We start from the raw sequence: 144,179 nt of genomic DNA, 5'->3' as shown, positions 1-144,179 counted from the left end.
CGACGTGGTGCGTACGTAGCATGAACGTGACAATTTCACATTTTTCGAGAAGATCAAAGATCGTGCCACAGCAACCACGTCTTCGGTTTTCTTTCGAATTTCAACAACGTAGTGGGAACTTCAACTGGTGTAAAGCCCCCTTTACCCGTTCCTTTTTGTATATAGTACATAATTTTTGGTGTAAAGTATGATATTTGCATTACTATTCAACATTTTTTTTTCGAAAAAAATAAGAATTTGCGGTATTGGTATAGTTATCAAACAATACTGATGTCAGTATCTTCTTGATGCTAGAAGAGGTAATGAATCTAAAATATCATTCATGTATTTGGTTTTCAAAGACAGATATTCAAGAAAATTTCTTGAAATCAAAACACACAACATACACAGCAAAAACTGTGGTGTTAACCGGTGTACATAGAGGACCACACCAGTTATTTTACACCGGTGTTAAATTGGTGGTGTTAGTTTTACACCTACAGGTGTTATTAAAACACCTGTGGTTATTACAGTTACACTCTTTGGTGTTATGTTCAATCTTTAGGGTGTAATTTTAACACCTCAGGGTGTGGTCCTCTATTAACACCAATTGGTGTCAGTTTTAACAGTTTTTACAGTGTAACATGGACACATGTGAATAGTAGTGTGCTTCATTAATTCAGCATAAGTTAAAACACAGATTCGTCAACGGTCTTGCAATTCGATTAATTTTACTTCTGGGTCTGAAAGAAAGTCAACGTCCGGTGAAAATCGAATTGTAGAATTAATTGCTACGGTTAAAGTGAGAACATCTCTTTTCAATGTTCGGCATCATTGCTTAATGTAAAGGATGTATGAATGTATGTATGAAATGAAAACAATATTGTGGATATTAGCGATGCGAGAAGTAAGGAAAATTTAAAGTAAAATCAGTTCGGTAATAATGATAATAATAATAATAAAAAGGTTCTTATATAGTGCATATCGTATTATGATTATAACGTCTCATGCGCTTCCAAAAGACTTGTACATTATTGCCGCGGCTATTGCTTGTCGGCCGTAATTATTTACAGCGCACGCGCATTTCAAGGAATTTCAGCTCAATTCAATTAAAAAATTGGTCTTTATTGATAATAAAACATGTTAAAAATCACACATGAAAAAAACAGTAGGAGCTGGAAACAATGTTTACAAGTTGATGTTGACACAATTTAAAACTATAGTAAAATGCTTTAAAAAGGCTATACATTTAAAAGTTAATACAATTTAGATAAAGCATAAAAATCAATGAATGAATGAATGAATGAATGAATGAATGAATGAATGAATGAATGAATGAATGAATGAATGAATGAATGAGTGACTGTAACATGATAATGGCAGACCTGAAAGGGAGGAGACTGACACTTATTAAAAAGACCAAAATATTTTGCATGGTGGGGTGGGGATGACCATTGTGCATTGCCTATCCTAGTCCACACACTTATCTTTTATTGAGTATGTCAACCAAAATCTTGTTGCTCTTATCAGAAATTGTTAATAGTTGTTTGTACGACACAGAGATATGTTTATATGGGTTCTTTTTAGGTAGCCATGTCTTACACAGAGGATGAGTTGAAAGTGATTTTGAAATTTTTTTAAACAGTGATTTTCACACAGGTAATAAATTCCTGCCGGGTAACCATTACATAACCTGCGTTGAGATCAGAACAATATGGATCAATTTCTTGCGGAAGAAAACTATACCATGGCTAGGAATTGAACAGACGACCTTCATTTTTAAAGTTCAGGGAATGATTCGTTGGGCCACAACGCTACACATTGTACTGTGCCAATCGAAAGCAAAAGAGGAATGACATGAATATACATTCGAAAACTGGTCAATTATCATTTTGAATTATATATTTATCTCATTGTGTGTTTCATTTTATTTTGAAAATTTCAAACATATATTTAGACCATTTTCTATGATAAGAGTTAGCATTTTTTTTTTACCTTGGTCCATATAGTTCATATCTTTACGATATCTTCAGCGTATTTTCTTAATTTCTCCGAAAAAATCTTTCTTTGTTACATGCCATGTGCTGTCAACATTTTTCGATCGAGAATTTGCCTTGCTTATTGGAAATCGAACTGACACTATTTAATAGTGTGTTCAAATTCTAGCCTCTTTGTCGGTTAAAATCTCCCATTTACCTCTGTACATGAATGGGGATTTAGGGAGTTTGGAAGTGAACGTTTCTCAGTTGGTCTTACCCCCTTTTCAATACAGCCCGGTGTTTGCCCGAGTTTGAATGACAAGGAATCGTGACTGGTTGGGAGTACTCAGCACGGCGTCATTTCGATTTTTATCAGTCGACCATCATGACCATACAGACCATTATGAATTACGCATTGTCGCTGACAGAATTTGTGCTCCTTTTTTCCCGCTCTTTTCCAAGATGGATGTTAGAGGAATGAAACAGACATTATGACGCGTCATCCAGGGGTAATCGTCTCCCCCTTCTCATCTCTACCAAGACTCCCCTCTGTTTGCTAAAGTGATATTTAAATTAGATATCTTATCGATCGGCTTCTTGAAGACATGAAAGCTGATTTTCATCAGAGTGAGATACTGTCTTGTCAGACTCTTTTACAGTAAAATTACAAAGTGAGCAAAAAAGGACTGTAATAAGAACGAAAAAAAAACTTCTTACGTTTATCATAACGAGAGCATTCGGGTCATGCTTTACTCTTATTTAATTCGATTTGCTTTCTGTCGAAACATTTTGTAATCGGGAATGGCGTCTCTTTTAACTGTCCATCTGCAAAATGAACCTTATATTATAGTCTCGTGGTTGATATGGTAAAAATTGACAACTATTTCCTTTTACAGATATTTTATAAGAGAAAGGCCAGTGGACTTGTCCCACTCCTTGACCCAGGGGACAGACAAAACACTTTGAACATTAAAACATATAATGACAAAAAATGATGGAATTAAATAAAAGATAGTAAAGAAAGCACTTCAAAGATGATTTTAGTTTTTTGCTCATAAATCACACGAGAGAATGTATACATGTATAGAGTGATATGTTTTAATGGAAATGTTGATTCTGTATGAAATTTGGAAGGGGCGACGCGTACTAATTTTCATTCATTCATTTATTCCTTTGGCAATATTTCGATTATTCGCGTATTTTTCTCATTTTAACGAGGAAAGAAAAGATGACTCAAAGCCAAAATTAGTGACGAGGTCCAATCCAATTAGCAATTTTCAAGGTAGACTTTCAATAAGAAAAAAAAGTAAAATGGATGAGGAGGAAAAAAATGAAACAAAATATTAAACCCTCTACATTCCAACCTGAATATCACTTCAATCAATAGTACTATTTCCTTACAAACTTCATTCATGAAAAACTGTTATCATGGTAATATACCACATCCACTTTTTAAATTCTTTATACAGAATATATTCATTCCCATACGACACGAAATAGGTGTAAATTTCATTCTCCTCCGTGTCGCATTGAACAAGCCAAATCAACAATTTTTTTATCAAGGCCCTATACTGTGGAACAATCTCTCTGTTAAACTTCAGACAGCAAAGACATGTAAGCATTTCAATTTAATTACAAACGACATTTACTGTACATTCAGCAACCACTTTCTCTTGACAAATAATCTTGTCACTCTGTTCATTTCAACGGTATTTCCTGTCCTATCTCATTCCATATTTATTTTTATGATTAAAGGAGAATGAAACCATTGGAACAAGATAGCTTGTGTGAAAAAAGAAAAATCAAAGAAACAGATCAACGAAAGTTTGAGAAAAATCGGACAAATAATGAGAAAGTTATGAGCATTTGAATATTGCGATCACTAATGCTATGGAGATAGCAAATTGGCAATGTGACAAAGATGTGTGATGTCACTTGTGAACAACTCTCCCCATTACTTTAGGATATATTTCACTAGAATTGCCTCTTTTATCACATCCATCCATAAATCATGTGTTCTGTCTACATGAGGGCATGTAATACATATTTTTTAAGAATACATCATGGATAAAGAGTTTGTATCATCATAAGAAAAAGCAAAAAGAGACATTTTGAGGGTATTTTATAGTCCACCAAAGGGAAAGTTGTTCATCAGTGACATCACACATCCTAGTCGCATTGCCAATGTGAGGATCTCCATAGCATTAGTGATTGCAATATTGAAATGCTCATAACTTTCTCACTATTTGTCCGATTTTTCTCAAACTTTCTTTATTCTTATTCTTTGATTTTTCTGTTTCTACACAAGCCTATTTGTTCCAATGGTTTCATTCCCCTTTAAGTTTTATGTATCATGTACTATGTATGCTTATAAATATCATTCTGGGCCATACAAATAAGCCTGATGAGCTTCCATTTGGTCCATCACTATTTTAAAAGTTATTGGTATATTGCTTTGTATGTATTTTAATTTTGTGGAAATAAATGAAATGAAATTAAAATTAAAAATAAACACTCTTTTTTTTGTAGGGTGAGTCTCAACAAAATCCATAACAACAGATTTGAACAAAAATTAAAAGAAAACTCACTAAGATCAAACCCAAATACCCTCAAAAATAAAAAATCATATACACAGTAAAAAAAATATATACAACGCTGTTTACTATGTGAACCTTACAGTAATTGTTTAAACAGTTTAAACAAGTGTTTAAATCTTAAGCAACAAAGTTTAATTTTCAATATCCGATCTTCAATAAATTGAACATAATTGTTTAAGCGGTTTAACAAATAATGTAAGGTTCATATAGTAAACAGCGTTGTATAAAATCTTAAACAGCGTTTTTACTGTGTATACGGTCACACTCTATTCTGATTGATGAAATACGACATATTCCATTGAGCAAGTAATTACGAACCCTTTGGAATTAGATTAAGAACCGTTTTGGGAGAGAAGCTCGTCAACTTTTTTTATTTTGGTATTCAAGTAAAATCAAGCTCAGAATTGCACGGCACTCACAACAACAATATTAATGTTTAAGGCTGTTATGATAATAATCGTGATTTTAATGACGGTTCATTCGTCAGATTGTTGCAATAGAGGAAAAATAAAACCTTCCTCATCTCCCCCTAGGTTTAGTTCGACAGGCGTACATTACTAAATAAAGTAAATACATACTATATCAGAAACATTATAAGGGTATATAGGCTCCTAATATGGAGTTTTCGAAATCGCGACGGGGGCGGATTCTACAACATAGGAAATCTATTGTAAAAAGACATTCATGACAAGAAGTCTTTGTCGAAAATCAGTGAATCAAAACCCCAGTTTCATCCTGGACTCCGATCAAACGACGTACTTTTGCAATTTTTCGTCGACTTCGAATCTTACGACGATCTGCTGCCCGATTCACCAGTTTTCGACAAACACCTCTCAGCTGGTTATTGTGATATGGCGGGCATTTTCAATAGATTTTCTATGACGTAGAATCTATGACGTTGCTATTGCGAAAACCAGCTAATATTTCGGCGCAATATTTGCGTCGAGATATCCTATTCACGTTTTTATTTCAGTATTGTCTGGAATAAACTAATTGAATTATTCAATTTTACGGCATGAATCAGGTTTGCAAATTTAGTTCCTTCCACAAGCTAAATATATGCTTTTTATTTAGTCATTTTTTTCTATTTTTCGGATTTTTCTCTCAACAAGTTCGACTTAACTCTACTCTGATGTTTATGCATGCAATCTGATTCACCCCGTCCATATGTTTGTTTCATCGGTGTTTTTCTATAAACAAAGAGATGATTTTGATCGCTATGATCTCCAAGCGATGAAACCGGCGTTTAGATGCTATCTAATGTCTGTAACTGCAGCATGGAAAGCGCCTTTTAGGGAGGATATACGATACCCTTTTTGCCGCCAGACCACAAGTCATACACACAAATACCCCGTCACGTCATTATACCCATTGATGACGTGCGAAGAATGGAGGAAAACATTCAGCATATATCCAGGGATGATAAAAGATGGGCCTTTAGGAGCCAAACATTCGTATTGATAATGTTGAAAGACCATTTTAATACTACCAGGGGTGTCCGAAACTTCTTATGGAAGCCATACCCTGACCAGGGAGATAATAGTTCCTGTATAGAAATTTAACGCAGTGTTTTCGATTTAGCGACATTGAGTTCAAATGGATATGGTCCAGCAAGAATAAAACAAAACATGTCGTGCCTACTTGTCTGGTTACTAGCGCGTTTTGCTCAGTGAGTAAATAATCCGCTTCTAGCGACGCAAGCTTATGGCAAGGCGTTGTTAAAATATTTTATTTTATATTAATAATTCGTTTCTTGATTCTTAATATCGAGAACCTTATTTCTTGATATCAGTAACAAAAAAAATCTTGATATCAAAAATTCTATTTCGGATATCAAGAAATAGGGGGGAGAAATGTTTAAAGGTCAAGTCCACCCCCAAAAATGCTGATTTGAATCAATAGAGAAAAATCAAACAAGCATAATGCTGAAAATTTGATCAAAATCGGATGTAAAATAAGAAAGTTATGATATTTTCAAATTTCGCTTATTTTTTACAACTCAGTAACATGAAAAGAGAGTCGTTGATCATCATTCACTTTTTCTTTTGTTTTTTATTGTTTGAATTATACAATATTTCAATTTTTCCCATCTTGACATTTAGGACCAACTTAAGGAGTGGGCGCAGAGTGTGACTACCTTTAGAAGAAATGAGTACGACAACTACAGTAGTTGGGCGTGGAAATACATGGTGCGTAAACTGGTGTGTGTGCGCGTAGAGTGCAGTGTGCCTAGCCGGGCGTGTGTGCGCTTAGAGTGCAGCGTGTATGTGCGTAGCCACGGGCGAGTGTGCGCGTAGAGTGCAGTGTGGGTGTGCGTAGCCGGGCGTGCATATGGAGTGTAGTGTGGTTGTGCTTAGCCGGATGTGTGTGCACGTAGGGCGTAGTGTGTATGTGCCTAACCGGGCGTGTATGCGCGTGGAGCGCAGTGTGGGTGTGCTTAGCCTGGCGTGTGTGCGCGTAGAGTGCAGTGGGTGTGCGTAGCCGGGCGAATGTGCGCGTAGAGTTTGGGGTGTGGAAAAGGTTTTGTTTGTTTTGTTGATGTTGTGTTTTGTTTTCGTGTGTGTTTTATATATAAAATCTTTATTCAGATTATTGTATACTTTCTAAGAATAAACATTGAGACTTTCCTTTTTTGTATTATCTTACAAAAGTTGGAGGCATGCATATACATGTATGAGTACTTTTTTATTACTATTACGGGATAACCTCTTCACTTAAAAAATCTTTACTTTTGATTTTTCATCATACAATACGGTATTATTATACAGTAAATACATGTGAAATTATGAGGTTTTTGTTATTGGTATTATGGGTTACGATAATATTTGTTCGAAAAATGTATATCAAAGTGTATATTATTTCATTTGTTATATTGCTGTATACGTGTACTTCACTTTAATTTGTATTCATGTGTTTGCTTTATTACCCTTGTATGTATGAAAAATATGATAGCATCTGAATAAAGGCTTAAAAAAAGCGAGAGAAAAAAAGAAGAGTGCAGTGTGAGTGTGCGTAGATAGAAATACAAAAATGTGCTGAAATAACCCTGATCGTTAGAGATGGCAGAGTACAAAAGCAAGGCAATCACTTAAAGTGATTGGTTAACATTGGTTTGACTTTAAAAAAATCTTAGCTAGAAGGTCACACTTGTCACCTGTGTCTGTGACATGTTCCAAAAATGAAGCCCAGAAAAAATTGCGTTCGAAAATTATTATTTAGTGCTTCAAAAATCGAAATATAAAGTGACCGGAAACACCATCTTAATTTCATCCCTTACACTTATGTGTACTATTTAGGTGTCTATAAGACGCCTATTTACAAAATCGGGGTTTGCCCCTTAGTTTTAGCTTTTCATTCTCAATAATGGTTGTTTTCAGGGTATATTAGTTCTAATACATGCACTTGTACACATGTTTCATCTTGGTTTGAGAATTTTTTAAATCAGCTGCTCACAAAGTTAAATAATACCTTTAAACAAGCTTGGGAGGATCGAGCTAAAGAAATTTAATGAAAAGCCCTTGATATGAATCTTTATTAACTCGTGGTTGGGAGGTTTTCAGTCCACTTTGTTAGAATTCACATCTGCATCTGCATAATTATGTGCATAATGCGACAGGGCTTTCTTTATAATATTCTACAATTATTTTTCTAAAAAGCAATTTATATGTTCTATATGGAAACAGTTCCTAACTTTGATTATATCATATCATATTTTATTCATACAATTCATTACTGTATAACAATTCTTTACTTTCATCGTATCAATGCAAAACAAATATTTATTATTCAATATTGTTTAGCTTTGTCATTACCTACCCTTCTATTTACTAAAGATATAGGTATCTAAATAAAGGACCACCTTAGTGTTACATAAAAAAGTAAATAATATACACTATAGAAAATGTCAAATGTTACATAAAAAATTGTATTTTTATGCATTACTGAAAATGTCAAGGTACAGAATGAAAATGTATTTGTGATGTTTTTACTCTTTAATATTTTATTAAAAAGTAACATCGCCTCGAGAAACCTTACAATAGAGCGATACAAAGAAGCCTGTTTTTACTTTCAATGGACTTTGAAAGGGAAATAAAATCACCTAAATATGAATTGATACCGCTGTAGGTACAGGCAGTAAAAAAGAACGTATACCCTGGAAGGATTTTAATCAATGTGCAGTTAATTCCAATGCACCCCTCCCCTCCTAACTATACCATCACCACCATCTCTCTAATATTAATAAAAGATACAAAATTGACAGAGATAATACAATTCATGTTGTAATACTAATGACTTTTTTATATATATAAAGTAGAAAAATTCTATTTTTTTTAGGTTTTTATTCATTATAAAAATGAAAGTGTTCCCCAAAAAAGGAGATTCACTTCCGACCTTCCATCCACGCGCCCTCTTCAAATTGATGTTTACATCATCGGGTAATAGCTATCAACTACGTGAGTCAAATCAATTAAAAAACCTCTCCTTCAATGATGAGAAAGCTGTGCTGTACAGTGATAGATGGGTGCTGACAAAACGTTTGCGAAACCTAAATGCCACGTGAAGTGTTTTCTACATTCCAGCAGAATATCGAAAGCCGATCATTTGAGCAAAGCGGTGATATCCTACGCCCAGACCAACAATAGTTTCTTCCTTTGCCCATTTGAGGTGCCGATAAGTGATACTTGTAGTGTTCGATCAATGCCTAGCCATTCGTCCAATATATTTGGTCTGATAGACGGATATTAGGCGACAATTATAAACACCTCCCAGGCATACATCAATCAGATTACGTATTATGCCAAAGGAATTCTAACCGTAAATTCATCAAATATACCCTGATTTATTCCACCTTTTCCCCAACAAACCTACAATTTCAAATGCCAAAGTACATTCAGTTGACAAGAATGAATAACAAAGTATCATGAATCCTCATGACGACTGTATCAGTATTCAACCGAGGGCGCAACAGGATCGCTATTAGATATTAATGGCGCAAGTTATTAAAAGGACTAGGCCTAATAACAATTCGTCTTATCTGATAGACTGTACTTATTAGTATTCAGAGTTGAAAGCTGATGTATCTTGTCGAATAACATTTCCGTCGTTTCTGTGATCACTAAATGGGTTTTATCAATAAATGATCAATCAGGTATGTTTAGTTTTGAGTGAATCTCATACATCCCTTTGGTCGCTAGGGCTTTTACAAGATTATTCATGATTAATGTATTAATGCTATACGAGGCGACTGAGTGGGTGAGAATACCGATTTAAGAATAGCCACTTATTTAAAAATCAAGTGTGATTTAGTCATCGATGTAAAAACAGAAAACTTGCCTGACAATAAATATATGTCCTCTTTTTAAAGTTGCATTTCACCTTCATATTTTGACTGATATATTGTCAGGTCTTCCTGCTATATATTATTACGTAATGAGAGGAAGAAAGGCGAGACATTGGCGTACGTGAATGAACTTCTTTACAGATTGGCGAGGGATTTCCATAGGCTCTAAATATGTCTCCCGTCTTCTTTGTTACCTATCATAAAACACTGATCCATTATGGATGAGCTGGATTTTCATGTGTGACAGAAAGAACCGAGTGCCTATCTATTCATGCCCTCATGTTTATGCAGTGAGTTAAACAGAGACGATTAAGGGAGAGCAACCAGCCAGCCAAGATTCGTTCTAAAGCCCACGACTTGGTTGGAAAGTAATACTACCGGCTCTCCGCCGAAATCCTTCGCGGTCCAGCTCGGGTGATTACACCCTGCTCAAACCGTTTCCAGCGGAATCCTTAAAAAGGAATTTTAGCATTAGGGCAACTGGGTCACTCTACCTTAAAGCTTTATGGCCTGTTTGGCCATTTAACTTTAAAGCTTTAGTGAGAAATATTTACGCTGCTTCTTCGTCGAGTATAAGGCACCGAAGGAACTAAAAAAAAACTGATACTTAAACATCAGATCGCTCTATAGGGATGTTTATCCCTGTTTGCATACCAAAAGCATCTGTGTTTCAGGTTTATACAATGTTGGGAATATTCACGGAAGTCCATTAGTGCATCTGAATAGTTTTCTTCTCAAAGTGACGTGTTTTTATAGATGATTTCGTATCAAACATACATTGGACTACAAGAAAAACTGCAAAATTATAAAAATTTAGCAATTTTAACATGTTCAAATCTCATAATCTAATTTAAAAAGGCTAACCGTAACGGAAGAGGAATAAATATAGTTTTTGTGGTAGTTTGTTTATCAGACTACTTATTCCAAGGATATCATAATATCCAGTATAGTAATTAATGAGAATTAATGCCGTTTCTACCAAAGATCTCACCAACTACGATTGGGCCAAATGATTTGTATAGCCGCCAGGGCGATGGTGGTTAAACGTGTCATGTTATCATAACTACTCATTGGTATTTTGATATTTCGATTGAAAAAATAAAACAAAATCCCCTTTAATTTGGTAGACCTACGTGGATCTTGCATACGTTTACTTTTTCGAGAGCACGAAGGCAGATTATTTGAATTATCCATTGTTTTGCCAGTGGCACATGTAGGGGCGAGCACTGGTGCCCCCATCAACATCAAACGCTTGACCAAAGTGCTGAACTGAAGTCCTTCATATTTGTGACGTCTTTAACTTCTTTGATTGATTCAAATTTCGTTTCTTTCTTCTCACAACCCCGCCCCCTTTGTGCCTGAGAGACGCGGGTTGCACTGTAAAAACTGACACCAATTGGTGTTAATAGAGGACCACACACTGAGGTGTTAAAATAACACCCTAGAGATTGAACATAACACCAAAGAGTGTAAATGTAACAACCATAGGTGTTGTAATAACACCTATAGGTGTTAACACCGGTGTAAAATAACTGGTGTGGTCCTCTATGTACACCGGGTAACACCACAGTTTTTGCTGTGTGGACTCATGCAACCTCCCTTTAGTTACGCTACGGGGTAACGTCGACTGATCTTAAAAGACAAAGGAAAACGAAAGTGATTATAAATCTTCAATTCCAAGACGTCTGACTGAACTTTTCTCAAATCGTCGCCTGAGAAGCATAAAACAAAGCAAAAACGATTTCGAGAAAATCGCATTTAAAGTTTGTGCACAATGTCTGAAGATGGATTTCGCAATGTTATCGTTAATTACTTCCTTTAATTTTTCACATGAGAAAACTTGAAGATGTCTTCAAACTCATATCAAGAAATTACGAGAAAATATAAGCAATTCCAGATAATACAGTCGATTGAAAAGTTAGGGCCTTATGCTTCTTGAATCTCTGTGGATCGGTGGGTGCGCGTCGGGGCGTAAACTGTTTAGCGCCCTTATGATTTTCAGTGATTATTCGCTTCATAAGAAATTTTAGGGCGGAAACCCGTACAGCGCATGCGCATTTTGAATCGAGTGGTGTATACCACATGATTGTCATTGTTCCTTCTTCCTTTTTAATTTTAAATGTCAGTTGTATTTTCTGTTTTCTTTCTAATCTTCATCTCCCTATTTTTATCTTTTTTTCTTTCTTTCTGAATTTCTTGTTTTTATTCATTTTATTTCTAACACGTTCGTCTTCTTTTTTTCTCATTAGTGGTAAACTTTTCCCCATTTATATTCTTCTCTTCATTTGTGGCTTCGCCATAATCCCGCTTATATAATTTCCCTCTCAACTGTTTTTGCTTCTTTTTTCATTCTGTGATATATAACCTTACTTTCTATTTGTATGCTTGTTATTATGTTTGCGTAATTTTTGCCCCTTTTTTCGCTCTCTTTCATACTTAATATGTTTTATTTATCAAGTCAGTTTCTTTCTCTTCTCACATTCCTTTTGATGCAACGTTCTTTTCTTTTCTTGATTTCAATATCGTTTCTCTTACGTACCCCCTCTTTCTGAAATCTGAAATACAGATTATTCTCATTGTAATTGATAACATCTCATAATATAATGCACATATTTCGGAACTTTTTTGTTCTTTCATAAAATACATTCAAGAAATTAAAATAAGCTAGCTGAAATAAATACATAATTTCAGCTATTTTAAAGACATTGTCCAGGCTGTCCAAAAATAAGACATCCTGTAAATTCTAGTGTCATGTATACCTACACATAGAATACAGAAATGTCAAAGTGCACCAATCAACTATTCTATAAAAATGTTTTGACGTGCGGGAACTATTAAGGGCATTCCACAATTAGAATAAAATTTATGTCCTTTTCACCAAATTTTGCACAGTTTCTTTAGCAGAGGAATATTAAATATATTATGCAAAAATTGATATGGGTTGATGAGCTTGATTTTTGCCTATTGAGCTTTTATATCTCCCCTGTTGAAACTTCTCAATAATTTTTTACTTCGCATTCAAAAGAAATTGGCATTTGAATCAATGTGAGGAAACATTCCAAACTACTCCACCATTTATTTGAATACGAGGTCATATTCGTCAAGCTATACAGAACATAAGATCAGAGTAAAGTATTCGGAAATTGTATTTAAAAGCATTGGTCTGTGGATCATTTTCAGCTAATTAGCTAAAACCGATCTGCAGTTAGATTGCAAAACATGTGAGAAATCAGATGATACCTATAGCTGATTACTATAGTAATCGCATGTTCATCCATAGCGTAGCATTGTTTGTGACGTCAGTGCGCGTAACGTAAAATATGCGCAGAACATGAGGCACACATACATATTACGAGTTAACGTCAGTATGCTTCTAGTTCTCAGGAATTGTACAAAAAAGAGTTAACGTCAATATGCTTTTGATAGATATCTTGATAAATATTTGAATTCGTGATTTCTTGATGAGACCAAACGAAAGAGAAAGAAAATCTCTAAAAAGATGATATGTTAAACAAAAATCGACCTGGGGACGAAATTTTTGAGTTAACGTCACTATGCTTCTCAGGCGACGAAATGACCTTTGTGATTTTTCTTTAGGACGAGCATTATCATTTTCAAATGTAGATGTTAAAGATTTACCGGTAGGTCTAAAACTAAAACACAAATTCTACTCGCACTTCGTTCGTGCTCGCATTATCCACATAATTTTGTTACATGTCAACAGCGCAAAAACCCGTTATTTCTCATGTCCGTATACAAAAAAAAAATCACCCCACCCTATCCTATTCTCTAATGCAAATCATGCTATAAAAATTTCCTGTTCTTAGATTGACCATAAACAATTTCAGTTTCGTTGTTGCATCGCTGGATTAGTAAGGAACGTATCCTCTTCATTGGTCCCATCTAACAGATTTTTAAAAAGTCTATAACCAATGATTGAAGTGGGTGTTCCGTTTTCGGGTCTAAATAACCAATGTCAGCTCGCGCTTAGCACTTGCATGGTTTTGTCTGGTTATATTGGTCAAATGATCCCTTATTTGATTGTGGAAAATAAAGGTAAAATGTAATTAAACTCCAGTTTTCAGGGGTTTATTCCCAAAATCCTCACCGCTTGATTTTTTATTATTTTTGTCTTTGGTTAAGAGCAAGATCTGCCTCTGTCAATCTCTGTAATACTAGTAAATTGCACATTTTATTCATAATCATAACATGATAGGTTTTGCTCTCTTGCAGATTTCTGAATTTATACAGATCATTCGGGAAGGGTGGATGATGTTTCGTTAGGACTGACATTCACAAACAAGTGGAGCGCATCTGACAGTCTCACCTGCATTACGCGATTCAGTATAGCAGCAGTGCTGGCTTTGAAAACTACTATAAAAAAGTTATTCACAAAAAAACACCAATCATTTAATGATACAATACTACGTTCATTGGCCCTAAATGACATATGACCTTCAGCATGTGACCTATGACTTGTCAGAGATACTTGATTACTCATACATGTCAACATTTTCATACACTATATCCATAAACTTTGTAAGTAATAACAGCAATTTAATAATTACCTCCAACATGGCTACAGTTCATTAACCTTAAATGACCTTTGACCTTAATTATGCGACCTGAAACTTGCACAGGATGTTTGGTGATACTTGATTACTCTTTTGTTCAAGATTTATGAACTAGACCGATACACTTTCAGAGTTATAATAATTCAACAATACCTCCAACATGGCCAAAGTTTCATTGAACTGAAATGACCTTTGACCTTGGTCATGTGACCTGAATCTCGCACTGAATGTTCAGTGATACTTGATTACTTTTGAACTCTTAACATGCCACGCATACTACTAACCCAATGCCACAGTGCTAATCCGATGCTAATCCCCTGTGCCAGCCACAAAACCCCCCTGTGCCACATTGATTTGGGGATCGCGAGGTGTATTCACTCCTTTCAATAGTCATGATTACAATTGCTTGTAAGTCTCTAACGATTAGTTTATCCACAAAATATTGTGTAGTAAAGTTGTAGGAAATTTCATACCCCTTATAATGGTGTCCTCATTATATGGATTGGTTATTATCTTTACCGCTAAAATATGAGTTGTATCAAGTATTTCCATTTTGTGGAGTGTTTTGTATGGATCAAAAAACCTAGGTCTCTTCCCTCTCAGAGGCGGAGCCATATCTTGTAAAAAAATGTAGAAATACTCGAAAAAGTCGAATGTAAACCGGGTAAGTTGATCTGTCAGAAAGCAGATTCGCACTGCACACAATAGTGCTAATTACGGCGTGCATGCGATTGCGCAATACAATGCAAAACGGCGTAACAATGATTGTAATTCCGAATGTGCGCAGTCATGCACGAAGCAGGCAAGGGTAGGAAACAATGCAAGCACAAAGCAATCAATAGTAGGCGTGCGAGCACGTGTGTGGCATGTAACAGTAGGATACGTAGCGTGCACGAAGCACTCAATGAGTTTATGTCCAAGTTATATAAATCAAATCAACAAACTGTTAAAGTACTGGTGGTAATTCAACAAATACCCCAACTTGGTTTAAGATCAATGACCCTAAATGACCTTTGACCTTGGTCATGTCACTTGAAATTCAGGCAGGATGCTCAGTAATATTTGATTACCCTTATGGTCAAGTTTGATGAACTAGGTCCATATACTTTGCTTTCATTTAAAAACCTTTACCTTCGGTTAAGATTTGATGTTGACGCCGCCGGAAAAGCGGCGCGTATAACGGTCTCACTCTGCTATGAAGGTGAAACAAAAATGGACGACCTAGTCACGGATATGGCTAATTTTCGAAAAACAGCTTCTTAACAACCATAGCTATATCCCATGATGATTTAGATTTTGATTATTTGTTAGATTGGAAGTTTTGATGGAGTTCTTAAGGAGGAACTTACTTACTTTTGACGTTTTGTTGATATCCTACGTATTTGATTCCTAAGAGAAAAAAGATCATAATTATTGGAAGTTTTTCCAAGAAGATGTATTCTTTATACATCTATAATGATATTTCAAAACCTTATTTTCACATCCTACTTTTGTCATACAGACAGCTCAATTCTTCGAGTTCTACTTAAAATCTTGTAATCCGTTAGAGCGGTAGCTCTAATCTGCCACCTGAATATTCCACAGACATGATCCCGTAGTCTGATCCTGACTGATCCCCTATTCAACTGCTACCATCCATGGGCTCCATTGCACGAATACATGCAATCAAACGCTATTCCAAAAAATCAATTGCAACTTGTCGTCCAACTAACACGTATTAGAGGCGCATATTTAGGAGAAAATTTAGACTCTGTTACTTTTACATAAAAATCTTTCTTTAATGAGCTTCAGATTCCTTAGGTAGTGTGAAAATGGATTATTTTTTGTACTAAACATCTGCGCTCTTATGACTGTTCATTAGATTTTTTCGTTTATTTTGCAAAAAATAACCCCAAAACATGTAAAATGAGCGCTTCATGAAATCTGCTCTATATACGTGCATGCCCACAAAATATTTTTCAGCCATTAGGTCACTGGTTTGTAGCAGGCTGATGAATCCAAAAAGTAGGGGTAGCATTAATTTCTTTTTAATTAGGGCACAAAAGCAGAAAAACATGCTTCACTTATATTTATTTTATTTTAAATCAAATCAAATTAAAAAAAACAATTGATGGCACTTCTCCAATTCAGAAAATGAGAAGGCCTGTAAAAAAATAATGGGTAAAATTTTGACCAGAACGACTTGAGTCGTGCCAATGCGTGACACAAAATCGTGCAAGTGTCAAGCCAGGCTAACATTTCAAGAACTTAACCTTGGTTAAGATATCAATGTTAACGGCGCCTATTGTCTTGCTCTGCTATGCAGGCGAGACAAAAAAAAATATTACTTTAGAATTGGCAAAATTTTTATCACACTGGATAAATAAAAATGCCCAAAAGAAATCCCCAAGGTTGGCTGGACACAAAATTACTTTCATGGAGCACTTTAATTTAATATCTTTCAGAATGCATTAAGCGTCCCGACATTCACTGAAACCCCAGATCACCACACCTAATTCTTAAGTCACGTTGATCTCGATCCGATTTTTCTAGATATACGATCTACTTTGCGACAGGTGTAGGGGGATTAAAAAGGTCAACTATTCAGCGAGACCTCCTTTATTCCTTACCTCGGAATCGGAAGATCCTGTGATTAATTCAATTTGAGGTAGATTTCCCTTTAAAGCAGTTTTCTTGGCATTGATTTGCCTTGATGAGTAACATTTACAAAGAATTATTGTACATGGATTTATTCAAACGTTAATGCCAACAAATCCGGTGTTTTCAAAGATCGATATGAAAAAAATACGAATGGTTTCGCGTTGGCGTATATGAGGGCTTAAAGTTGTTTTACTAAATCCTGATTTAAAATCCTTGAAACAATCGTTCGCATATGCCGGTGTCCTGTCTAGAACAAACTTTCCAAGGTTCTTCAAAATTCTAATTCCGCGAACAGCATCAATTATAGTTAAAATATTTCCCAAATCTTCGTTATTTTCTTATAGGCCTATTGATATTTGAATACTTAAAGGACAGATCCAACCCGACAAAAAATTGACTTGAACAATATGAGAAATATTTAACAGGCATATATAAAAATGAAAATTTCATCAGAATCCGATGTAAAATAAGAAAGTTATGACATTTGAAAAGTTTTACTTAATTTAATTAGTTAGTTATAGTTATACATCTTGGTCAGTATGCAAATGTGGATATTGATGACATCACTCACCCGCTTTTGCAATTCATTACATGAAATATTTCTATTTTCTCCATATTGTCAAAGTTTCATTCCTCCATGAACATGTATTACCATTGTATGGTTCAGTTAATTTGGTCATTAATTTGAATTCTACATATATTGAAATACACTTCATTTGAATATCACTGAGTTCAGTATAACATAACTAATTTTTTTTTGATAAGCGAAACTTTGAAATATCGTAATTTCTAATTTTACATCCGATTTTGATGACATTTTAGGCGTAATACGTGATTTTTTCTCTCTCTCTTTCTACTGATGCTAAACGACATTGCATCTAGGGTGGAATTGACCTTTAATTATTCCATAAATTAGAGTAACACTTCAATCACCATATTTTGAATATCGATTCCTGAGGAAATAAACTCATATTGTGTTTTTTTTCCATTGTTGATACCTATCATTGTTAATTTCTTTATTAAACAGTATCGTATTTTTATATTTGTTTAGGTTATTAACTTGTTTTAAACTGTTGTATAATTGTAAGTAATTCATCATAATATAGGCACATGTATCTACGCTCGGTAAAATATTTCTTGGGCACTTGTAAAAGTGTAAATATTCCATATCGATATTTGATTAAAGGCAAATTATTGTATGTCAACATGACCAGACAATATTCCTCTTCCAGTATGACATGACATTTTCATGTCAACAGTCATGCATGGGTGGTTAAATGCTTTAAACAATAGCAATGTCAGTAAAAGAAAATTGCAAGAAATGGACCATTCAAATGCTAATGATCATGGCCATCCTGTAGGCATACATTCAACAATTTCAACAGACTGTGGTTTTCATTTGAATTGAATGCTTAGGGATGCATCATGAGATGCATAATGATATGGATCATTTGACTGATCGTTTTCCTGCAATTTTCTTTTACTGACATCGCTATTGTTTAAAGCATTTAACCACCCATGCATGACTGTTCACATGAAAATGTCATGTCATACTGGAAGAGGAATATTGTCTTTTCACGTTGACATACAATAATTTGCCTTTAATCAAATATCTATATGGAATATTTTAACTTTTATAAGGGTCCACGAACTTTTTTGGCCGAGTGTATATGTGTTTTGTTTTTACAATACACTGTGTCTTCTAAATACAGGCTTGATATAAATGATAAAAAACAGATCCTCTGCTCTTGTAGTCATTTTGAAATAAGTTTGAATGAAATAAATGAATAGCCAAAACGGTTCTTGAAAAAAATGAATATCCAAAACAGATCTTAAAATTATTTAAAGACGAAATATGTGGACAAACCATTGTCATTCTCGCCAAACATAATATTTCATCTGATAGAGTAAATTCAGACAAACAAAACACTAAAGGTTTCATCAAAATCGGAAAAGTAATAACAATGTTATGACATTTTAAAGTTCTGCATGAATTCTGTGAAACCATTGTATGGATGACTTCTTGAATATGCGAGAGCAAGCCGGTAATAATATATCCCAACTTATTCTTCTGTAGTTTATCATAATACTTGTCATCCAAGAATGTAAATAGATGGACAGATTACTTTGTAACAAACGAGGCATATCACCCACGCATGTATAAACATATGAATTTAATATTCAACTTCAAAATCAGCATCAAGCGTTTTGCTTGGTGAATTAAAATCAATTTATTCAGATTTTCTGCATATAGTACGCCTTGATCCGCGTTGATAGACATCGTTCTTACCTTGATGATATCAAAGCTTCTTCGAACGTTGAATGGAGAAACCAAACTTGCCCCGAATTCAGTTTTTAAAATGAAAACCTACAGCCACTTAACGCATCTCATAATAGACATATGGCCAGTGATCAGGGACAATATGATGACTGTTATTTTCTCTTTTCATAATATTTGAAGCGGGGTGTAAGATGATAAAGTGCATTTTAAAAATAGGGAATTGTATCTTAATATGCTGACCTCAATCTCCATAGACTTTGACTACAACCCACACCTTAGTATATTTCACAGGATACTAGAGATTACAAGACTACGAAGTCAAGATTTGTCACCTATAACGATCCAACACCTCGAGTAGTAATCGAGGCATGGTGCTTAGGGTGGCAAAGGAATCAGGAAATTCAATGAGCTGGGTCGTAACACTTCATAAGCCATATCTCTGTCCTCAATCTGTTCTCTACACGGCAACCTTCTTTCTTCAATCAAGAGCTATGACTGAAATTAAAGGCCTTGGGAATGATTTCATTTTAGTATGCGCTCCGCGTAGCGCGTTCCGGAGTTTGTTACGCATGGCTCTTTTCATTTCGAGTGTATTCGTTTGTCACCGCGCTGGGTTGAACTACGATCATGGATAGTATATCGCCTTCTGAAGTGCTTCTAGCTTGCTGCCATCAATCACACACGTCTTACATATCCAATATAACTAACTTTAACTCTCACTCAAACTTCGGTGTGCCTGGCGGGAAAGAAACTGTAATTCACCATACAAGAGTAAGAATGTTGCTCCAGTCATCTTGATTGAAAGTCCGTGAAAAGAAAAATACATGAGCTGCCACTAACATTAATCATGTTTGAACGTGATGATAATGATAATCATGCTTCATGGGTCATCTCCCCCTCCCATAAAAAAGCGCAACCAAAATAAAGTGATTTTGACTTGGTAGCTTTTTTATTTTCTTGTGTGTGTGTGTGTGTGTATAACTAGAACATGTAGAATGTGTGGCCCGTGTTCTGAACTCATGTTTAAATTAAACCCTGGTTTAAAGTTGTGGTTTAAGTATGGAGAGCCATTGGGGCACAAATCCGTCACAGTACACATCAAATGTATTAACTCATTTGACACTCCAATTGTTCATAATTGTCTGGGAATGATAACCGAAGTATTTTTCTTCGTTTTGAAAGAAAAACAGTAAACATAAGAAATATACAATAAAAACATGTTTTGCTCCCCATAATTTTAGCACACAGTTAGACCGTGGTCTAAGTTAAACCGGACTGCAGAATACGGGCTATACAGTGTCTAACTAGAATACTAAAATATTAAATATATCATTAGTAGAATTTTTTGTAACAGTCGAGCATAATGGCTTAAATACAGCGACTTTACCTGACTAAAAAGAAATCATTAATTCTCCTCAATCATTGGACAACGGGGGGAAATATACGGTATATATAATAATTTGTAAAATAGAGCATGATAAAAATCATTTTATTTTTCTTTTCGGTTCGGTACTTGTGGAAAAGGGTACATTATCTGCTGCTACAGGATTCACAAGAAAGAAGGTCAATGTGCAGAAATTGTTAACATTCAAAATTTTGTGTAATATCTCCAAGGGTTTTCATTTTAAGTGACTAATTTCCAAAATGATGAGAGCAATGATAGATGGATTTGGTTAACATAGAAGTATCCAATGTCACATACTCTAAAAATTGTGAAGTTTTTTGTAATCAAATACATTTTATACATCAAAATGTTCGATCGAGACGATTCTCATGCATGGATAATGAAGCTTTTAATACTTGTCTGATAAATCACAAGGTTTTCAAAAAGAGAAAATCCCGTTTTACTTTGAGGCTTATGTTCCGGGAACCTTTTTGAAACGATCTATTTCAACCATCGAGATGAAAACAGGTTAACATGCCTAGATAAGAGTAAGGCCGATATAGACATTTCTAATAGTAGGTGAGTTTGGTGCAGAGGGAGTTAAACGTCATACACTGCAAAAACTCCGGTGTTGATTTAACACCAGCCCGGAATCTATATATATGTCCACACCAGACATGCCAGAGAAGTATTGAAACAGCACCAATTTGGAATCAAACCAATGCTGTTTTGATACTAATTGGTGTTGTATATGGTGTTAGACCAAAACGAAACTGGTGTTGTTTAACACTTCTCTGGTGTGGACATATATAGATTCCGGGCTGGTGTTAAATCAACACCAGAGTTTTTGCAGTGTATTGAAACGAAATAAAAACTATCGTAGAAGCATAAGGGTATTAACTATGATTAATAAATATTACCATTTTCATCACCTATATAATTTGGGTGATCGGAAAAATACGTGTGTGATGAAAAAAAAAATATTCCAAATCGTTATAAATTTGATTATAAATTAAGCCAAGAAAATGTTCTTAACAAATCTATTAAATAAACATTCATGCCTAATCATAATTATGTGTAAGCCAAAAAATCTTTATATTTTATCTCCACATTGATGAAAATGGTAACATAAACTTTCGTTTGCCCGAAGAGAGGGGAGCATGTTACATTAGGAAAAATATATTTGGTAAAAACCACGGGGTGATATTTACACATTCAACATTATACGTACAATATAAAAAAGCATTTTGGTATTATTGTACCCACTATTTACGCTCCATCTTAAGCTAATGATGGGTAAACCTCTCTTCGAATGTTCTACTTCAGTCACCGCAATCACCAGTCCAAAGCTTATTTTCTACCATAGTTTCTGACCTCTAAGCATTATGGTCACTAATAATAATTGATATGCCAGTCATCAGATATCAGAATCTCCATTTCACGTTAATTGGTCCTTAATATGATAAAAGCTTTAGCGATGAATTACTATGATTTCTTATTTCGAGGAGCAACTAGACAAGTTTCTGAGAAAATCTGCGGGTAGACATAGCCGCGATGCCAGCTAAGTAACACGAACTTGTTGACTCCTAAAGCAGACATTCATTTAAATGTGCATGGAAGTAAGAGGCTATACATCAGGAAAATACATAGGAAACAATAAAACTTAATATAAAAAAACACGGAAACGGTTAAATTACCATCCACATCTAACTGCCATGATTAAAAAAAAGTAATAAAACGTAGGGAGCAATTCAAAATGACCAATACACTAACCATACAGTTCCTATTACTGTAACAGCACTTCCGGACATCATGTATTTTAGTATGAAGCTTTACACGTAAAGCAAAATGATTTTAGCTAAAAATAATATAATATGTTTAATAATGTATACTTCCCTTAAACCTTTACGCGCATTGCACTTCAAGGAATTGTACTAGGTCCCCATTTATCTTACCTGGGTTTAGTCCTGCATAAATTTATATTCCTCCCCCTACTTTTTGAACGAAAATAACGCCCGGAGTAGGATTTGAACCCGGGAGTTAGAACCACTACATCAGGCATGATACTTCCTATATACTTTAATACCACACGATTTCATCCTGTATTTCATGTCTTTCCTACATATTTTCTTTTTCAGAAACAGTTACACTTGCTTGCTGGCATAAATTAACCTACCTAACTCAGTCAATATCTAGTTTCTACTGCCTCTGTCGTGCCCATTTCTTGCAGCAAAATCCTATCGACAAAATAATGCCTGCCTAATTATTCTTAGATTTTCCAATATGTGACCGCCTTTCCAAGTGCTGGTATATCAACCCACAAAAGAAGAAGTGGAACCTTATATTTAGGTTAAGCTACTAGATTTGAAAATTAATCACTTAACCTCGATACAAATTTCCGAGACTTGTTTACTCTTTCATGTTTTTTTTTTTGCAGACAAATTCTGCAAGATTGAAAACTTTCTTTTTAATGAATTCAGTACTTTACGAAGGCCCTTGCTCCTGTCCAAATGCATGTATGGGCCCACCAGCATGACCGGGGCATTGTTAGTGAGATCACTGATCTAACACTCCTACACGACCTATCGCTGCAGGTGTAAATGCCCCATACACACTTAAAGGGATGGTCCGGGCTGAAAATATTTAGATCTTAATACATACAGCAGAATTCACTGAGCAAAATGCCAAAAATTCAATCAAAATCGGATAACAAATGACAAAGTTATTGAAGTTTAAAATTTGGCAATATTTTGTGAAAACAGTCGTCATGAATATTCATTAGATGGGCTGATGATGTCACATCCATCCCCCACTTTTCGTTTTATGTTATTACATAAAATAATATTTTTTCATCATTTCATATTTGTGTGAATAATATGTCTCCCTATAATGAAATAAGTTGCAGCAATAAATATTCAATGCACTAAATCAGTTGTCAATCCAATTTTTTTAGTTCTTGGAGGAAATTTTTTTCAATAAACCTAATTTCATATAATGAAATACAAAAGAACAAGTGGGGATGTGACATCATCAGCCCACCTAATAAATATTCATGACGATTGTTGTCACAAAATATGGCTAAACTTTAAAGTTCAATAACTTTGTTATTTAATACCTGATTTTGATGGAATTTTCGGCATTTTGCTCTGTGAATTCAATTCTATTTATTAAACTATAAATACTTTCAGCCCGGACCATCCCTTTAATGATTGCTAAATAATTCCATCGCAGCCTGTGAGTAGTAAATATTGTTTAATATACAAACAAAATATTGACGAAATTGCCTGATTAGTGAAAAAAAAATCTTCACTCTGCTTTGTTCTTATATACCGCTGTGTCGCGTTGCTCCCTTGCTTGTGTTGACCACGATGATTGCACAACATAATTTATTCCGCTTTTTTTTCAGTCGAAGAAGTCGGACGCAATGCGTGGAAATTCAGGGGAGCGTTTCATGAAGTGACTTGTCGGAAGTTTTATCAGACAGTTACCATAATAACAGAGCCTCACAGCCAATCAGAATCAAGGAAAGTTGTCAAATATGACAACCTATCGGACAAAAATGTTCATAAAACGCGCCCGATTGACTTAAAAAAAAGTGGTGCACCTGTTTCACAAACGGCATAAAGCTCTGGCGCGGAGTCACTTGGAAAGACGTGATGGCGTTCATTCGCCTGATGAAGCCAACAGCGGTTGGTGAAACGTCGCGACGACAGAGAATTGTAAGTTAATACTTTCAATTTTCAACAAATTCCAGTAGATGATTCAATTTTTGACTGTTATTTCAAGATTACTGGATGAATCATAATATTCATGGGCATAAAGCTGTTCATATAATTTTTGTACCACGACTGTCACGGATACTCTCGAATGTTTCCACGGGAATTATGCCTAAAACCAACCTCCACAAAAATTTGCTCTTTTTCGTTGTCAGTTGTGTAAAACATATCCAATAGTACTTTCTCGTCAAAAAAGCTCCAGACATACATCATATTCATTTTAACAAGGGAATTCCCCTTTAATCTTCCCTGCATCCTTTCCAGTTATTCTTTTGTATTAGTAAAGGTAGCATTCATTTATTAACCAATTTTTGCCTGAATAAATCCTTAAGCCGTGTTTTTCCTCTTCATCCCAGGTTTTCCATCTGAAGATTATGGGATATGATGATGTACCTTAGGAGCATTACAGATTAACACTACTCGGAAAAGAGCAAATATTTTGATAGAAATTAAGAGCAACAGTGTGAATTGTAAACAGACATGGCCGATAAACCAGGATTTTGAGACCTTAAGTTTCCAAGAAAAAAGTTATTGAAAAAGAGTTTGTTTTTTTCTTTTTAATTTGCTAATTCTTTCGTTTAACAATCTGCCTTTACTCTGCGAATATTTTAATCCTTGGGGGTGTTTCACAAAGATTTAAGTATGACTTAGGTCGCACTTAAATGTCGACGCGTACATAATATGCAACGCGCAATCTTATTGATCAATACGCAGTAGTGCGCGTCCTCTTGGCATGATCCGACCAATGCTGTCATCCCTTTTATACTGTGCGCAACTAGATATTTAAGTGCGACTCTAAGTCATACTTTAATCTAAAGACCTTATAATATATTACTAGACCGAAAGCTGCGCGCGCGTTCAGCACAAAACAAATCAGATTAGACTCCGCCTACCGCGATCATTTGAAGACAAAAATAAGCCCCCATTGACATTCATGAGCGTAAATATATTCATATTCCGGCCTTGTCATTGGCTAAGAGCGTCATTAATACGCGATTTCCCCGATTCTTTGTCATCGATACTAGTGGTATCGTGTTACAGAAGTAATTATTCATTTGACCTCATTACGTCATCTAATTTATTCATTCTGAAACTTTTCTTTCCACACAAAAATGGACCTACGAACACTTCGGTGAGTACGTATAAATTGATATAACCACATGAATTCAGTGGACTATTTACAAATTTCACACTGTATTTTGTGATCTTAGGTTATTTCTCTACCAGATTAGAGAGTTTGCTATCATTCTTCTGTTAAAGGAAAGCAGAATTTGGTCTTTGAAATTGAAGTTAGATTGTCATCGTCGCCCAGTGCAGCCTGTAGGTTGCTTGCAGTGTTGCGGTTATGCCGCTGTCTTAACCACATGTATTTTGTACGGGCTCCTAGCCGATTGGGCATCGAGAGAAATTCGGGCCGGTTTGGTTCACCTCCAATTAACAAGGACCAACCCACGATTGATTAAAACAAGAAGAATGAAGCTTCTTTTTGTACACTGTAACGTTAGATCTAGAGGGAGATCTGCATCTATCTTCAGTAGATCGAGACCCAGTCAGGAATAAACTGTGAAGTGGAGTGTGGATGAAGATATATTGCCTGTCATTGTGTCAATCCTCACTTTCAGTTTCAGATATCAAATTTATTTTGCATAACTTCAGGCTTCTTCATTTAGCCCCCACCCATTTTAACTTATTGTTATTTATAAATAGGGTCTATAGTTAGACTCCTAGTCCTAGACCAAAAGCTTCAGTCTCTCTATTTTGGTTGTTCCGCTGAACTGTGTTGGCTCACTCACGAATAGTAAAAAAAATGTCAGAAATTGTTGAATAAATCCCCAGAAACGACGGTTATTCCTGTATACGAAATAATATGCTGCTCTGCATGTTTGTCTTATTATCAATAGGCTAGATCTAGGACCTAGATCTAGATAGGCCTAACGTTAGATCTAATTTCTAACTTGGTTAACAGAGGATCTAGGCCTAGTGTTACTGTTGCTTCTTATTAATATTATTTTAGACTTAGATCTAGGCCTACGGTACTTCACTTTTATTCATCGATGCTTTCTAATTCTAGGCCAACCTAATTCAAATCGAGTCATCTAAATTATACTTTCCCAACCCGCGACACTTACCCCAGGCCCAGGGCTTATGATCTAGGTCTGTAATTTAGGCCTAGATCTAGGTCTGGGCCTAAACGACTCCATTTACATGTACGAGTATGCCTGTCAGTGGACCAAGGACTAGATCTAATCTTGGTCAATAATGGCAATGAAGTTTAAACTTTTAGCCAGGAATAAAAGACATCAAATCCATATAGGCCTAGATCTCAGTTTAGAACCAAAGCTTTACTTTCTAGGTCTAGATAGATCGAGAGTCCATCGTTACTATCTAGATCTAGACATACGAGTAATTTAGATACGCGAATGCTGTTGCACAGCTCTGAGTCTTGGACTAGATCTATACTTTCTTACAAATAGATCTAGACCTAGTGCATGAGATGAAATTATGTTAAAGTCAAATGAAATAAGATTCGGAAATAAAAAGATGCAGATGTTTCTTTTTTTGGGGGGGAGGGCAGACATTTGAAAAAATTTAGAGAAACCTAAAATTCAGAAAGCGAGGGCCAGAAGTAACCAATATTTATTACCTAGGCCTATGGCCGTTTTGTGCATTTTCTAAAATAAAATTGAAGGATGTCATGCAATTCTTTTTTTGATGAAGGTTTTCACATTTCATCTCTTACCCAAATCCCTCCCCTATACATACGGCCATGAAAAATATCACTTCTTATTATTGTACTCTCTTTTCTTTCACAAACAGGTTGAGTTTGAAGAAAAAGAAAAACAGGTTGAGTTTGAAGAAAAAGAACAACAGGTTGAGTTTGAATGACAAGAAAAACAGTATAGAGGTCTACCTATATGGTTCAAGATGATGATCATAAGTGCATGCATCATTTTGCAGATTCTCATCCAGGTATAAAAGTTAAACTAACCCATTCAAAATTACAGATACATTACATACATTGAATGTTAACCATGTTTACATTAAATAAAAATAACCTGAGCCACAAAGAGGTAGGATCTGTACGGAACATACACTTCTTAAATATACAGGCTCTCGAGTCTAAAGTAGAACCAATGTCAAAAGTTATGTACTTTGGGCAAATTTATAAAATTAGGACATGTCCTTGATCTACTAGTAATTAAATTGCCTTTTTATTTCCTATTTGTTTATAAACAAAGCAATATTTATTTTTCATGAGTTATATTTTATAAAATTCATTTTATTCATTCTTTAGTGTGATATTCATATTTGTAGATTTACGATTTTTTCTGGTTTTACATTTTGTCTAATAGGATGATGCAGTTTGACAATTTCCATGGAGGTGATTGATGATGATAAATAATTGGTGAAGTAGGCCTAATAGAACAGTGACTGGACCACAGAGAGAAATACAAACTACAGCAGTTATATGAGTGAGTGAGTGAGTAAGTTAGTGATTATTTTTGATAATGGAGGTTGTTCACATTTTTTTGGCAACAAATAGACCTGCCTTTGAAAAAACCCATTTCAATTTTGTTTCTAGATTATAGTTAGTGTCGTTTTTAATTACAGATCAAAATATTCTGTGCAACAAAACATATCAACTTTAATTCTGACTATTCATATAATTTACATATGTTAATTTATATATTGATATTTACAAGAAATCTCTGTCATTTTTTCGAAGAGTACATGTAGTTAGAATGGAGAGTGGTATGTAAACTGCGGAGAACATGTTTAAGTGATATGCTTTATAGAAGTACAAGTTTATAATTAGAAGTAAGATTTCCTATGGTATGTGTTGAAGAAACATATATACCTATGCATAGTCTCACTTTTCTTAAAACATTTGTTTTATAAATCATGACAATTTAATTGATTTTCTTTCTCTATTTTTTTCAATCTGCAGGACTGGTGTAACAGATGTTTTCATTCAAGAAATCCAACTATTCAACATTGAAGACTTAGGAACCACGTGATGAAGATGGAAAAGGTTTTTTTTTTTCCAAGTCCAATTAAAAAAAAAAAATTATCACAACCCAAATTCATGACGTATGAAATTTCTTATTGATTTTCATTAAAATTGGTTGCAAAAAGAGAAGCTATAAATATACAAATAGGAGCGGCGGATTGAAGTTGCTTGAAAGTGGGGGATGGGGGGCACAGGGAAAATGCTGTTTTATGTGAAATTTTTAAAAAGTTGCGAGCAAGCAAAATTTTGACATTTTAAAAACAAATATCCAATTTTGTGATAGATTTCGACAAAATATTCAAAATGATATATTTCACCCTTTGCTTTCCTTTTTCTTTTTTTTTTCTTGGTCGTGATTTTTTTTTTTGGGGGGGGGGGCAAGAGCATTGGCGGCGGAAGGCAAAAAATTTAGGGGGGTCCACCTGAATTTATCCACCTAAATCTTAGAAGGGACCACAAAAATTTCCAGCAAAAAAAAAAGGTTGTCAACCACAATTTTAGGGGGGGCACAACAATTTTAAGGGGGGGTCTACCTGAATTTAGGGGGGACGCAGGAAAAAAAAATTGACGAGCAAAAAAAAAAGATTCTCAACAAAAAATTTAGGGGGGACTGTCCCCCACCTCAAATTTAGGGGGGACAGGTCCCCCTATCCCACCGCTTCCACCGCCTATGGGCAAGAGTCCTTCAAGCCCCTCTCCCCTCCATCTGTACGAACCTGCTAATATACCCCACTCACATGAATTATTAAACTTAATGCACACAGGATTTCCTTCAGAAGTATATTATAGAAATGAAAATATTGTTTTCTTGTTTCAAAGGGCACTTGTCATGGTGACCATAAAACAGATCCTTCTCAGGTGAAAGGGGCACAGAACAAGTTCTTTAGGAGCACTTTTCTTGGGTAAAAGGGGGCAGTGATTCAAGAAAGGGCACTTTCAAGAAGGCGAGGGGGCACTTTGTATTACATGAAACGGGCCCTCAGATGGAAGGGCACAGAACACGTTGGGGGGCATTTTTGGGTAAAAAATTGCATATAAGGAAGAGCACTAATTGGTATTACCTAAAACAGGTTCTCATCAGGTGAAAGGGACACAGTACACGTTCGTGAGGGGGCATTTTCTTGCATAAAAAAGCACTTTTCAGTGCTTCAAAAAGTAGGGGGAATTGTGCCCCCCCCCCCCCAGCATACAAAAACATTTATTTTGGTTCAAAGTATTAACATACGCTTAAGAAAAAGGTAAAGCTTAATCCTCTGATAATGTGATTTTTTTCTGGATAATTAATAAAATTCACCACTAACCAGAGAATTCCTTCATGTCTTTCATTTGTGTTCATATAGTATTTGTACAGAGCTAAAATGAAAGGGATTTGGAATTGGCAAAATTCAAAGTGAGACGGAGATCGAGAGAGGGAAAGAGTGATGAGAAGTGGGTTGAAAAGAGATGAGAAAAAAATGGAGGGGCACATAATTATGAAGAGATAATTTAGAGGGAGTGGTGAGAGAGCTGGTGTTGGAAGTAGGAACAAAAGGGGTGGAAGAGAAATAAGACGAGATTTTTGGAAACCAGGAGACAGATAACAAGTGGGAAAATAAGAAGGAAATATATGAAAAGTTAAGTTGCAAATGGGGCTAGGGCCACTCCAAGAAAATCATTTTTTTATTCTCCCATATTGCAATATTCTTATGCGAAAATGAATTTTCATGATACCCTACCATTAGAAATTTAAAATTGGGTATAAAAGAAATCTACTTATCTTCATATTTTTTAAGATATTATTTTCCAGAAAATTATGAATGGACCTAACCCCTTTTGAAAAAAGTGAATTTTCTTTTTTTAGTTCACTTTTTTTATGGGAATTTCAACTTTTCTATATGGTATCATCTTATAGAGCTACTAAAAATCAATTAAGACGTAAAAATCAAATTTGATTAAAAATGGACCTAACCCCTTTTAAAAGTGAGCTCTTCATATGTAGGAGAAAGGCGGCACAAAAGAACATGAGTGGGAAAATGATTAAATGGAAAAAAAACAGAGTAAGAAATGCTAGAGAATAAAGGGGACAGGAAACATATTGAACATGATAAACTGGGGCCCGTTTCATCATGAGTTACAAGCATGGTAACTACGAATACCAATCATAATCAAGGTTCCCACGGTTATCACAATAATAGCGATGTTTAAATAGCTCAGTGTAATTCATTATGAAAAGGACGCCAGAAGAAAGCAGGCACGGGGATCCATGAAGATTTTTTTTTTTTACTTCTCCAAATTAAATTTGTAACAAGAAATTACTCTTTTAGTGGTGAAAGTTATTTTTTTAAGTATTCATACTCAACCAGTGAAAATGAATACCATCATTGTAATAACCATGATTTGCCCCCACCCCACCTCCACCTTTTTTACCTAATCGCGACTTGATCTACTCTTTATCTTCCCTTTTAGAATTAGCATAGGCCTATAAGACGCAATACAAACATTGTTTTGTTTTTAAGTGATATCGCTTGTGATATCGATACTTTATAAAGCGCAACGTATCGTCTCAGATTTGCGCTTGCTTGATTCGCTGAATCCTTCGCGTCACGAGCGCGTAACAAAATGAATACATTAATAAATTTTCCAAGTTGACCTTTGTCATTGCGCTGGTGTGCGTATTGTCTAATACACGTACAAAACCACAGTTGACGAGGGAGCATCGTACGAAATTAATATTAATGGGGGCTTATTTTAGCTTCTAATGGATTAAACAAAATGGCGGTAGCTTCGGGGGCCTGCTTAAATCTTTGTGAAACACCCCCATGCGTATATAATCTAAAGATGGGTGTATGGAGGCCAACAGGAATATCATCACAGGGCAAGTCCCTCGGATACGATTCCAACGTGAAAAGTTCCTTGGAGAACAAAAGGGAGTGTTCGCAACGCAGAACGCTTTCAAGTCTTTGTCGAAAATTAGTGAATAAAAACAGCGGTATTGTCCTGGCCTCTGGACTGCTTATTTGAAATTATTCTTCAGCTCCGGAGCTGCTTTCACCGTTCACCAACTTTCGACAAAGAACCCCCGGCTGTTTTATTGACGGGGTTTTCCAGTATATTTGATACTTTGAAACACTTTCTTTATTTGATTTGCTGAAGAGGGACATATGAGTCTAGGAGACTCTTTTACCATCTTTAAATGCTTGTGAAATATTGAAGTTCTTGTGAAAAAAAATTTGTTTTTTTTTTAGTTGAAAAGTGTTGTGCATATCAAACGTCATCTCATGACGTAAAAGATGTCGAATAACATATTCCAAACTCGCAATAGAATATACTTTGAAAATACAATCACTTTACCGCATTGAAAAAAAATAAAATTACATAAAATTCCAGCTTCAAGCCTTCGTTTTGAAAAAAAGATATATTTTGACAATTCCCTCTGGATTGACGGAAAATATGAAGTCTTTGTGAGAAATGTGTTTACCTTTCTATCTAATTAGTCTCTATCTATAACCAGCTGCTTAAGGAAAAGACAAGAAAAGACGCCCATTCATTCCCTTTCAATCAAGTCAGAAGAAGATTGCGTATTTAGACCCCAAAAAATGAATTAAAAGAGCATCAATCAAACACGAGTTATTCTTCCTGACATTGAAGAGTAAATCAATTTCCTCCATTAAAACCACCCACAATGCACCGTGCGATTTGCTTTCATAAAGAAAAGATTCACTTAACAGACAACCGTGACATGTTTATTCAACGTACATCTACATGTAGTTGCTTTCTCTCAAAGTCATTGATTTTCTTGTCTTCATTTGAACAAAAACGGGTAATCTACATGGTTATAAACGCAAAGCGGTGATGTTTCTCGAATTAGACAGACGCGAGCAATCAAAATCAAAGATGAATTTTAGTCAAAAAGTGACAACTCGATGTTTCAAATGTGCACATTCATCATTTCATTACTTAGATAACTTTTGTATCTATTTTTGTCTATTTTTCTGTCATGTATGTCGATACCAAGCTTTCAAAGTTTTTTTTCTGTTATAATACGACTAATACTGACGCCAGTGGGTGTATTTGCGTATTTACTTATCGGTGCTACGTCAGATAAAATATCGATTTTTTTTTTTTTGCATTGCATCGTGGGTCAGAGTATTGATTAAAAAATGTGTTTTCATGTTCATATTGATTATCAGCCGAACGGTCTCTTGGTGACTTCGGACTTATGAATGTCATGTTCGGATACTCTTGAATCAAAAGAGGATAGTATGCGCAAGGTTCACGTTAAAATCATCATTCTGTAATCATTTCAACAAAGTCAAGACACAAAGGACTGTTTCAGGAAAAATTAAACGAAAACAAATAAACCGGTGAGATATATAACTACAATAGATGTAGAGTATGGTTATTGTATCACGTCAGATAAGATAAGATAAAAAATAATGAACAATATAGCATCTTGTTTAGTTTGTCTCTTTGTGTTTTAGGGGTTAATGAATAAGTTCACTCTGTTGCATATACATTTTGAACGGGTGTATCATCGGGGAGGTCCTCAGTGACGTCATTTTTTTAAATAATGAAAAAAAAAAAAAAATGAGACACATTTTAATGAAAGGTCTGCAGAAAATATGTCCAAAGCAAGGAGGCCTATATTACGGGGTTTTTTTACGTTTTGATTTTGTGACGACACGTGCAAGCAACTTCCGAGTATAAAGTGCCTCGAAATAATATCACCGGTGTCACAAATTTTCACGAAATGCTGCTATAAGACGACAGAAATGATCATCTTCTCCCATTAAAAGGGCACATTATGGAATTTTAACTACATGACATTTGGATATGATGGAAGAGCTGTTGGCACGTGACCTTACGGGACTGTTTGATGGATTTTATCAAAACCTTTAATTTTTAATGTTTCTCTCATTTTCTAATTTTCAGCTTACCACACTCTTACAGTGATCATGGTGATATTATTGGACCATCCCCCCCCCCTCTTTTTCTGTCCCTTCCCTCTCTCTCTTTCGCATTCTTCCTCCCCTCTCGTTCCAAAACACACACCTTTATATACATAATATATATAACAAAATGCAAGGTGAATAAAACAATAGTTGAGAAAAGAATTAGATCAAATTTTCGCCCAGAGGACTTCATCAGGAATCACCTGAGGAATTTTATTCACCTTCCACTTTGTTTTAAACTACCACAACAGACGCAGGACTTTCATTTTTATTCTTTTTATATATGTATATATATATATATATATATATATATATATATATATATATATATATATATAATAATGATGATGCTCAATTCTTGTATAGCGCATCACACATAGCATAGCATGTCCCTTTGCGCTTAAAGAAGAAATAGTGAAAGGTAAGAATAAAGTAATCAAGATATTTAGATTGGATCAATAAGTTCAAAGTTGGTATTTTATGCATTGAAAAGATATGTTTTGAGGGATCTCCTGAATGTACATAAATCACTTTGATATCTCATTGAATTAGGTAAAGCATTCCAGAGGACAGCAGAGGCATGAGTAAAAGCATATATATATATACATGTATATTTGTGTGTGTACATATATATATTGGGTACCGATGGAGACAAAAAGAGTACATTTTTTAGGAACACATGTATTAAATTCCAACACTAAGTTTATTCCAATGAATAATCCGAATTATCGATATATATATATATATATATATATATTGTAAAGAAATGGATGAAGAGAACAATGGTAGGCGTAGCTTATTAAAATCAAGGTTCCCCAGAGCTATCTACCCTTTGGAAAAATTGGTGATGCCGAAAATTTTTTTTCGGCATCACCAATTTTTCCAAAGGGTAGATAGCTCTGGGGAACCTTGATTTAAGTTACGCCTACCATGTTTCTCTTCATCCATTTCTTTACACAATATTTAAAATCAAAGGAGTTGCCAAACCTGTTGTACATGTATAGCTTCACACACACACACATATATATATATATTATATACATATATATATATATAATGTGCGTGATAGTATATCCAGTTTAAAGTCAATAATTATGTTTCCTTCGTTCCTGACCGCTCGTATACCAAACAGGTTTAAGGCATGGTCACACCGCCCGAGCGTTGTTGGAGCGGTCGTGGAGCGGAGAGAAAAATCATCACCGCTCGCTACCGTTCACCATGTTTACCATTTTCGATTTCGATTCTTGTTTTTTTGTTTTTGATTTTTTGTTTTCGATTTTCCCCAATTTTGAGAGCGAAATTCGACCCTCTTTACCTACCGCTCCACGACCGCTCCAACAACGCTCGGGCGGTGTGACCAGGCCTTTATCTCCTTCATGTCCGATCCACGATCTCATTAACACTTCTAACAAAGGTGGAAATTACAACTAAGCGCGCGGGGTGATAGGAATTTTATCTATAAATATCTCTCTATTTCACTCTGGTCACTACTAAAATCAGATTTCTATGTTAATGATATTCTATATGATACTTAATTCTTGATAATCTCTCTTCAAAACCCCACTTCCTGGTAATAATGTCTGCGATCATGTTTTCAAGTAGATTCCGATAATCGGTAGACCCTTCGTCACCTTTCATGATTACAAAAGCAGCCTGTTTACCTTATATAATTTCTATTAACACTTTAGCCAATTCATGCGACTGAGTTTACAGCGTTAAATGAAATAAAGATATATTCAATTTTTAATGAAACATTGCCATTCCCTTTCATGTGTATTTTTACCCTACACGGAACAAAAAAAAGTAATGCTCACGGAGAAAATATAATCCGTATATATTGGGTTAAGTTGAATGAAATGGCATCATTCTAGAAAAAGAAATATCGCATTTAAGCACCTGAACTGTCATTGAATGTTGATAAGAAGATTCACATTGCATTGCAATTTACATTTGTGTGACATTTTAAGTGGCACATCATAGTAAAAAAAATACAACAAAAATAATAAAAGGACAGCGCAGAAACTGAAGTATATAAAGTCATTGATATGACAGGCTTGAAAATTAATACATGGTGACGCAAGGCTATCCGCCCTCATTTTTCCCAAAATGTCCTTTTGGTTGCAATAAAAGCTTCTAAAATAGACATAACTTACCTAAAAGTACTGAGGATGTGGGGGTTTGAATAAAGTTGAACATCATAACGGAAAGGTCAAAAACGGAAGAGAAAGATGATGCTTGACCGTAATAAAACTGGGGGCTGATTCAGCCCCCACCCCCTCGACATTTTTCGCAATAAATCCGCCACGCAATTGTTTTTGACCGCTTCGCTCGCTGACTTTTTACTTTCAAGTCTTGTGCAATTTTTGAAACCAAAATTGTGAACCCTGGGTACGCGGTTCCGAAATTACGCAAAATTTCGTAAGTGTATGAAGACACAAAATTGCCCAAAAATGGAATTGTGTGTACAAATCCAATGCAAATGGTGTTTTAGCCAAAATTCATATTTTACAATTATTTTTTCCTTTTACTGATTGAAAATATATTAACTTACTTTCTTATGGTCAAAATAAAGTCGCCGACAATTTCGATCGAAAAAAAACAAAGAACAAAAAGTAAAAAAAAAACAACACAGAAACACATAAGAAATTTAGCAAACATTAAAATACATGAGAAAATAAATGTGATGTTGCCCTTTTTTTCTAGTTCACTTGATCAGATTTCTATAAAGTGTCTGTGAACAAAAAATTAGTATTCTAGGAGCATTATTTGGTTAGAGAAAACCATTGATTTAACGCATAATAAGCACAATTAATTAGCAATGAGATTTTTCGCATAATTTGATCTCATATAGTTTTTTAGATTATGCCATGAGTAACGCACGCGCAAATTTTCGCCGCGATCGCATGATCGACGTCATAAATGCGAGTCAGCCCCTCCCTCCCGGCCCATTTTATAGGCATTGAAATAGCCCATTCTATTTAGGGTTAATCTCAATAGGTAAGTATTACGTGTTATTTTTAACGAATAATCGCGTCTTCGAGTTTCTGTCAAATCACAAGATTGTAACATAAACCTCCTTGACATTCGGAGATAATATCGCATGTAAATTGTATTACCAATTCAAGTATCAGATTGCCTTGTAGGGGAAGTGATGTCATTCGTTATCAGATAATATACCACGAAATAAAGAACTGTACTCAAAGGCATTTGAAAGTAAATGATCTGCGCAATTGCTTATGAAATCCCTTTTTCAAGTGTGTTATGAAAGAGTTTCAAAGTAATATGTTTAGAAGAATCTACCTTTATAGTTCTTATTCATTTCCTTTAAAAGCAAATATTTAGTTATTATTAAACAATAAGTCTTTGAAATATTTATTTTCAAAGGTTGAAATAACTGTTTAATGAAGATAACAAATCGCATGTTGTGTGAAAACTTTTGTAACTCTATGTGAATTTGGATCATTTGGACAAAATAAACAGTAGGATCCCGACGATTGTTAATTTTTTTCTCATTTAGACATAGAAGATTATAAAAACCAATTCTCAGGCAATTAATCTGGAGTAAATCTTCCACGAACGTCACAAGGCATTATACTAACCTTTATTAAGCAAAAATAAAAGAATTTAAACGCGCTTAATATTTTATTCATTCAAATTGAGAATGGGGACAAAGAAACGGTCAATTAGAATTTGTCGTATTTGAAGGCTGGCATGGTAATAAAAACATTTGGCATGATAGTATCATTTACACAATTTGATAAAATGTAAAACACGCGATACTTTAGACAGGCAATACAACAATACTTCTATGAAACAAGGACTGACCAAGGAGATTAAGTGGAGGCGGGGTGGGGCAAGACAAGCTTAATATCAATATGGGTAGAAAATACACAAGAGGTTCCAAGACATGACTCACCGGCCCAACATAACTGTCCCTTTTCCCCCTTCTCTATTTCTCTTTTTTTTCCCCCTCTGTTTTTTTTTAAAGATTATTGAAAGGAAAACAAATTTGCGGCAGTCGTGATCAGCCCCCCCCCCCGTACTGCCCCTAGATACAATAAGTTAATGTTCCGTGTGACTTTCTCTCTCTGCCAAGAAAATTTTCACAAATTACCCCCAAGACACAAAAAGGGTATAACGTATATACTAATTAAATAATAAGTTGCTTATCAATGAATAGAAACAGAAACAGAATATGGCAATGTGAAGAAGGTTCAGGATTGCAAAACATCACTTTTCACTTGAGAAATATATCCAAGATAAAACTGTCAGGGTGCATGGAGAATTAGGTTAGTGTCAAGTGATCGTTACAGAATCTCAGAAATTCTATAAGATGGAGTTTATTTTGTTATGGCATCATATCATGACACTTCCGAGTGACATCGAGAACAATTGATGATTAATTCTTGTACGGATGACGTCAATCTGCGGATAAACAGAGTTCTTGAGATGTTATCTAAGTGATGAAGGATTGAAAACTAGATAGCTTTGCTACAAAAACTCACGTAAACATGGTTATGCGAGGTGAGAAATCAAAGCCTCATCATTCACTTCAAAGAGCGTCCTGAAAAGCTTCTTTTTATTGTCATGTCAGGCAACTCAATCATGCTTAATACAGAATAACATCCATTTCGCAAAAACATACCCAATCAGTGAGACTCTTAACGTCATTGTTCAACAATTGGTTCACGTCTCTGGCTGCAATCCTCAAGGAGTTACAATCACCGATTTCCAAGTAAGTTCTCTATGTCGGATAACGTCATTGCAGTATCACGTAACGCTTTTTCAATGTCCTCATGGTTGGGATCTCTGTGATGCGTTCGGTCGGAGTGAGAAAGTGTCCGATCAGTGAGATCATTTTCTGGAAAATGTTCTACAGGTGTTGAATCACTTTTTCTCCGATTCTCGGTCAGATTTTCTGACCGATATCGTCCTGGTTTGTGGGCATCTATGATATCTGTTTTAGGAAGTGGGTTACGGAATATTTGTATACAAACTAGGAGAGAACAACGCATGAATAGGTCGATAAGAAAAATAAATAAACCATGAGCAAATGGTTAGCATTTAAGAATATGATATCGTTAAATATATTAATGAAGGTGATTGATTCATCCGCCTTGTATGTCATCACCAAATAACTATTCCGTGATCGTTAACACTCCAAGACCAATTTGTGTGTCAAATGTCATAAACATTGGGCAAAAACTGAGGAAGTAGTTCGCTCAGCAAGATTTCCAACCGACCGAAAGCCCGCCCGACGGTACTAGATTCCAATCGGAGTTTGGTTGGGCTTAAATGGGAAGTTCACTCTGACAAAAAGTTTATTGTAAAAATACATGTAGAAAAAATAATAAAAAGTACTGCTGAAGGTTTGAGAAAAATTCCTCAAAGAATTAAAAATTTATTAGAATTTCAATTATTTGATTTGTGACGTCATATGAGAGCCGCATTCCTACATACATGTAGTGAATGGTAAAAAATCAATGAAAGGTCATTTTCTCAGAAAATTGAAAATGGTTTTCACTGTACCTTTTGTATAACAATAGACAAATCATTTCATACACGATCATTTTAATTTCAAGATAAAATTAAAAACCTATCTATCCGATAGTATGTATAGCACCTAGGAAGCTCTTGCAGCGCAATAGAATATATAGATATAGTTTTTGCGCTATATAAATGCATATTATTATTATTATTGTTATCATGAATAGAAAACAAAAGTAAGTCATCAGGAGCCATACAAAATTTGAAATTCATGCATTTTATATTACATAACATATGGGGCAGCTGCTTTATGACGTCACAAATACAAAACTTTCTTTATCTTTAACGGGTTTTCCTCAAACCTTCACCAATACTTTTATTTTTTCTGGTATTTTTACAACAAGGTTTCTTCAAGGTGAACTTCCCCTAAAATGTCACGTTCCTCAAAAATCCTACTTGTAAAACCGAATGTCTGCATGTTATCAAAAATTATTATCATTATTGCTGTTAACTGGCGGGGTCACGTTGAAACCAGGGAACTCCCCCACCCCATCAGTTTTGTAGGCATTGTTGTACGCACACTTTAGAACCCCGTTTCGGTCTACGAGAGTATAAAATAATATAAACGATATACGGAAATTTTACAAACACTACTGTATACAAGTTTTTGTAAAAGTTCCGTATACCGTTTATATTATTTTGTACTCTCGTAGACCGAAAGGGAGAAGAGTGAATAATATCCGTCTTCCAATCAATTTCATGCGTGTTTTCATTCCTTGAAAGAATTAAAATGCTACACTCTAAAATCAGTCAAAAATGACAAGTTAATAGGGTCAGCTGAGTGCAACTGTTATTCTAGTCATATTTGACTATGTTCTAGTCATATTTTACTAGAACAGAGTTTTTTCTGACTGGAATATATGTCAGAAATGTGACTATCAGTGATTGCCATATCAGTTGCACCCAGCTGACTACTGGTCTAGTCAATTTGACTGATTGGTTTTAAGAGTGTATGTGTGTGTGTGACTAGAAGTATTTGTGTGTATTAAAAGGATACAAGTCAAGTTCCGAATCCGCGAAAGTTCGGCCAGGACCTCATTACTGAATACATAAAGAGGAAAGAGGTAACTAATTCATCTTGGTAAAAAAAAAAACGGAATACGAGGTTCATGCAATACATAAAGTTGTACTTTCATTTTCACATAGTATAAAAGAAGTTCGATAGTCGCCCTCCGCTCGCTCACTTTTGCTCTCATAAAGAAAACTCAAAGGAGACATGTGGTGTAGCTGATCTAGTCAAATGTAGCCCGATGTATGTATACTGTGCATGTGTGCATGTGCTGCACGAATAATGGCCGATTGATAGTTGCATGCGCATTACGTTGATAATTTTCGTAATGAAAATAATGGCAGCGGGTACAGCACCGTCCTACATCGCCCTCTTACATCCAGGGAACGTGCACCTTTAAAGCAATGGGCAGTCAGTCCCTCACTGTTTTCTTTAGAAATGGTACCTTCCCCTATCAACGTCCAAACTAAAATTGGTAGATGCTTCATAAGGCTGTTCATAAAGTTACACATGACATGAACATGATCTTAGGTGCAAGGTCAGCTACACAGGGGTATCATTTATTGAAGCCACCGCACACCTGACGACGGGTCCACAATCAAATATGGGAACATATCGCATTCTGCTCATTTTATCAAAATGTGAATTAAAATTATGGTTTGGTTTGAGGTTCGAATTAGCTCTAAGGATTATATACATCACAATTTTTTATGATAGCAAGCATTGATTTTGGAGTAAACAAAGGCCTAGTTGGTTTCAAATCGAAACCAATTGAACAATTGATATTACGTAATTACGACTCGATACTCAATTCTTATTTTTGTTCTAATGAGGTTAACATAATCACAAATTTAAAAATAAGTAGTTGTACGACAATAAAAAAAATTACACAATAAGATGCTCCATGTCTTAATATTAGGTCAAATTTCATTACATCTTAGTCCAAAATCGAGTCGCAGACCAATCGTAAGGTGTGCGGTTGCCTTTGGAATAAGAAAGTGTCACCGGCCATGCATAAAGTCATTCAACATTTATTTATTTATAACTGATGAATTAGTTGCGATAAAATAAGTGATAGCTAAAGTTTACAAAATTCAAAACAGAAGTGCAATATTATTCGGTGATTTAAGATTGTGGAAAAGAATAACACCATGTCATCTTCGACAGCAATGATATATGATGTGAATTTTTGTTGCTGTAATTGTGAACTTGCATTTAATTCTGTTGACATTTTCCAAACATTATCGCCGTTCACGGGAGAGCTCATTGTGTTCACTCGAAAAATATATTTACGCGGTGGTTATGGCAATTTAGAAACACACGACAAGAGAACCAGTGGTAAAGAAAGGGTAATTTTCCACTAAAGACTGCCGAATCAGATGAGGGGTCGTGGAGAAAGTCCCAGGGAACCGCCGGGTAAAATTAACATGTTTGATTTGTCATGGTGGTCTTAAAAGTTTGAAATGGATCATGTTAAAACCCGGGGGCCACTTCCATTGATGAGTAGATACCATGCGTGACCATGGGGTCTCGAAAAGCACCCTAAACACATATTTTCCATATTCTGAAAATGCACCCATTTTGGCTTGTGAAACCCTACCCTTAACAAGTATTGGAAACAAAACAATACTCTTGGCAAGTATTCCCTGAAATGAACCCCTCAACAAGTAGTTATATTTCATTGTTATGTCCCGGGTGCGTCGGTCGTCGGTTATACATTTACACATCATTTGGTTTGGTACGGCCCCACACCTCACGCTAATCGGACTTTAAACACGTAATGTTTGGGGCAAAAAGGACATCCTTTATAAAATATTTTAATCTTTGTTAATCATCCCCGCAAATCTGACCCTGAACGCCTAGCTTTTCCAGCGAAATATATACCCGTTTTTCATTATTTTTGTGTTTTTGACACCCTTATCACGTTCGTACGTAACGTGCCCTATCTTGAAAAAGACATCCTTTTTACATGTTTTTTGGTCGTGCATGGTATCCACTCGTCAATGTAAGTGCCCCACCCCCCGGGTGTTAAAAGAACAATCTCTTCCACTATCAACCGTAAACCTTGTATTATTGAGTTAATACGGTTACAATCCGCCAATCAGATTTCTTTCATATGTAAACCCATGTAGCTACATGGGCTGGCGGAGTTGATATAGAGACAACAGGGTGTCCCCAATGGTTACACGGTGGTTCTGCGACTGATGCGGAATAAAGGTTGGAAGAGAAAGATAACCAATCGCGGAGAACTGACTATCCGGGAGATCCGCGTTACCTCCGGTCAAATCGCGCTTGTAATGCACGGTTCTTGGCGGTTTGAGAACCTCCATGACTCGCGATTTGATTCGGCAATGGCCGATGGTCTCAAGAAACTGTAATTACCTGGATATCTCTTGATTGGTTTTCTCGTCTCTGATCAGTGCTAATCTACCTTCACAATTCAAAAATACCCATCTTTTCCACTCCAGTAAAGCATTGATGTGTCTGTGGTAGATCGAAAAGAAAAACAGGCATTTCAAAACAACCGATCTTATTTCAGTTTTATTAAACATTACCTTTATTCATTATTTATTAAAGTCATTAATTATAATGAAAGATTACGAAATGTAAACAATAACAGGTGATTTAGGGAGAATCAACACACAATTTATCGAACATTTTAAAAAAGGGGTTTTTCTTTGCTTAATACCTTGGTCACATTTGCTTTACGGCGGCCGTACGGCGAGTCGAAAACAGCCGTTTTATTAATTTTGATTCAAACCACTATATGTAGTTGGACAAAAAAATGTTAAAACGGCTGTTTTCTACTCGCCGTACGGCCGCCGTAGAACAAATGTGACCAAGGTATAAGAAAGAGCATTTTAACATCTCACACAGTGCCCATTAATTAAATCGTAGTACTTTTTTTAATAACTAAAAGCCAGTTGACTTAAAAATCAGCACTGCGTGTAACAGATGTGAGATGGGAATAGAGAGCTAGAGCGAACTTTACTAGGCATTTTAGAGTGAGTACATTTATCAATGACCATGGCACAAACACTCGCATTCCCCTGTCGTAAAGCTGTCATTTAATTTACAACATATTAACGTTATAAACCATGTTAACAGCTGCGAGTGGCATTTTATTGTAATGATGCCATTAGGTAACGATGATCATCCCCTTCTACTTAAACTTGGCTCACATTAGCAAGTCTTGAAGAACATGACGGAGGCCGAGAAAATTGATTACTCTGGTCGGTCGTGTTGCATTTTCACTTCTTCTTGTTAAGTCATCCCATCCCTAAATAACCAGGCAACAAAAAGTCGAACAGAAAATATAGCAAAGTGATCTTAGGTCTAGCTTGCTAAAATGAGAAGGGGGAAATATAAATCCAGTTTTTTGAAATCCAGCGTTTTGAAGAGAGAACCGGGCCCCGTTTCATATAGAGTTGCAACTGTTGTAACTTCGCCATTATGGCAACTATCATGGTTAGCTTGAATTTGATTGGCTGCTGAGCCCCGTTACCATGATAGTTGCCATAATGGCAGAGTTAGAACAGTTGTAAATCCTTTATGAAACGGGCCCCAGGTCTTTTTGAAACTTGCATTCCGAATATCATACCTATATTGGCATGAATAAACAGATACGCCGAATCAACAACGGATTTTTTTGTATACATTACATATGTCATACAATTGGCTGGTATTCAAGATTCACTTATAAAAACAAAATCCATCGTGGGGCGTAGCGAAGAAATTGTACATTAATGGACACCTTGTTTTGCATCTTACACTGAAGGTTCGATATACATAGAAGAATTCAATGGAACGCAGACAGGAAAAGGACTTTATAAAGGGAACTGAATTCCATTTCTGCCTAGAAACCATAAAAGATACTCTTTAACGTGAAATTGTTTGCACAAGTGCATCTTTTCCCATACTCCGTCCTACATCACATCGAAGTTTAAGTAAACAAATGCATTTATTCTCAAGTTATTTGAGGAACAATTAGTATCAATAAAGAAAAGAAGAGTGAGACTCGCTGTGCTTTGCAATGAATTTGACTGAAAAGAGTAGAGGACGATTTGCCCAACAGACTTGACAAGGCAAGATAGGAAAGAGCCGAAATGACATTTGACTGCGTGAAACATTACCATACTGTAGAAAGATCATGACTCGTAGAAGATGGATGGTTTTAATTCCGAGATGGTTAAAGTGATTCTCAAAGCAAAGCTCATCTTGAACGAGATGGGTGGATATTGCATCTAATTCCGCTATCAGGGGAATTAAGCGAGAGAAACGATGTTTACCAAAATTGAAATGCTTCGTGACATGCGTATATGTGCACATTTTCCTTTTGTGCGTTTCCTTTGCGTGTGGGGCAGGTGTGTGTGCGTGGAAGAGGGAATGTATCCACAAGCAGATGGCCTAATTTACAGATTGCCCAATGTAATGGTTTAACACACATAGGCTCATATCAGTAAGGTCTAATTATTGTTTGGTCCACTTATCACATGGAGTAATGCTTACTTAGTCTGTCTTGACTCTGTCTTGACAAAAAAAGAGAAAAGGCCCAGATTATGTAATTAATTTCAATATGCTCAAATCCAATACTATTTTCTACACTTTGTTAAAAGGGCAGTTCGGCTCATAAAAATTTCATCTAATCATAATACATGAAATCGTCTTAGACCAAGTGAATATTAGTTGAAATGGACATGACTTAAACAGTATTTAAGTAAATTGGTAAACTGGTTTGAAAGAAATTTTAGTTGGATCAATCTTTTTGTTGACGAACTGGTTGTAGGCGAACTAGAATATACGTTTCGCTAACGAATGACTGATTCATTTTGTTCATTTTTTTCTTGGACTGGATTTTTAAACTCACAAATTTCACGCTACCTGTCAAAGTAAAAAAGCGAGTGCAGCCAAATAAAGACAACAGTAACAAAACATAATCATGAAAAGGAGTGACTACACACATGGGCGGAAATCAAATGTCCCCCCTACTATTTTAGGCCTTTGGTGATGCTAAGAAATATGTCACTAAAAATTGGAATAAAACGTGCGTTTTGGGACGAGATGACCTTTTTTTTGTGTTTTTTTTTTTGCTTGTCAAATATATTTTCGTCGAAATGACCTTAAGTTTTAGGTAATAGACTTTTTTTCTTGCTTGTCAAATTTCCAGATCTTTGTCCCCCCCCCCCCCCCCCCACCTTTTGGGAGAGATTTCCGCCCCTGACTACACACTGTTAAAAAAAAACTGATTTTAAAGAAAAAAAGAAGATTTTGCAGAAAGCAATAACAATTTGCTTTTGATCAGTGTTCTTTTTAGATAGAGGTTCTTGTTTCAAGCACCTGTTTAGAAAGTTAACTTCTTTAACTACGGTTCAAACGTTTATATAAATGTTTCCCAACTTTTAAAAGGCAGCGAAGGAGCTTTAGATCCAGGTTTAATGACGTGGAATGATTTGCAGAAATCAGCCTAACTGCGTATTCATAAGGTGGATAACACAGCATTTTGGACGTAAAAGGATAAAGGACTATGTAACATTGGATAGGTTGTGTAAAACTTCCTGTGGCGAGAATCGATGCAGAAACGAGCAAGGTTTGTAAGTTTTATTGAGTAGAAAATCTTCAAAATAGCTACATAGCAGCAATGGAAAGCTTCCTGCCTATACACGTTCAAGGTGACGACACCCCGAAAGTAACTGTTCTAAATGCATTTCATCCACGAGAACCACACTTGATCGCGCTTTTAATATACGATGAAGTATGGGTCAAAAATAAAGTACGGTCAGCACTGGGCAATAATGTCACTTGAATGCAAGAGTCATAATTTTCAAGGTTTAGGATTATTAATCATTTCAGCAGTATTATTTAAGAGGGCACTTAAAACCTTCAAAATATCTCATTTCTAGGATTCGGTGATATATATAGAACCATTCCATTATTCCATAGGAATTCAACTTTAAATTTAGACATAGATTTTATCACTTGTTCTTTCCTACCTTTCGTGCTCTCTGTCTCTTCCTCTTTCTCCCTCCCTTCTTCTACTCTCTCGCTATTTATTATTTTCTCACTCTATTTGCCCTTCCTCGAATCCCCCTCCCCCTTCCCCTCTCTCTCTCTCTCTCTCTCTTTCTCAATCTTTATTCCTTTACCTCTCAAAACTCTATTCTGAATTCAATCCCGCTCTTCCTCTTATTGTCTCCGACCAAGTCCAACATCGTTCTACTCGTTCAACCGGCATCGAACGACATTTAATCGGAGATTTTATCAATAATAGTCCGCCATCTTGAATTACAATATCGACGCACGTACAAGAGACTAGAATTGCAGCAAGTCAGAGGTGTTAATGTACCCGAAGATTACTTAGAAATAACAAAGAATAAATTCAGTCGAAGTCTCGGTGCATTAATCTATCAAACATGACTACGTTTAAAATCTTTTATCTTGTTCATATTATTAGTGTTACTGAAATGCTAAACTTTTTATTTAATTGTCTTTAACTTTTGGATTGGATTGATGTGCCTCTTTGAGATGGAGCAGTCAGCAGTGTCATATTTAAAGCACCTCTTCACGAAGTTAGCTTCTCAAAATAAAATTTGCAGGTTTATATAAATACAATAGGCGTTCCCAAAGTTCTGAAAGGCGGTGTGCATACAAAATGTCTTTCTCACAAATTATAGAGCTATTTCCGTGGCCCACAAGACAAAATCTTGAACTACTGATCACGGAAATCTCAACGTTAAAATGACGAAATTCTATTCAAATGGCCCTTCACATAGCATAACGCACTTTTTTTATAACACATCTCGTGCCTTTGCAATATAATTTCAAGCAAATGTGCTATATCAAATGTCAGAGTTTGCAGAAAATTGACAATTATCAGGAGATTATTGCATTACAAAACGTCAGTGGGATAGAGGAGCGCTCGAAGCGATAAAATTATTGGTTTTACGGCGCACCAATGCCTGCTACATTACGTCTGCAATACAATGTAGATTCCATCTATGGAATATATGATTAATATAATGCTTAAAGCGTTTGAGAATATTCCTAAGTGCCTCGCCCATGTCAAGAAATGGATCAATCCAACTGAACTTACTGATAAGAGGCGCAATACATGAAAACTTTTTAATACAACATAAACATGATGAAACAAAATAGAACGAAAAGTTGTTCATTGTAATTCAGATGGATTACAATTATAAATACATGTATATAGACAAACCAGATAATAATGTCTGATTTAATGGACTAAGACTATAAGGAGACAAAGAAGAGGAATAAAATGAAGACCCCCCCCCCCCGGCCACCGGAAGAAAGAAAAATAAGATGATCAAGAAGAAGAATGAGTAGGAAGTGGAAGGGAGGTGGAAGGGAGGAGGAAGAAAGAGAAGAAATGCTAAATTAGAACACGGAATATATCAACCAAAGTTTCCGTTTCTTAAACTTATGTGAATTTATTGAAACTCAATCCATGGCAACTTCGATGCCCTTTCTACTCACTGAAGGTCATTACTCAAACCAATAAAGAAAAACGTCACAAAGGAGTTGTGAATAACATCCCCTGGTATTTCTAGTAAGTCTAATATGTCTCAACTATGACATGAAATACATATATCAAAGTTTAGGTTTGGTTGACTTACGGCTATCCCACTAATCAATCAGATATTTTCCAACGTCACTTTTGTGCCAGAAAAAATGGCAGTGCTAATAATGGTAACAAGGTTTATAAGGATGAATTAAACGCGGGGGACATTAACGAGTGGGATTGATACATATTCTTACCGAAACTAAATTACACCGCCATCCAAGAAATATGTTAGCACAAGAAACGTTGCAATCCATAAAGCTTTTAGATCCATCATCTGCAATGATTTGCAGAAATCAGTGTTTCTGAGCATTACTATTTATTTATTTTTTTATTATTTATTCATTTATTCACAAATATTTGAATAGGTTCACAAGATCAGAGTCAATTGTTTTGCATCATGGTCCTGGTGTATAAAAACATAGTAAAATGATAATTACAATAATAGGGTATAATATCTATCAAAAATAGGGTTTGACATATATACAGTGCGTCCCAGAAAAAACGAAACCGAGATTAAGCGATGATTTATCATAACTTAATCACAAATACAATAGACAAATGATCTACCAATGTACATCTTAGAATCTCCTCTTTCATCTGATATTACTTATTATTCCTCATTCATGCATGAGTGAGCAAAAACAATTTGAAGAAAGGATAACAAAAACTCATTTGGCGGGGGGTATCTGAATTCTGAAGAAAATCACATGCCTAAAAAGTTCAATATCTGCTCTTTTATTTCATACCTTCATCACAAAAAATGGTCAAGAAGTAAAAAAGTTTTGTTCCCTCAAAACAATGCTTGTATTTCAATAATTTCATTAAATAAACGTGTTTTCACCGGGTTTCCACAGAAGTTATCGCATGGTTAACAAAAGACTTAATGCATGGCTGATCGTCAACAAAACGGAGTGTCGAGTGAGTTTAAACGCTAGCCTGTAAAACCTCTTCATTTTATAAAATTATTGAAATTCACGCCTTAATTCAAATAACCAGAACGTTGTTATTTCTTGACCATTTTCTGTAATTAAAGAGCAGATATTGAACTTTTTAAAAATGTGGTTTTCATTTTGAAACCGAGATACAACCCGCCAAATGACTTTCTGGTATCCCCTCTTAAAATTGATTTTGCTCACTCATGCGTGAATGAGAAATAATCTAAGTAATTTCAGATGAAAGAGGAGATTATAAGCTTTACAATGGTAGGTCATTTGTCTATAGTAATTGTGATAAAGTTATGATAAATCATCGTTAAATCTCGGTTTCGTTTTTCGTAGGACGCGCTGTATAGCAAAGTCGCATTAAATGTGGTCTCAGATTTATACCTTAAACTTTAAAGGGTAAGACCACGTCTAAATTAAGTTTATTGGAATAAATAAGGAAGAATGAAACAAAAAAAAATGCTGAAAATTTCATAGAAATTGGATGTAGATTATGAAAGTTATTACGTTTAAAATTTTGCCATTTTTTCACAAAACAATTATACAGCGCGTCCCAAAAAAAATGTCCCTCTGATATGCGGCTTGATAACTTCAAAAAATAAAAATTATTCTCAATGAAATGTATGGATATAGGAAGTCCATCTCATGTTCTAACTTCTATAAAAATTTCATTGGTCTCGCTTCAGTGGTTTTGAATACACAGCCTATTTTGTAACAGTGGTGCTTTTCAATCCATTCCAAGTTTATATGCATGCAACACTGCTTTGTGTTCTGCACTTTCTTGCATATCAACCCCCTTTGACCATTCTGACCAAGGAAATATCACCTCTATCTCCTTGTTCTGACCAAGGAATTCCCTGATCTGACCAGGGAAATCTCCATGATCTAACCAGGCTCACTGAATCGCAACCTTGAGCATGTTCAGAAGGGCAAAAACATGATTTGACAGTTCATTTCATGTTTGATAAACGGGAGATGCACAATGATTGAGACAACGGGTCATGTCTGTTTCATGCATAATTCCAACAATACTGCATTTTTGTTTTCATTACTTTTTTTTAGTTAATTAGCTACTGAGGTCAGGTTCAATAATTCAGTGTAACTTTTTAAAAGAAAAAGTCTAAATTTTCTTTGGTATAGTTCCTTTTTGCAAAGGGTGATTAACTTATTGATTCCCCCTTTTCCGCTTATTTTACTCATCCATCATTCACATTTTCTTTCAAGTTGTTGCACTGATTCCCCTTATCAATCATCAAACAAACTTAATTTTTTATGTTTCGTGTCCTTCTGAACATGCTCAAGTTTATGATTTGATGAGCCTAGATATGATTAGGGAATTATCCCTGCTCAGATCCTGGATGTAAGAATGGGGGTTAACATGCCATAGACAATGAAGAAATGCATCAATGCTGCAAACTTGGAATGAGCTAAAATGCACCACTGTTACGTAACAGAGTGTGTATTCAAAACCGCTGAAGCGCGACCAATGAAATTTTCATGAAAGTTAGAACATGAAATGAGCTTTCTACTCATGAACATTTATTTGAGAATCCTACCACATTTTAGAATTAATTCAGTCCTATGTCAGAGGGACATTTTTTTTGGGACGCGCTGTATGCACAACACAATGATATTCAACGAATGAGTCGATAAGTCTCCGTATTTCTTTTGTATTGCATCAAAGGATTGAATACAAAATTTCATACAACAGCAAATAAATTAGCTGACACGAATCCACGCGTGCGCACAACAAGTAGTCCGCTATTGGATGCGAGCTATGACTGTAAAGATGACGTCACAATGCTCACCATCATCCTCGATGTCCTACGTTGGCGGATGTTTGCTAAGATGTTGAGTGCACATGAATCGTACATGGTACGTCCATCGTAGGGCAGTAACACTGACGGTCTTTGCCAAGAGCAACGAATGCAGACCATGACCATCACTAATACCAAAATCATTTTATAATGCATCTTACGAAACACGGGGTGTATCGGATCATATTCCACACTTACCCAGCTCAGCGGAAGCTGCGCCACGCTCATTGTGAAAGTTACTATCCAAAATCCCTTTTAAAAAAATCTTTCGTCAGACCTGCAGGATGTAGTGCAAATCAGGATCAAACATTCTCAAAATGATTTTTTTTTTTAAAGAAATGTTTTATTAACTTTCTGAAATTTAATGTTTTAAAAACTTATTCGGAATCATGTGAAACACGGCTTTGTGGCTGATGTTCATTCCCTTGGTGGTAAATTAATAAATACAAATCAAAAGGATTGGCGGTATAATCCTTCCGATTATAAAAAATCAAAATGGAAAAAAAAATGATATGACAAAGAATTCCTATAATTCATTTGGATTCATCAGTCTGAGCCCTTCAATCCCCTTTCAAGAAGCTTAGTTTCAGAAATGTATGTTAATACAGCTTACGGTAGACTTTGACTTCTTTGAATCCAATCAAAAACCCTATCACGACCTTAGATTGAAAATATTCCTACACACGTGTATTCCTAAAAAAAAATCGCATATCAAAAAATACAATCAAAACGAGATATTATTACGAGTTCGGAATCAAGAAATCTTGAAACATTTTCTCTTGATATCAAAATTTAACTTCATTCTGCGAAAAACGTTCATCATTACTTTTTAAATTGGAATATTCCGTAGAATGTCATATAACCGTAGCCATGTTCACCGATCCAATATTCAATATCTAAATTTCACTCTAAATATTCGAATGTTAAATCAACATTTGAAAGGTTAGTGGAGTGACAACCTTTCCAAATGTTACATCCAACCTTGTATAAAGCTGAATCCAACATTTTAAGTGTTGGGTATAGAACCATTTAAAGTGGTAAATGCAACATTTAGAAAATGATGTCACTCCTCCAACCTTTCAAATGTTTATTTAACGTTTCTTTTTTTCCGAAATCTTGTTTTCTCTACGATTTCAACTTATAAAGTCGAGCTCATATACTTCAAAAATCCTACATTTATTATGGGACATTCAATATCATTTTAATGACATCATTATCAGCATTTATACTCTTAACTACACACCCACCGCCCACACACACCCACACACTCACACGTAAACTGTGAAATTACGTACTGGCTATACACAGTAAAAACGCTGAAATGTTTTTTTTCATACAACGCTGTTTATGAATCTAAAAGAAGTTCTTCAGGCACTTTAACATCTTACACAAAAAAGTTTGATTTTCGATAATTAATTCTCACTAAATTAAGCATTTTTTGGTATTCATCAATTACTGTAAGGTTCATATAAATAAACGTCGTATAAAATTCCTAACACCGTTTTAACTGTGTAAATAAATGAAATGAATAAAAGCCTAACATTAAAATGATGAGTGAATCGATAGATGGAAAGGTGAATTATACAATAAAATGAGAATTGATAACTGTGAAAATATTTGAATTCATATTCTCATATATTTGTCTCAGTTGGTTTGTTTGAAGCATGAGAGCATTGAGTGCATGAGCATGGCGTCGAATCACGGTATGGCATGTGCCTGCGTCAGGGACAAGATAGGGGGGAAGGTTTCAGCGAAGGCCTTCATTCGGAAGCAGGTGCATCAGAACAGGACACCAAGCCGAAGGGCTTGCTTTTCATATAGAAATGCTTCCAATTGGCTTCCTCCAAATAAGCGAAAATTAATAGGAAAATCAATTTGCGATTACCAAAACATGTGGTCAGTAATGTGATGCGAGGAGGGGTTTCGCTTTCCCTAAACAGCCTCCCGGGAATTGCACCAAGAGAGGAGGTTCAGAGAATAGTTTCCTCGGAGAGCTTGGGGGATCTTTCTAAACGAACTGCCGTGACTAGTATTACAGGATTCATTTTTTGTATGGTAATAACATGAAAAGTGAAAGATATTATTGAATGAGATATTACATGGACTGGTTTTCTGATATTGGCGTGAAGCACACTGTCTGGAGAATAATGGACATTAAAGCCATTATGGTTCGCTCTCACAATAAAAATATTGCTAATCAGCAGTTTCTACCACCTAAACATATAATTTTATACATTAAAGAAACGGCAATTCGATTTGTATTCCATGACGTAGACATATACGTATGTTTTATGCTAGAATGGCTTGTGGCTCAGAGATTAAAGAAGTTTTACAGACTTTTTTGTACGAAATTAAAAACCCTAAAAAACTGAACTTCGTGTCAGAGGCACTCAGAGCGAATGCATTTTTTTCAAATGCGTATATTTCTGAGATGTAATTCAAAGCAAAAAGAAACGTAAGAAAATGATGTATTTGAAGTGCACGTAACCAACACCCTTGAAGAATTTAGATTTATTTAAAAAAATCCTAATGAGGCAATTGAAATTTTTGAACCCACTCTGGCATTAATCACATAATGTGCACGAGGGCTATATAAAAACGGCTCCAATGAATTTCTTCTCGGTTTTTTTTTATTTTACTTGCGAAACTTGATTCGGGTCAAGATGAAATCGTTTACAGTATTTCATAATGAAGAATCCAGGTTGAAGAGCATAGAGCGTGTTAGAATATGAATCTCAAAATATTTCAATTAGAAAATTTAACATGTCTAGCTATTTGGAAATTCTACTTGACAATGAAGAACATATGAAACACCTGGGTCCCGTAACACAAAACTTAGCGATAAATAGCAAATATGAAGGAACACTTCTGATTGGTTCGTGGGCAGTATTTTGAACTAAATGCGCGTGCAACGTTGATCTAAATTGGTCATACCATTTAGCGAATCATCGCTGAGCCCTGGGAGAGTGTTTAATAGATTTATGTGACTAAAGAACGTTACACATGGAGCTGAATAAGTTAAAGCCCTTTGACGTTTAACAAAACTTGTTTTCACTTACTTTGGTATTTACCCGAATTGTTCAAGTCGACAATTTCGAAAACTTTGCAATCAATAATCCAAAATTGTTTGAAAGTAATGTCAGACAATATAGAAATTAAAGGACATACCCTCACAATTATTTGTGCTTTTGTATGTCAAGAAAACCGAGAAAAAATATATTATCTGTTCCATTACATCGCCACCGAGGGACGGAGTGTTTTCCATGGTAACATAGCCTGCATCTATGAAACATGGGAGAGACGTTTACACACAACTCTCTGGCTTCAGTCATCCGCCTGGGGTGGACTCGAACCCACGATCTTTGGTTTGACGGGCAGACGCTTTACCGACTGAGCCAACTTCGCTCTCCATTAGATCGCCGCCGGTCAGCTCCCAATAGCAGTATGAAGGCAAAATATGAACGTATTTCTTTGTGATAATGCACAACAGAATTTAGTTTCATCCTGTTCATGTTATTTTTATTCATCTTCTTTGGGGTCAATGGGATTTTGAATTTTCGAAATGGCTATTAATATAACAAAATTGGCACTTCGGAGATCAATGAAAATCGACACTTATTCCTTTTGTTTTTGACAAGCACTTCCTCCTACCTTTTGTTATATTTTGGTCAATAGGATTTTGAAGTTTCCAAATGTACTTCATACAAAATGATGATGGTGATGATGAAGGACACTTGTATCGCGCTATTTAGCAGTACAAAAAAAGCATACATTCAAAAGCGCTAATGATATTCAATAGCTATCAATAATAAACTGGCACTTCAAAGACCTATGCCAATCGACTCCAATATTTATTTTGCGTATGAAACAGAAAAACGCACTCCCAACCCCCTTGGGCCTCGTTTATAAAGACTCGTTATAGTAACAAATTTACTAAACAAACTGACGGATATCTTTATTTTTTAATTTATTAACAAGTCTTATGAAACGGGCCCCAGGTTTTTTCATGACATTCAGATCGCGGCGTTGGTCTTTGCGCACCGGAGTGGTACACACGTGTAAAACCACCGCAAACCTCATACAACTGGTCCACGATCGGACTTTGGAATAAATCACATTTTGCTCATTTTCGAACAATGTGAATGAGAAGTATCTTTTACTTGAGCCCCGTATCAATTGAAAGAAACCTAATGAAACAATTTTCGAAAGGCCAAATTACGTTTAAAATCGTAGCCAATCATACCATCATGCTGATTGAAAGTATCTTTTTTAGGCTTAGCAATTTTTTAAGTCAACAAGTTCCAAAGTTCTGCAATCTCACTTGATGGTTGAATCTACTTCAAACTTCTGACTTGTCTGTCGCTCTTCGTGACTCTGCTTTTCATGTAAACGAATAATTCTCAATCGCCGCAGGGGGGATTTTAATGGAACTTTCAATAAATTTCTGAAGTGAGCTCTCAAATTCTTACCTTTAATTATGATTATATCGCTAGTTATTTCACTGGATTTGAGTGATACTTCACATCAGTTTTAACAGAAGAAAAAAATTTTGAATTTCAAGAGAAAAATGTATATTGATAAGGAATTAGGCAGCAGCTCGCTCCCATAAGATCATGTGGAGAACCGAATTATAAGACTTTATATTTTCAATTGTTGATCATGTGATAGCATTCATAAAGGAAAACCTGGTGTGATTTAGCATTTCACAAATAATCAGTGCTTTTCACTAACATTTTTTCTTTGGGTATATAATATAGAATTAGTCGGTAAAAACCGCAGTTTTCAGGGGGGGGGGGTCCTTTCATAAAATGACCCGTCAGACGTTTCATCCGACAGTTGTCATAGTAACAGTGCTTCTTAGCCAATCAACATCAAGGAAAGTTGTCAGATCTGACAACTTGTCGGACACAAATGTTGATGAAACGCTCCCCAGGTCCGAAACATTGCTGGCAACCGACAGACATATAACGTTGTTTTTTTTTAATAGATAAACAAGTATATCTTATAGACCCATATTCTGATAGCAAGTTAAACTTAAACTCAGGTTAAAGTACGGATAGCAATTTGTTACACAAATCACTAACAGTATAGATATCACACTTCAGCTCACTTGACTCTCAAATCATTCATGATTGTCTAGGAAGTATAAATAGATGATTGTCTTCACCATCGATGAATCAGGAAAGAGCACAGTAAACATAAGAAGCATACATACAAATTACAAGAAATTACAAGTACGAGTACAAAGGAAAGGCTGCAAATCGCTGCTATTATAGCCCTGAATTTAGCTGGGCTGCCATATAGGCGCTGAAGCATTCAAGGAATGTTTTCTACCGGGTACCCATTCACCTTACCTGGATTGAGTGCAGCACAATGTAGGTAAACTTCTTACTGAAGGAAAACGCATCATGGCTAGGAATCGAACCCACGTCCCTCAGATTAAAAGACGAGTCTTAACCACTAGACGACGACGCCCCCATGTCAGTGACGTACCTAGGATTTTCCACAGGGGGGAATTCGTCCGCTCAAAAATTTGAAAAGCCCCCAAAAAAGGTCTTCAACCACAAATGAAAGAATTTTGTACCAGAATAAAAATTGACCAAAATAAAGGTCCTAAACAGGATATAAAGTGAAAAAAAATTGACAAGAAGCAAAAAAAAGGTCTTCAACTTCTCGTCAGTGGCGGGGGGGGGGGGCAGGGATAGGTCCCTTCCATGGGTTGTGACTCGTCAGGGGGCAGTCTGCCCCCCCCCCCCCGTAGATACGCTAGTGCCCCATGTTTCTTCAATGTATCGTCAATACCAAGATCAAAAGTGTTATATTTTTTAATTTGCAAATCTATCAGTAGAATATTTAATTGCGGTGAACGTAGATGAGTCTAATGAGCAGGCTTTGGTGACTAAACCAGATGAGCCACTACCTAAACATCCGGACGAAGGATGAGAACAGAAAAAAATGGAGTATACTTTTTGTTCTTTTCTCTATTTCTATTATTTCTTTTTATTTGGGCTAGATAATGAGCTTGTTAGGTGAAAATACCAGAGGTGGTTTTCACAGATTCCACACTTAATATGAGCTACTAAAAATCCTTATATCTGATTGGTTAAGAGTAAAGTAATCAGTAAAAATATAATATAAATATATATATATATGTATGTTTAGCTCACTCGAGTCATTTCTATGAATTCCCTCAAAATAGATATCCGCTCACTGAGGCTGCTTTCTACCGTCACTAATGCACCTAACCTTGAATTAACATAATACAGTCAACATGGTCAAGATGAAAAATTATAAACTTTCGGAGGGAAATGCCCCTTAAGCACCCTCTTTCAATATTTTAATTTACAGGAAATAAAAAGCATTAGAATACTAGTAAACCAAAAATATATACTGAGTATGAAAACATATATGCGAGAGATAAAATTTTGGCACTCGTAAAATTATTATCGATTCAGAAATACACGGAGATACTATGTAAAACGACATAATGCAACAAATCGAAGGCAAAGAGGAGAAGTATTGTTTAGCATCTAAGAATTATCATGAATTTACTCACTGACGGCAACAGATCAGTGGCGCAACGTGTTAAGATCTCGATACCGGCACAGCGAAAAAAAAAATGTCGCAGACGAATAAAGGCCTCCGCACACTTTGACGACTGGTCTACGATCCGAATTTTGAACAAATCGCAAGTTGCTTATATTCCGAAAATATTAATTAAAAAGTATGTTATCATTTCAGGTCACATTAACTGTACGACTGCTATTAACAATTTGGATGACTGCGAACCTCGTTTTTGAGTACTAAAAGGCCAGATGGGTTTCAAATCGTATATACGACTGCTATCATTACAACTAATTCAAATCGCTTTTATTTTAAGGATGGTGGCATTGTCACAGATATAAGCATGAATATTCGTACGATTATTCCGAACTTTGCTTTTCCATGTCTCAATATTCGCATCAAATTTTACGTTTCATTCCAAAATCGGGTCGAAAATCAATCTTAAATTGCTCTGGAATAAACTCCCAATTCATATCCAAAATGCTCCCTCTGTAGAAATTTTCAAATCGTCACTTAAAGCTCACCTTTTTTCATATTTTTTTTGATTGATTGACTGTATATTATTATAATCTGCCAACCTGCGCGCTTTGAAACACCAGTACAAAGCGCCCTGCAAATGTTATTATTATTAAAATATTGGTGAGATTGGAATGATTTAGGAACAGCAAAAAAAAGTGGGAGGATCCTGTCATTTCATTAACAAGGCAGCATGACAGAATCCAAAAAGGGCAAGGTAGCAGAGAAAGAATGCATGGGCTTTTTTTCTTATTTCAGCGGCAGCGATTCAATTATAAATTTAATTTGACTCGAACACTTCAATCACTCTCCACTAGTTTTTCAAAGATGGAATAGGGCCCACTTGGAGAATACTTCATAAGTGCTAAAGTGGCTACTCTGGAAAAATAAAACTTTATCATCTTTTTTTCTAAGTGACGATACACTGAAAAAAAAACTCCGGTGTTGAGTTAACACCAGCCTGGAATCTATACACGTCCACACCAGAGAAGTGTTAAACACCAGTTTAGTTTTGGTCTGACACCAGATATGTGATTATACAACACCAATTAGTATTAAAACAGCATCGGTTTGATTCCAAACTGGTGCTATTTCAATACTTCTCTGGTGTGGACATAATAGATTCCGTGCTGGTGTTAAATCAACACCGGAGATTTTGCCGTGTACGTGCGGAACACGATTAAACGATGAGGTGAATATTTCATCCATACACATTGTATGTTCAAAGAGAAAATGCGGACAATTATAAGAAAACAGAGCTGCCAACCTTTGAAAGTAAAAAGTAGTTATCAAGCAGCTCAAAAGTCATTATTTTGAGATAAAAATCATTATTTCGTACGAGCCCATGTGGTACTCTAAATTTCTTAGAAAAGGTAATGCATACATATTTATATAGAAGAACTAATGCACAATGCTCATAAATGTCAAGTTTGCCAACCCTACATGATGACTGTGAGGTATATTCATCCAGGGTGCGACATGCACAGTACTTTTGTGAAGCACTAACTAGCCTAGTCAGGCAAGTACATTCTACAACTGCGTAATGCATTACTATGTGAATATTTCAGAATGAATTTGGCACATTATGAATCATATTCATTAAGATAACTGTTTTAATTGAGACCTCGACTCCAGCTTCCTGAATTATACATATAACTTAAATTTTTGTTTGTTTCATTTAAACTAGGTAAAATAAAAATGCATTCAGCAAGTCCATAAAAACATACACAATAACATAAAGAACAGCAAAATAAATTTAGACATGATTGAATGTCAAAAGCAAAGTAGAGTAACATTATGAATATAACTTTTAATTACATGATTACACACACACACGCATCCCCAACACACATACACGCACACACAAAAAACGTGAGCACTATCATTTAATTTAAAGGGTTTTTTTAATTCGCATTTTCAAATATCGCAGTTATTTCCAAATCTGTTTTGAACTTAATTTAAAAGTTGCATGCTTGGATATAATCAATTATCACAATTTTTAACACAAATTTTTGTAGACGCCGAAATTTTCATGAATTCAGTTTATTCGAATAGTATACCTTCGCTATTGAAATTGTCATTAATACACTTTAAGGACAAATTTTAAGATGATTGTGTAAAGACCTATGTCTATTGTTCATTTTTATGTAAAATAATCAGTATCAAAATCAGCATCAACGAACTATTCCATTATAATACATAATACATAATTAAACAATTCATTTTCGACACAATTGAACCATAGCAATTATCAAAACCAAGTTCCTCGTCACCATTATCATCATCGCCGCCATCGTCAAAACCAGGGTAATGGTATATAGTAAAGTCACCATAAATTGTCATAATCAACGTCGCTAACTTCAACGCTTCCACAATCATTAACATCATTTTCACACACATCCTCATCACCACCACCACAAATATCATCAAAACCACAATTTTCATCATCATCACTGCCACCACCATCATCCACTATATTTGTATCCTATGTTTTTACTCATATTCTAATATAAAATGGTATAAGGTGTATTTCATTTTTCACTATTTTTCTTGTATTTTGGTACAGAATGGAAGACACAACTTTTGACCATTTTTTTTCCAAAGTATACATATGAAAATAAACTTTTTATTTATTGTTCCTGAAACTGTCATGTATGAAAGACTTAAAAAAATTCAAGAAAATATTGAATTTGAATTTTTAAGCTCATGTCCACCAACCTGTGGAATTGCCCACCACCATTTTCATCATCATCACTGCATCATAACCAACACAACCACCATCATCCCTATCATCCACTGTTTTTTGTTTCCCATGGTTTTAACTCAAATTCTCATAATTTCAATTATTGATTCATAAATGTACTACAGTATTCCATGGCATATTCCCTCTTAGAAAACTAATCACATTTTCAAAGTGCACGACATAAAATCAAAGGAATGTCCAAAGCTTATTACTGAAATTTATCAAGTATCTTCAGTATGGACTTAAGTTTTCATGATAGGACCACTAAATCCATCATTGAGGTTCATGTGAGTCTGATATCTAATGAGATTCGCAAAAGAAAACAAAAAGGTTCGGTGAAGTGGCAGTCATTTCTGAAATTTCCTGTTCTCTTCTTTGCTAATTTGTTCTATCATTGTAATCTCTTACTTTCTTTTATTTTCCTCATTTCCTTCTTTTTCCATCTTGGCTTTTAAAAGAGGAAGAGTGGGCAAAGAGTTCGAAGTGTCCATTGAAACTTTTCCATGAAACATTGAAGGCAACATGAAAAAATTTCAACAACTATGTACCGAGCTATGAAGAGTGAAATAGAATTTTAAAAAAGACTGCTGAAGTTTCAACTATGTTTTAATGTTTCGAAACCAAATGATGAAAATTGTAACAAAATCTGATATGCACCAAAAAGCATTTTACACAATAAGTGAAAATATTATGTTAATCAATGTTTTCATGCACTATGCATTCAAAATAAAACTTGATCCATTTACGACATTTGGCATTTGATGAGGCTTAAACTCGTGTACTTCCCCACGCACTATCTTCAAACAATCATAACGATGACACGCATGATTGTCTAAGTCCATGTAAATGGGGAAAAATAGGCCTTTTATACATAGATATGTGCCATAACAGTCTAATCAAGTGCTAAGAGATTCATATTTTTTCTATTTAGTTTCAATTAAATTCTGTGTCAAAAAGTATAATGTGCCTTTACTGGCTTATGCTTGATGACAACATCAATAGGAATATCAAATGTTAGCTAAAGAGTTGGAGTTCTGGTTTAGAAATCTTATTTTTTAGAAAATGAATGGAGCAATCCTAAAGGGATTATCACATGCCAAAATGCTTATTTAGAACAATACAGTTTAATTAAAATAATTAAGGATTGGTTAAAATCACATTCATATCAGCACCACATGCTCTTCCTTGTGTATTTAACACAGGAAACAAATTTTAGGACCACTCTACAAACGGGTAATTTTTCTGATCTTTGTTTGTCTCATTATTCTGTAATTATACATTTTCCTGAAAAATCGTTTGGCAGGTATGATTTTTTTAAACTTTTTTTTTTATTCTGTGAACATTGAATTTTCTGTTGTTACCATTACCAGATTATATCTTTAATGTTGATCACTTCAGCTGATAAAATTAAGAAAACACTATTAATAGCCAGACATGATTAGTCATATCCATTTAAATGTCATACTTTCCCTCTAGTCTCTTTTAAAGAGTTAAAATGGTGAAAATTTTATCTTCCTTATTCTACAAGAAATTAAACAATCAACCTTAACTTTCTGTATCCTGGCTGCAGAATGCTATGTAAAGTGATTAGTTACATATAATACATTATAGATGCCTTGAGGGGCCTGATGAACATGGAAACAGATATTGACCACAATATATTCATTTGGTCTAATTGCAAATTGATTTACACTACTTGGTATTAATACCCATTTAGCCTGATTCTCATTTAGTCTAATTTGCACTTTATCTACAAGTTATCAGTTTTAACTTCATCAAATGAAAATTTGGCTCATTAACAGTTTATCCAAATTATTTACACAAGACAATGTATGCTGGTGGACAACAAGAACTTTCAACGGAAGTACACCTTTCACAACACATCCAGGTACTTGGAAGGCAATTCCTGCTATCAATAGTTGATATCGCTGAATATGTGCATATATGCAACATAAAGGAAAATTCTAACTATGATCCGATCCAGCAATAGCGAGTTTTCGATTTGCACGTCGACTAGTGGACTACGGCGAAAGTGCGTCATAATAGTCTGCTTTGTGTTTACGGTATCAAAATCGCTGGAGTAAATCACCACGTGGCTTCAATCAATGGGCAAGGATTTGATTGCTCGTTTACTACATCTCGAACGAGCATGATCTGAGCGAAATCCACGGTCGTCATGAAGTTGACGTGTCAGGAATGGCTTGCACATGCTCAGTGTCTTCCAATCATGTGCTCGACTGACTTTGTATACCATAAACACAAAGCAGACTATTATGACATACTTTTGTCGCAGTCCACTAGTCAACGTGCAAATCGAAAACTCCCTAATATTACATAATATGGACTTTTTATCTAACTTTAATTAGGAGGCCCAGAAAATTGATCTCAGAACCATTGAAGTGTTTATTACACTCACTTTACCTTGGTCAGTAATGGAATTTGTAATCAATCGCAAAGTGGAAGAGTGTATCATTGTCATTGTTTCATAATCATGATAATATTAATAATGTTAGCTTCCTGAGAAGCTCTCATGTCTATCTAGTACAACACTCATAGGCCTATCACTTACATAATACATACAAAAAAGGTGAAAAAGGGTCAACTAGAACAATGATATTGTAAAATATGCTAATAACAAATACAAAGGAAATAACTTCATATCAGTTGCTAATAACTGAAAGAAAACTATGTTAAAATAACTGAGAAAAAGGGACATTATAGAATTACAAAGGGAAGATATGATTTAAAGGTCAAGTCCACCTCAGAAAAAATTTGATTTGAATCAATAGAGAAAAATCAGACAAGCACAATGCTGAAAATTTCATCAAAATCGGATGTAAAACAAGAAAGTTATGACATTTCAAAGTTTCGCTTATTTTCAACAAAATAGTTATACGAACGAGCCAGTTACATCCAAATGAGAGAGTCGATGATGTCATTCACTCACTATTTCTTTTGTTTTTTTATTTCTTGAATTATACAATATTTCAATTTTTACGAATTTGACGATTAGGACCTCCTTGCCTGAAGCACAAAACAATAAAATAATGGAATTCCACCTGTTCAGAGAGGAATGAATCTTCATTTCACATGACAATGACGAGAAAATAGAAATATTTCCTATAATAAAATACAAAAGAAATAGTGAGTGATGTCATCAACTCTCTCATTTGAATGGAACTGGCTTGTTCATATAACTATTTTGTTGAAAATAAGCGAAACTTTACAATGCTATAACTTTTTTATTTTACATCCGATTTTGATGAAATTTTCAGTGTTATGCTTGCTGAATTTTTCTCTTTTTATTCAAATCAAGTTTTTGTTGGGGTGGACTTGTCCTTTAAGTATAGTGCCTGAAATAATAATGGGGGGGGGACCTTGATCGAGTGAGATATGGATTTTATTTAAAGAAATTGGCCATTTTGTCTTACGTCCAATTGGATTTTACACAATTGGCTTAATATTCACTTGGTCTTATACCATTAGTCTACAAGTATATGATTAGCTGAAATGCCCATGACCCAATTTTCATTTGACAAAATAAGAAAAAAGGCAGACAAAGGAGAAATTGACTATAAGATGGGAATCAGTCTAAATAGCACTTTGTCGGAGTATTAGACCAAATGGCAATTGGGCCAAATTAATAGAAGACCAAGTGGGTTTAGCCATGAAGGTGTTTAAATGTCTGCATAGGATTTTCACTCATGTTCTACAAATAGCAAAATTCTTTACCTTGAGAAAGCTCTAAATACTTATCACACAGCTTTAACTGATACTGTCAACTTTGAGCCTGCATACATTCGTAATTCCGAAGCTTCGTTATTTCAAAGGTTGGTATATCCCAAGGTTCGTAATTCCGAAGGTTCGTTAGTCCGAAAACGAAATGAGGTTTGCAATTCCAAAGGTTTGTTAGTCCAAAAACGAAATGAGGTTCGTAATTCCGAAGGTTCATTAATCCGAAAACGAAATCAGGTTTGCGATTCCGAAGGTTCGTTCGTCGAAAAACGAAATGATTAATAAACCTAATTTCGTTTTCAGATAACAAACCTTCAGAACAACAAACCCTATTTCGTTTTCGGATTAACGAACCTTCGCAAGGTCAAACCTTATTTCGTTTTTGGATTATCGAACCATCGGAATAACGTCACAAATGTTTGGATTAACGAACCCTTTTACGTTGTCGGATTAACAAACATAGAGGTATGGGCAATTTACGTGTTTCGAATTACGAACCTTCGGAATTAAGAACCTTCGGAATTACGAACCTTCAGAGTTACGAAGTGTAACCCTTTGAGCCAGCATCTGCTTTTTCTATTTACCTAATTAGGCTCTGAAGTAAAACTACCCCCAAAAGCAACAACAGCCCCAACAAATCAAATTATCCCATCCTCACTCTGATTTGGCATGCTCTGTTCCCTTGTAGAGTCTAAATGAAGGAAATACTGCTTCAAAGTGCCAAACAGATTCTGTATATTGTTTCATTATTTTATTTTTCTTGGTGATTTGTTGAAAGAGTTTGACAATTGGAGACCTAACGTGTTCTTGCTACCCCTCGCCAACTAAAAATGAATTTTAAATAATTTTCACAAGAGGGAGCTGTTCCTCTCAAAAATACAGATGTCTGTGTCATGCTTACATTGGACACTGTCTAGTAATTTCATATCCTGAAAATTGTTAGAAATGATCATGCCTCATATGGGGGAGGCAGAATATAATAATAATTATAATAATCTGGTTTTATTCTTTTAATAATGAGCTTAAGACATACAATGCACATATCAAAGCACTTACAGATTTATTATAATACAATAATAATAATATAGGGTATTTATATTGCGCACATATCCACCTTGTTAGGTGCTCAAGGCACTCGTATATTACCCAGCTAAGCTAGGCGTTCATAGCGCACACAGCTTTTTAAGGAATTACTTCCTACCGTTACCCATTTACCTCACCTGGGTTGAGTGCAGCACATTGTGGATCAGTTTCTTGCTGAAGCAAATTATGCCATGGCTGGGATTCGAACCCACGACCCTCTGTTTCAAAGTCCGAAGACTAATCCACTGGGCCACAATGCTCAACATTATTACTCTGTTCATCGTTTTCAATTAGTCATACCCTCACACAACGAATACACATCTTTCACTCCGTTGGAGTATTCCATATTATTAATGGCCCGAATTCACAAAGGTGGTTTTGAAAACCCAGGAGTCCATGGTTTATGCAGATTTCCTGTATAAATAACGATTATTTTACTGCGATATTAAAGAATGTCCAATGCTGATGAGCACTTTTGTCACAATGCGCCAAATTGACTCCTGTTGCCATGGTTATCCACGCTATTTTATTAATGAGTCTATTGTTCTGAATAATGAGTCCACTCTTCGAACAGTGGACTCATGAATAAAATAGCATATCCAACCATGGAAACAGGTGTCAATTTTGTGCACTGTGACAAAATCGCACATCAGCATTGGACATGTTTTATACACGCACCCGATACGCGATAAATTAAGTGTAATTTATACAGGAAATCTGCATAAACCATGGATTCAACAGTGGGTTTTCAAGACCACCTTTGTGAATTCGGGCCAATGAGATATGTCATATAAAAGAGATTGTGAGAGGACATACCTGACATATACTCCCGGGTTTAGTGAAGTAACTTTCTTATGAAGACCATCAGCCATCACTATAGTGAAAATAGATTCTTCATCCTTACCGTACTGAAAGTAAAAAAAGTTGTTATTAAATTTGATTAGTTATTCCATATTCTAATTAATAATTATACTTAATTATACTTGCTTATATAGCGCTTAATACTTACTTTGTCAGAAGTCTCTAAGCGCTCTACAGTATATGCAGCATAATCACCCTGGCTTTAGCAGTGCAGCTGTTACGCGCACTGCGTTTCGAGGAATAAATTCCTGCCAGGTACCCATTTACCTCACCTGGGTTGAGAGCAGCACATTGTGGATCAATAACTATGTGGTATCACTGTGATTTTGAAAGCTAAATCTAACCTGAGTATGGTGGTGAGTTCGATTCCACTCCAACTGATATTTTGCACAGAAAGTAAGTAGGTTAAATGTGACATTTTAGGACTATTTTCTTGAGAATCTTACTCATTTTTTTAAATTACTTGCAATTTGACTTCCAACGAAAAGTGGTAATATTAGCTACATAACAACACAATTTTTTGTGCCAATGGTATATCAAGCAGTTTCCCTTTTTTTTTAACTCATATGAACCAGTATTTTCCATTGTTATCTATAGTGTTTTAGCAATGCATTGAAAAGGCTTATTTGGTCTGCATCAATTGCCTGTTCAACACTAGAGCATATTCCTTAAAGGACCAAAATCTGACGAATACCCAATAGGCTCCTTGTACAAATTTGCTTTTCAATATGAGACTGTATTCAACAGCACATTGATACTTAATGACATCATAATGAACTCCATTTAAGTTACATTTCTACCATGACCTTATGAAGTGAGGCCATATATGACTTGCTCAATCAAAATTTTCCTTTTTTTGTTGGGGGGAGGGAGGGGGTGGGATAGATAATAATAAATATATTGGATGGCTATACTTCAAGGAATACCAGAAATGTTCCACTCATTATGGCTGATATTTCACTCATCTGTGATTATTAGAATATTTGCATGAGCTCTTTGAATATTTCTGGTATTCCATTCTCAGAGGTGCCAACCAGAAAAAGAACATTTCAGTATTTTCAAAGCTGAAAATCAGTATTTCGGTGAGGAAATCAGTATTTCCAAAGAATACCATAGGACCACATGTAAAGCTGAAACTTAAGAAATCAGTATTTTACATGAAACTATCAGTTTTCTTCTCATTTTTCAGTACTAAATACTGGAAATCAGTACTACTTGACAGCTCTGCATTCTGAGCCATCTAATATTATAAATATAAATTCCAGAGTCAACGTCATTATATTGCATTGGAATACCAAGATAGATGTGGATCTCATTTCATCACCTATTATAGGGAACCATATCAGGTGGTTATCACCTATTAAATGTAGCAAAGAATAGGCCTAATTGGAATCTAAACATAGACCCGGTCATTACCTCCATGTCCACTCCTGCTGCATTGAACTGAACTGGACTAATGTGCTTTGTTTCTATGGTAACCCCATCATAGAAGAAGCCTCGGATTAGACCGCCTTCATACGCTTCCAGCTGACCCAAAGAAGGGATGACGCTCTTTTCAAGAAGGACGCTGGGTGTTCTGTTTAAAGCATCATCTTGCTCAAGTTTCTAATTTAAGAAATGAGCAAAATTATCAGTTATACAATTTTCAGTTTTCAAAAGTCAAAGGAAGTCATAATATAAATTTAGCATCATTCTCAGAGGTACATAACAACATATAACTAGCACATCAATTATGTGGAGCTCATCCGGCATCTCGCAACAAACTTTAACACAACTTTAATTTCAGCCCAGTTGACACTGTAGTGAATTATATTGGTGACATAAATTGAGGATATAGAATTGAAATTGATGAAGAAATGACATAGAAGCATTTTTTGTGATCTATGAATAAATTTCATATGAATTAAGTATTAATAATTATCTAGTCAAGTTTCTTAACTCTGTGTGGAACCTTGGTGAACCTAATGTAGCTCTCAGATGGAACAAAAATAACCAATGTCAATCAACAAATAAATAAGTAATTTTTGTGAGTTTTGGGAATATATGAATAAATTAGCATATTTAATGAGTTTCAAAATTCTATGTTGAAATTTTGTATCACCACCTCGAGCTATTATATAAAGCAAACAAAATTGAAATTGATCAACAAATGAAGAAAAAACATTTCTTTGTAATTCTGTGTAGAAGTTTGGTGAACCTCATAAAGTTCTACAAAATGGAAGAAGAAAAAAAGTAAAAATCGGTCAACAATTAAAGAAAAAGCATTTTATGTGAATTTTTAAAAATAAGAATAAATTAATTTCCCATAAATTAGCATAAAAATTGTTCTAATCAAAATTTCAAAATTCTGTGTAGAAGATTGGTGAACCTCATGAAGCTCTACAGGATGAAGAAAAAAATAAAAATCGTTCCACAAATAAAGAAAAAGAATCATTCTATGTGAATTTTTAAAAATATGCATAAATTAATTTTGCATAAATTAGCATAACAAGTGGAATGCCTCTGGCCGTCTCACCTGCATCACGCGGTTCAATATAGCAGCAGTGCTGACTTTGAATACTACTCTAACTCACACAAGATGTTCAGTGATACATGGTTACTCTTATGTCCACTTTTTATGAACGAGACCAATAAACTTACAGAGATATGATGGTTATTCAACAAAAAACCCCAACATAGCCAAAGTTCATTGACCTTACATGACCTTTGACCTTGATCATGTGACCTGAAACTCGCACAGGATGTTCAGTGATACTTGATTACTCTTATGTACAAGTTTCATGAATCAGATCCATAAACTTTCAAAGTTATGATGGTAATTCAACAGATACACCCAATTCGGCCAAAGTTCATTGACCTTTGACCTTGGTCATGTGACCTGAAACGCGCACAGGATGTTCAGTGATATTTGATTACTCATATGTCCAAGTTTATTGAACTAGACTAATAAACTTTCAAAGTTATGATGGTAATTCAACAGATACCCCCGATTCGGCCAAAGTTCATTGACCCTAAATGACCTTTGACCTTAATCATGAGATCTGAAACTTGCACAAAATGTTCAGTGATGCTTGATTACTATTATGTCCAAGTTTCATGAATCAGATCCATAAACTTTCAAAGTTATGATGGGAATTCAACAGATATCCCCAATTCGGCCAAAGTTCATTGACCCTAAATGACCTTTGACCTTGGTCATGTGACGTAAAACTCATGCAGGATATTCAGTGATACTTGATTAACCTTATGTCCAAGTTTCATGAACTAGGTCTATATATTTTCTAAGTTATGATGACATTTCAAAAACTTAACCTCAGGTTAAGATTTCGATGTTGATTCCTCCAACATGGTCTAAGTTCATTGACCCTAAATGACCTTTGACCTTGGTCATGTGACATGAAACTCTAATAGGATGTTCAGTAATACTTGATTAACCTTATGGCCAAGTTTCATGAACTAGGTCCATATACTTTCTAAGTTATGATGTCATTTCAAAAACTTAACCTCAGGTTAAGATTTGATGTTGACGCCGCCGCCGCCGCCGCCGCCGCCGTCGGAAAAGCGGCGCCTATAGTCTCACTCTGCTTCGCAGGTGAGACAAAAATTGTTCTAGTCAAAATTTCAAAATTCTGTGTAGAAGATTGGTGAACCTCATGAAGCTCTACCAGATGGAAGAAAAAAAAAAAAAATCGGTCAACAAATAAAGAAGCATTTTATGTGAATTTTTCAAAATTTGCATAAATTAGCATAAAAATTGTTCTGGTCAAAATTTCAAAATTCTGTGTAGAAGTTTGGTGAACCTCATGAAGCTCTACCAGATGGAAGCAAAAAATTCAAAATCGGTCAACAAATAAAGAAGCATTTTTTGTGAATTTTGAAAAATGCGCATAAATTAGCATATTTAATGAATTTCAAAATTCTGTGTAGAAGTTTTGAATCCCCCACCTAGTGCTATCATATAAAGCAAACAGAATTGAAATCGGACTTGAAATGGCGAAGTAGTAGCATTATGATATTGTGGACGGACGACGGACGCCACGCCACGGCACGGCATAAGCTCATCTTGCCCTTCGGGCCGGATGAGCTAAAAATGAAATGAAATCTTCAGGGCATTCCATAAAACTTTTGATAAGGTGATATGACTTTATTAGAGACTGGACTATGGCAAGCCAAATGTGTGTTTTCGGGGTGTTTTTCTAATTGCTTAATACTTAAGAGTGAAACTATGTGATATTAATATCAAAATCTGCAACTATTCAGATCACACTACAATTATTTGAAATACAGTGATACTTGTGAAACAGGATTAGCAGAAATTTTGTGAAACAAAAGAAAAGGAAATCAATGTAAACAATTTGGCCCTAAATAAGTCCCCCCCCCCCTAGTCATGAGATGAGTGCAACCTTATCTTTCCAGACAAAATAATAGAGGCACATAGATGTAATAAAGACTAAATTCTACTAAAAAAATTTGTATTCTTACAATGTATTTTTCACTAACTCCTGGTAAAATGATCATTTCTCTCCCCCCCCCCCCATCCTGCCTGATCTTTAGCTTTGCAAAGTCATGGCAAGATTGGCAAAGTCAAATGGACCCCTAAAGAATCCTACTGCTCAAATGTTGATCTATGAACTAATGTAGAAGCCAAACTGACTGACCTTCCAGCAGCAGATATCTCCTGATCCTGTATCCCCAGCCGTTCTCAGGTGAACTGACATACAGTGTAGAAGCCTTCAAGATATCAGAAAGAAAAGAACTTAATTCTTCTAGACAGGCACGGATCAAGTCGGATTAGACAGTTTAGACACAATATCTATGAAAGGCCTATTACTGTGCCAAAATGGCCCCTGAAATTATATATTTTTTTAGCTTGGCTACATCTGCTTCCAGATCAGATTAACCATAACGAGTTATTAAAACAAGTGGAATGCCTCTGGCCGTCTCACCTGCATCACGCGGTTCAATATAGCAGCAGTGCTGACTTTGAATACTACTCTAACTCACACAAGATGTTCAGTGATACATGGTTACTCTTATGTCCACTTTTTATGAACGAGACCAATAAACTTACAGAGATATGATGGTTATTCAACAAAAAACCCCAACATAGCCAAAGTTCATTGACCTTACATGACCTTTGACCTTGATCATGTGACCTGAAACTCGCACAGGATGTTCAGTGATACTTGATTACTCTTATGTACAAGTTTCATGAATCAGATCCATAAATTTTCAAAGTTACGATGGTAATTCAACAGATACACCCAATTCGGCCAAAGTTCATTGACCTTTGACCTTGGTCATGTGACCTGAAACGCGCACAGGATGTTCAGTGATATTTGATTACTCATATGTCCAAGTTTAATGAACTAGACTAATAAACATTCAAAGTTATGATGTCATTTCAAAAACTTAACCTCAGGTTAAGATTTGATGTTGACGCCGCCGCCGCCGCCGTCGGAAAAGCGGCGCCTATAGTCTCACCCTGCTTCGCAGTGAGACAAAAAACCTTTAAACAAGAGTAGGCTGAAAGTCAGCACACGTTAAAGACAAACAAAAGTCGTTGGAGAGTTTGGAATAATCTTGTAAGCTATCCCATTCTTTTCATATTTAGGAAAAATTAAGAGGAAAAATTATCTTCTACAAAGGGTAGCTCTTCAAATGCCATCACATTTATAACAGCTGCAATCAGGCTGTGGTCAATGGCCCGTATTCAAAAGTCGGGTTTAACTTAAACTCAGGTTTAAAGTTGTGGTTTAAGTATGGACAGCCAATTGTTACATAATCACTAAGAGTTGAGATATCATACTTCCGCTCATTCGGCTCTCAAATCATTCATAATTGTGTAGGAAGTATAAATAGATGATTGTCTTCAATCAGGAAAGAGCACAGTAAACATAAGAAAAATACAACTTAATAAAAATTTTGATACTTTTGGCTTCCCATACTTAAAGGGGAAGTTCACCCTGAAGAAAACTTTGTTGTAAAAATAGCATAAAAAATAGTAAAAAATATTGGTGAAGGTTTGAGGAAAATCCGTTAAAGAGTAAGAAAGTTATTAGAGTTCAAAATTTTGGATTTGTGACGTCATAAACGAGCAGCTGCCCCATGTGTAATGTAATATAAAATGTATGAATTTCAAATTTTGTATGGTTCCTGATGACTTAATTTTGTTTTCTTTTCATGATCTGGTGTGAAATGATTTGTCTATTGTTATACAAAAGGTACAGTGAAAACTATTTTCAATTTTCTGAGAAAATGACATTTCATTGATTTTTTACCATTCGCTATGTAGGGATGCTGCTCGCATATGACGTCACAAATCAAATAATTGAAATTCTAATAACTTTTTAATTATTTGATGAATTTTTCTCAAACCTTCGGCAATATTTTTTATTATTTTTTCTGCTATTTTTACAATAAACTTTTTGTCAGGGTGAACTTCCCCTTTAAACCTGAGTTTAAGTTTGAAACCCAACTTCAGAATACTGGCCAATATGTTTTGTTTTTTGTGCTATATGTCATGATAATTTTCTTGTTTTACAGCACTTGTTTTACAGCACAACACTGTGTTTCTTTTAGCTACAATATAAATAGCCTTTCACAGTCAAATTGAGATCATTTTCTCCATCATTGAAATTTACAACCACTACTAACTTTACCTTTAACAGAAAAAATTATCTTTAACAGGTTCTTCAAAATAGGAATCCCTTTTGTGCAGATATTTTGTCTATGCTTTAAAAGTGTTAAGGCCTAAGAGATCATTGAAATTTACAAACACTAAACTTTACCTTTAACATAATAAATTATCTTTAACAGGTTCTTCAAAATAGGAATCACTTTTGTGCAGATATGTTGTCTATGCTTTAAAAGTGTTAAGGCCTCTTACAAGAGATCCATAATTGACATGGGCTGCGTCATTAAAAGCTTAGCGATTGAATTTAAGGTTGATTATTACTAGGGATTATGCACATTAATCAATGCAATCATTTGCAGAAATCAGCTTCAAAATCAATCACTATTAAACTTTATGATACGGGGGCTGGTCATGATGTCTTCGAATTACCTTGAAGTTCTTTGCACAAGATCTGCAATACTATATGATGACTGTGGAGGATCAGGAATAGGATTGGATACGGAAATCATCAGTTCCTTGAGGGCGCCATCACCGGGACAAACCTTGAGGAGACGGAAGTAACATCCCCTCTCGTCAGAAGACAAAATCACATCTCCGTTACCGGGATATATCTCCATCGATGGGACAGGGTTCCAGAATAACCTGTTCCAAGAATAGAATGGTTGAAAAAACACAAGCAAAACTGCCTATTTGACCCTCTTTGATCCACGTTAAGTTCCTGAGGCAAATTTTATTTATTTGAGGGCTTCTTTTCATCACCCACTGCGCAAATCTGCAACAGTAGATGAGCTTTACCACTGGAGTGGTAAAGCTCATCTACTGTGGTAAAGCTCATCTACTGCAACAGTAGATGAGCTTTACCACTGGAGTGAATGGGGTTTTTTTTGGGGGGGGGGCTCTTGTTTAAATTTCCAGGGCTCTTTTGAGCATTTGGGGGGTAAAATAGCCCCGAGCCCCCATCTAATTTTTTCCCTGCTTGGATTATGTATATTATGCATACTTCATTCATTATTTGACTATTAAAAGGTTAGCTTGACCGTAAAAGGACTGGGGGCCATGATGGCTCCCCACCAAAGTTTTCGTGCGATATTTCCGAAACATAAAAAGATAGCACTTTAAAATTTTATGACTTATTTCTTTAAAATCTCGCGCAACTTTTGAGACCTAATTCGTGACAAACGGGTATAGCATTGCAACACCACATGACTTTTTACGAGACAATGTCATGCCGAAAATGGCTCATTTTATACTTTGTGTACAAAGTCTACGGGAGATGAAATTCATAAAAGTGTGATTTTTTTCATTCTAAATAGTCTGCTTAATTAATTTATGGTTTAATTTAGTTGCTAAATGGTCAGTAATAATTTCCATTGAAAAAAAACAATGAAAAACAAAAGATAAAAAACAAAGAAATACATAAGAAATTCTAAAAAAACAAAGAAATATATAAGGATAAATTTCGCTTTCACAATTTTCTTTGTGGAAACCTTTAAATTATATTACAAAGTTAAGATGATATCTGCAAAAAAAAAGAAAATTTTAAGTGAAATCGGGTGTTAAATATGCAAATGTTTTTCATGCATAAATTTGCATAAATTTGGTCATATATGGTCAATAATAAGTGGAGAAATATCAATTCATCCCTTAATGTATATCTGCAATTTACGAGTATATTGCAGAACCTGACTATAAAGATACCCCCAAAAGATGGAGCTATTTCATGAAACGAATAAAGTCAATTACATCCCTTTCCTCTAAGAATCTAAACATACTGGATAATTCACATCTATCATTTGATTTGTTTGTTTGTGATATAATTTCAATTTAGTTGAATTTGTTTGATAGAATGTCGGTAATAAACATGATTTATGTGTGCCTTAAGAAAGACTTTGGTACAAAAAAATAAAAGTTTAATATCATTCATCCCAACAAAAGCATCGGTTTCTGGAAATGTGTTATCAAGTAGTGTACTGTCAGTTTTAGTCTTCTGTAAAGTGGCTAGGAGAGTAAAAATGCAGTGATATAATTGATATTTACAACTGTTTACAACATCTGACAATGGTTGCCAAGGACTCGTTTTTGTTTTTAATATATGATTAATTGGACTGTTTTCTTATAGGGCCCTACAATCAAACAAGATGAATTCTCGACAGCATACAGACAAAAGCTACATGTATGCCTCACAATAGTTAGACCAAAAACATATTCCAAACTAACCCCAAATCCAAAATAATGACATCTTTGACATTTGGCATGCTGAAAAAGGAAAAATAATGAATTCCTCCCTCACATATGCATGACTGAGATTCCTCCCTCAAACGTTTCTTCGGTTTATTCTTATGATAAATCACAAGAAATAGATATTTTGGTGCATACAATGACCAATAAGACCATCAACTTTTGACCTCATGACCCAAAGGGCTGGGAAGCATGGACATTATTACACCGTTGTCAAGCTGAACTATTTCCACTTCTTGGCATTGTAAGAGTTAAATTTTGCCATGTTTCATCTAATTGTTTATTTCACACTTTGCTTTCCATACTTCTCTTCACTTCACATTTCTATGCCATTGTCACATATCTGTTTCTCTTATTCCTTAGTTTCTACATCACATCATTCCATTGCCATTCCAACTCCATGCAGCTTCACATGTTTCTATTGTCCTTTTCTCATTCATATTCAGAACATTCTTCACTCATATCATCCTATCTCATCCTCATTGGTTCACCTTTCATCCTTGGTTCTTCCATTCTCTGTTTCTCTATTGGTTGAATTGATCATGTGATACTATTTTTAAATATATTTGAATACAGGCAATGCCTAGTGAGATCTGGATTTCAGACCAATAAATCAAAGCATCACTGGACTTCATTTTGTCGACATCTTTATTTTAAGTTTAGTTCAGCTTCAATTTTATTTCAGGTTCTTCTTATTTGGTGCTTCTGGCTGTTTGATATGAATTGAGTTTGTTTACGACTGATTTTTTGAGGTGTATCTTTGAACATTCGGCCACTCTACAGCATCAAGTGGCAAGACAGGATCTGAGGTTCTCACATAAGTATGCAAACAAGTGGAGCGTTGTGGCCCAGTGGATTAGTCTTCGGACTTTGAAACAGAGGGTCGTGGGTTCGAATCCCAGCAAATTTATCCACACTGTGCTGCACTCAACCAAGGTGAGATGAATGGGTACCCGGTAGGAAGAAATTCCTTGAATACTTTGAGCGCCTGGGCAGCCCAGCTAAAGCCGGGGTAATAATAATAGCAGGGCCCGCTGGGAGAACAGTTTTCGGAACTGAAGCAGCTTCCCTGGGTAAATACACCTATATTATTATTATCAAACCTTCTCAGCATCTACACCATGCTGATGCAGTATCAGCTCCTCTGGGCAGGCCATGTACCTCTCATGATGAGTGGCTTCCAAAGAAACTTCCGTTTTGCAAGCTTCAGAAGGAAGACGTTTCCATGGAGGCCAGGAGAAGTTATTTTAAGGACACACTAAAAAGCCTAAGAGAAGTCTTTCAACACAAGCCATGACACGAGAGTAGACCATCAATAAAAAAAACCTCAACGGAGCAACTACACACTCGTTTGTAACACTGAAACATTTAAGAGTATTCAAAAACGTCAAGCGTGCACAAAGTTCTACAGTTTTTCCTATTGCATGTGAGTGTTGTATCTAATAAGTTGTTATGATACAATACACTTTGTGTCATAGAGTTTGTGTCAATTAACTATTGAATAAACGAAAGATACATTTACTGGGCGTGGCCGTTCTCCTACAGTATAAAGGTCAATGCCCAGTAGGAACATATTTCACAGGCCAGCCTCTAACAGCCAGGTATTGAGTAATCTAAACTACGAGTATCACCATATCTGAATGGGCGTGGCCATTCTCCTACAGTTTTAGGGACAAACCCCTGTAGGTATATAATTCACAAGCCATCTCCTAGCCAGATATTAAAGTTGTCTAAACTAATCACCATTATTATTATTATTTGTTTGGCATCACCTGTGCCTCGGAGGCGAAAAGCGAACTGAATCACTGTGACCTGCAGGTCTCTCCTCCCGATATAACTGATTGGGGGAATGCAGGTGGACCACTAAACCGGGGTTTCCCCCTACTCTTATATGAATAGTGCAATGGGTTCTTAACGTGCAAAGGTGGTGACTCTCCTCTACACGGGGCCTCCATTTAACGTCCTATCCGAGGGACAATGTTTTCCATTTTAACATAGCCTGCATCTATGAAACATGGGAGAGACGTTTACACTCAACGCACTGGCTTCAGTCATCCGCCCGGGGTGGGCTCGAACCCACGATCTTTGGTTCGACAGGCAGACACGTTACCGACTGAGCCAACACCGCTCTCGCGGGTGCAACTATTCACTTAAAGTTAAAGGGGGAAGGCCCAATAGGCCCCTAATTCACAGGCCACCATCTCCCATTAAGGTATGAACTAATCTAAACCAAAAAGTACTGTATATCCTAACATGATTGGGTGCGGCCATTCTCCTATAGTATAAAGGGCAATGTCCAATAGTCACATATTTCACAGGCTACCCTCTAACAGCCCAGTATTAAGTAATCTAAACTACAAGTATCACCTATCTGACTGGGCATGGCCATTCTTCTAGTTTTAGGGACAAACCCCTGTAGGTACATAATTCACAGGGGATCTCCAAGCCAGCTACAAACTTATCTAAACTAATCATAATCTTGCTGGGTGCAGCCATTCATCTATAGTTTAAGGGGCAATGCCCCCAGGCAATGCCCAGTAGGTACATAATTCACAGGCCATCTCCCAGCCAGGTATGAAATGTATACTACAAGTACATTCTTATTTGAGTGGGCGTGGCCATTCTCCTACAGTTTAAGGGGCAAAGCCCAGTAGGCACATTATTCACAGGCCACCGTCTCCCAGCCAGGTACTAACTAATCTAATCTACAAGTATATTCTTACCTGAGTGGGCGTGGCCGTTCTCCTACAGTTTAAGGGGCAAAGCCCAGTAGGCACATTATTCACAGGCCACCGTCTCCCAGCCAGGTACTAACTTATCTAATCTACAAGTATATTCTTATCTGAGTGGGCATGGCCATTCTCCTACAGTTTAAGGGGCAAAGCCCAGTCGGCACATTATTCACAGGCCACCGTCTCCCAGCCAGGTACTAACTTATCTAATCTACAATATTCTTATCTGAGTGGGCATGGCCGTTGTCCTACAGTTTAAGGGGCAAAGCCCAGTAGGCACACTATTCACAGGCCATCATCTCCCAGCCAGGTACTAACTAATCTAATCTACAAGTATATTCTTACCTGAGTGGGCATGGCCGTTCTCCTACAGTTTAAGGGGCAAAGCCCAGTAGGCACATTATTCACAGGCCACCGTCTCCCAGCCAGGTACTAACTAATCTAATCTACAAGTATATTCTTACCTGAGTGGGCGTGGCCGTTCTCCTACAGTTTAAGGGGCAAAGCCCAGTAGGCACATTATTCACAGGCCACCATCTCCCAGCCAGGTACTAACTAATCTAATCTACAAGTATATTCTTACCTGAGTGGGCGTGGCCGTTCTCCTACAGTTTAAGGGGCAAAGCCCAGTAGGCACATTATTCACAGGCCACCATCTCCCAGCCAGGTACTAACTAATCTAATCTACAAGTACATTCTTACCTGAGTGGGCGTGGCCGTTCTCCTACAGTTTAAGGGGCAAAGCCCAGTAGGCACATTATTCACAGGCCACCGTCTCCCAGCCAGGTACTAACTAATCTAATCTACAAGTATATTCTTACCTGAGTGGGCGTGGCCGTTCTCCTACAGTTTAAGGGGCAAAGCCCAGTAGGCACATTATTCACAGGCCACCGTCTCCCAGCCAGGTATTAACTTATCTAATCTACAAGAATATTCTTATCTGAGTGGGCGTGGCCGTTCTCCTACAGTTTAAGGGGCAAAGCCCAGTAGGCACATTATTCACAGGCCACCATCTCCCAGCCAGGTATTAACTTATCTAATCTACAAGAATATTCTTATCTGAGTGGGCGTGGCCGTTCTCCTACAGTTTAAGGGGCAAAGCCCAGTAGGCACATTATTCACAGGCCACCATCTCCCAGCCAGGTATTAACTTATCTAATCTACAAGAATATTCTTATCTGAGTGACATGGTCATTCTCCTACAGTTTAAGGGGCAAAGCCCAGTAGGCACATTATTCACAGGCCACTGTCTCCCAGCCAGGTACTAACTAATCTAATCTACAAGTATATTCTTACCTGAGTGGGCGTGGCCGTTCTCCTACAGTTTAAGGGGCAAAGCCCAGTAGGCACACTATTCACAGGCCACCATCTCCCAGCCAGTATCTAACTAATCAAATCTACAATTATATTCTTACCTGAGTGGGCGTGGCCGTTCTCCTACAGTTTAAGGGGCAAAGCCCAGTAGGCACATTATTCACAGGCCACCGTCTCCCAGCCAGGTACTAACTAATCTAATCTACAAGTATATTCTTACCTGAGTGGGCGTGGCCGTTCTCTTACAGTTAAAGGGGCAAAGCCCAGTAGGCACATTATTCACAGGCCACCATCTCCCAGCCAGGTACTAACTAATTAATCTACAAGAATATTCTTATCTGAGTGGGCGTGGCCATTCTCTTACACTTTAAGGGGCAAAGCCCAGTAGGCACTACATAATTCACAGGAAATATTATTTGCAATATATTAATGTAAACAGTTCATGCGATTTTGTTTCATGACTGTTTTATATTTTAAGTCACATTTATTCTTGGTTGATGTTGTGACAAGAGCCATCTTATCATTCTTGGGTTGGAGTAATTTGCCTTAATGGTTCTGGTACATCAGGCAAAGCCATGCCCTAAATTATTTGTTTGACGTCACCTGGGCCTGGGAAGTGAAAAGTGAACTAAATCTCAAAGACCCCCCAGCTCCCTCTTCCCGTCATAACTGATTGGGGTGCAGGTGGACCACTACGCCAGGATTTCCTCTACTCTTGTATGAATAGTGCAGTAGGTTCTTACTGCAAAGGTTGTGACTCTCCTATACATGGGTCCTCTATTTAACATCCTATCCAAGGGGCAGAGTGTTTTCCACTGTAACATAGCCTGCATCCATGGAACAGGGGAAGGACACCTTTACATACAACGCAGGCTTCAATAATCTGCCAAGGGTGGACTCGAGCCAACGACATGTACATGTACCTTTGGGTCGACAAGCAGAAACTTTAACGACTGAGCTAACTTGTTGACATCCAAGGATGAACCAGAACACTTTCAAAGTGAAAGCTGCTGCATAAGCTTTTCCTGACATAGAATTCTATGGTATTCATATTCTAAGAAATACAGGGGCAGCAGGGCATAGACTGTGACTATCAGAGATTAAATTTGGTAATTGTGATTTTCTACAGGCCTATCTTGTCTTGTTCGGTCACGACTGACATAGCAGCAAGGAAAAACTGTCTTTGTGGATAGATTCTGGAACTCTGATTGATAAATTTTGAAATATATCATTTTTGGACCACTATAGTCGAAGTATGTGAAAGATTTTAGAAATATTATCAAAGATTAACTCGTCAGTGACGTTTATAAAATTTGCTCATTTGTACTTTGAAATTGGCAGCTAGAGACACCGTCCGTGACACGTATTCTGAGAAAGCTGATTATGTCATAGCACAGGCACGGAGCAGATCGTCGTGTCAAGCTTTGGTAAAAGATCTTCTGTACAAAGCAGTCTCGCAAGTAGTTTCGAGAAACGAAATCACAGGTATCCAGAAAATCTGAGGATTGTGGCGAATATACCTGTTAAGCCGAAACTCTCGTATCAATCTCATTACCATTGGTCTGAACTTGAATAATGCGATTGTGACTGTATTTGACACTAACTCTTTCGTTAGCCAAGGTGAAGATACACTTCACCTTCTCATGAATGACATACAGCTATCAGCAAGTGATGCTTTGATAACAGATGAACTAGAGAAAATGAAGTGCAAAGTTGTTGGAAAAGTCTCTCTACAGCGACTACGAATAGATGGCAGACTTACAGACTGTTTGACAGGAAATCGTGTAGTCTACACTGAGAAACCAACACACTCCTTGCCTACACACATCATGCTTGGCCTCTTCAGAGGAAGAGTGTATCATTCTGGACAAGATTTGAACAATGCCTCAACAGTGACCTGCTCGAACTGTCTAGAAGTAGGACATCACTGACCCCAGTGTACCAAGAATGTGACCTGCAAACAATGCAACAAATCAGGTCATGAATGCAGGGAGGACTTTCCACCACTTAAGAGCACCAGTGATGCTCCTCTACTCCCGAGACCAGAGGCACGATGAGAGGCCAAACGAAGCCTGTCAATACAGCGACACGACTGAAGCGAAGTCAAGGTGCCACGCCAACACAAGGAGTCCCGAGTCCAAGCAACGGGACGCTAACCACCATGACGACAGAACAATCGGCGGTCGCTCAATTCATCAGCAGTGCGAGAGATGAGTCCAAGGATAAGAATAACCCAACGGACATGCGCACTCGTACATCGCGGGGTAGGATGCAATCACGTGATAAGCCCGCGACGCCACTTAGAGTCGACTCACCTATAGAAGCAGTGAAATCACAATCGAAAGTAAATAAAAATAAAGAAATAATATAGGATTTGTATAGTGCATCTAACCACCTTACTAGGTGCTCAAGACGCTCCTATATTACCCCGGCTAAGCTATCAACCGATTCTGGTGCGCACAGCTTTTTGAGGAATTACTACCTCCCAGTACCCATTTACCTCACCTGGGTCGAGTGTAGCAGTGTGGATAAATTTCTTGCTGAAGGAAAACATGCCATGGCTAGGAATTGAACCCACGACCCTCTCTTTTAAAGGGGAGAGTCAGAACCACTAGACCAAGATAAACCCACATCACCAAATTCATTTCTAAAGTGGCACAATCACAACATAAATATGGAACAACCAACCGGCAACGAGCACGATGAATGTCATTCGAATGATGACTACTCGAAAGCAGAGTCAGAAAACGACGACAAGTCAGAAAGCTTGCAAGAATATTCTGATCTTTCAGCAGAATGGACGAGATAGCACCAACAAACTGAGAAACAAAAAATCCAGTGTACACAAAGAGAAAACAAAAAGCACATAAAAGACAACCCAAAAAATAAATGAAATATGATCATCAACTTAACACTTCATTGGTAGCTATGTTTAGTCAATCAATAGAGAGTTGTGTTAGGCACTAAAAAGTATTATAAAGAACTGATTAAAAAAATATTTCATAAAGATTTAAAAATCAATTGTAAAATTTTTGTTTAAACATGAAGTAGACGAAAAATTGGTTTTACTTCTGACCATTGCACTTTGATGCATTCACAAAGTCATTGTTTCAAGAAAAATATCTGGAAAAGAAGAGAGATAATCTGAAATTTATATTCTTAAAAGAAATAGAAAGTACAGTAGAAATGAAAACAAGGTACAGAAAAAGATATGTTTATTTACCTACAGAAATTACCGAATACATATGAAACTCAGTAAATCTTTTGTTTTCACTTAATGTCTTCAATAATCAATATGTTGTAACTTAAAGATTATTGGATGATTGCATAACTATGTAATTGTTTTGTATCAATATAATTTTTCGAAATGTCCTGTCATCTCATTTATGTTCATTTTTATAAGTTATGTTGCTATGTTGTAAATAAATCCTCTAATTGGAGGGAAAAAAATTGGTAATTGTTGAATTGTCCACTTTTAGCACACTGAATATTATTTGTGAATTAACTGAACCAGTACTGTTAGAAATTGTGTTGCAATTGGCTATCCATAGTATACCACAACTCTTGGGGCAGAGTTTTAATTAAATTTGAGTTCAGAATATGGGCCTCTACCTGTAAACCACTCCTCCAACGACCAGAACGGAGACCTTTCTGCCATACATGGTAAGGGTATCAGCCTCACCCCTATCATCTATAGTACACTCCTGTCTGATCGGTCTCCAGTGATGCTTGTGAAGGTGACTTTCACCACATCTCAGGGGTAGGGATGGTGGTACTGGACTAGACTGGTTCCGAAGCTTGTCTGTCATAGGACCAGGAACTGACAAAAAAGTACAAAATTCACACTCATGAGACATGCAAATCGTCGGTGACTTTGGACATAGGCCCAAGTTTAAACCCTGGGAAGTTTAAACTTGTGTTTTACAACCAAAGGAGCATACAAAGATCCCATCCTATCCATTACAGAAGATATTTGAAAAAAAAAAAACTTTTTCTTGCAGAATTACCAAGTGTTTCTGTATCATGTATAAATGTTGTCTCTTGAAAGATACATGGAAACGCCTAATTATTTACACCTGCACAGTATGCTTATCATATGCACTTTTGATCTTCTAATTTATACTGCGGTAATAGTGAAACTTGGATGCTCGAATGGATGACATGTTAGAGTGGAATGCAGGACTTTCGCTACCTCACATATCTTGCCCGTGGTTTGAACTTCATTCACAGCTTTCGATTGACACCCCAATACCTTACTCTTGTTTCTCTTGTCTGTCTCTGGCAGAAGGAACTACACAGTGCCATGATTGGATTTACTTGGATTTTGAGACATCAAGCAATGTATATGTACCCCCTCATTGATTTCCCTATTTTGGGAAAGGTCTTTACTGAAGATGATGATGATTGTGCCATTCAGTCTCTGTTCCATTCTCATAGAAACCTTTAAAGTATACTAACTCTTACCGTTCCCTTTGGAAAAAGTGGTACTTTCATCTGGTGTCTTCTGAAGGCTTGCATGGTGATTCAACAACAGATTCAAAGGCAGCCTCCAATACCATGGACAATGGGCAACCGAGTGGTTCTGTATAACCCACATATACCAGAACTTGCACCTCATTCTGCCTGTCACTAAAAGATCTCTATCTTCTGGAGATATCCTTTGTGCCACCTTGGGGTCAGAACCATGAACCTGACAGTGCGGCATGACTTGTCCTTCTCCTTGGTAGATGAATCCTCCACTATCATGGTCTCGGCAGAGTTTCACATCACTTGTGGTCCTTTGGTGACACCTAAGGCTTTCCTGGTAATCCCTAGAGAGTTCTGAGCTTTGTGCCATTTGATGATCAGGCTCTGCATGGACGTCCAGTGGTCTTTCACCATCAGGTTGGAGCTTACAGAGATACTTGACTGAGAAGTCTTGACCATTGGGTGAAAGGATCATTGTAGCAAGGCTATCCACCGAGGTCAGCTCAAGAGAATGGTCAGGGAGCTGACTGAATGTACCTGTTCTATCTGATTTGGACCATTCCACTTGGGTGATGTTGGTATACAATTCCTGGAAAAAAAAATACTGCTGTTCAGGCAACAAGGCAAAGATGCATGAGAATGACTGAGGCTAATTGCTCAAAATCCACTCTGCAGTGCTCAAGGCACAGATGTGAATCAATCATACCTGATTATTTTTTCTACTAGTTAGTTATAGATTACTTGAATTATTTCCCTCATTTTGTCAAGGATCTAACATGCTGCTAAGTGATCACTCCATATAGACTCATCAGACAATCTTAAAAAATTGACTGCTTCACTCCATTTTGGAGTCTCATAAACATGAATATTTTCACCTTGTTCTTACCAATGTACTCTCTCCCTGTGTAGTGGCAGCACAAAGGAAAGGACACGAAGCAAACCGATTTCTAAATTCAAGAGCAGCTTTGACCTTTGACCTGCAGATGCTAGTAACAAAGCATGTCCTCTGCTGTATCCTGTTGGATGCATAAAGAGGATGGCTTGGTCCCAAATCTTTCCTCTGATAGGAATGCGAGACTTCTTGGCTTGAAGGTGGATCATAAATAAAACATGACCCACAAGGAGAAAGCTGGACCCTCGATCCATCCACGAATGTCATCTCCACTGCGTCATCACAAGTCATCACCATGGAAACCGGTCGTACATCTGAATCCATCATTCATTCAGCGATCTATGAAGTAATAGAGAAACAAATTACATGCAGTTTTGAACTGTTGACATATAACTACAAATATTGGCCTTCATTCAACTAGGCAAGTATATATTTCATATCACATCTATTCTAGGCACACTTCAATTTCATGTAATGGAAATTGATTGTAACTTCTGGCTTTCAGCCAGAACAGAGGCCAGCCCATTTGTTAAAGGAAAGTAACTTTGCCATAATGGCAACTCTAAAACAAGGCTGAACAGCCAATAACATTAATTTTACCATGGTATAATATTTGTCATCTTATGAATAATGGCAAAGTCTCTAATTCCATGGATACAAATAAAACAATCCATATCAGGTCAAAATGTGAACATTTAGAGAAATGAGAACAGGGGTGATTCCAAGCACAAGCAGACATTTTCCAAAATCTTACATTGGCTCAATTTAAAATTTGGGTCACATTTTTTTAATCGGTTTTTTTTTTTTTTTACATTTATTTTCATATTCAAATATAAAAACATACATAATCAGCAAATCACAAAAAAGAACACATTTCACATAAAAATAAATATGGTTACAAATTTAAGAGAAAAAGGGGGGAAATACATGCAAAAAAAAAAAAAAAAAAAAATTTAATTAAAGGTCATAATCATATGAAAGTTCATAAATTTATACAAAAGGGGGTCAAACACAGCCTTTAAAAGAATCTGTCTTACGCATCTCCTGTAGGAGAATCTGAACCATACAAAATTTTATGGGACTAACTCACTAACTTACATAGGCCTACATGTACTTTTTTTGACTAAATTTCAATTTAGCAGAAAACTGTTGTTTTATAAAAAATATTTTTGGATGATATGAGGGTCATGATCATCATATTAAAAGAAAATATTGAAGCATTTATTGCAGGAATGGTTTATGTCAAATTTAAGGTGCTGGACAAAGTGTAATTAATCGACTGACCAGCGTCTTTCTATCCAGAGGTGGTTATGAGAATCTGTATTTTGTGCAATGCGGCTTATAAATAAACCACATCACATCTGTTTCAACAGGGAAGTTTTCCGGAATTCTTGATACTTACGCTGGTAATACCTTTTAACGATTCTCTTTAGAAACACACTGATTGACTAAAACATCATTCTACATTCAGGTTAAGACAGCGATGTCATGTCAGCCGTGCCACAGATGTCAGAATAGAGATTATACATGGAAGGAAAACAATACAAAACTGTCTGTATGATCATGAAAGACATGATGATGTACTCGATTTCTATTTTTTCTGCATTTATCATATTACGTCACAAAATATCAAACTCGCTAAGGCGAGCTCTACCAGAAATGGATTAGGCCTAAGCCAAGGAGAGCAGTCGCGAGTGATCACTCTCATGCCCCTGGCCTTGTTAACTTTGTCAAACCAAGTCCCTGAGCAGACAGCGGAGCATATCCCTGTCCTAGACCAAAAGCTTCGGTCTCTGTTGTTTTGGTTGTTCAGCTGAACTCCGTTGGCTTCACTCACCAAATACAGAGACCGAAGTTCTAGCGCGCTCTGTATACAGGGACTCAATGCCAATGGCCATATGTTTATGTACTAAGTTCGGATAAAACAAGGAAGTGAAGGTGCGCGACAGCCGAGGTAAGTCACTGTTTTTGTTCCTTTTCACTTGATTTTTTTCACCCATTTTTTTTGCAATTAAATGCCATGCCAAGAGGGAATATTATTATTAATTTGCATTTCAGTCGCATTAATTTTCAAAAGTTTCATTTAAGACAAAAATTGAAGAGCCAGGACGGGGGGATTTTGCAATTGCATTTTAAGTCCCCTAATGGTGGCTGCACGGTAGCGAGCGGTCTGTGTACGAGAATTTTTTTTTTTTAATTAAAAAACTCCTCGAAACAGACGGCTGCCAGCTGTCTAATCCCTGTACCTGAGAGAAATAGACTGATTTCCGGTCTAGCCTGATCATGCTGATAGCTGATATTAATGGAAGGAAAGTTAGGAAAGAAACTTTCATTCATCGATGGGATAGTGCCGTCAATCAAATCCAACCAATCAACTAAGTAACGTATGGTAGTGGATCGTATTACCGAACACTTTTCATGAATTTGATCATATCAAACACATTATTCCAATAAAATTCACCAAACTTTCACCATAAATACACAAATACCCACAAAATATAAACATGCAGAAATTTTGCCGAAATTGTTTTTCATTTTTACGACATCAGCTTCCAATCAGACCCTCTTCGCAAGTGAAATATTTTGGTCACTTGAATTTGTTGAAAAGGTATCGTATTACCGAACGTCTATGGGAAAAGTTGGGAAAACAGCAAAGTCACTGATGAGCTATTTTGACCATATTTTATTGTTTTGAGGATATAAAGTCTTCGAAATTGTGTTTTTGATAATTTTTCATCATTTTTCTATTTAAGTTCCCTTTGCCAGGAAGTTGCAAAGGTTTGAGCGTATTTGATTATTTTCTGACGCATATGATGCGCGCGTTCGGTAATACAAGGCCGGTCGGTAATACAATCACTCACTATACCGGTACAGAAGTCGGCGCAACTGTACTTTCGCACCTGCTCTGCACTGCCAGTGGCTGCACCAGTGGTCTGCACACTGTCACTGAACCTGGAATGATGCGGAAACGCACTAACCGTGTCCGTGGTCGGATAATGTCGTTTAAAGTCGTTAAAACCTGAATAATTTCTGTGATACTCAAATTCTCACATGTTTGAAAGTTGGCTCTGAATTATACCTTTTAAACTGAGACGAAGGAGATCACTGTCTACGACGTTAAAAGCTGTGAAATGTAATTATTGTGGGACCGTGTCAACAAACGAAGACGAAGTTTACAAACAAATCTCGCGCCAGCTGGTTTGGACTGAACATAGCGCCTTTTCTTCCATTATGGTATCGGCAATCAGTCATACTTGCCGATGTTATTATAATTTACTCTTGAACAAATTCACATTTCTAACTTTAGCTGTCTCTTCCTTTCTTTTAGTTCACCTCTGAGGATAAATTTAGCATTGAATAATATTCGACGAGTACAATATGATACATCTAGCAGTAAGATGAAATAAGACGAAGTAAGTTGCGTCAATGAATAACTAATGCACTTAATCAGTTTTCAATCCAATAGTTCTTGGTCGAGAAAAAAATTGAATAAACCTGATTTCATATAATTAAATACAAAAGAACAAGTAGGGAAATGACATCATCAGCCCACCTAATGAATATTCATAAAAACATGCCCAGAACTGTTTCATGGGAATAATGCAAACGTTTAAAATCAATAACTTCGTTGTTTGTTATCCGATTTTGATCAAATTTTCAGCATTTTGATTTGCGAATTTTATTCTATCTATTGAGATATAAATATCTCCAGCCTGGGGAGTGTTTCATCAACATTTTTTCCGACAAGTTGTCAGATCTGACATCTTTCTCTGACTCTGATTGGCTGTGAGGCACTGTTACTATGGTAACTGTCGGATAAAATGGGACTTGTCGGATAAAACGTCCGACAAGTCCTTTCATGAAATGCTCCCCCGGACCATCCCTTTAAGGATGTGTAAAAGAAACACTGTGGTGTTTTTTCGCCAAATAATTTTGATAATATCAGAAAATGAGATATGTTTGAGGTAAATCGTCATCGAAAAATAGCCTTATAGGACTCTTTAGACATTATGGAACATAAGGACCAAAAGTATTTTTGTCATGCTGTCAAGGGGTTTAAACTATTGTGTCTGAAGTCTGATGATAATAATCACTTTCAATAATGGATGAAAAATGGCTCACCCAAAATCCTTTGTCTGACCTGAAAGCCATTCAAGCTCCAAGTAGACAGAGTAATTTCAATTTTACAATATAGTAGATTACAAAAAATGGTAGAAACTTACAAACTCCATGCAGAGTGTATTATTTTCAGCTTCTGTCGTGAAACCGTTTTCGTAGGCCTACCATGCATACCAACGGGTCCCAAAATAGCTACAGTGTAATTTCCATAATGTGGGGTTGACTATAATTCATTGTTTATGATATTCTTTCTCTGGATGTAAAGAGTTTTTGTTGTTCTGATCTGAAGCGCCTTGAACATCTAATGAAGATGAAAGGTGCGCTATACAAATCTCATCTCAAGTAGTTTGTTATATAATTAATAAACATGTATAAAGAATATTATGGAATAAACGAAGACAATATCTAGGCCTACTTGGCAAATCAAATCAATGCGAGCGCACAGCGCAAAAAGCTGCAAATGATATTTACACCATAAAACGGACATTTTACAGAGCACTTAAAAAATCAATTTGTAAATCAAACAAAATAATGAAAGCTCAATGTCCGAGCTGAAATATGTTTTGTATATTGACTTCAAAACTTGATATTTAAGGCTACATATCAGCCTATTGAACAAGAAATGTATCTCATCGTACAGGCTATGCGAGCGCGAAGCGCGAGCGAAAGTGATATGAAATGTATATTTTCAAATCATTAATTTTTTACCCGGATCCGCCTATTGTTATTGTTATTATTATCATTATTAATATTATTATTATTATTATCATTATTAATATTATCATTATTGTTGTTGTTATTATTATTATTATCATTATTATTTATATTGTTATTATTTTTATTATAATTTTGATTATTATTATTTATTATTATCATCATCATCATCTTCATCAATACGTGTACGTTAGCAAATTTACAGATGGAAAGGTTACTTATAAATACCATAAGTATTTTTTTTTATTGCCAAGTTTATCGACAACTTCAGTTTTTTTACTCGCCTCCAACGGCGGCTGCTATGACTCCTTCATGCATTTGCATTAATACGCTGCATGCTCGGCATCAACGTCCTTCAATAGACGGAAGTTAAATCATCATGGCTCCCGCTCCACCTTCGCAAGATGATTTGGAAGGATATTGGGGCCCTCCGACATCTACACTTGATTGGTGTGAAGAGAATTATGTGACATCTTATTACGTTGCAGAATGGTGTAAGTAACATTCAAACTCATTTCCCAATTTCTCTTCCAGTTGCCCTGGCCCGGCCCAGCGCGCTGTGCTTGGCCAACGGAATGTCGGGTCACATACCGCCTCACCGGCCCGCGTCCCGCTCAGCGACTTTCCAGTGTATGGCAGGGAGCGCGCTCGGAGCCAAGCCAAGCAAGGCCAATCCAGGGCCAGGGAATCCAAGCCTTAAGTTGAGGACTCTGTGATGTCTCACGCCTCGCGGCTCCGTCGCAATAGTAGTTCAATCAAAACCAAATATTTGAACATGCATCCCAATGTCACAAAAAGTGACAGCTCAATTATTGTTACCTGTTAATTATTATGACCGGTGTTGGCTCAGTCCATAAAAAAGGGTCGACCACGGACCCAGCAAATTATCGCCCTGTCTCGTTGACAAGTGTTTGTTGTAAGTTAATGGAACATATAATTGATTCAAACTTAATGGCTCACTTAACAAAATGGGACATACTGTCTGAAAATCAGCACGCTTTTAGGAAGGCAAGATCCTGTGAGACTCAGCTTATCTTAACAGCTCATGATTTTACCACGAACATTGATTTTGGACTTACAACTGATGTAGCTATTTTGGATCTTTCGAAAGCTTTTGATGTCATGCCACATCATAGCCTCCTTACCAAATTGGACTTCTATGGGATTCGCTCTAAAACCAAGAAATGGATATCATCCTTCCTCACAGAGAGATATCAGAGAGTTATTGTAAATGGTGAATGCTCGAACTGGGTTCCTGTACTCAGTGGAACTCCGCAAGGCACAGTACTCGGGCCCCTTTTATTTCTTCTCCACATAAATGATATTGGGAATGGAGTGAAGAGTACCACCAGACTCTTCGCGGACGATTGCTTAGTCTACAATACCATTAGATCATCCAAAGATGTGGATCAGTTACAAACAGACCTCAACACTCTGGTCGACTGGGCTAAGACCTGGGGAATGGCATTTAACCCTAGTAAATGCACAACGATGCGGATCACAAGAGCCAGAAATCCGGTCAAAGCATCCTACCAGATGATGGGAACTGACCTCGAGGAGACCTCCCACAGCAAATATCTGGGTATCATCCTGCAGAACGACATGAGATGGAATAAACAGGTTGAGAATTCAAGAAAAAAGGCGATGAAAGTCCTTAATTTCTTGAAAAGGAACTTTTACCAATCCTCATCTAAGACGAAGGAGAAGCTGTATACTATGCTGGTTAAGCCTCATCTTAACTATGCGTCTTCAGCTTGGGATCCCTACACAACTACAAACATAAAAGATCTCGAAAGGGTCCAGAATGCAGCAGCTAGGTTCACCACCAACACTTATGGGCAAGACTCTAGTGTTACTGCTCTGAAGGACTCCTTGGGTTGGATCCCCCTCCAAGAGGAAAGACAGGGTTCCCGAATCACCAGTTTATTCAAGATGATCCACGGTTTAATGGACGTCAACTACAAGGAATACATCTCTCTGAAGGAAAATCGAGCAAGACGGGGTCATGATCAACAATTCTACATTAAACATGTTAGAACAGACACACATGCAAACTCATTTTTTCCGAGGACTGTCAAAGACTGGAACCATCTCCCCTCCTCAGTTATATCCCAACCATCCTTAGCAACTTTTAAGTCAGCACTCAAAAAAAACATAAAATCGGAACCTTAAGTTGGTGACCGTACGCGACACACCTCCAGTTTAAACACCTTTATGGCGTCTTTTGGAGGATTCCTACCGAGTACCAAGTACCAGTGAGTTGGTATAGCGTTTGTCTCACAACCGGGAGGTCACGGTTTCAAACCCTGACCGCCTCAGACCAAAAGACATTAAAAGATGGGAGTTTCTGCTACCCTGTTTGGCATTCAACGATTAAAGGGATAGAGCCTCGTCGATCTGGCGCTACATACACAGCGGCTGCCGGGCCCACGATCAATTGGGCAAAGCAAATTTTCGGAGTATTTCATTTCATGTCTATTTTGAACAATAAATTATGGATTTTCACTAAATGAAATCATTTTTTGTTCATGTTTCATTGTTTGTATGGTGGACCCCAAATCTTCATTGAATCATGAATGCGTACCTAATGATATGAATTTCTTTTTATTTCACAAAATCTTTATTGAGTTGATAGTGTTCCTTATAGTTATGACTTACATGTATGAGTGAGTGTGCCAAATATCCCGTAAAAATTTGAAAGAAATATATGATTTTCTTGGAAAAAACCTCAGGCAGTCATTTTCAGATTGAACAGATGCTAACCCTGTGCACTGAGAAAGGGAGGGAGGGGAGTAATTTTTCTTCCAGTAATTTATCATGAGGTGTCATGACTTTTATCTTAATCGCACTTATGTTCTCAGGTATTTTTCTTCATATGAACTTAACTGTGGTCTAAAATCTAAATAATTATGGAAGTGTAATAATTATTATTCAGTTGCTTAGAGGGTTTTTTTAAGCAAGTTTGCATCATTATTTTGCCTTCCAGGTAGTTATTATTTAGTTTTTAATACCGGTATCTAAGATTATAATTTTCTAGAAGGTAAGGACAGGTTTCAAATTTGTTAAAATATTGGCAAAACTTAAGCAAATTTTGTTACCTTTTTCGTCCTTTCCGAGGAAATCCGAACTTCTCGACAAGCATCAAGAAATAGTCAGTTTGCAAGCAGAGCCTAGGCCTTGAAATATTAAAGTAGGCCTAGGTATAATGTGATACCAACCCAATTTATTGCATTTTAACCTCCATCTGAAACAATTATCTTACCTTTGTCTGCTTGATATCTTTTTCTAAAGCTTTGCAAAACAATCATGCACAAATTAGGGTCACACTTTTTATGACACATTTTCAGCCGAGCGTGCACTAGTTGATCGCCATGGAATTTTAAGATCACAATACCAGAGAAACCCTTGACCTAATTTATAATTCCGCCAAGCTAATTTGACTTTGGGATCTTGCCCTCCGTTTGTGTGAACGGCAAGAAATATTGGATTAAAAATCAACTTCATGATAAGTTTTAAAATGTGCTCAAATTATGGTCACCCCATTATACATTCGTGACAGACGCATAAATGTGAGATAAAGTCCAGTGGCAGTGGTCGTGGCAGTGGATTAAGCCATAAAATGCAGAAATTTGATTTGATTAGTTCCTCCCCCAGACTGTGTCAACTCTTCAAATGTCACTAAATACCACCAGGATCGGAGCTGAACAGAGAGGAAAAGAAGATCTTGCATTCAGAACTGAACCATTTAAATGTAACCTTATATTTACAAAGAACATGATTACACGTTTTGCGAGAGTGATCACGAATTTCCTTGTTGACCATAGTAGATTGCAAGACAAATGAATACCCTCTAGCGATTATTTCAATCCGCAATAATGAACCTATTTAGTATTAGTAACATGATTATAATTGATAAGTGAAATTGTATAAATGGTGAATTTGTAAAATAACATCTTTCATCACTTTCACCTGAGAGTATTTACCCTCAGAGTCAGAATCATTGATTCATTGCACTCTCTAATTGATTTCACTTTTCAATTTCCATTAATAATCCATCATGTCACAAAGAGTAATGACAATAATGTAGACCTAGATCGACAACATTATTTTTAAACCTACACATAAATATAAAGCTCTAAAGGTCAAGTCTATAGCACTTGTTCACTGCAACCGCCCTGCCTGTGGGGAATCTACATAAACATATGATCTATGGTATGTCAATGCAGTACACAGCACACAAAAAAAGTGCATGAAAAAATATCACTTTGTCTTTTGTAACAAAAAAATAATAATTTTCATACAGTTGCAATTTTTTTTTCATTAGTAACTTGGGGATCATATTTGTATTCACCAGAGTGCTAAAAAAAATTTGGGCGTATTTTTTTTGTATGCCCTCCATTGGTCGAAAGCAAAATTGCAAGAACATTGTCATTTTCAATCTCTATTTTTAATTTAGAAAAGATAGTGAAAAAAAAATTAATTCATAAGTTACATGTATGTGACGAATAGCTGTAATGGAATTACCCGTTTAAAAAAAATCAAGTACATGTATTTGTCCCCAAGAACAAGACAAAATAAGCCAAACATTGCCGATCGTATTTCCTCACAATGAGTAAGTTGTAACAGAGAACAAGGTTATATCATTGATTGAGTGGTCTTTACCGACTGTGTAGCATTAAAAGTTTCATTGAAAGCAGATCTGGAAAATCTGAAAGATCTTTTAAAATATCTTGGTTTCACTAATTTTTCACAAAACAGTAATATGCTTACAAACTGGTATGCAAATAAGGGAAATGATCAGGTCACACACAATTTCTTTTATTTATTTCATCAAATATTTCATTTCATTTTCCCTAAAACTCGGCTTTATTAAATTTTTGAAGAACTTTTTTTGTTTTACCGAGTGAAACTAGAAAATATTGTCACTTTTGATAAAAAAAAAAAAAAATTAGAAAAAAAAAATAAAAAAATAATAATTTATTTTAAAAAATCTGATTAATGGGGGGGGGGGGGGTTATTAAAATCTAAATCCTCAGTGGTGTGGTTGTTCATGTTATATTGTTTCTCTTCATGACCATGTAAACTTGTGATGGAGATATCTTAGATATGTTAAGACATGTAAATTTTATTTTAGTTTTTTTTTAGGGAAAATTTTGTGTACAGACGATAAACATGTATTTGCACTTTTCATGTGCATTCTTTTTTTTTCTTTCTGCAGGGAATACGTTATCCAACCTATTCATGATTGTGCTCCCTATAATCTCCAGTGTATACATGTGGAAAGAGAATGTTGAAATGAGATTTATCTGGGCTAACCTTGGATTATTAGGTAAGGGTTGATAAAATCTGCTATCAATAGAAGTTCATATTGTATGATTTAGGCATCCTATAAAGTGGAGAAGTAGTTGTAAAAGTAGTAATAGAATTGGTAGTAGAAGTAGTAGTAATAGCAGTAGTAGAAGTAGTAGTAGTATAAACTTAGAAGAACATGTAGAAGTAGTACTAGAAGTTACAATTGGTAGTAGAAGAAGTAGTAGTAATAGCAATAGAAGTAGTTGTAGTAGTAGAAGTAGTATTAGAAGAAGTAGAAGTAGTAGTAGAAGTTACAATTGGTAGTAGAAGAAGTAGTAGTAGACTAGTAGTAGTAGTAGTAGTAGTAGTAGTAGTAGTAGTAGTAGTAGTAGTAGTAGTAGTAGTAGTAGTAGTAGTAGTAGTAGTAGTAGTAGTAGTAGTAGTAGTAGTAGTAGTAGTAGTAGTAGTAGTAGAAGAAGAAGTAGTGAAGTTACAAGTAGTAGTAGAAGTTCTAAGTCATAGTAGTAGCAGTAGTAGTAGTAGTAGTAGTAGTAGTAGGAGTAGTAGTAGTAGTAGTAGTAGTAGTAGTATTGGTAATAGTAGTAGCAGCAGCAGCAGAAGTAAAAGGGGATCTGATAGATCCACTAAGTCTTTCATTGATTTCATAATGATTCATTTAAAATTTAATAAAATACATGTAGTGTATTATTCCAAAGATCAGATTTCTTCTACAGAGAAATGTTGGGCTTGTCATTTTATGATAAAAGAAGAAGCAGTGTATGTGCCCAATATCCGCACACCTCATTGCGCATAAGAGATTTTGATGAGAAAGACTGCACTTTAAACCCCTGGATAGCATGAATGAAATAAACCATAATTTTCCCAATTTTAGTGTGATTTTTTAACAGCATCCTCTCTGATTCATATGAAAAAATATATTTTTAATGTGTGTCTTTATAAGTTGCAGTCAAGCCTGAGAAATTATTGATTTCTTTTATTCATTTTTTTCATTTTGCAGTTGTTGGGATTGGCTCATGGTGTTTTCATATGACATTGTTATATGGCATGCAGGTAAATAAAACAAAGTGAAAGTTCATTTCGATGTCAAGTTGATTTTAATACAAGATTTATTAGATGTGGTGAATATCCTGTAAAATTGAAAGAAAAAGGATTTTGTGATTATCATGCATGGTAATAAATCTATTTTTAATAATGTCCTTTTGGGGGTTTGGGTTTTTTTACCTGCTCTTTCGGGTTTTTTTCATTTAGGGGAACATATTTTGAGTAATTTCAGCCATTTCTAAACCTTAATATTTGATGTGTTATGTAATGCATGCAACCATTCATACGTGTACATCGTATATGTCTGTGGAGTGTGCTTTTTTAAGCCCCCCCCCCCATCCCCCATACTTGACCAAGCTACACTGCACATGCTTGTCATACTTTATAGTACAGTGTATGTTGTTGATAAGCCATTGTAATGTAACTTCATTGTCCCTTTACAAGCTTCTGGCACTTGAATCTATTCTCTAATATAAAGCAGATAGTAAAATACCTTTCTATTGATTTCCCAATGTTTTGTTCACCGCAATGCAAACTCTAAAGAGAGTTCAACAAACTTTTGGAGCCATTTGTTTGCTCAACCAATGTATGACTTGATCCTCTTCATTCATGCAATCACTATGAGACAAACCATATACTTATCTCTTCTCGTGTTATCTCCTACCTAACCAATGTAGTTTCTATTGGAAAGAAGACCCTAGGGTTGAAGTAAAAACTTCTTTTTTTTATCCATTTCTATCTCCTTTTTTGTCAACTGTATGTTGTCTACTAATTATCTTGGAAAATGATTCATTTCAGTAAGGTTTCATCCTTTTGAAAGGTTTTTTTCACTGTCCGTCATTTTATAGAACAATTTGTTCTTTTTTTTTCCAAGAAGGATTTTTCCCAAACAAAAATTCTAAAAGTTTCTGTCATTCTGTTTTTTCTTCTGACAATGTAATTTCTTGCCAATAATTTGTTTGGGTTTTTTTTTCAAACAAAAATTCATTCATTTTCTGCCCGTTCTCATTTATAAAACCCTGAATCCAGCCCTGATTTTATCCATTCATGAAGGATCACATTAGAACTCCAAAACATAATCTACAATTGGAAATTCTGTATAGTATGTATACATACAGAGCATGATGTGCCAAAGTCTTCTCTTTTTTTAGCTTGATCATATGAAGTTAATGATTTAATTTTGGCCGGCATTTGACTGCCCATTGCAAAAATGAAAGATAAATATGAGCAAATATGTATGCCAATCCTCTATGCTATCACAAAAGAGTTAATGTTTGATGAGAGGAGTGATTGTTGCGCTGGTTTGTGAACTCTGTTTACCCTTGGCAGTTGGTATTTGGTGTAATTAGACAAGATACTGTTTAAACATTCTTATACCCTTTTTACACATGCTAAAATTTCCTTAATCCCGTACTATAGGTGGGGCTAAATTGCCATTTAGCCCCACCTATAGTACGGGATTAAGCTTAGCCCACTTTCTTTTTACACAGCAATTTTGCAAAGTGGGCTAACCCCACCTTTAGTACGGGATTATTTGGCCCTGCAAAAAAGCAGGATTATCCCAGCAATTGCGGTGCTAAGAGCGATAGTACGGGGTGAAGATCGTTAGTGTAAAATGAAAGTAGGCTAACCTTAACCCCGTACTATAGGTGGGGCTAAATGGCAATTTAGCCCCACCTATAGTACGGGGTTAAGGAAATTTTAGCGTGTGTGAAGTACTTGTACTACGAATGATCGACAAATGTATTTAAAGCATGAGCTACCACTATTCCGGGGTTAGCGAGTTTTGTGTGTGAGAAGCAAGCATTCCTTATGTGAAAAGGAAAAAAAATAGTACAGGGTTAAGGATAGTACAGGGTTTTAGCGATAGTCCGGGGCTAAGAAAATCCTGTGTAAAAAGGGTATGTCAGTGGATGGCATTAGGTCTGTTTACACCTGCCAAATTAAGAAAAAAAATACACACACCTGTACTGTGATCTATTTCAATGGATCATGTTCACACTCTTATAATATCAGGTATGGTATAAATAAGAGTGAAATAAAAAATACTTGGAGAATTTGAAGTTGTGAATATATCCAAAGACCACATTGCAAGAACTTTAACAGGAATTCTGCCAAGAGATGTTTACACTCTAAACAACAATTTGATGAACTTTTGACTAGTTTTGAAGTTCCATCTTATGTTAATGTTATTTGATTGATTTTATAATTATATCACTCTTATACCTTTTTTTTAATTTCATATTAATGATCATTTTGGTGTGAAACCATGTCAAGCAAGAAATATGAAAAAATGAATTATCAAATGAAAGGTGAGACATGTAAGAATGTGTGTCATTTTGCATGCTACCAAACTACATGTACAATAACTTTATCTGTTCAGGTGTTTGTGAATGCATAAAATCATCAGATACTCAACAAATTCTTGTAAAATACAGGGAAAGAACAAATGCAAGTAGGTCTACTGAGTGCAAATGTGCAAACTTTGCTGTGGAAATTCAATAAGGCATTGTATGTACATGCAACACAAACCAATTACAATCTACATGTATGCCATTTCAAAAAAATCTCTGTATTTTGAATGCTGCAGCTGCAGAAAACCTTTGTGGGAAATCTAAACCTGTTCCTGTGATAGATTCATTTTGAAGTCTGTCTATATTGAAAGCTTTGGTAAAACTTCAATAATGTGTAAAATTGAAAACTTGGGGATTTTTTTATGTTGGTTCACCAAAACTTCAAGAGGGGTTATCAGAGTTCATTATAAAAACAATATAATATTATTATTATATTTACATAAATTACATTACTTTTTTGCAGAGGTGCACTCATATACTTCTAAAAAGTTGTGATTTTAAAACCCCCTTTCTAATCATAATCCATTTTGTGAATTGAGAATTATAGGTTTTTTTTTTTTACAATTGAATATATTACTTTTTCTTTCTATGATTGCAGTTGCTTGATGAGCTTCCTATGGTTTGGGGATCAATAGTCATGGTTTACATCAGGTAATAACTATTTCTTGATTTTATGATTATTGTGGTGGAAGAGATCACAAACTATATTTTGCAGGTTTGCGGCATATTTGTTTGAGAGGGGGATGTGAATGGAACAACTGAAGATGATGAGAAAAAGAGGCCTGGAGAAAGGGATTAAATGAAAACGATATCCTCATTCTGTTGTTTATTTGTTATTTCTTGAAAATTGTTTTTGGCAGCTCTTAGTGCAAAGATCTAGAAAAGTTGGGTGAACCAAAAGATTTTTATTTGGTGAATTTTTATTTATTTGGAGGTGTGATGAGGGCGAAAATCAGATGTTGCCCACTATTTCCTACACGATGACATTTTTTTGCTAGGATTCATGTAAATTATTTTAGTAAGTAGGATTAGGACAACACTAAATTCAGATGCGGGGGTAGTTGATGAGGCTGATGATTGATGATGATGATGATGATGATGATGAAGATGATGACGATGATGATGATGATGATGATGATGATGGTGATGATGATGGTGATGATGATGGTGATGATGGTGATGATGGTGGTGGTGGTGGTGATGTTGATGATGATGATGATTATGCAAAATGATGATTGTTTTTTTTATTCCTCCAGTTTCGAAAGCTGTGAAAAACCAGGGAATTTGAACACCAAGCTCCTGACAGCTCTATTCATCTACTGTTTATTAATAACCATCATTTACCTCACAGCGATCAATCCTCTAATACATCAGGTGAGATTGATCATACACTCTAATGTTGTTTAAAATTTATAAGCATATTATTTATTAAACCTGTCACTTTAACAACCAATTTGTTTTACCATCTCATAATTTGTTTATACAATAATTTGTTTATACAACTTGGTTAAAAGTTTGAACAACTTTGCATGTCCATTTTATCACCACCATACTTTCGATGTCTTCAGGTGGGTGTTTCATATTAAAAGCTGTTTGTAAGTTAAGAGCAACTTTCAGAACAACTGGTGAACCTTTCTTTCATGCTAAATAATCACTAATGAGCATGGTGAATATCATTTGCCACAATCACCAGTCATTCTTAAATTCACTCTTAACTTACAAGCAGCACTATGAAATGGGCCTGAGGTATGGTAAATGAACTTGAGATCTGCTACCAACAATAATAGGTCCATTACTAGTATATTATGTTTGTATAAAAATGAGTAATGATATTACCATACATTAAAGTATATTTGGTCATCACATAAGTAGAAAATAAAGTAAATATATTAATAAATTACTCCAGAGTAGTAATAATTTTAGTTTAATTTCATTACTAAGCCCTTCTCAACATATTTTGTTTTTAGATATAACAGACTTTCAGCAAGCTCCATTTTTCTTCCTTTAAAATTTCTTTTTGTTGATTTATTTCCCCCTGTAGGTTGGATATGGGTTTTTAGTAGTCCTACTGGTTGGGCGTGGTATATATATGTTACGGTAAGAGAGAGTTTTGATTGATCATATATCATCTCTTCACCTCTCATATTTCATCACATGGTAGTCTGAGTAATAACTCTTTCTCTTTTGGGACTAGTTTAAAGGGAACAGTTAACCCTTACATCGCATGGGTTTGGATAAAAGCAGAACAAAAATGAAAGGAACATATGCAAGTTTAGCAAAATAAATTACCAAAGAATAGCTATCAAGGTTTTTTTTTAAGTTTTGATTTCCCAAAGGCATATATGAGATTAGCTCCCCTAATAATTTCATAAAGGCTTGTTTCCATGCAAACTGAAAATAACTTAAATACCTGTGCATTTGATATTTAATTATTTTCATGCTTGTGCAGAAAAGATTATACCATCTTGAACCATTTGGAATATAAATAGTTATATTTCATAACAAACAGTACCCTTATTATAGGAGACCCTGCTATAAAATGAAATTGAATATTTACTACTAAATTATTATTGGTATCACTTGGTCGGATAATTTTGCATACTAAACCCCAGCTAAGGAAGGAAATGATTTTATTTTCCCAAGACCAAAGATAGGTTGCTCGTGAGCTGTCTATCAATTGAGTCTAGAGTGAGGAGACTAACCTTTGATAAGACCAAAGATAGGTTGCTCGTGAGCTGCATATCAATTGAGTCTAGAGTGAGGAGACTAACCTTTGATAATATTTCTGATATACTGTGGGTGGAAGGGCTTGAGTATATTTTCTGTCCACCTCTTCTGTGATTAATTGGGCTATAACCAAGGAGCTTCCAACAGCTCCTTGCAATAACATAAAGAGTTTCACTTTCCTTTCAAAGTAATGGACTCTCTGAGTGAGGATTGATTTTTAGTAATGTGCATTTCTTGTGTAGAGCATATCATGTGATGTAACATACATGTATCCATACACTTGCCAAAGGGACCCAGGTGGGTGTTTCATACAGCTGTTCTTAAGATATACGAATGACTTTACGCAGTTCTGGTGACCCCTTCTCAATGATACGTACCTATGTCATTCATTTAGGACATAAGAACATGTTCCAGTCGTTCGTAGTTGTGCATAACTTAACGCGCAGCTTTATGTAACACCCCACTGGTTATGTGCCCTGAAATTAGTTCAGCAAACCTTTAACAGATCTATTTTCAAGGAGTTAATTTCTGCCAGGTTCCATATACCTCTCCTGAGTCATTGTAATGTAACCCTCTTTGACTTCATAAGCTGTGTGCACATTATCTTTCTTTTTCATGTTCATGTTTTTTTATGATTGATTGATTGATTCATTCATTCATTCACTCATTCATTTATTTGTTCACTCACTCATTTACTCACTCTCTCACTTATTCATTCATTCATTTGTTCACTCACTCATTCATTCGTTCACTCACTCATTCACTCACTCATTCATTCACTCATTCATTCATTTATAGTCATTTACATGTATCTAGTCATCTACTGGTCACATGAGAGATGACTGTATAAATTTATAAAGTGATTATTATACTTTCTAGCCCTCTATTAATCTACATGTACACCTAACCTAAATCATTCACTGTAACATGTTCGTATACACCTTAATATATTTTAATATGGGTAAGGCCTCAGTAGATATCTACAGTAAAATCCATTTCTTCACCTAATCTGTGATTGTGATTGGTGGTGATTTTTTACCTGATTGCTAAGAAAGCATGAATGCTTGTAAGCAAGCAACCAGAGGACCGACGGCTTAAGGTCCTCTCCGAAGGACCTGGTACTGAGGATTAATCCCTTTCCAAAGGGCACTATCGCACCAAGTGGGAATCGAACCCGGGCCACCAAATACAAATCCCCCACTCTACCAACTGAGCTATTGCACCTCCTCTAATCTTTAAGTCATTTACTGCAACCTGTTTATGATTTAATGTGAGTAAAGCCTCATCATCTAATAATCTAATAATTATGGATACTTTGCTTTCACATTACCAAAATACCTGGTATTTTCTGATCGGGGTAAATTTCCCAATCAGAGAATACCTGGAACTGGCGAACTTCGAGGCGGTCTGAAACCACCTACCGATGATTAGGATAGATCAGGGTTTCAGATCGCGATAGTGGAATAGCCCATTAAATCTTTGTTAACCCCCCTCCCCCCTGATATATTTCATTTTAAAGTTTATGATTCAGGGAGGCAGGTCACATGCTGCTTATTGTAATATTAAAGAAAAAGTGATTTGCATATTGAGGTTGGTCACACCATATTTTTTAAGATGATCCAACTTGTGTTTTTGCTATTTTGTAGTCTTACTTTGTTTCACTCACCCTTTTCCCATTAGTTGTGTTAAAATTAATTTACTACTAAAGTCAAAATCATTTTAACCTTGAGTTCATATCAATCTCTTTGTGTGTTAAAGTTACTAACAATGTATAGACCACTATTTGCAGGGGCCACGGGGGGGGGGACTTCAGCACCCCCACTTTTTTCCTAACCGTGTACAAAAAACGTAAAATTGACCATATGATTGTGATTTTTGCAAGGTCAGCCCTCCCCCCACTTTTAAAACCATTCCACAGCCCCTGATTTGTTTCTTTCATCAAATACTTTATTACATAGAAACAACACATAAATGTATGAAAGATCTTTCTCTTTGCAAGCTGAGAAATGAATATCCATATCACTGATATTACTTCTATGTACAAGGATCTTTGTAATATTATCCTATCAATCAATTGTACTAACCCAGGTCATTCATTGATATGTTGCTGGGTGTTCACTATGGAGTTTGTACCTGTCGGTATTAATCATTGATAAGATAGTAAATTATTAAGATTTTCTGTTCTCAGTGAAAATATTAAGGAGTTGTTCCTCTAAATAAAGGCAGAAAATCATATGAATACGCATGTGTATAATAATTGAAGGTTTACATGTAGCAAGAATCCTTGAATAATAAAATTGTTGAACAGATTTGTTCAGTTTTGTGACATCTCATGCAAGCAGCATTGTCATGCCATATAATGCTGTTTTCTCTTGATTTAAAAAACTATTGTACCGTTCCACAGTTCCACTCAATTTATCTTTTTTTTCATGAGGAATTTTCCTTTCAGCATGATCCATAAATACTGTTGTATGAATTTTATGATCACAAATGAAAACTTCTTAAATTCATATCTTTACTATTAATAATAATAATAATAGGCATTTATATAGCGCCATCTATCTAGAAATATTCTATTCTGTGGTGCGTTTTTATTACTATTATACCCGGCTTTAGCTCGAGCTGCCTCTCAGCGCTCATGCATTCAAGTAATTAATCCTGCCGGGTACCCATTCACCTCACCTGGGTCGAGTGCAGCACAATGTGGTTAAATTTCTTGCTGAAGGAAATTACGCCATGGCTGGGATTCGAACCCACGACCCTCTGTTTCAAAGTCAGAAGACTTATCCACTGGGCCACAATGCTCCACAATATTTCTTCACCTATTCGAAGGATTTTTGTTGAACCTTTATGAATAACATAAGTTTCTCCTTTTTTGTTGGTCTGTTGACTGTTGGTTGAACCTATTTGATGTCAGGGATTACTTCCCTTTTTCTAATAATCACTGTCTTGTATCCCAAAGTCAGACTGTAGAGCAGATGAAGAAATAATTTTGCATTTTCAGGGGCTAATTTTCACAACCTACTATTCAAATTTGCAACATGGTATTTAAGCTTTAATATAGCAGTGAATGTCATTTTTCTGGGCTATTTTTTTTCCATTATCCAGGGCTCTTTACCGCCCTCCTGTACATACATGACGTTGAAAATTTTTAGGTGTATTTTTATAGATGTTGAAAGTAGAGTTCATGGTACTTTCAAAATATGATAAAGCAAGGTAAAAAAATCTTTCCGCTGGTTTTGAATTTATCCTTGTAAATCTCTATAGTTTGATCAGATTTAAATCATTCATTTTCCTAGTGTAGGGTTTTCAGAATATTCCTATTAGTTTTTAGATATCACACTGTACATGAAGCATTCATCCCATCAGTATGGCTGTTCATGTGTTGTATTCCCATTCATTTATCTATTCATCACCCACAGTGTACACACGCTAACAAGGTCTTAACATTAATTATAGTGTCATTGTTAAAAAAACCACAATCATTCATTCGGAATGTTTGTAGATGACAATGCTTCGAAAGCAATCATTTGGAATGTTTGTAGATGACAATGCTTCAAAAGCAATCATTTGGAATGTTTGTAGATGACAATGCTTCGAAAGCAATCATTTGGAATGTTTGTAGATGACAATGCTTCGAAAGCAATCATTTGGAATGTTTGTAGGTGATTATGTACAATGTATGCATATAGGGATTCAAAAGTACAGTTTGAGAAAAAGTTTTTCATGGGAGTTTTTTGTAATCATTATGCATGGTGGATTTCTGAATTATCCAGTTGTGTTTAATGTTTTGTTTTATTTCAATTTATGTTCTCTTTTTCTATTTACATTCATGAATCAAACACATACATTATGTTCATCACTTTATCGTTAAACTAATTCCTTCTTCACTTGAGACAAAAGTGTTTTATAGGTTTTTTAAAATGATAATCATCTTTTAAAGGGAACCAAAACCCAAGAAGAGAAGCAATCTTATTGGAAAGAGTAAAATGAGAGGAACAATTTTAAAAAGTTTCATCAAAATTGGTTATGAAATAAGCAAGTTATGGACGATTAAAAAGTCTTGTTGTACTTACTATGTGGATCCTCAAATTGGCAAACGTGCTTCAAAATGGCTGATTTTGTGGACAACTCTCCATTTGTTTTGTACACATATTTTCAGATTTTCCCCTTTATTTTACATATTTCAAATTATCTCCTCCTGACCTTGACATATATGGTGTGGATTATATTTTCCCATGACATATGTTGTGCTCAGAAGGAGGCAAGATGCAATTTGAAAGATAATGAGGAAAATCTGTGTACAAAACAAATGGAGAGTTGTCCACAAAATCCGCCATTTTGAAGCACGTTTGCCAATTTGAGGATACCCATAGAAAGTACAACAAGAGTTTTCAAACTCCCATAACTTGCTTATTTCATAACCAATTTTGATGAAACTTTTTTTAAATTGTTCCTCTCATTTTACTCTTTCCAATAAAATCACTTCTCTTTTTGGGTTTTGGTTTCCTTTAAATGATAATTGGCAATATTTTATGCGGATGTGCAAGCAGTTGGATTGATTGGGAATGATAAGAAAAGAATGAATGAGAAAATTCAGAAGATATGTAGAAGCCTACATATATATATAAAGGGTTTTTTAAACTGGATAAACTTAACAAACTTACTCTTATTTGTTTACTCACTGTCTCTGTACATCACATTATCTGTGGTATATATAACATTGACAAATTATATGTATATATTTCTAATTGATGTATTCTTGTCTCTATTATTTTCAGATTCCAGTTTATCACTTCATTACTTTAAAATTGTTTTATTTGTGATAGACCAGTTGTGTAAACATGTGTATTTCATGTGTTGCTTTAAAGACTCGATCATGAATTTGATTGCAACATTAATAAGATCAAAGAAAGCTCTCAGCAGCAGTATGGTTGTTATGTACTGTATATAATATCCAGTGGAAGCGCATAGGGACGTTGTGACATAACGTGATATGCACTATACAAGAACTGCGTTATTATTATATTATTATTTATAGTTCTCATTCCACAGATCAATTTTAAAGGAGAATGAAACATTTGGAACAAGATAGCTTGTGTGAAAACAGAAAACTTAAAGAAACAGATCAACAAAAGTTTGAGAAAATTGGATAAATAATGAGAAAGTTATGAGCATTTGAATATTGCGATCACTAATGCTACGGAGATCCTCACATTGGCAATGTGAAAAAGATGAGAGAGTCGGGTGCAACCACTGGGTGAATCCAGATGGAATGGGGAAATAAAAGGGTGAAAATCACCTTAGGTCAAGTCCACCCCAGATAAATGCTGACTTGAATAAAGAGAGAAAAATCAAACTAGCATAATGCTGAAAATTTCGTCAAAATCGGATGTAAAATAAGAAAGTTATGACATTTTAAAGTTTTGCTTATTTTTCACATAACAGTGATATGCACAACTAGGTGAGTCAGTCAATGATATCCATCACTCACTATTTCTTTTTTTTTATTTGAATTATACAATATTTCATGTTTTATAGATTTGACAATAAGGACAAACTTGACTAAGCCATATAATATGAAACAATGCTAATTCCACCTGTTCAGGGAGGAATGATTTTTTGTATCACTTGACAATGAGGAGAAAATTAGAATATTTCATATAATGAAATACAAAAGAAATAGTGAGTGGATGATGTCATAGTCTCCTCATTTGCATACTAGCCAGGATGTGCATAAAACTGTTTTGTGAAATTAAGCAAAACTTTAAAATGTCATAACTTTCTTATTTTACATCCGATTTTGATGAAATTTTCAGTGTTTTGCTTGTTGGATTTTTCTCTTTTTATTCAAATCAATTTTTTGTTGGGATGGACTTGTCCTTTAATGAATTGACATGATTTGAAGTATCATTTTAGTTATACATGTGTATTTGTCCAAATGTTGGATTTTTTTTTGTTTACTTGTAAATGGTTGAATTCAACTTCTTCCTCATTTAAAGATTCAAATAAAATTATCATTGTTGCTTGCAAACAAGTCATATTGTGATATAATATTGTAATTTTTCAAATTTAATTTGTTATTTTCAGATACTATGGAAAACACAAAAACAAGTTCCTCTACGCATATTGCTTAGGGCTGTATGTATTTGCATTCTTCCTTTGGAACATTGATAACAATCTATGCACAAGCGTTAGGTGAGTGTATGTTTGTATTGATAAAATAATAATATAGGGTATTTATATTGCTCACATATCCACCTTGTTAGGTGCTCAAGGCGCTCCTATATTACCCGGCTAAGCTAGGCGTTCATAGCGCACACAGCTTTTTAAGGAATTACTTCCGACTGGTACCCATTTACCTCACCTGGGTTGAGTGCAGCACATTGTGGATCAGTTTCTTGCTGAAGGAAATCATCCCATGGCTGGGATTCAAACCCACGACCCTCTGTTTCAAAGTCTGGAGACTAATCCACTGGGCCGCAACGCTCCACATATATGGGAGTGTTTCATTAGCAATTTTGTTATATTTGCTCTCAGTCAATCAGATACATGGATTTCAAACACATCTGACAGTGAAAATTCTTTTATAGGAACTAACTTCATGCAATGATATACATGTACATATAGAGAAGAGGCTTTTAGTGCGGTGGTATACAGATATTGCCTATCTAGAGTTTGAATGTAATATTTCCTCTCCCCGACGGAGTTTTATTTTTCCCAAGAGATTGTATTTTACCCGAAGCGTGCAGCACTGAGGGAGAATATTCTCCTGAGGGAAAAAAATGGCTGCGGAGGGGATTTGAAATGTTATTTATTAAAACGATAGACCAGGCAATATCTGTTATATTATATAGTCTATGTGGATTCGCCATCAGAGATTGCATTCATCATCTAGCTCCAACCCGAAATTCTTGCTGCAGTGCTGATCCATCTACGTCATGATAGAAAATATTTTGAAAATACACCAAGCACGTTCTTCATGCAATCGACGCGTTAACACTAGCGCGTACATCACAATATCTGATTACGCAACTTGTAAACAGCGAGTGACGTCACCTTTATATAACGCCGCAATTGACAATACAACGCAGTTATTATCACTGAGGTGACTTCAAAACCCAGAATATAACAAATGTGATCCTTGCAGCTATGATCATGTGACGGTGTATTGACCCTATCACTGATTCAAATCTGCATAACCTATGTAATATTACCAGATATCACATGAGGTGATAGAAAGATACTCTATAGAGAATAGAGTGTCTCTTTCTAAATGCAAAATGTCGTGCCATCGCATAAATATTAGCAACATTCGCTATTTGTGTTGTCCAATGCCTCAGAAATTTGCAAAAACAAAAATTTCCTTACGTTTATCTAGGAAAAATGAGAAAAATTGAGAACAAAAAACAAAATACCTCAAACTTGGATCTGATCTGTAGTAGCAATGCACATTTAACCAATAAGCCCTATGCATATTGCACTTGTATTTATTTTAATAGTAAATGGAATGAATTGAATCGTTAATGACATCAAGTCCGTGCCATGCTACATTTTGGATGATGCGTTTGCAGTGGTACAAATGTTTGACTTTCAGCCTCCAATTTGCTTGCATGCAACCAGCTAGGCATTGTACGATCTGGTATCTTAATGGTAGTCTACCTTATCTTGTAAATTCAAAACAGTTGAAAGTGTATGAAGTGCTAAAGTATGGTTGAAATTGGGGAAATTTGGAAAAGTTGAAATATTGATAAAAACCTTGATTAACTCTTCATGCGTTACGTTCGCATTATTGCACATCCGTAGGCGTGTTTCATTCGCATTTTTGCACAACCACACATTTCCCATAGACGTCCCCTGTCCCATAGTTTTCGAACAATTGCATGCCCCGGAGCATGCCTAGCTACAATGTATAGCCTATACTATAGCAGTGTTGTAGTGCCTTGATGCTCGGCCTTGGCCTTAAGGCGCCTTAAGGCCTATTTTTTCAAAGCCTTGGCCTTGAACATTCAAGCCTTGGCCTTGAGAGGGCCTTGGCCTTGGCCTTGAGGATTTTGAGCCTTGAAATTTCAAGGCATTTTCAAGGCATTTTCAAGGCTTTTTCAAGGCATTTTGTATTTTGTACTTTCATTTGTTTTATAAAAGTAATTATAAATGTTTCAATTGTTCTGTATATCTAATGACACTAAATACTACCAGTCAGCAGCAGCAGAAGCAGTAAGTGTACTTAGCAGTGCCATCAATTGCAATTATCATCACATAATTATGTAACAAAGAGAAGTGATGAAAATTAATATTTTTTATTGGTAGTTTGATGTAATCATGACTAATAAGGATAATGACAATATCAATAATAATGATAATAATTATGATTAGGATTATAGTCAGTGGCGTAACTACAGGGGGGGGGCACGTGCCCCCCCCCCCAATCGGCTGACTAAAAAAAGGAGGAAAAGAGGGAGAAAGGAAGAGAAACGTAGTGGGAAAGAAGACATTAATGTTCATTATAATGTTATAATTATGTTATGTTACATTACATAAGAAACATTTTTTTCATATAAATGAAACATAATTGGCTCAGGGTATATATGTCTTCATTGTTCCTGGTTCTCCCATTGTCTGTTTACCGAGATATATAATCCTGTTATACTAAAACCTCCCGTTTTCAAGTCAATATACACCAAACTACCAAATATATTTCCTCGCACTTCAAGTTATTCTTTTACATGTACAATAGTATGCTTCTTTTTCATGAATACTTTAAGTGATTGTCCCATTTTAAGGTCTTAATATAAAACATTTCCTGTCCTTGCTTACATTCGCAGTAGTGGATTGGTGAAAGATGTCTGCTCTCCATCAATTCCTAGAATGAGTCCTTAAAATGTCCCTTTTTCTGTTTTCTGATCTAAATATCAAAAATTTTCAGCTCGCGCTTTGCGCTCGCATCATTTGGTTAGTGAACTACGTAAGGTCTTCTTGAATTCCTACAAACAAGCCTTAAAATGCCCCTCTTCAGGTCCGAATTTCCTAAATTTCAGCTTGCGCTTCGCGCTCGCAAGATTTGATTAGTGAGATGGGTATGTTAATCATGATTACAAGTGCTTTATGTGCATGTTTAGATGTAATTCTAACAAAATCAGCAAGCGTTTATTGGCACTCCCATTAAATGACTATGGTGAGATGTGTATAATCTTAATAGATAAAAGATTCCTAAAATATAATCCTTAAAATCTTCCTGTTTGGGGTCAATATTTACAAAAATTTCAGTTCGCGCTTCGCGCTCGCATTATTTAGCGAGACAGGTACGTATCATGATTACAAAAGATTGATTGTAATATTCGGTAAACTTGAACACAAACTTCAATTTCGTCATTTCCAAATGGGCTATGGCATCAATGGCATGATGAGCCAAAAGTTTTTGAGGGACCAAGCATGGCATACAGAGCAAAATTTTAGGTTTCAAAATCAACAAATTTTTGGATTGTGCTTGCATAAATTATTGTTAAGTAAGGTTCGCATTCAATTTACACAAAAAAATGCCTAGAATGTCTAGTTTTTAGGTCGGAATATTACAAATTTTTGAGCTCGCGCGTTGCGCTCGCATTATTTGATTAGTGAGTTATGTATCCTATTTATGAGTCACCAAATGCAGTCCAGAACAGCTTCCTTTTGTGGTCAGTAAAAATTTCAGCTCGTGTTTTGTGCTCGCGTTAATTTGTTTAGTAAGATGCACACCTTTTTCATGATTACAAAAACAGCTCGAAATATTTAAATTTCATTTCTTATTACATCTTATTACAACATCTCGCAAGGATGCCCTTTTAACAGTGATTAGCACCATAATTGACCCAAAATCGAGTTTTACAACTTCAAAATTGATTTTTTTTTCAAAACCACTTGCTCGCTATGCTTTCTATAGCGGGAAATTAAAGCCTAAATCAAAATATCTGTCTTATCAATTAGAAATCACTTAAAAAAGCTTTGCTGAACTGCACCAAAATTCTCATTTTGACTTTGTAAGTGCATTTTTGGCTTTGACCCCCCCCCCCCAAAAAAAAAAAACATTCTGCCTCCCCTGTACCAGGTAGAGGAGAAAGACATAATTATGTTGAGAATGGGCATGCGAGGATCAGATCACCTTGGTAACAATAATTATTGCAATGTGAATCGCCTAGAACAATAATTAAATGTTTTTATGTCTAAATCTACATCATGAAATTATTTTCGTTTTAAATGTACAAGGGTCAAAAATTTTGCTCGCTCACACCTTTCATACATTTGGTCCTGTGTGTCATGTATGCCGCCTAAGCATTGTTGTCTAATTTTTTCCATATATTGTACAATTGAAATGCCTTGGCCTTGGCCTTGAGGTTTTCAGGCCTTGGCCTTGGCCTTGAGTTTCCATGCCTTGGCCTCAGCCTTGGTTATTGAAGCCTTGGCCTTGGGTATTAAAGCCTTGGCCTTGGCCTTGGCCTTGGAGGTTTGAGCCTTGACTACAACACTGTATTATACTATAGAGATCAGCAATAACCCCCCCCCAAAAAAAAAAAAAAAAAAAAAAAAAAATCAATACATCCTGATCAAAGCCAGGAAGTTCATTGAAAAAGGAGAGGAGAAAATCAATAAAATTCTCCTCACAAACAATACCATGGCCAGGTTTATTGTTAGGAGTCTGGGACAAAAATTTACTCTCTTTTATTTCCACTATAAATGGGCTATTTATATCAGATTATCATGATTTTGGTATCAATGCAAAGCCTATGTAATGAACAGTCCAAGTGGATAAATAAAAATCATGCCACTAACACAAGAACCAAAGTAAAAGGGGGGCTAAATTTGTTGGAAATATTAGGAGAAAGCATTTAGAAAATGTAATTTACTATGCAATTCTCCATAATTTATCAAATAAATTTATATACGATAAGAAAGCCCAGGAAACACTTTACAAGTTTGCTACACAACATTTTCTTTCAAAATGATCAGATAAAAAGTTATGGCACTCTAAATAACAGAGTGTATTATACCGCGTAGAGGGGATCACTGCTAAAATAATGCAACACACTGGGGGTTTACAAGTGAACGCATGAAGAGTTAAGAAGTTTTTTACCATCATTTATCAGAAATCAAGTGGATTAATATGGATCTCATTAAAATAGTTATATGGGACTAAGAAAAGTTTATTGTATCCATTACTATATTTTGTTTCATTGCATTCTTTTTTAAAAGTTAAGTTTTAGAGGTTTCTTTATTCCATTTTAGAAGCCATTTTCAAAATTACTATTATCAACTGTTTGATATGACACTTTGAGTCATCAATGCTTATATACATGTAAGGCATGTATTTTTATTCAATTCAGTAATGATGAAAAGGAACTTAAGAGTTGTCCCAAATTTCAAATTCTATGATATTTTGTTTTAAAGAACATTTCCCCCCCCCAACAAAAAGTTGATTTGAATAAAAAGAGAAAAATCCAATTAGCATAATGCTGAAAATTTCATCAAAATGGAATGAAAAATCAGAAAGTTATGATATCTTTAAGTTTCGCTTAATTTCACAAAACAGTATATACACATAACGGTTGATATGCAAATTAGGGAACTGATGCCATAACTCACGCACTATTTCTTTTGTATTTCATTATATGAAATACGAAACATTCTAATTTTCTTCGCATTGTCCTGTGGAACAAAGTTTTATTTCACCCTGAATATGTGGAATTACCATTGTTTAACATTTTATGGTTCAGTCAAGTTGGTCCTTGTTGTCAAATCTGTAAAAATTGAAATATTGTATAATTCAAACAATAAAAAACATGAGAAATAGTGAGTGAGTGACATCTTCGACTCTCTCAATTATGCATGTAACTACATGTATTTTGTGAAAAATAAGTGAAACTTTAACGTCATACTTTTCTTATTTTACATCCGATTTTGATGAAATTTTCAGCATTATGCTTGTCTGATTTTTCTCTTTGAATTCAAATCACCATTTTTCTGAAGTGGACTTGACCTTTAATCTACTTTTAATTTGTTCTCTTTTTCTTTGTGAACAGATCCCTCCGCAATTCCCTGCCATTTCCTTTAAGTGCAGTAACACAGCTACATGGTTGGTGGCACATAATGGCTGGCACCAGTACTCATTGTTTTGTCATTTTAATGTAAGTATATGTAACTCTTGTTGTGGAACAGAAAGCATAAATATTGAGATATTTGTTCTCTTGCAATGCTAGGATAATTGTGCAAAAATAGTACCTTCCTAAAAATCAGATTTCTTTTCGCAGGGGTACAGCTTATTGTGTTTTCCTGTTTAAAAATGAGTGAAGAGTAGTGTAGTTAGATAATCTAATACAGTTTGTCTAATAAACTAATTTACTAATCTCATATTATCTAGATTAAATGATATTCCATGGGCGTCAGAGCGTAGGATTGGCATTTGTATTGATAGATGGTCCCCCCCTGAATAAAGGATAATCAACTGCGCCAAGGCCCATGCTTATGTCACATTGGAACAAATTGATGCCTGTTGTCTTGGTTAATTAATTTATTTTATTCATGACTCCATAGGGTTTGAAATGAACTCAAAACAGTGGAGTCATGAATGAAATAGCGTACTTAACCATGGCAAGAGGCATCAATTTGTCACACTGACAAAAGCGTGCATTACCATTGGACTTTTATATAATATTGACTGGCCTTGAGGGGAACATCAAATATGTCGCCTGCAAAAGAATCATATTGGCCCGAGTCTTTAGACGAGGGCAGTATGGTTCTTTAAAGGGCGATATATTTGATGTTTCCCGAAAGAAGAGCCAGTCAATATTATTACTATTACCTAAGGCTGTACAATGTGTAATTCAAGTCCAAATCAAGCTACTTTTTGGAACAATTTATATGCTTGTTTGCATATCGCTACTTCTGATTTCAGGTTATTCAAAAACTTAGCGAAATAACCCTTAATAAGCAATTGTGACTTAAATTGTTACTTTGCAGCCGCGCATCATGCATGGCGCACACATACACTTAACAACTAGAAATCTACAATGTGTTGGTTCATAAACTGGTTCCATCCAGATTTTTCAGCTATTTCAGCTATTTTTCAACCAATTTTGCTCAAACAAATGTTAGCTGAATTCATTTAAATATTGAAAGTGCCACCTCTCCTATTCTGCATTTTATTCTTTATAATCTTTTCATCTCAAAATCTTTTTTTTTCTAAATCAACCTTACAGGTGCAACTTTAGATCAAATTACCTTCGTCGGGAAAATAAACTTGAGGTAAGTTGGCCTAACCTATTTGCGATTGACATCTCACACTCTTTTATTTGGAAATTATTAATCAGAGAATGCGATGCACATAGATATCCAAGAGTGATAGACTAAGTGATGTGAAAATGAGTTCTTTATTACTATTATGCTTTTGTCAATAAAACTTTCATTTAATCTTCTCCCTTCCCTGTTCTTTCTTGTATCTAATCTAAAATAAATTTATTCCTTATAAAAATCAACATGTATTATGAATTTTCGGGCCAGATGAGCTTGTGCCGTGGCGTCCATCGTCTGTACGTCCGTCCACAATTTCAAAGTGCTTCTCATTCATCATTTCAAGTCCGATTTCATTTCTGCTTTCTTTATATGATAGAACTAGGTAGGAGATTCAAAATTTCTAAACAGAATTTTGACACTCCTTAAATATGCTAATTTATGCACATTCTTCAAAATTCACAAAAAACTGCTTCTTCTTTATTTGTTGACCGAAATTGATTTTTTGCTTCCATCTGGTAGAGCTTCATGAGGTTCTCTAAACTTACACAGAATTTTGAAATTTTGACTAGATAAATTTTTGTGCTAATTTATGCAAAACTAATTGATGCATATTTTTCAAAATTCACATAAAATGCTTCTTCTTCTTTATTTGTTGACCGGTTTTGATTTTTTTTCTTCCATCTGGTAGAGCTTCATGAGGTTCACCAAACTTCTACATATAATTTCAACATTTTTGAGAAGACAATTATTTATGCTATTTTATGGGAAATTTGATCATAAATCACAGAAAATGCCTCTTCCTCTTTATTTGTTGACTGATTTTTTTTTTCCATCTGTAGCTGCAAGAGGTTCACCAAACTTCCACACAGAATTTTGAAATTTTGACTTGAAAATTATTCTAATTTAGATGAAATTTAGTTATAAAGCACAAAAAAATGCCTTTTTCTCCTTCATTAGTTGATCAATTTCAATTTTGTTTGCTTTCTATGATAGCTCTTGGTGGGAATACAGAATTTCTATACAGAATTTTAATATTCATTAAATATGCTAATTTATTCATATATTTTCAAAACTTACAAAAATTACTTATTTATATGTTGATTGATTTTGGTTATTTTTGTTCCATCTGAGAGCTACATGAGGTTCACCAAAGGTCTACACAGAGTTAAGAAATTTTGACCAGAAAGTTATTTATGCTGAATTTATATGAAATTTATTCATAGATCACAAAAAATGTTTCAATGTCATTTCTTCATTAATTTCAATTCTACAATTTGTAATGTCACCAATATTATTCACTACAGTGTCAACTGGGTTGAAATTAAAATTGTGTTAAATTTCGTTGCAAGATGCCGGATGAGCTCCACATCATTGATGTGCTAGTTTCTCCTATAAAGAAAATATAGCTTGAATTTATGATTATATAACAATAACATTCTAATTTCTTCTTATTTTTTTCAGTATACTGCTGGTCTGATTCCATTCGTCCGTCATCCTGTGAAAGGTTACGAGATGAATCACAACATGTAAAGGTCAAAGGTCATCAGGAGAGCATTTCGTGAAAGGACTTGAAGGATATTTCATCAGACAAGGCCTGCTTTATTCAACAGTTACCATGGTAACGATCACACACCTGTGCCTCTCAGCCAATCAAAGTCAAGGATAGTTTTCGGAACTGACATCTTGTCAGACGACGATTGTTGATGGAATGATCCCCTTGGTTCACGTCCAGAGTTGATGATGCTAATTGACGTTTGTTTTTGTTTTGGTCTGTATGATTATTCAGGGGTTGAGCAAGGAAGATTTTTACATTCAGGACACCATATAAAACAAGTCTTATATCTTTCAAACATGGGGCTAAATTCATCGATTGATTGCATTATTTCTGCGAATGATCAATCTTAGATATCAGCTCCATGATCAATTGCTTAGCTTTATGTTTTGGGATCCAAATGAAGGGTGCTTATAGCATATTGAACTCAAAGAAAAACCAAACACCTCAATTTCACATAGTAATATTCAGTAAGATACTTTAATGAAGTCATCAAAATAGAATAGAATAAAATTTTCAATTTATGACCTGAAGATAAGGTAACATATTACCTTAAAAATTTAAATTTTACTGATTTGAATTCCAGCCTTGACATTGAATTTGAGAAGCTTTTTTTTAAATTGTCAGTCTCATACTCATATAGATGTAAAGCACAGCTTTTGATACATCAACATTTGTCAGGATATTTGAAAATATTGCAAGTTAACAATTATGATTTATACAGGCTGCCATGTCTAAAATGACTCTGCATTTTACTACTACTTAAATCTATATGCAAAAAAATCATGCTTTAGCCAACATTAAGTGTGACCACCCCAAAACCACCAATAAGTCATCAGGTAAGGTTTTCTGTCAATAGCCAAAATAGTAATTTAGTCTTCAAAAACAAAAAATTAAAAAAATAGCTTATCTGAAAGAGCAATTCTTCTACTTCATACTGTAAAAAATTGAAGTCGTGAAGTTGAATAAAAAAAAAAGATACAAGAGTTTCTTGGACACTACTTTTCGGATTGCTTGGAAGTTTCACTGAGATTACACAGTATGCACATCTCATGCTTGAGTGAACCCCAAACTTCAAACCTTGTTTTTCCCTTATTTTTTTAGCTCTTGCTGAATTTCCTCTGCATTCAATCAAGGACTTGTAATGATTATTGTTAGTCAATTTTAACATATCATATATCATTTTAAACCTTAGGAAATGAATTTTCAAGCGCAATAAAAATCTTAATGTTCATTTTGGTCGACTTATTGTTGATTTTGGGATGGCAGTTCACAAATCTCACAGGGTTATGTATTTTATTTGATATTTCTCCCTTTTCATGTTGAATATCAAAATATATTTGAATACAAAAATATTTCAGGGATAATTGTAACATGCGTAGACATTGACCATTCCATTGTTTTAAGAATGAGGGATTCCTTCACATATTACCTCATGAGATACATATATGCAATAAATGTTCAAAAACAGTAGTGATATTTTGATACTTCTTGAAAGATTTGTAGGCATGGTATTTATTTTCAATACCATGTTCATATTTTCCTTATTCGTAGTGTTTAAAATGTTTAGATGTCTATTTTGAAGAGGAATTATTCTGTGAAAATACATCCTGAATCATTATGAGCTTATTTTTCGAGATTGTGGAAACATTTTAAGATTATGTCTGAAATCAAAGAAGGATAAATTGACCTTCTATAATCAAGTGAATTATAAATTGCAAAGTAAATACTTTATGAGTTGCTTTGGAAATATTTCTACGTATGATTATTAAAATACCATTAAAGATATTTTTAAGATATTGTTTATACCAAACAATGTTAAATGACACTGTTTAATCATTTTTGTTATGATGGTCAGAAAAGTTTCTTAATGTACAATAGTATGTATGTTTTGATGTTTTTTTTTCTTTAATAAGTTTGATTTTAAAGACAGAAATATTGCTAGTGGTATTATAACCATAGTCTAAATTAAAAAATATATATATATATATATTATATATCTCATTGGATAGTGGCAAAAAAGCAATATTAAACAATGCAATACATGACAATATGGAGTTTTCTTGTGGGTACCTAAAAATGTACAATATAAAAAAAAAGAATTATTTTATGAGTGTCGTTGCAACTAACATATGATGGACCTTACCTTGAAGTTAGGCCTCTGACATTCCAAAGACTTTGCATTTCGGGTTTATATCTTTTAGATGCTTCAATATACACATATATTCCAAATATATGACAAGTTCTTCCAAAATCATATCACTGGCTTTTATTTTATTCATGCAAACATACTCAAATAATACACATTATTTATTAAAGCGATTAGTAAGAATTATACCCACAAGGAACCTTTGGAATAGTTCTAACATGCCCCAGGTGTAGCTGAGGGCATCTGGATTGTTTCAAAGATAACACTTGGTGTAGTTACTCTTATTCTTGAGCAAATTTATGTGTATTTGTATATGTTTTATTTGATATTTATGGCTTTTTATTTGATAAATAAACCATTCTCATCTTATATTCATGACCATTCAATAGAACTAGGCAGGAGTACCAGTCATTTACTGTTAGCATAAATAATCGAATGGTCATGCAGACTTTTCAACAGTTCCATTTTAGAGTATTTATTCCTCTTTTTGTTATAAATACACCAATACTTTTTCGTATGATTTGTTACTTGTTTTTTTTTTTATATTTCTGATCATGTAGTATGTATTATACACAGTGTTTGACACTAGCGCTGGTCTGACTTTCCCAGACTGGTAAAAATCAGTCGGGCCAGTAACTTGTTGCATGAAAAGAACAAGTAAATTCTTACCTAAATGTACGAGCATATGTTTAAAGGGTGAATTATCAAGTTTTCAAGTAGAGTCATTTACATGTTAATTCACCGATCTCACTACAAATGGCCGGCGATTGTAACGTTGAGGCAATTTTTTACAAATACTATATTTTTTACAAATACTCTATTTTGTCAAATACTTCTTTTGGTTGTAGGAGGTTGGCAGGTCTGGGGCCCGTTGCAGAAAGAGTTGCAATCGATCGCAACTCTAAAGATCATGTGCAATTAGATTTTCAACCAATCAACAGCGCGCATTTGGGACTTGCGTTTGATTTTTTGACTTGCGTTTAAACGCAAATCCTTCTGCAACAGGCCCCTGGTCATGTTATTTATTTTAGTCAATCATTTGGGTATTCATTTCAATAATTTTACTACTTACTTTAAAATTCTATGCAAATTTTTGCCTAATTTCACAATCATTATGCCTCATTTTGTCACAAGTCACAATAGACACTTTGCATACAAGAATGAAAATATGATTGCTTCGGAGTATTAATTATCAATACCCTTATGTAGTTTTGTTGTGTATTCATTGTACATTAATTACCATCAAGTTACATGTATGATGTAGTAAATCAGGTAAATGTGTAGCCTTTGTAGTTGAATGAGATGCAAGGATTGAATTTTACGTCAAATGGGTTGCATTTCTAGTTAATGCTCAGGAATTTCAATTTGTCTTTCACAAATATTCCATGATATGGTTATTCCATGCCAAAGATGTAACCATGGAGATGCTTTCTGATTTTAGTTTTCTTGTTGTGAAATCATAGTATTCGTAGTAAATTAAAAACCCATTCTAGATCTAGATCACTCCAGAGGGAGTGGAGGAAGTGTATACATTGTGTTCAGGCAATGCAATGGAAGATGACATGGATCTCGTAACAGTAAGTTTAGCGATTAATTGCTAAATGCAATGGCCAATCAAGATCATCGTTGCATGTGCGTTTTGCTCAGTAGACTGACCAGGAACCAATTAGAATTGTTCTTTTAAACTTAGCGATGAGATGACCGTTGTGTTACAGGCCCGGATAGTGTTTTGTTCCAATGTATTAATAGCTACTTAAAATGGAACATTGTTAATATGTGTATTACTTAGGATATATTTCATGTGTTGATAGTTATTAAATGATACGCATGAAAGAGGACATTTAATAGTATGAACTATCCATGTACAATACCAGTAGAATAGTTTTCAAATGCACAAGGCGATATCAGATGGTCTTTAGACCGTAATTTACTCTTAAAATGATGTGTTTTATAAGTGATGTTTTATATAAGATTATTTTGATATCAAGTGTCAGAATGGAATGGCATATTTCAGAACCATGGCCTGTCATAAATTATTACTTATGATCTGATTTTAAGTAAAGTTACTTATTTGGAAATATAAAGGCCTGGTCACATGACCACTTTTGTCCAATCATTTGATTAGGAACTAATACATCCACCCTAATATATACATATATTTTTTAATTTGCTCGTTTTTTTTTTTTTACAGTTTTTGGTTGATTGTGTGTTTCTTTTTACCTAACTAGTAGTTGTAGACTACTAGTTGATTGAAAAAAAAATCAATTTTATATGTTTGATTGTTGTAAAGAAAATTTATCAAATCATCTAATTTATATGTCTAATTAACTAAATAAATCTTGGATATTTGCAATGTGTGTAATTGTATAGAACTTATCAACTTCATTTTGAGATCATGATAAATATTTCCTAAAATGTGATAATAACGAAAGAAAAATATGTGTTACATTCCTACTGCAATAGCCTTTGAGACGTCTTTCACATACATATTTGTTGTATTTTCATAACAATGGCAGATATTCATTACCCATGGTAGTTAAGTAGGGCTATGCATTGCAAATCGAGAGCATTATCATTATCATTATTTGTTTGGCGTCACCTGTGCCTGGGAGGCGAAAGCGAACTAAATCACTATGACCTATGATCACTATCATTGTATTCTGACGCTCTTATTTGCTTTAGTTTGAGGTCTCAGTGGGTCTTGCAAGAGACTTATCAGATATATTGTAAATTTGCAATTAAATTTGATTTATTGATTTCTTCTGCATCCGTAACATTCGTATAATACATTTTCCATAAAATAAAACATTATATGTTGGCATTTTTGGCATGAATCATGAATAAAGTGTACTAAAAAAAGAATGATTTCAGACAAAAATGATTAACTACCAAATTATTATATGATATTCACAATTTGCAGGAGGATTGTCATCATAAGCAGATTGCTTGAAAAAAAAATGACAATCCCAATGTAACTGCAAAGCCTACTGATTTTAATTGAAATGATTGCAACTAATACAAATGTGTTTAAGTTTCTTGCAGGGCCCTTTGATATTATCCCCAATATGGAGACATCTCACATATAATTGTTTTCTCTTAGGATTTGGAAAGAGTGTTTTTGTTTTTTGTTGCAATACTCAAGGCATCAGTCATTTGATTCCATATTTTAAAAGCCTTATGATTACCATATGGATATTCCAGTGTATGTAAATTTTTTGTAATGCTGCATTAAACAGTTTGTGAAATAAACCAAAGTTCATGTGCTATATATAGAGCTGTTTATCAAAAGATGAACTAAATTACAAAATGTGAGGAATCATTATACTTTAATTTATTTGTAATTGTGAGATATAATGATTATCATTTAGTGGGCACAGTCCTGTTTTAAGTTCGGTGGACATAGAATACAAATAGGATATTTGCTAAAACCATCAAATCATGTTAAGAGAGTAATGAATTTTTAAACTTTTCATTTGTGATGTCACATGCAAGCAGCTCATTCATTTGTTATGAAATATAAGTTTTCTTAGAATTTTACTTGTGAACTCGATGTGTAATTATTTGTCACTTCCCAATGAAACCTTGATTTTTATTTTCTAATGAGCCCATACAGTTACCATAATTGAAAGCTTCTTATAAATGGCCTGTTAAATACTCAAGTGAATGTTATGATTTGTATGTACTATTCATTTGTAAACCTGCATTGTTAGACCTATGATGGTGTTTTACAAAGTGTTAAGTGCAACTCTAAGGCCCAAATTCTCAAAGGTGGTTTTTGAAAACTCATGAACGAGTAAATGGTTTTTGCAGATTTCCTGTATGAATTACACTTATTTTACCCAATGTCCAATGCTGATGCATGTTTTTGTCACAGTGCAACAAATCGACCCATGTTGCCGTGGTTATCCATGCTATTTTATTCACGAGTCCACTGTTTTGAATTAATTAATCCACTCTTCAAACAGTGGACTCATGAATAAAATAGCATATCTAACAATGGTAACAGGCATTAATTTGGCTCACTGTGACAAAAGCGTGCATCAGCATTGGACATTTTTATACACTCTAAATTAAGCGTAATTTATAGAAGAAAATCTTTCAAAACCACCTTTGTGAATTCGGGCCAAAGGGCCTTAAGAGTTGCTCTTCAATCTTTGTGAAACACCCCTCTGGTGGTTCTCGATGCATTTCTGCTGCATGAGAAACTGATGATTTTCTTCTCAAACTTACAGCTCTACATATACCCAGGAGCAGTAATTATAATTGTTAATAACCCTTTGTATGAAATACACACAGAGATACCACAAAAGTCACCCCCAATGTTCTTTACAAAGCATTATTAAAGATGGAGATCTTTTGAAACCCATGAGTATGAACAAACCAGTGCTTAGTCATTGGCAGATCCAGGATTTTATAGATGCAGGGGCCATGTTCGGGTCCAGAAAAAAAGAGAAAAAACTGATCAATGTTCTCCTCTACCATGTCTACAAAGAACTAAAACAGGCAAGTAGATTTTTTTAAAGTTCAGCATTGCGTTTAAATAAATACATTGCAGGGGCCACCCACCCCTTCCTCCTCAGATCCCCCACTGGTGTTCATTATTTCTGTGTCCTAATACAAAAGTGAATGTTCCACAGGATGAATAGATTATAAAAATAATATCGATAAAACCAAAAAAAATTGTGTAACTATTCTTCCATTTTGAGTGGCAAAGAACTTTGTTTGGCTCTTCTGTGCTCCTTGCTCTGTATATCCTGGACCTGCCTATCTGGTGAGACAATGCATATTGTGCATCTATAATGACTCCAATGATCGGGTAGATATTTGTCTCCGCATGTAATCAATTTCATATGAAGGGTTGTATAAAAATGTCCAGATTTTTAGTTAAATGATTGTTTTAATTTTGCAGCTGCTGATCCCATCCAATAAATGTCTTTCAGCTTATAATCATATGATATGATTATCGATAATTAATCTATGACATGTCTGTTTTGTGTATTTTGTTCTAATGAGTGAGTATTTTATGTAAATGATTTGTCATATATTTACTTGCATAAATATACCCTTGTCCTATAACATTATACCCAAGCACAACTGAAGCTGCAGCCACCAATTCTGTCCTTTACCTCTCTCTATGGTTTCGCAAACCAAGTTATGTCATCTGATGTTAATTCCTGAAATTGTATTTTTCTAAAAAAAAATTGAAAGTGAATATTTGGGTAGATACATCATCAGACACATTGCATACCCTCTGTTAGAAAAATATTTATATTCATCTTGTTCCATTGAAATATATGAATTCATGAATTATATTTAAAAAAACCATAAGATTGCATATTGACTTGATTGTGGTAAGCTACTTGAATATGATGCCATAAATGTCCATTGTAAAATTGAAATCTAATTTGTGATTGAATTTGACAAATATATTCAGAAAATAATATTTCACCCTTTTCTTTTCCTTTTCTTTCTGTATTTTCCCTTTCCCCTGCCTTTTTCTGTTTATTTTTGGAGGGCTGGGTCGTGTAAATTATAAGAGGGTTTCCTATTGGCGTACGGATTGGGGTTATTAGGGGCCATAGACCCCCACCCTTTAAAAACAAGACTAAATATGGAAATTTGTGCTCGCTTGCAGCATATTGGAAAACTTGCCTTATACGGCCCCCTAAAAATTTTTGGCATTTTACGCTACTGGCGTTCCGATAGCCCCCCCCCAATACGCCAGTGGTTATGTAGTAAATGTGACCTCTGATTATAATAAAGTAAATAAAAAAGATGGAAAAGCAAGAAATGAAAAAAAGATAAACTCAACATCTTAATATAACCAGCCGTATTCCAGAAATAAAAATTTGTAAGGTTTAAAAGGGGTTTAAAATGATATTCTGGAGCTTCAGATATAATTTGTTACCATTGCTAATTAACGAAAAATATGCAACTGAGTCTTTGTCAATTATTCATTGATTTTTATTCAATTCTCTTGATTCTGTTAATTCTTATATCTACCGTTAAATTTCAAGCGTTTTGTTAACTTTTTTCAAAGTTATACTTAGGCAAAAGTGGCACAAGCAGCAGGAAATTGCATTTTGGATCATTAGAACTTGAATTAAATGTTATACGCTTGGTCGCTTCATATACGCTTCTTTACTCCAATTAAAGGAGGGGAAGGCATTAAAGGGTGCAAAGTTCGTCCACTAAAAAAAAGAAGTCTCGGCAGCAGCCATAGAGAATGGATAAGCAGCTGTTATAGTTTTTTTCCTTTATTGTTTGTGTCTTGACTGTACCTTATCTTGTCGACGTGTGGTTTCGAAACTTTCGGGATTTATTTTGTCTAGGAGCGATTTCTTGTAGTAGAACATACCAAGTTTTCCAAAATATGGCTTTTCCAGCAGGTGAGCACAATATTAAAAAAATAAGCAGTGTTTTGTTTTCAAAGAAAGTGAGGAAATTACTTGTTATAGAGCAGGAAACTGTGCGGTGCAAGGTGGATAGTCCCGTGTATGTCATTTCGTGTAGACCTGGCTACCGGTACCGTATACGAAGTTTGTGCAGGCTCTTACAAAAAGTACAGACTGCCGTTGGCATATTATCGTACTTTTTGCGCTTGTCAAGTGCTCCATTCCACTCCACTTCACTACCATTACACTGCGCTCCACCTACCCGAACTTCGGGACTATGAACTCTATCGGATATTCCGAGTGACAAAGGTGGGATGGAAATGTTATCTATTGTAAAAATTAGAAGAAAAAAAATATAACAAGAAATAAAAATAACTTAATTTCTTACTCTTCACCCGTATTTCACTCCATGTCCATCCTCCGGTTATCCTCATATTATCATAATTGGTGATTTTGGGCCATTTTCAATTTCCTCACACGTATTATTCACGGCCGATTTCAAAACATTGCATGCGATCGGTCACAGGTCAAACAGCATAAATATTTATATTATTATTATTATGGTACTTGCCACTGATTGCATGCGATGTTTTGAAATCGGCCGTGAATAAAACGTTTTTATCATTTAAAGTGGGTTTACATTTCATTTTTCATTTAATTCTTGTTTCTTCACACTTTTTCCAAGTTTGACAATGATTAACAAAATGAAAATCAAGCCTAGCCATTTCATGTAAATCACAACTCAGTGTAAAGCAAATATTGTCATGATGGCCTCAGTGTGTGGGGGAGTGGGATGGGGTGCAAAGTACTCTATGAAGTGTTTTTGGCAAGGAAAAAAGGTAAAAGATATCCTCAAATCAATTTTACTAGCTAAATTCCACGTGATCTTCATGATTAAGGTCTACTTTTATTCGCATAACTATTTCAAAGTGTGCGCAAATCATTTTTCATTATTCCCTTTTTAAAAGCAGGTACGGTAAGTGGTGCTCACTTATGCGGAAGTATTTTTGACAGTTGTAGGGGAGACCGGGGTTAGTTGGAACTCCTCAATTTATTGTTATTAATAATACAACTGTTGTATTATCAATAACAATAAATTGAGGGTAGTATTTCATAAATTTACTTTACAGGCTTTAAAGAAAATTACAATGTTTCAACTTACTCCATGTTCCAACTAACCCCGGTCTCTCCTTTCATCATTTGCCTAAATGGATCTGTACCAATGTTAAAATGTGGAAAAAATTCAAGTTATGTATAATTTTACAGGATTTTTTTAAAGTGTAAACTTTTTTGATATGTACTGTATACACTGTATCCTTAAATTATTGCAGGCATAGAAACTATTGGATGAAATGACAATTAACTGTGGTGTTATGACTTGTTACATTTTTTCCTATTTCATTGCTTGCTCCACATGTTCTTCAGTTGTTTCACTTCGGTGTGCTGTACAGCAGTATGCCTGGGGACGGATTGGTCTTGATAGTGCAGTAGCCAGCCTCAGTCAGAGTTCTAATAAAGACTTCACATTACAACCAGATCAACCCTATGCTGAGGTAAGAACAAAATATTCTTTTTTTTCTGTAATATCTTGATGAGGGAATTTTTTATTTAATTGGTAATCACCATCAGCAAGACTCTGAAGAAAGCAAAGTTTAACAGCAGTATCCTAAAAGTAGATGTCATTCTTCTTCGAAGTGAACTCTGCATGGAGGCATGCAAAATGGCTTTTATCACTCTTTAGTTTTGTTTACATTAACTTTTAAATATATTTTTTCCTTTGTTTGAATGACCAGTTGTGGATGGGCACTCATCCCAAGGGTCCCTCTATCGTTGGTTCATCCGAGCATGCTGGGATACCCCTCAGTGACTTCATCGCTAAGCAACCAGAGTGTCTTGGGTCAAAGGTCAGAGCTAAGTTTGGTGATCAACTTCCTTTCCTCTTCAAGGTGCTCTCCGTCAACAAGTCACTCTCCATCCAGGCCCATCCAAACAAGGTAATTTATTTGGTCTACTTCTCAGATACTGTATAAGCTGTTATTTTAACGGGGGGGTTATTTTCGCGGATTTTGTTATTGAAAACATCCTGTGTAGAGAAAGAACGTGTGTGTGTGTATTTAAGTTTTGTCAGAGGTGTATCAATCAGATATGATTATTTACGTCTGGGACCGACCTTTATGACGTCACCATCCGAAAGACATGACCAGGGCTAGAACCTCGAACCTCTGCATCAATTTGTAACTTCCCCACAGCTTGGATTACAGGCGCACACCACAACGCCCAGTTTTGTACATATAGAGGTATGCACCTCTATGTGTACAAAAAATAAGGTATAGAATGTACAGTTAGTGATTCAAAGAGTTAGCTAGACTTTTACTTGTTTTTAATTTCTCAAACAAAATCAGAGCCTAAACTATTTTTTAACATAATGAATGTTATTGATATTTATTCACTCACTGTAATATTACAATGTATTTTCCGTGAAATAATTTTATTTTATTGTCATCTGATTGACTATATACACACGTATTGGCAGCTATTTGAATACTCACATGACCAGAGCTTTCAAAGGTGTAAAATTCTGTTCACAAAAATTTTTGCACTGAAACCAACTTTTAAAAAAGTGAATCTAACACACATCTTCAAAAGATTACTCTTACAGATCAAACTGTGACATGATGACTTTTTATATCTAAAGGTATAAAAAAGTGAAATTTAAGCCACTTTTTTTGCACTTTGTAACTGTTTTTACAGGTACATATTTATGTATAAATGACACATCAGCATGAGGACTCTGAGGAGCATAGATTTGTACATGATTTGCCCTAGTTTTGCTTCTTTGAAAAGCAAGTTTCGTACATCTTCCGATCACGAATTTAACAACCTGCGAAAATGTCGGGATCCCCGAGATTCGCGAAAACTTCTGTACGCGAAAATAATAGCTTGTACAGGAGTCTAATACCACTTAAACCCATTTCATCCACTATCAATTTGGTCTAATTGCCATATAATCAGACCGGCCTCGAGGCCAGCTTTTGCCGGTCTGGGTCTGGGCCTTGGGCTTGGGCCGAGTCATATGTACAAAGTCTGTGGGTGAAGGTTTTCACCTGCAGCCTTTTGACTCAGAAGTACTGGCTTTGACTACATCCCTGCTACACTACACACGTTGTACTACCCACTTAATGTATTTCTCAGTTAGTCTCATGTCATCTTGGTCATAATTATTTCATATTTTTGTACATGTTTGCATGATATGTCTTCCATGTAACAAATAAGTTGCAGCAATATCAGTGGTCAGTTCTGTTTCCTTCATTCTTTGGAAGACAAAATTTGAATGAATATAATGTCACAAAATAAAATACAAATCAATATGTGGGGATATTACATCATCAGTTCCACCATTGCATCATGATGACATGCATAGAACTGTTTCACCAAAATAATGCCCAACAATGTTGTTTAACTTTGCTATTCCTTGTCCGAGTTTGATGGACTTTTCAGTGTATTGTCTGATTTTACTTTATCTGTTCTGATTATTTTAGTTTAAGCTTGGAGTAGCTCTTAAATATTGTTCACTCTTTGTATCACCTTGCGTAAAGTTTATTTTAGACTAACGTTAGTTGTCACAAATGCAGCTCCTTAGTATATATTGATACAAAATTCAGTTCAGTTTAATAAAACACAAAGGTGAATTATAAAGTATGTTATTTCATATCAGTACTTTTTGTTTTGATTTGTCTTTCTTAGGCCCATGCTGAGCAGTTGCATTCAGTGAGACCAGATAAATATCCTGATCCAAATCATAAACCAGAAATGGCCCTTGCTCTGACTCCATTTGAAGGCATGAATGGCTTCAGACCAGTATCACAAATAGTCAACTTCTTAGAAAGTAAGTTAGTGTGTGTGTGGGGGGGTGTGTGTGGTGGAGGGGGGGCTTTCATTGCATTCTCTATATGTTAAAAGTTAATGATCCCCCCTCCTACCTTTCTTTATTTCTCTCTCTCTCTGTCTCTTTCTTTGAATTTATTACATTAAATTTGCCCTCTTCCCTGTTTGACCAATGTTGGGATGAATTTTGTTATATTCTGCTTTGTGTAAACAGCAATGTGTTTATAATAGTAATAATAGGCATTTATATAGTGCCGTCTATCTAGAAATATTCTATTCCGAGGCTGAGATGTTATTATCATTATTATTATTATTATTACCCTGACTTTATTAAATTTTCTAATTGATGTTATTACTTCAAATTATTTATGTTATGTTAGTCGAAAATAGTACAGCTGTAGTTTCAAAGCTAATGGTTATCATTCATATGTTTTAATCTACTTTCACTTTTTTCCTCTAATCTTCTCGGCTAGAACTGAAAAGCTTTAAGTTAAAAATGCATTTGTATTTATTTTTCCCCCCTATTTTGAAAGTCATTGGTTGAAACAATTTTTGAATACCCTTTATATTTAGTCTGATTTCAAAATAGGTTTATCACTTTTTGCTATCAGATGTACCTGAGCTCAAAGCAGTGGTTGGGGAGGAGAACGCTGCATCTCTGTCTGCTGCCCTCAACGCCAGTAATGGGAATGGATCATCAGAGGAATGCCGGGCTGGGCTAAAACGATGTTTGTCAGCAATCATGAATAAAGATATCAATGAGATGACATCTAAACTGGAAGCATTGATTGCAAGACTCAAAGCAGAAGGTATAAAAATCTTTAAAATCAAGGTTTATTGTCACTACATCATCGTAGATCTAGATTGGGGACATTTGCATAAACTTAACTTTGTGAAATCATGAATTCCTAAGCTGAAAAATGATCACATTGAAGATCGCAGTCTCAGTTAAGCATGTGTCGGGCAATGCTTTATGATTGCTTGGAAATAGACCCACACCAGGCTAGAATGCCATGCTTATTTTGCTCATTTCTCAGCAATCACACATTCTATACCAGAATCATTTAACACATTTTTTTTTAATAAACATAGAATCATTTTATTGGATACTGTTCAAATTCATGTTGCGATTATTACCACAAATTATAATGTTTAATATTAATGATTTTATCCCTTTTCTTGTTCTTTACAGAGGCCGGGGGTCAGGATCTAAGCCAAAGCAATGGATTGTTAGTTCTTAGGTTATATAGTCAGTTCCCCGGTGATGTAGGTTGCTTTGTTTCCTATCTCTTCAATCACATCACACTTCAACCAGGAGAAGCCATGTTTCTAGGACCCAACGAACCTCATGCGTACCTATCTGGAAGTAAGTAGAGGAATGTCAGATCATCCTCAGAGCCATTTCATAACTGACAATTGTGTGTTTCGCTGATGTGGTTTACGGTACACCATGTGGAGTGTTATAGAAACAGTGGATAGAAGAAGAGAAGATAGGAATAGGCGAGAAAGTGGAGATTTGAGAGTAGAGTATTCTTTCATGGAAGTAGTCCTGAAACGGACTGTAAACCAGAAGGAATTGAGCTGAAGTAGCTGAAGACGGACAGTCAACCTGTCCGAAATGTCGAGTCTCTCTACTACTCATCATCTCTACTCGCCGACTCAAGCCAGCATCTCCTCATCAGCTCTACTACTCAAGCTGTTCTCACTCATCAATTCCTTCTGGTTTACAGTACTTTTCAGGACTACTTTAAATAAAGAATACTCTACTCTCAAATCTCCACTTTCTCGCCTATCCATTTTTTCTCTTCTTTTATCCACTGTTTCTATAACACTCCACATGGTGTACCGCAAACCACCTCAGCGATTGTACATGCCACCATGCAAACCTTCAAACAACATCTGAATTGTGTGTTTCATACATGCATTTCATTTACGTCTTTACCATGACATTTTTAATGTAATCAATGCATGATGTATCAGGTTAACTCGATAGAGCCACCAAGACTGCAGTTTACAGTTGTTAATGTCCATCAGGATTAGACATATCAAACTCTGTCTACATGTAATTTAAGTAATTGTATTCCGCATAAAGAACCTTGCAATAGTGTTGTGTTGTCGCTGGATCTACTGCTCTTTTACTTTCAACCAGACTTTAATGAGACGAGTCGATGCAGGATGTACAGTTCATATATACATTTAGTAATTAAAGATGATTACTTGATGATAATGACAAATACATGAGTAAGTCTGATGGTGACTATACTCGCAGATGAAATAAATGCTGCAAACTGATGAAGTATACTTTTCTGTAGCTCTAAACTCCAATCTCTATTCCATCTGTATGCTGGAACAATCTGTAAAGTAATCTGCTTTGGGTTCAGAAGTGAACCCCTTATATATTGGTCTGGTCTAAACTCTTTACAACCAAACAGGTGTTGGTCAACCTTGGACGCATGACCAAAACAATCTGTACGTCATAACTTACTCTGAATTGGGGGAGTTGACCTTTTAGGGAGAACATGAAATGTAGTGAATAAGAAACCCATAAAATGTGTGTGCGTCAGAAGTTTAGCTGGAAGAAGAATGAGTAATACTTTCTAATGAAAGTTGGAGCTGGTATACTTCCTGTAGAAGTATTAATTAAGTATTGATCATGTATTGATATAACATTGAATATGTGAAATATGTCTTATCACATAACAATAGGATTGGTCAAAAGTCAGTCATGTGATAACGAGAGTAGTTTCCTCCACGATTATCAATCACAGTGATGGAACCCATCGGATCATAACGCATTATAAAATTAATCCGAGTTCATGCGAAATGAAGAGGTCATTGCCCCTCAATTGCTTTGTTCCATCATTCTCCATTGCATGCCGTGACAATCGTGCAAGATGCTTGCACACAGTTTACATACGCGCTAGCATAAAAGCAAGCATATCGACTTCAAAGGAATCCTTGACTTTTTAAAATCAAACTTTCTTCTTGTGGAGACATATGAATATCAGTTTCTTTGTTTATAGTGGTTTTCACTTCATCACCAAGCTGAATGTACTAGCTATCTTTCGTCAGCTTTGCTTCGGAAAGATAGCTACATCCAGCTTGCCTGATAATATGCCCATCACCTTCACAAACGTTGATTATTTGCTTACTAAGGACAAATACCTGAAATGTTAACAATTATTCCATGTTATGTTTGTCTGTTGTTGTAATTTTCTATCTCAATTTGTACTGATTAGAGTTCTAAGAACCCAGATGATTGATTGAGCAATCTTTCTTTGACAGACTGCATAGAATGCATGGCATGCTCAGACAACGTAGTGCGTGCAGGACTCACCCCAAAGTTCAAGGACATCCCAACACTATGTGAGATGTTGACGTACCTCCCATCAACGGCCGAGGAGAGGATATTCCCAAGTAAGACAGACCCTAACGATCCCTACATCACCATCTACAACCCTCCGGTACCTGATTTTGCAGTCGCTCGAGTCAAGGTACAGAATATCAATGTCTTTTATGCAGGGATGCCTGTCTGTTTTCTTTTTTTAAAGAATTATTCCTGGTTTACTTGAGTGGTGTATTAGAAGCTGTGCTTTTCCAGGGCTAATACTTGTCAAACCTTATAATAATAATAATATAAATATATTTACTCAGGGTATCCACTTCAGTTTCAAAAACTGTTCTACCAGCGGGCCCTGCTATTATTATTACCCCTGCTTTAGCTGAGCTGCCTAGGCGCTCAAGCATTCAAGGAATTTTTTCCTATCGGGTACCCATTCACCTCACCTGGGTTGAGTGCAGCATAATGTGGATGATTTTGCAATGTCATTTGAGGGACAGGAGCAATGTGCATTATTGTGCATTTATTTTAACATCGTCATTATCACTGTCGTTATCACAATCGTCATCATCATCATTGTCATCATCACCATCACCATCATGAAAATAACTCATCATCATCACCATCATGAAAATCACTATTATCATCATCACCATCATGAAAATCACTATCACCATCACCATCATGACAATCACTATCATCATCATCACCATTATCATCATCATCATCACCATCATGAAAATCACTATCATTATCATCACCATTATCATCATCACCATCATGAAAATCACTATCATCATCATCACCATCATGAAAATCACTATCATCATCATCCCCATTTTCATCATCATCACCATCATGAAAATCACTACCATCATCATCACCATTATCATCATCACTATCATGAAAATCACTATCATTATCACCAGCATCGTCATCAACATCACTATCGAGGGTTCCCAGCCCATCAGGGAAAATTGTTTTACTTTTTTCTAGTCAGGGAAAAATCAGGGAATTTAATTTTTTTTAATATCTAAGATCAGGGAAAAAGGCTCAAATGAGGTAAAAATCAGGGAATTTTGATTGGCCCATAAGTCAAAAGCATAGTAGTAACTCAGACCTGTTATATTGTGTTGCATATCAAAGCAATAATGGTGGTACTAATTAGTTTTATACTGAAAATACATGTAATTCACTGCAACAACTTAGAAAACATGCTATACTGGAAATGGGTTTACATAATTATCAGGCAATTTTTACACTTCATCAGGAAATTATCAGGGAATTTTGTTTTCTTGAAAAGCTTGGAACCCTGACCATCATCGTCATCATCATTTCCATGATCATATTCATCATTACCATCATCATCACCATTATTATTACTACTTAATATTCTGTTTTTATCATTTCATGTGGAAGAGCCGTGGTGTAGTGGTTCTGACTCTCGCCTTGTAAACAGAGGGTCGTGTGTTCGAATCCCACCGTGGTCTAGCGTCCTTTGGCAAGGTGTTAATCCACACTTGACCCAGGTGCTAAATGGGTACCCGGTAGGATGCGAAAGATATTGTATGTTTGAATTTGCCAGCGCCATAATGAGGCTGCGATGAATGCAAGGAATGCTCCCCAGGGAGTGGAAATTGTGCACTTTTCGTGCGGGATTTAAATGAATCCAATGACCGGGGTAATAATATGCTGTAACGCGCTTTGAGCCATTCTGGGAGAAGTGCTATATAAAAATTGGCTATTTTTATTTCTACAACTGTTATATTCCTATCATTTTCATTACTGACATTTGAATGAATTCTTTTTCCCACTCAATTTTCTCCAGGTCCCAGCTGACCAAACAAGCTACAGTCTCCGCGCTGAAGACAGTCCTAGCATTATTATCATCATTGAGGGACAAGGTGAGGTTGCACACCCCTCGTTACCAAATGGACAAGCCCTGTCATTCTGTAAGGGGTCAGTATTGTTTCTCTCAGCCAATCAGAGCCTGGCTCTCAATTTAACCAATGGGCTGCTGGCTTTCAGAGCCTTCTGCCCCCTTGATTAATGGTGCTATACGCTTGGGAAATCATGAATATTCATATCTCTACCCACACTTCTTTTCTATTGGCTGTTTACTTAATGATACAAGTTTGGAATCATCTGACTGTAGGCTGTCTGATTCTGTTGTATAATAAACCTAATCAATATATACCGCGCGTATCAAAAAAAGTTTACACTTTGAAAAAGCCCTGGGAATTGAAAAATATACATGTGGGTAATTTTTTCATATATAATCTTGGGGTTGGGTCTCATCTATCCAATGAAAGTTAAAGGTTTGACAGAATGTTACACTTGAGTGAGTACTGTCCATTTTTTTAAAGCTCGCAGAAATCTGTTTGCGCAGAAATGCTTGTTTTCACCCTGTGTCAAGGGGAAAGGGCGAAATCAAACTTACCCTGCAAAACATTTCTCATACATTTCCCTTGCACTTTTAGTCAATTTAAATGAAACGGATTCATTCAAGCATTTTGTAATAATTTTGCCACCCAAATTGAAATTTCAACTCTTAGTACACACAACCTTTACCCTTTTTGTGCCAGCTGGATCTGAGGACATAACTGAATCTGAACAAAAGTTTATTTCAGACATCTCCAGCATTTTTTCACTAAGTTTTTATAATTTAAGGTGGGTTTACATTTCATTTTTCATTTAATACTTGTTTCTCCACACTTTTCTTAAGCTTGACAATGATTAACAAAATGAAAATCAAGCCTCAGCCATTTTATGTAAATCACAGCTCAGTGTAAAGCAAATATCGTCACGATGGCCTCAGCGTGTGGGGGAGTGGGATGGGGCACAATGCAATCTTCAAGGGTTTGGGGCAAGGAAGCAAGTAGAAAAAGGTAAAAGATATCTTCAAATCAATTTTACTAGCTAAATTCAACGTGTTCTTCATGATTAAGGTCTACTTTTATTCGCATAACTATTTCAAAGTTCTGCGCAAATCATTTTTCACTAACTTTTCAAAAGTAAGTGGTGCTCATTCAAGCGGAAATATTTTTCGACAGTTATATCGTCATTTGCTTAAATGGATCTGTACCAATGTTAAAATGTGTAAAAATTTTCAGGATATTACAAATGTGTAGTTTTACAGGTTTTTTTTCAAAGTGTAAACTTTTTTTTGATATGCACTGTATATGACTGAAATTACTAGTACTGAAAATAAATTTAGTATTTTTATAATCAATATTTGACTTTCAATAGTCCGTGTTCTAGTATATTTATGTAAGTCATCGTTGAACTGCAGGTATATTCTACTACGCGTATTAGAATCCAAGAACACTGCCCATTTCTACCACTACAAATAAAGACAAATCAGTGTGATTGAAACAAATGTGTGATGTATTAAAAATTTGAACGATTTAATCTTTAGAGGTAAATCTTGTTAGATTGCATAAAAAGAAAACAAATTGAGAATGACCCTCCTTCGTTAGTGGTCATTAAATTTTCATTTTTTTCATTAAGATTTTTCTAAGTGTTATAGTTACCAATGTTATACATTGAAATGAAAGTATGTTATTTGTATTTATTTAGATTTATTACTTCCAGAATTATTTTTATATTTTTTGCTGAATTTTATGTATAAATTGTGATTTATTAAGAAGTTATTAGTTGCAATAGATTTGAAAGTTGTGATTTTTATTGAGTAAAAGTAATGATGTTGATCGTGATGATGATGTTGATGGTGATGATGACGGTAATGGTGATGATGATGGTAATGATGATGATGATTTTGATAAAGATATGATAATAATGGAGATATATTTTTATACTAATGATGTATTTTAACCCAAATAAAAACTCTCCCATTGTCTTTAGATGTCAAAATAACCCTGATTTTTAGGGTTGAATTAATCTTTACCAACAAAATGATCTCTACTTTTAGAGGGTTTATACAACAGGGCCCTGGTTTAACATTGGAGCACCTAAGGCACTATGATTGATGGGATCGGACACTATACAAATATCAATTATTATATGACACCTATTTAGATCCTAGTAATTTGATTGGTTGTTTGATATAATTCAGTCAGCCCATTTTGCAATGACGTCATCGACCGTGCAATTTTGGATCCATTCATCGTGCAATTTGGGATCCATACGATTTTGTTCATTGCACTCGCGCACCAAGAAAGCAGCTCATGCACCATCAGTGCGCATGTTGTAATGACGTAACAATCAACAGACCAAACTCGCACTGCATGAGCACGTTTTGCATCGAAATTCATGAATTTCATATTAAAAAATTCAATTTTTTTAGGTGTCATATAAACCAAATATTGAATGTATTTTCATTCGTGCAATGGACAGAAATTTCATCTTTTACCTCCTGAAGTATTCTGTCCATTGCACTCATAAACATTCATTATTTGTATACTATTCTTCTTATTTGAATATACATTGTTAGTTTTCATTGTATCATGTACAATCAATTTGTCTCAATCTTTCTCATTGTACTAGATATTCTTGCAATAGTGAGATAATTTTTTCATTGCATTGTGTAGCTATTTCACCCAATAAAAAAAGCATTATATTTCTTTATAAAGAATCATTATGGCTGTATTGTGATTGTATTTAAAGAGAAATTCCAGTAGTTGCAGTAAACACTGATTTCATGAGAAAGTCTGTAAAACAAGGCTTAATTGTCAGTATATCATCGAGGATCTAGATCTGGTAGTTACATAAACTGAACTTTGTGAAATCTTGAAATCTACGCTGAAAAATGTTCAGACTGAAGATCCCCAACACAGATAAGCCCACGTTGGACAGTGTATAATTATTGCTTTGAATGTCGGGCCCGATGCTCTTCCCAAATCCTGTGTTTATTTGCTGATTTCTCAGCAATTACACAATTGCTTCCAGAATCATTTGGCACATACACTGGTCATTTCATTGGATTCTGTACGAACTCATTTTGATATCGTTACCAAAACTAGCATTTACCTTTAATATCAAGTTTATCAACTTACATCTGCTTTGATTATTTCCAGTTTTAATTTCAAAAGGGTAGGCTCTTCAGTTGACAAAGGCTCTTTTTTCCACTAAGTGAAAATTTCAGTCTGACTTGTAAGGGTAATTTCTTGCTGACATGAATAATTAGAGTTCTTGCTGACATGAAAAATTAGATAATATATGAAAATTAACCAATACTCCCTCCCCCCCCCCCCCCCCCCCCCCCCCCTCTCTCTCTCTCTCCCCCCCTCTCTTTACTTATTTCCTCTTTTGGGGCATTTGAATCCCTTACTTTGAAAACGTGAGTTGAAAACTGTTACATGTAGTAAAGGAAAACACAGAAATATGTGGTGTTTTGTTCATCTTATCAATACCCAATTGTTTAACTCAGATGTATTTCCTACTTTCCAATTATGATTATATACCAATGACTGATATTCCCATGTCACTTATGAGACCACACATTCATGTGCTGCCTTTTCAGAATCATTCACAAAGAACTGGGCTCCATAACGCAAAGGTTTGCGATGAATTGCAAATATGAAAGAACCGCACTGATTGGTTCCCGGTCAGTATTTTTTAACAGTGCCTATTCTACGATGACCTTGATTGGTCATTGGTATTCAGTGATTGATTGCAAACCTTTGTGTTACAGGGCACAGATTATCTTAATCATTTTGGTGAAAAGAGTTTTCCCCGATTAATCTTCATTTGAATAAGTTAGTGAGGCAGTAGAAAAGATTCCAATTGATTAGGTTGGTTCGTCGTCATGGATATTGTATCAAGGCAGATTTTCACTCCGGGCATTGTATTTTGAGTACAGAAGAATCTGAGAGTTATAAAAAAAAATCAGAAAGTGATATTAAGAGATTGAGAAACAGAAAGATAAAGACACACAAATGACACTAAATAATGATCTAGACAAGAGCACAAAATCCATGAAATTTGATATTCCGTGGCAAGATGGAAATTAGTTTATTTCAAAACATTGCTGCAAATCGGACAATTACTTTAAATGTATATTTTCAATAAAGACAGGTAATACGTAATACATGACAAGTGAAATAAACCGTCCCCCACACCAATAATGTGTATAGTCGCATGCAGGGTTTATTACATACAAACTTCTACGCAATTAAATATTTTCTGTATGTTTTATCTCCTACTAGAAGTCGTCAAATCGGTAAATTCTTACGCGAAAAAAACATTTTCGCAGTCAAATTCTTCATCATTGTCTATAGTAATTGTTATAAATCGGTAGACTCCCCTACAAAACATTGACTAGTAAGGGATTGGGATACACATACAAGATGATGATGTCGATGATGATGATGAAGACGATGGTGATGACATAAGACGATTTTAATGACAGAAAGAAGAACGGTAATGACAAAGGCATATAAGGAAATATATATATAGTCATATATATATCTCTCTCTAAAGCTACTAAGTGCATAAATGGTACACAAGTGGTCCTAGTTGTCAACATATACATCAGGGTGCTTGTAGAAAATATTTTTTTTTCATTTCTTTTTTTTCTTTTCAACGGGATGGGGGCCCGGCTGTCCAATTCACCCTTGGAAGAAGACATAAGAAAAACAAAGAAATGATCATCACTTATACACACTGCCAATTCAAGTCAGAATAACATTTACGTTTTTTTTTATACAAGTTGAAGAATCTTTAATAATTCATTATTCATAACAATAATGGTGATAATAATAATAATGATAAACATACCTGGAAACTATATCTAAAAATAATAACAAGTTGGAATATGGAAGAATTATATTACACAATTTTTCTTTTTCTTGAAAAAGTCGTTACATATGAATGGCTCGACACGTATGTAATGTATTCTATAGATAATATGTACTCCACATTGCTCTTGTGAAGCCTACAGCATTTAATAACATGCTATAGCCTTCTTATACAAATGATATATATTCACATATATTGATCCATATATAAATATAGATGCAGGGAAAGGATAAGTACATTTAAACTATATTTTCTGCATCAAAAATTACAAGATTTCAAAGAAATACACTGGACATAATAAACACACAACCAGGTTGTAAAGGGTTTTCTAAAGACGGTGTTAAGAATTCTACAGAACGGTTTAAAAATCTGATATGAATTTCAGTTCACAATTTCATCTTGCAAATGTATAACGAATGAAATGATGTGTGGGCATATGGAGAAAATGTTGGTATGATACAAATAGGGCATTTGTGAGATTTGCTTTTAATTGCAATAACAAATGATTGAAATTTTTATGATTGAATCTTGTATGGATGTTAATTCATTGATGTATCTTTTTACAAATAAAATTGAAACTGAAGGAAATTTGATTCTTCATGGCTTTAGACATTTTGATAATAATCAAATTCAATTACTGACAAGCAGAATAAAATGGGTATTTCTCGTTTACATCCATTTACTAAATTCTGTGTCCTAGAATGAAACATTGGCATTAATACTTATTTGTCTTCAGTTAAAATGTTAGCAAAATCAATTCATTTTGATTGGAATTCATTGATTTTCTCCACTTTAATATAAGATTAAATCTATTCTATTTTTGTTTAATGTTTTGTAGCAATCTTAAGTATTTTCAATGTCTTTTGGTATTATGCATGATGTCTGCTGAGAAGGGAAACTAATATTTTTGTTTACAGAAATAACAATTGAATATTCAACTTGAATTCATTCTTGTTGATAAACATGATTGTTATATTTTCAGATTATTCAAAAAAAAAACTGCAAGCTTTGTTGATATAAAACTTTCCTCTTAATAACCTACTAATGTTTGGGATCTCTAAATTTCATTGAGGTTTTTTTTAAATAAAAAAAACGACAGCTTCAGAAAAAGCTAGCTTAAATCAAACCATATCTATGATGAGGTAAATGTCGTGGTCTTTCGGTGAAATGTGTAGCATTCCAAAAGCAGCATTTCAAATTTGCAAACGAAATAAAATAAGTTATGAGTGAAAACAATTGTCTCAACAATGTTTGGAAGCAATGAAATCTCAAAGAATTAATCCTTTTTGTATGAATAGAGCTAAATAAAGCAAGAACAACTTACATTTGAATTAAGAAATAAAACAATTTTTGCAATTTCTGTACACATATGTGCATAAAGATAAATAGTTCATTCATTAAATTGATATACAGGTATATGTGTTTAATTAGGACAAGTGAACTGGGGTAAAAAACAGTCTTTCAATATAAAACTGTTTACATTCATATGGTATTTTTATTTGAATCCTTAAATGGTTAAAAGGTACCGACAGTATTAACTATTAATTCCCAATGCTTTAATATTGTGTTAGAACTATGTTAGAAATAATCAAGAAGCAAGAATCAGCCGGAGTAAATATTCATTTTTGATGCTATTTTGAAGTGGGCATTCCAAATTATAGGAGCTATGATTTAGAGCTGCATTGGTACAATAAGATGGATTTCAGCAGCAACAGACATATTTCAATATGCTTCTTATTGTTTAATCCCCTTGAATGAGATAAGCACCTTAGAATGAATATTCTACATAGATGGCGCTATAAAAATGCTTATTATCATTATAAGAATGTTCGTAGTTCATGTAAAATCTCAAATTGACCATAGTAAGAGTGCAATTAACTTTCAAATGCACATTAACATTTTCGGGCAAAAGCAAAATTGTTGGGAAGATCTTTTAAAACAGCTAAAACTTTAATCATGCTTCTAGAATACAGTTTGGCTTTAGAATGAAGCTTGAATCAATAATATTACACAAGAAATTTCTATTTTCATGTCACAGATTATTCTGTATCAAATGTAAATCGGGTCCAAAGATGATATCTCAGTGCCTATTTTCTAATATTATACAAGTAAATCTCATTGCTTTTGCCTTGTACGTATACAAAAAAGTTTTATTAAAAGTAATAAAGGTTTCTTTTGCTGTATTTCAATACATGTGATAATCTTGCATTCTATGTGGCTAGCAATTACCAAGGATATAAGTATTAAAGGAAACATGGCATACATGATATGTACGATCCATCTAACCAGAGATGATGATGTCTTGTCAAAATGCTCCTCAGGGAGTGGAGAAAAGCCTGATCTATATAAGCTACACACCTAAGGTAATATCAAAGTGCTTTGGAACTCAGATTGCTGATGTATCATGGACTTCATCTGTGGAAATATTTCATTATTGTTATTTGTATTTTTATCATTATCCTCATCACTTATGTTATTAACATTATTTTATTGTTGTTGTTGTTGATTCAGATTGTTACAGATGATGTAATCAATGTTGTTGATGATTTTGTAGCAAAAGGTCATCTGTGACATGCTAAACAAATAATGTTATCATTTTTGTTGATTAAAAAAAGCTCTGATTCCGTGTTATCTTCAAATGGTTGTGTTTTGAGGGAAAATTCATGTTTTCTGATAGCCAGTAATCCAATCAGGTGTTGAAAATATTTTCTTCGGCTGGCAGAAATATTTCATTTGCTTTGGAAATCATTTCCTTCAATGTTTATATTCAAGTGACGTGTGAATATTATCCTAGTACACTATATTCAGAGATATGTGATCATTATGTGAATAGTTTGAATGTTTATACTACGAAGTGGTGTTGCTTGAGTGTTAACAAGCAAAAAGGTTGTATGTGATTTAATTGGTCCTCAATACAGTCATATTCATTTTGAAACAATAACATTTCTTCAAGATGTAAACGATGTATAATATTTACAGTTAAAGTTTATCTGCACTGTACATGAAGACAACTTGAATTTAACTTTGTCTTCACCGATTTGACCCTAGCAATAGTCATCTGACAATCATAGTCAAAACAATGTTAGTCATTTCTAAAATAGAACTCTATATCTGCTGATTTCAAAACGGTAAACTTGTTTCTGTCACAAATGTTGAGGTATTCAAGATAACGGGTTGACACAAAAATTTAAACAAGCTATGAGGGATCAAGAGCTACATATTGCAGATACAAACTAGTTGACCTTTCAACTTTGACCTCAACTCTGTGACCTGTATCCACATAATATATATCAAATCGAAGTCTTTGGTCTGCTGAGTTTCTAGTATAAGACTGAGAGCGAAGTATCATACTTGTATAATAGATTATTTTCTTTTGAATTATATTTATGATCGTTAGTAGTATGCTGTGAGGAAGTATTGTACAATAAGCAAATAATCAATTACTTCAACAAAAAAGGAAATTTTACACAACTCAGTTAAACTTTTAACCAAATAAATTACAACCACAAGTAGATTTCACATCATTGATTTTGTTTCGGTCAAATTATCGTTTTATCTCAATTTAACTTGACAGTTTCCCAATATTTTCTTTTTCTGCCCTGGTTGGCAAAATATTCAGTAACGTTTCTCCTGGGCCCTTTTAAAGCATGTCATGAATATCATAGGCAAGAATTCTATGACAAATTTGCCTCTAACCAATCACATTGCATGCTTCAGTAGCTTATAACACTACCTTGTTCCTTCTTTATAACATGTTCTATGCAACCAGGGGCCCGTTGCAGAAAGAGTTGCAATCGATCGCAACTCTAAAAATCTTGTGAAACTTGATTTTCAACCAATCAACAGCGCGCATTTGGGACTTGCAATTGATTTTTTGACTTGCGTTTAAACGCAACTCTTTCTGCAACGGACCCCTGGTCTTGGAGCAATCTGTAAAGATTTGAAAAACTTGCAATTGGTTTAAACTCTAATGATCATTTACATGTATTTGTGGATACAGGCCTTGTATCAGTCAAGTTCGTTGCTTAAACTGCGTCAATCATTTTGTTTGAAATGCGACGTAAAGAACGCCACCAGTTGTAGTCAAAACAGTCCGTACCTGCAGACTATGAGGTCAACACACTTTTCTGACAAATATGAATCATTTTATATAACTGCAATTTTATTCATTAGTGTTTTTCTCACAGCTTATTGTTGTAGCTTGTTCAAGAATCCTTGTTAATATAACGGTTCTAGTTCAATCAAATTGTTACACAAATTAGCTAAACATCTATACACATTACAAAGACCACAGAATACTGGAAATTTGATATCTTTTTTCCGTCCATCTAAAAACAAAGATTTTTTCATCCGATCAACAAGTAATCATGGAAAAACGTGCAATATTTTTTTTACATACATGATAGATTGTCAAAATACACTTTGCACAAAATGGTAGTCTCAATTCAAGCCATTCATGGTAATAGTTTTATAATGTCACATAGAAGTCGTACATTGATAAGGATGGAGGAAAAAGTCCTGTTTTTCACATCTTTCTTTTACACTATACTCTTAGTCAAGATAAAAAGAACTTTAAACATATAGTTTGAAATATAACAAAAACAAGAAAAATCAGGATAATATGTTGGATGACTTCGTAATATTTGGCTCATACAAAAAGTTTTCTCATCGTAAAATTTCTCTCTATATACTCCTTTAAACTTCACATTCTAATTTTTCACCATTCTAAAGTATAATTTGGCAAAAAAACATAAGGGTATAATAGTTTCCTCTATACATATACAACTGTGCCTTAGGCACATATCAAGTACATAAAATGTCTTTTTCATTCATATATATAATTATGTAAATATGATTAAAACAAGACTTTAAACACTGACTTCTAACTAGCTTCATATGAATCAATAGATACATATAGCAACAATATCTTTAGTCCCACATATAAACAAAAGAAATAAAAAGAGCTGACTGGAACGAGTACTTTTAATTTTCTACAGTGTTCATTTGCCTCTGGTGTACAAACAGCTACAAATGCGAGGTGAGTATCAAGCAAACATAAAGCCTATCTATGAATTGCAATTTTTCTTTTACTATTTCCCCCGTAAACTCCACCATACAGTGCGTGTTAGGATACATACTTGTGTCACATCAATATTGTCAGTGCATTGGTTTAATCAATACTCGATCACCTCAATCTTTGCTTGTATGCCAGTATTTTTATATACACACATATTTACTACCCGGATTTTTGTAACCTATGAAAAGCTATCCGGCAAAAAGGTCCTTACATATCAATAATAGCACCTGGTATTTAGAACCTTCTTGCAGAAAGCTGAAGTATATCACAGTAAAATGTATTACCACTGATGCCTTTAGAGCACAAACGCATGAAGTCATATATGAGGAGCATAGCCAATCCGAATGCAATCTTCATATTAATAGTGCCAATATCATAGAGATTGATATATGGAGCTCTGTAAAAGGATTTAATACTGACTGTATTGATGTTAGAAAACCAACTGCTCCTTTAAAGAATTTATAACTACCATTTCATTGAAAGTGAATTTAATTTACCCTCTAAGTTCTGATAGATGTTCCCCCGGTAAACACTATATCTATTATGGTATGGGTAATATCTAAGGAAAAAGTGGTTGTCACTACTTTTACCATTTTACATAAAAATACTCTTTGGTTGGGATCCTATGGTATTAGTCAGGTGAAGGATGAGAGAAAGATTGAAAACTTTCTTCTTTTTAGGCTCAATTCTAATGTACAGGAAATAATGCTTTGAAACTCTAAAATTATGCACATGTATGATTCTTTAATAACTTTGAATGTAAGTCATCAAAGTTTGACTTTTTTGTAAAACAAGCTACATCCAAGCAGTAAATATGTATGGTAAGAAAACACTGGCACAGAGGCAGGCAAATATTTCAAAATTTCAGTCAAACTCTTTTCAAATTTCAAAATTTCACATATTCTACTTGCTCCTACTCAACATTCCCACATTCTTATACATTCTAGTAAACCAAAATCCATAGTACTTTGGGTTTGTTCACACTGGTTAAATTCCTTGTATCGAAGGGGGTCAGTTCACACAGTGCCTTGGAATCTTGATTTGAATACTAGAACAGATAGATATCTCCAATTGTAATAGACAATTTTGTGAAAGTTGATGAGCTTATGTTTGTTGACAATAATGTCTATAATATGACACATTGAGTGAGAGAATATTCCCCTCTTCAGCTTTCTTTTGGGCTTCTATAAATTGTCATCTTGAATTCAAGCCAATGTGAACAGACTCCACAAGATTTGAATTGTTATACTAGTGAGATACAGTGGCTAAGCACAACTTGCATTCTGAAGTGATGGAATGCCAGGCTCAATGTGAACATGATGTTTCAATTCAGGTGTACAAATGCTTGAATTATTCCATTCCTCATATCAGACGACCTTGGACCCATTCCATGAAGAGTTGCAACCAAGGTAAATTTGCCATTATTATAATTACCATGGTAACCATGATTGTGATTGGCTGCTGAGCCCTGTTACCATGGTAATTGCTACAACAGTAGTCCTTTATGAACAGACTCATGTCTTTAATGTGTCTCTCTTATTCAGTTTTCTTTCAAGAAATTGATCAACTTCAAATGGGGATTCAAATTGTAAACTCGTGTCCTGCAACGTTTTTTTTAACAATTAAAGTGTCAATATATAACACTACCAGATATATGTACCGGAGTCATTTCAGACACCAAATGTTAACACCATCAAAAGCAATTGACATGAATTTAACACCCTGCCTAATCTTGTCACATCTGAATTGGGATGCATAAAGCATTTGACACCAGACTCTTACACCTTCCTTACCCCCAATATTGTACGCATTAGCGTACA

At 35.3% G+C, this 144,179-nt stretch overlaps 3 protein-coding genes across 4 annotated transcripts; 2 read left to right on the top strand and 1 right to left on the bottom strand.

Moving 5' to 3' along the window:
• Positions 1–36,137: 36,137 nt before the first annotated feature.
• On the bottom strand, positions 36,138–86,888 carry LOC121429718 (uncharacterized protein C5orf34 homolog). 2 transcript variants are annotated; one of them, XM_041626908.1, is made up of 11 exons: positions 86,751–86,887; positions 83,666–84,010; positions 82,777–83,368; positions 81,925–82,132; positions 72,458–72,670; positions 70,050–70,122; positions 66,808–66,996; positions 65,347–65,438; positions 42,433–42,534; positions 40,039–40,082; positions 36,138–38,451 (listed from the first exon to the last, which is right to left on the bottom strand). In XM_041626908.1, exons 2-11 carry the CDS (start codon positions 83,996–83,998, stop codon positions 38,216–38,218), a joined length of 2,082 nt encoding a protein of 693 aa, XP_041482842.1. In that variant the 5' UTR covers positions 83,999–84,010; positions 86,751–86,887; the 3' UTR covers positions 36,138–38,215. The 2 variants fall into 2 exon arrangements, with proteins under 2 accessions (XP_041482842.1, XP_041482843.1); XM_041626909.1 differs by lacking the exon at positions 40,039–40,082 and having other exon boundaries at positions 38,285–38,451; positions 86,751–86,888.
• A 1,954-nt stretch (positions 86,889–88,842) lies between these two features.
• On the top strand, positions 88,843–115,752 carry LOC121430094 (alkaline ceramidase 3-like). The gene is made up of 10 exons (XM_041627367.1): positions 88,843–88,998; positions 93,723–93,833; positions 94,815–94,867; positions 97,811–97,863; positions 98,469–98,586; positions 99,254–99,309; positions 106,030–106,137; positions 111,993–112,097; positions 113,169–113,214; positions 114,664–115,752. The coding sequence occupies exons 1-10, from the start codon at positions 88,884–88,886 to the stop codon at positions 114,730–114,732; spliced, it is 834 nt and encodes a 277-aa protein (XP_041483301.1). The 5' UTR covers positions 88,843–88,883; the 3' UTR covers positions 114,733–115,752.
• A 7,413-nt stretch (positions 115,753–123,165) lies between these two features.
• LOC121429951 (mannose-6-phosphate isomerase-like) lies at positions 123,166–134,276 on the top strand. Its single transcript, XM_041627213.1, has 9 exons — positions 123,166–123,292; positions 124,724–124,851; positions 125,092–125,292; positions 127,043–127,184; positions 127,795–127,992; positions 128,376–128,549; positions 130,469–130,677; positions 132,352–132,715; positions 133,703–134,276. Exons 1-8 carry the CDS (start codon positions 123,277–123,279, stop codon positions 132,571–132,573), a joined length of 1,290 nt encoding a protein of 429 aa, XP_041483147.1. The 5' UTR covers positions 123,166–123,276; the 3' UTR covers positions 132,574–132,715; positions 133,703–134,276.
• The last annotated feature ends 9,903 nt before the right edge of the window (positions 134,277–144,179 follow it).

This window comes from Lytechinus variegatus, chromosome 16 (assembly GCF_018143015.1).
Source record: "Lytechinus variegatus isolate NC3 chromosome 16, Lvar_3.0, whole genome shotgun sequence".
Lineage (NCBI taxonomy): Eukaryota > Metazoa > Echinodermata > Echinoidea > Temnopleuroida > Toxopneustidae > Lytechinus > Lytechinus variegatus.
This window is presented reverse-complemented; position numbering and strand designations above follow the sequence as displayed.

Bases quoted from the DNA above. Each gene is read 5' to 3' on its own strand.
- LOC121429718 (XM_041626908.1), bottom strand. From the start codon at position 83,998: ATGATGGATTCAGATGTACGACCGGTTTCCATGGTGATGACTTGTGAT. The intron at 83,369-83,665 runs GTAAGAACAAGG...TTTTTTTTCCAG, and splicing joins CACAGGGAGAGAGTACATTG to GAATTGTATACCAACATCAC. The intron at 66,997-70,049 runs GTCAGTCAGTTT...TTCTTAAATTAG, and splicing joins GAGATATCTGCTGCTGGAAG to AAACTTGAGCAAGATGATGC.
- LOC121430094 (XM_041627367.1), top strand. From the start codon at position 88,884: ATGGCTCCCGCTCCACCTTCGCAAGATGATTTGGAAGGATATTGGGGC. The intron at 99,310-106,029 runs GTAAGAGAGAGT...TGTTATTTTCAG, and splicing joins CGTGGTATATATATGTTACG to ATACTATGGAAAACACAAAA. The intron at 113,215-114,663 runs GTAAGTTGGCCT...TATTTTTTTCAG, and splicing joins GTCGGGAAAATAAACTTGAG to TATACTGCTGGTCTGATTCC.
- LOC121429951 (XM_041627213.1), top strand. The intron at 124,852-125,091 runs GTAAGAACAAAA...TTGAATGACCAG, and splicing joins CAGATCAACCCTATGCTGAG to TTGTGGATGGGCACTCATCC. The intron at 127,185-127,794 runs GTAAGTTAGTGT...TTTTGCTATCAG, and splicing joins AATAGTCAACTTCTTAGAAA to ATGTACCTGAGCTCAAAGCA.